Below are 144179 nucleotides of genomic sequence, written 5' to 3'. Positions count from 1 at the left end.
GTTTATCTCTATATTGTTTAGGTAACAAAACAAAATAAGTGCAACCAAATATTCTCAACAATTTGTAATTGGGTGCAACACCATACAACTTTTGATAGAGAGAGATGCTTTTATGAGCTCCCAATGGCATGCAATTAATATGCTAAATTTTCATATACACAACATCAACCCAATAAATCTCAGACACACAACTAGAAAACAAGAGAATCTTGGTGCTTTCCAAAATATGTTTATTCTTCCTCTTGCAACTTTATTTTCTTCAGGCATATATGGACATGTTTTTTTATGAACAATCTCTTTCACTTGCTTAAAAATTTGAAATACATAACTAATATATTCTCTTCCTGAATCTGAGTAAAGAATTTTAACCTTATTAGAAAATTGAGTTTCAATCATAGTACAAAACTTATTGAATATCTCTCATAGCTCACTTTTATTCTTCATAAAGTAAATCCAAGTAAGTTTTGTATAATTTGCAATAAATGTGACAAAATAAGCATAACCACCCTTAGATAAAACAGGTGAGGGATCTCGGACATCTAAATGAATAAGATAAAAGACTCCATTTGACTCTATCTCCCTAGACCCAATGGGCAAGACATAACTTTTTGCTAGCCTACAACTCTCAACTCCTTCACATGAATAAACACATATACTTAGGTCCACCAAAACTATAAGGAAAAATAAGATATTGAAGTCTTAAACTAAACATATGACCAAGTCGTTGATACTATAACATAGACTCATTCAAAACTACGACTCTTAGGCCATCACAAAGCCTCTTCAGAAAACTCAAATCTAATAAGTCTAAGTAATACAAGTCTCCTCTTTTATGGCCAATCTCAATCCTTCTTACTGAAAGCTAATCCTACACAACACAATCCACACAAAAAAATATTATATTATAATTATATTTAGTAATTTGGCCAATAAAAATATGATTCATGGCTAAAGAAGGGATATGAAAAACTTGCGAGATATTCAAATTGCTCCCAGGACAAGAGGTGGGAGTCATCTGTAGTGCATATGACATGATGCACTTGAGTATATTAACCATCCTTAGAAACTGCTTGAAGAACCAACAAGAGAAGTATCAAATGAAGTAAGCAAAGAAGAAGTTGCTAAGTCTCCTCTAAAGTATTAGACCGGACATAGACAAAGAATTTGAAAATCTTCCAGCAGGAGGAATACAATACACATTGGTCACAATGGGCATAAAATTCTTAGACTTTCCCCCATCTTCAACATAGAACTATAAGGTCCTCACAGTTCTTTTTCCTTAACATAGGGCATGAGTTCTTCATGGGACCTAGCAACAAATAAGGCTTACATCATTTTTGGATTCTTCATAACTCTTCTAGTTCCAACTGCCCGCCTTAAATCCTCACCAAAATGATAGTGTTGAGCCCAATTTATCTGTTTAAAGACTTGCTTCAAATAGCTCCAAGCATCCTTAGCAGATTCATACTTCAAAATATTTACGACAGTATTTTCCTCCACAAATCCTAGAAGTCATGATTTAACCTTCATATTTTCCTTCTCTCATTTTACAATGTTAGTGTCATAATTAGGATTACCCTTCTTTGGCTTCACTTTAGTGTCATCCAAATATCCTCAATAACAAAAGCCCAACACCATCCTTCTCATAAAGTCTGCCCAACATGCATAGTTAGTGTCGACAAACATGGCTAAAACTATAAATTTCTCAAAGACCCTGCACAATCAATCAAGATCCAATATATGCTGTATATATAACTATTACAGCACACAAAGCATAAAAGAAAATTTATGGCAATAACTTTACCAAAAACATGATGATGCCAATGACAAGATACTCCAATCAACACACTGAATACCACAAATGATGCAAAACCAGCCACAAAGTACAATCATAACAAAAAACTACCAAACGTCAACATATTAATGTACCAACAATAATCTATTGAACCAATAATCCCAAAATAGCTCTACGGCCTCAAATAGGTATCTCAAACCTCAATAAAAAACAAAAATGCCAATATTCATGCAATGAATGCTTCCAGTAGATAGTTGACACCAAAACAGCCCAAATGCATCTATACAAAGCCAAAAATAACCACGGATTGGCTCTATGTGAGCAGAATTCTCAAATCAGCTGGTCACTATTTCACCCAAAAATCCATAAAATCTTGAAAACTTCATAGAAAATTCAATAATGCCTCAATTGACAAGAATTTTGGTTTGTTGGACTCCTAAAATTGAACTCTATCAAGCTCTTACCTTAGACAAAGCAAATCTGAAACTTCGTTCTAAAGTGATGACATCAACACTAGATCATGGAACGAATCCTAATGCAATACTCAAATTATCAATGAATGAAGTCTCTCTTTCCTTATATGAAAATCATCACTTGTAATGATCATATTATCAACATATAAAGGTAACACACTATAAGAAAAATGCGGATTAGCGACGAATGCTATCTGTCACAAAATCCAATGTTAGCATGTTTAGTGACGGATTAGCGACGGCTTACCGACGAAAAGCTTTCATCGCATAATCCTAGTCGCTAAACTGCGTCAGAATTTATCTGTCACCAATCTGTCGCTAATTAGTGATGGATTAGTTGTAGATCATTTCCGTCTCAATCTGTCGCTAAATAAAGATTGATTTGGTTTTGCGACAGAATTTAATCCGTCGCTAAACTGTAACGAGGGATACGTATCTGTCGCTAATGTTCATCATCAATTTGGCAACGGATTAACGATAACTTAAATTTCGTCGCACACCATCGACTGATTTTAATTGGCGACGAATAATATCTGTCGCTAATTTAAAAAAAAAACTAAAAAAATTAAAATATGAAAATCAAGAAAAATTTCTCGTTATACAATTCATATAACCTGCTTATAAAAAATAAAGTACACATAAAAAATACATATACAGGTGAAACAAATTTAACACAAGTTATAAGTTAAACAAATTTAACAACCAAATACAATTCTTGCCAAGTTATAATTAGTTACAAGTACGTCAAACAAATTAAACACATGAATCTAATCCTCCCCAAGATTTGGGGCATCATCCTCTTCGTTTTCTTGATCTGCCCCTCCATCCATGCCTCTATCAGCTCCTCTACGCTGATCATCTTCAACATTCTACAAGAGAACCAAAATGTTAGTATTGATAAACAAAATATAATGAAATAAATTATATGCAATGCACCTAATCTAATGCAATCAAAGTAAATGGCTGAATGACACATAGACTAGCAATAAACTGAAGGACATTAACAAAATTCAGATGTGTTCTAAGACTGGAAATATTTTTTATAGTGATTCAAACATGTAGATATGTGTTCTAAGGTTGTCAAAAAATGTCACAGTGATTCACACATGCATATATGGTTTATAAGGTTGTCAAATAAATGTGTTATGTATCACAATCATGCATATATGTATTACAAGGCAATAAAAAAACTTTCATAGTGATGAAATCATGCTTATATGTGTTCTAAGGTTGTCAAAAAACTTTTATAGTGATTCAATCATGCTCATATGTGTTCTAAGGCAGTCAAAAAACTTTCATAGTGATTCAATCATGCATATATGTGTTTTAAGAAAAATTTTATAGTGATTCAATGATGCATATGTGTGTTCTAAGGCAGTAAAATAATTTCATAGTGATGAAAGCAAGATTGTATGTGTTCTAAGGTTGTCAAAAAACTTTCATAGTCATTCAATCATGCATATATGTGTTCTATGGTTGTCAAAAAACTTTCATATTGATTCAATCATGCATATATGTGTTATAAGGCAGTATAAAAACTTTCATATATGCTAATATCAAGCTCATATGTGTTATAAGGTAGTCAAAAAACTTTCATAGTGATTCAATCGTGCTCATATGTGTTCTAAGGCAGTTAAAAAACTTTATATGTGATTCAATCATGCATATATGTGTTCTAAGGCAGTCAAATTTTTTTATAGTGATTAAATCATGCATATATGTGTTATAAGATATTAAAAAACTTTCATATATGCGAATAACAGGCTCACATGTGTTCTAAGGTTGTCATAGTAATTAAATTATGCTTGTATGTGTTCTAAGGTTGTCAAAAACTTTCATAGTGATTCAATCATGCATATATGTGTTATAAGGCACTTAAAATTTTTTATAGTGATTCAATCATGCATATATGTGTTCTAAAGGTGTAAAAAAAAATCATAGTGAGGCAATCATGCATATATGTATTCAATCATGCATATACTAGCTTGAAATCTAACAACATAAAACAAATAACATGAATCTTTATACCTGACGGGCACCAGAGCTCATGTTGAATGCAAACGAAGTTCCCCTGTCCCAAAAAAAGTTGCACAACTCATTGTGGACAATGTTGAGAATGACTTTATGTAAAAAGTACTGCATTTTCTCCTCAAGACGCTGACAGACACCATCCCAAGAAATAGCAGGGTCAATCGGACGGTGGGAGTTGATGCTGGCGAGAGAACTCTGAGAGCCATGACTGCAGGAGACAACGATTGGTGTTGTGTTCATGTTACTCCCAAACCCGAACACACGACCCTTTGTTGGGTTCACCGGTTGCAGTCACCCATGCTGCAGGATAAAAAGGCAGATGCTGAGTGGAGTCATCGCCATATCACTCTACCATTTGTTGCTTGTATGACTCCTACAAAGTAATGATTACAATATGAATTAATAATTAATAATAATAATATTTATGATAATATAATTCATAGTAACTTGTATATTACAATGTTTATTAAAACAATAAATACATACTGATGTCGCTCTCGCCTTCTCTGATACAAACTCTCCCGTGCTATTATGTTTATGTGTTTCAACAAACACATCCTTGTAAGGAACAATGTCTCCTTTTTCTGCTTCCTACAATGTTAAATGATAAAAAAATTAATTAATCAGTATGCAGAAATACTTATAAATTTGACTATATATATATTGATGAGTTACTATTTTCTTCTGGTGGCTCCCAAAAGTTCTATATTCACTTGTGCGTAGATGGGCATCAAACATTTTTGCTCGATTTTGTGCAGCCTTTGCTGAGCGGTTTCAAAATTCATTACTCGCTCAATTGTCGCACATGCCCTCCCAATAATCTCTCCTTATAGTAGAAGGCCCATGGCCCTTCCACTGTAGTGGATCATCTATCCCACTAACTGGTTTTTTTTTTTTGCAGTCTTCATATTGTGCATCATGTCGGCAAATCGATTGGCAGCCACTTTCTGTTACACTACCCTCGCATCTTTCTCCTCATTCACAGTCGTGAAGAGATGAAAAGCCTACAAATACTTTCAGAAAGTTAGCATACATGACTATGACAAAAAATTAAATATGAAACACATTAGTTATGATAAATGATTGCATACTATGAATGAGGACATTAATCTGTCCAACACCTCCGTCGAGTACCCTTTTCATTACACGACCGGTCCTAAAAGATGTTGCAGTAGTGACTTCCTAATTTTTTGTATTACTTATTGCTGCTCGAACCTTACACTGCACATGAATTGATACACATTAACAATTGACTGTCGATATACACTATTTATAAGATAAGTATTGGACAAGTGACAATGAAATACTTACGGTCGACTATCAATATACACTATTTGAATGAATTGTCGTGTGTCACACTGAGAAGACCCTGCATCCCATGTTGTTTCGTGATGTGTATGAATAGCTGGTGTAGGTGGGTCATGGGTAGGCAAAACATCACCTACAGAACAATGAGTTAGAAAATTACATAATATACATTTAAACTAATCAAGTATATAATTATTTAAATGATATACCTATCGAAGCATTACGTGAAGTCGAAGGCTGAGACTGTCTATCACTGAGCTGGGATCCTGTAAAAAAGATTAACAAGTAACAATTTTTATATCAACATATAAGTAAAAATATAATGAATGCCTATATTTAAATATAACACAAAGACATCTACCTAATGATGTCCCACGGCCTCCACTGAGTTCTCGACCACTGTGACCTCCACGAACCATATTCTAACAAATAAAAATGTTATTTGAATCAGTTACATGATATGCAATTTCATAGATACATAATCAAATTGAAAATAACTTGATGCAAGCATGGATACAGTCACATCAAACGTGACAATACATTCAAATCATTCATAGAATATCAATGTCAAAGATGTATCTGCAGCAAACACACTCCAATATCTCGCTAACTACTACCTCATCAAACATGGCAATACATTCAAATCACACTACAAGAAAAATATGAATTAGCGATGAAAGTTTACAACGGATTTTTTCTGTCTCAAAGTTGTGATTGATTAACGAGAGAAAACCATCTATTGCTAACATTTGAAATAGTTATAAAAATAGCGATAAAAAACATCCATCACCAAATCCGTCGCTAAGTAGCGACAGATTCACGACGTTAGTTTTATGTCACAAAACTCGTCGCTCTTAGCGACATAATATTTTGGTCACTACGTAGCGATGAAGTTTCTGATGAAAATATTTCGTCGCTAACTGGCGATATAAAATGCTTGCTAGTTAGCGACGGAGTGGTGACAGAATTTGGCCATCACTAAGCCATCTCTAATTTTTTCGTAAATCCCTAATTTGAACCCCTTTCTTTCTCTTTTCTGTTTCTTCGCCCATCACCCGCAATATTTCTTCTCCGTCGCTCGTCGACCCCCAGCCCGCCACCTAGCCCGCTGGTACCCCCTCCCTCTCCGGCAACCTTGCTGACCCCCTCCCTCTCCGGCAGCCTTGCTGACCCTAGCACTGCGAGATCCAGGCCCTCTTGCCCGACAATCAGCGCCTCACCGACACCGACGTTGCCCTCAAGCAGGAGCTTTCCGCCGCCCAGCAGGAGCTCCACCGAGTCTCCCACATTGTCGTTGTCGCTTGTCGCCCTCACTGTTACCCCCTCCCTCTCTGGCATCCTTGCCGACCCACTTTTACCTTGCACCCAACCCAGGTCGACCCTCTTATCTCCCTCACTATTATCCCCTCCCTCTCCAACAGCTTTGCCGACCCCCTGCCGCCGCGCACCCGACCTAGGCCGCCTTTCTCCCAGCAACATTGTCGTCGACCCTCCTATCTCCCTCACTGTTACCCCCTCCCTCTCTCGCAGCCTTGTCGACCCCCTTCCGCCACACACTTGGCCCAGGCCGCCCCTCCTATCTCCCGCACTGTTACCCCTTCCCTCTCCGACATCTTTGTCGACCCCCTTCCACCGCGCACCCGGCCTAGGCCGCTCGTCGCCCCCTGACCACTGCAGCCTTTCCTCTGCGAGCTCCATCAACATCGTTCTCGACCGCTCGCCCTCCTCCCCCGCAGCCTTTCCTCTGCGAGCTCCGGCAACATCGTCGTTGACCCTCCTATCTCCCTCACTGTTACCCCCTCCCTCTCCGGCAACCTTGCCGACCCCCTTCCGCCGTGCACCCGACCCAGACCGATACCCCCTGTCGGACATCCCCTTTCCCCCCTCTTTTCCTCTCGTGTTTCAGACATCCCCTACGCCTTACCCCCATCTCCGACAACCTCGCAGGTACGTTGTTCAGGTAATTGCGCAATGCTTAGTACTAAGCATCGCATGCGACTAAAAATAGAGTTTGGAGATCATGCTCAGCATGATTTTAATGTATGAGAATAGAAGTGTTCTTATTTTTGGAGTACGAATTTCATGCTAGGCATGGTAGTAGTTAGCAGGATATTGGAGTGTGTTTGTTGCAGATACATGTTTGACAATTTTTTGATATGAATGATTTGGATGTATTGCAATATTTGATGTGATTGTATCCATGCTTGCATGTAGTTAGTTTCAATTTGATTATGACTTCCATGTGAAATTGTATAATGAAAGCATGCTTCAAATGAATGTATCGTGTTAAAAATAGTTTGCACATGAAAATATTAAGTTATCAATGCATGCATCATAGTTCTTGTGATTGTATAACATCATATATTGCATGATAACTTTGATATTTTCTTTATCATAGCATTCCGATGATTCTCTTTTAACTGGTTATGATACTATTCGTAACATCATACGATAAAATGACTGCAAACCGTGAATGGATGTACCATAGGATAGTTGACAATGAGGTATCTCATGAATATATGGATGGTGTTGAAAGTTTTATTGAATTTGCAATGACAAGTATAAGTACAGTGGATCCCATAAGTTGGATTAGGTGTCCCTGCAAGATTTGTAAGAATAATCGATTTGCAGAACCTCATGGCGTTAGACATCACCTATACAAGAAGGGTTTTGTGAGTAATTATCAGAATTGGACGTTTCATGGTGAAGAATTTAAGAACAATTTTGATGCACAGATGAATGTGGTGCACGATAATCCATATATGGATTTGATATTTGATGTCGCAGAAACAAAACTGGGTTTTGCTATGGGTCATAGTGATGTAACAATTGGGGTAGAGGAAGAAGCATCAAACGATGCAGTTAGTAGAATTTATGATTTACTTAGAGATGCTGATGAGCCACTTTGGAATGGTTGTGAGAGTCACACTGTCTTATCTGCAATTCTTCAACTATTGAATTTGAAGTTTGAGCATAATTTGAGTCAATCATGTTTTGACCATTTATGCATGATAGTGAAGAGTATGTTGCCCAAAGATAAGAAATTGCCACAAAATTTTTATCGTATGAAGGTTATAGTCAACGCTCTAGGTATGGGGTATCAAAAGATAGATGCTTGTCCAAATCACTGCATGTTGTATTTCAAGAATCTGGAAAACAACATATCATGCCCGTCATGTGGGCATCCTCGGTTCAAGCCAAAGACAAGAGGCAATGGTAGCACGAGATCAAAAGAAGTTTCATACAAGTCACTCTGCTACTTTCCTATCACTCATAGATTGCAACAATTATATATGTCTTCAAGGACAGCTAAACACATGAGATGGCATGTAAATAAAGTTTGACATGATGAAGACAAAATCATGCATCCTGTTGACGTGGAAGCTTGAAAGCACTTTGTTCGTACTCATCAAAACTTCGCAATGGAAGTGAGAAATGTTAGACTCGGTCTATGTACAGATGAATTTAATCCATTTAGGGGTAGATCAATTCCATACTCATGTTGGCCAATATTTGTAACTCCATACAACCTTCCACCAAACTTGTGTATAAAGCGTCATAATCTTTTCTTGTCTCTATTGATCCCTAGTCTGACCTCACCTGGCCAAAATCTTGTTGTACATTTAAGGTCATTGACTGATGAACTAAAAGTATTGTGGGATGACAGTGTTATCACGTATGATGCCCATAAAAAATAAAATTTCAATATGAAGGCTACTGTTCTATGGATAATCAGTGACTTTTCTTCATATGGTATGTTATCTGGTTGGAGCACACATGGAAGGTTGGCCATGTCCGTACTGCATGGAGGACACAAAATTATTTAGATTGATGCATGAAAAGAAGTCGTGCTGGTTTGAGTGTCATCACTGATTTCTATCTAGCGACCATCTGTTCTGAAGACAAAAGAATGTGTTTCGAGCAAGCATAACTGAAATAAAAGGTCCACCGACAAGATTGTCTGACATAGAGATTTTAAGAAGATTGCGATACTTTTCAGATGTATTAACAGATGCCCGTAGTCTGATGTCCTTCCTTGGATTTGGGAAGGATCACAATTGGACAAAAAAATCTATATTTTGGGGACTACCATATTGGCCGACCTTATTGATACGACATAATTTGGATGTGATGCATGTGAAGAAAAATGTGTTTGATAATGTGTTCAATACAATAATGAATGTTAAAGGGAAAATGAAGGATAATTCGAAGGCTTGTATGAATTTAAAAGTAATATGTAAAAGACCAGAATTGGAACTCAAAGAGTATAATGGCAAAGTACTGAAACCAAAGGCAAGATACGTGTTTCGACCTGATCAAATAAAGTAGGTATGTCAATGGTTAAGATAGTTGAGATTTCCAGATAGATACATCTCTAACATTGCTCAGGCTGTGAAGATCGACGATGAACAATTATATGGGTTGAAGAGCAATGATTGATACCCCTAACATTCCATGATATGTTAGACAAACCTATATGGGGGGTATTATCTGAGTTGAGTAGATCTTTTAGAACATTGTGCCCATCAAAAGTCGTAGTATCTGAGGTAAAGAATCTCGAGGATTCTGTCATCACTACTATTTGTCAGCTAGAGAAGATATTTTTGCCAACAATTTTCAATGTTATGGAACATTTGATCATACATTTGCCATATGAACTAAGGGTTGGTGGTTCTGTGCAATATCAGTGGATGTACCCATTTGAAAGGTATATTTTTTCTTATATTTTTCTCTTCAATGACAGATATTTCAAATTTGAGATGTATATTTTTGACAGATGTATGTTTGACCTCAAAAAAAAGGTTCGAAATAAAGCAAGAGTAGAAGGCTCTATTTGTGAGGCATACACTTTAGAAGAAATTTTAAATTTCTCATCTATGTACTTTGAATCTCACATTCCAACACGTTACACATGATCATCTCGTAACAATGATAGAGAACAATTTACTGTAGCTGAAAAACTATCAATATTTCAATTACTTGGGCATATATTTGGTAGTTGCCAATCAAGACTCTTGGCAGATCGAGAACAGGACACAACACAAATCTATATTCTTTTTAATTGCTCAGCGATCAACCCATACATCGAGTAAGTATATATAGACGCAACACAAATCTAAATCCTTTTATATTCTATATGTGCATACATGGTTCAGTAATCTTATAGTTATTGTGTTTCATATTTAATTTTTTGTTATAGTCATGTCTACTAACTTTCTGAAAATATTTATAGGTTTCGAATTGCTTCGTGACTACGATGGAGAAACATGATGCAAGAAAGGTGTGACAGAAGATGACTGCCAATCGATTTGCAGACATGTTGCACAATATGAAGATTGCACCAAGAAAAACATCTGGCGGGATAAATGATCAACTGCAATGGAAGGGTCATGGACCTCCTTCTATCAGGTCAGATGTTTGGGATGCAATGTGCGACAAGTGGGTGGGGCATGAATTTTGAAACCGCTCAGCGAAGGCTGCACAAAACCGAGCGAAAATGTCTGATGTCCATCTACACACAGGTGGATCTAAGACTTTTGGGAGCCACCTGAAGAAAATGGTAACTCGTCAATATATATTGTCAATTTTATAAGTATTGTTGCAGACCTATTGGATAATTCTTTTATCATTTAACTTTGCAGGAAGCAGAAAAAGGAGGCATTGTGCCATAAAGGGTGTGTTTGTTGAAACACATAACCGTAAGACCACAGGAGAATTCGTATCAAAGAAGGCGAGAACGACAACTATATATATTTATTGTATTAATAATCATTGTAATATACAAGTTATCATAGACATTGTAATTCTTAATTATTAATTCACATTGTAATCATTACTTTGTAGGAGTCATATAAGCAACAAATGATTGAACGATATGGTGATGACTCCACTCAGCATCTACCTTTTGATCCTGCAGCATGGGTGACTGCTACAGGTGAACCCAAAAAGGGTTGTGTGTTCGGGTTTGAGAGTAATATGAACACCTTACCAGTCGTTGCTTCCTCCAGTCACGGCTCACAGAGTTCTCCCGTCAGCATCAGCTCCAAGCATCCGACTGACCCGCCTAATTCTTGGGATGATATATGCCAGCTCGTTAAGGACATAATATGTGACTACTTACATGAAGCAATTTCTGACATTGTCCGTAATGAGTTGAGCATTTTTTTTTAGAACAGGAGAACTTCGTCTGCAGGTGAATCTCAGGTATGAAAGTTTCATGTTATGTATTGTATGTCGTTAGATTTCATGTTACTTTGATTGCCTTAACTTAGGTGCATTGCTTATAATTTATTTCAGTATATTTTGTTTATCAATAGTAACCTTTCTTTTCTCTTATAGGTTTCTGGCACTAATCAGCATAGTGGAGCTGAAAGCGCAGATCGAGACAATGAAAAAGACGACACACAAAATCTTGACGATGATTAGATTCATGTGTTGTATTTGTTGCACCTTCTTTTTGTTTAAAAAATTTAAATGTTCAATTGTAAATAATTAGAACTTGCGAAATTTATAGTGGATAGATTAATTGTTTTAGTTTCCTTTTATATGTGTTTTGTTGTATACTTTGTATTTTATTCACAGGAAATATAAATTGTATTACGAGAATTTTTTTCTCGATATTTATGTTTTAAACATTTTTTATATTTTTTTCCTTTTTTGCGACGGATTAGCTACGGAAATATCCGTTGCTATTTGGTACCACCATGCAATTTAGCGACAGATTAGGGACGAATTTAATTCATCGCTATTTATTAGCTGGTCAATGTTTTTACAACGGATCTTAGTTCATTGCTGAGTTAGTTGCTATATTAGCGACGAAATTAGCGACATATTAATATCCATCACAAAACAAAAATCTTCGTATAGTAACTACAGCTTTGTGATGGAACTTGGCGTTCGCTAAGTCATCACAAATTAGCGACAGAACTGGCGATAGATAGTTTCTGTTGCTACTTAGCGACTATAATTTTGCGATGAAAGCTATCTGTCATTATTCCGATGCTAATCCGTCGCTAAACACTTTAGTGATGGATTAGTGTTGGTTTAGCGACAGAGTAGGGTCATCGCTAATTCACAGATTTCTTCTAGTGTCATTCATAACACTCAAACATGTATTTCACTAGATCGAGTATGTTTCCTCATCACTTGTTTCACTTTCATATTCTTTTTCTTCCTTCTCCTCTTCGTCATTTTCGTCTTCTTTTTCATTAGGCGCCCATCCACTTGGTATATCATTTGGATTACATTCTTTCATATGTGTGTCATCACATCACATCATATTTATACACATCACAACGATATTTAGAAATATGAAATCATATTCCATAAAATGATACATTCATTTAAAGCATGTTTTCATTATACAATTTCACATGGAAGACATAATAAAAAGAAAAATAACATTATAATACATTGCATAATTTCACAAACAAGTATGGATACAGTCACATCCAACATTGCAATACATTCAAATCATTCATATCAAAACAATGTCAAACATGTACCTGCAACAAACACACTTCAATATCCCACTAATTACTATCATGCCTAACATGAAATCCAAACTCCAAAAATAAGAACACTTCTATTTTTATACATTAAAATCATGCTTAACATGATCTTCAAACTCCATCAAAGCAGTCCTAGTTATCCACAACTAAGTGAGTGTGTGAACAAAAAAATGTTGCATTCAAGAAATTAAATAACATGTGTTGCGCTTGCATCACTTACTCACCACGGGTATTTACCCGATTTGCATTTTGCTTGTTTATTTTTTCATAGCATTTTAAGTCGCATGCGATGCTTAGCATTAAACATCGCGCATTTTGCTCTATTACGCACCTGCACTGCACATTACTCTTTCCCGCCAAAAACAAAGACACAATAAAGTACCAGCCCGACAGATCAAACACAACGACAGGGGGCGGATCCCCCTGCCACTGTTGCTTAAACAGGGCAGGGGGCGGGATCTCCCTACTGAAAAGTACCAGCGGCAGGGGTGTGGGCCCCCCTGTCTGCCAAGCAAACACAATGGCAGGGGGGAGGATCCCCCTGTTGCCCTTGCTTAAATAAGGGCAGGAGGGCTCTGCCCCCTGCCAGAAAATACCAGCAGTAGGGGGGCGGATCCGCTGTCACCCTTGCTTAAATAAGGGCAAGGGGCGCCCCCCCTGCTGAAAAATAGCAGCGGCAGGGAGGCTCCCGCCCCCGCCGGTCGAGCAAACAGAATGGCTTGGGGGGCGGATCCCCCTATCGCCCTTGCTTAAACAATGGCTCCGCCCCCCTACCGGGAAATACCAGCGGCAAGGGGGGCAGATCCCCTACCGCCCATGCTGAAATAAGGGCAGCCCTGCCCTTCTGCCGAAAAATACCAGCGGCAGAGGGGGGCAGATCCCCTGTCACTCTTGCTTAAAGAAGGGCAGGGGGTCTGCCCCCCTGCCGAAAAATAACAATGGCAAGGGGGGTGGATCCTCTGCCGCCCTTGCTTAAACAAGGGCAGGAGGGTCCGCCCCCCTGCCGAAAAATAACAGCGACAGAGGGCTCCGCCCCCCTACCAGAAAATACCAGCGTCGGGGGGGGGGGGGGGGAGGGGGTCCCTTGCTGACAAGTTAGAAAGAGGGACAGAGGGGAGGCATGGGTACGAAAGGCGAGCTCATCGGTGTACTTTTCTGTCGGTGGGTCGTTGGAGAGCGAGAGCGGTTGGCTGAAGAGCGGGGACGGAGATGGCCGCGACGGTCGTCGAAGAGCAGCATGGGGGTGGTCGACGGAAGAGCGGGTGCGGAAAGGGTCGGGGCGGTCGTCGGAGAAAGGGAGGTGGTCGGGGCGGTCACCGGAGAGTGGTAGGTGGCTGGGGCGATCGTCGGAGAAAGGGAGGTGGTCGGGGCGGTCACCGGAGAGTGGTAGGTGGCTGGGGCGATCGTCGAAGAGCGAGAGGTGGTCGGGGCGGTCACCGAAGAGTGGTAGGTGGTTGGGGCATGCATCGCAGATGAGAGAGAGAGAGAGAGAGAGAGAGAGAGAGAGATCAAACACAATTTTGTGCCATAGATGGTCATTTTACGTAAAAAAAATAGCCACAGATTCATGACAAAATAATTTTATCGCCAACATCGACGCTAATTAGCGACAGAATAATATTTGTCGCTCATCCATCACTAAGTTGTGACATATTTTGTGATGAAATAATATACGTCTCTAAGTAGCGATGGATTCTGCGGCAAAATTATTTCCTTGCAAATCCCGCAACTAATTCCAATTTTAAGAACGACTTGTTTTCTCTCGCTAATCCGTCGTAAAATTATGATAAATTATTTTCATTGCTAATTGACATTTTTCTTGTAGTGACATAGATATGGTCAAAACCAAGAGATCTAACAACCAAGCTAAACTTTTCAAACCAAACCTAAGGTATTTGTAACTTAGTTTGAGTCCATATAAAGGTCTCCTCAATCTACCAACTCTCTCTTAGGAATTTTAATACCCTTTAGCACTCATCATTTACATCTCTATTCAAGAAAGCACTTTCACATCCTGCTGCTACAAATTTCATTGTCTTGCTGCATTAACCGTAAGTAAGCAGGGTCCTCATGAGCACCATGTGCAAATGTTTAAGCAAAGTCAATATTGACTATAACCTTTTGCTCTTAACCTCACCTAGTATCTTTTAATAGATTCATCTTCCTTGGTCTTAGTCTTATATATCAAGTGTGCATTCTAAGGCATTAAGGAGAAACCATAAGGCATTTTAATCATAAAAAAAAAAAAAACAATACTCAAATCATCATTACCGACACAGCTACGCCCCTAGACTTAATGATGGACAGATTCCAGGCATTAACGAGAAACCATGAGGGCGTTCTAGTCATGAAGAGACCTTCCCACGAACGGGGACAACATATGACACCGTGTAAGTTATCTATTTCTGATCTCCACCTCCACCTTCGGTGTCTATCCAAATTCTCAACTTCTCGTGCTCTACCTGCCACGTGTGCAACAGAAAATCACAACCGTTCATCATAACACGTGTCCTTCACCAAGGATACAGCGTGCCCACATCCACCCTACCGTCCGTAAAAGACGGCTGCACAAAGGAATACCCTACTGGAATTCATGTCCAAGATATGAAAGCCTTGACTTTATTTTTTTTATTGGTTTTGACTTCTTAATTGAGAGTCACCTTCTTGACGGGTTGGTTTGACCTACTCAACTCAAGATGATGAGGCACATGTGGGGGAAGGGTACCAAGGTTCGAACCTTTGACCAATCATTAGCAATATTTTTCGTAATGCATTTACCGATAGGGCAAAGCCAAGTTGGACCACTCTAACACTGCATGGCGATTCTGGAAGTTTAACCTTCAAGTAGGTCCCACTCTAACACTGCATGAATGTGCCTTAGTCCTTGGCCAACCATTCGGCCTCGTGGTTCGGTCAAATATGCGTTTTGAACGTGTTTGGATGTTACAATTGAAGCATGACCAAGTTATGGATCCAAAACACGTTCACCACCCATGCTTTCCCCCAGAATTCACGACACTTTTTGATGAGGATGGATCAGGTGACTTGACAAAGCACAAATTTTTTGTGTTTTGAAATCGCCACCGTCCATGCCTTCAATCACCATTATTCATTGTGCAAGCAGTAAATTATGGCTGAAGTTTATTTTTATTAGAAGTACATACAAAACACTTGGATCGGGTTGAGTACCCTGCAAAAATCATAACTCGGACCCAACCTTTATGGTGCAATCCCGACCTATCAACAGTCCTTAGTTTTGAAAGCAACGTCCGACTGTATGCATAAGTTGCTCCTACCTCTCGGGCTGTCAACGGGTTGGGTTTGGTTCGGACCTAGGTGGTACCAGACTTAGACCCGGTTTTGGGTATGGTATCAGGTTTGGATCCGGTTCTAATCTGATCCATTATAAGAAAAACCATACCGGACCCAATAAAAACTAAATGAACCAGACCCGAGTAAAACCATATTTTTTATCATTTTTACATTGAAAATGTGTGGGTCTTAATTGAACATCGAGTTGGGTCGATCAGGTCTTGTATAAAATTTCAGGTCCATGTATTAATCGGACCTTTGGGTCCGGATCCAGGTTTAAATCGGGTCTTATTATTTATCATCATACCCGGATCTATTGGGTTTGGTTAGGGTCGGATACGGGTAAACCCGACCCGTTGATACCCCTACACTTACCAGACAAGCAGAGTTCACAAACTCTAGAGTTCGTGAACTTGGTTATGCTTCCTCTGAATTCGGTTCATGAACTTGGTCATGTTACGGCGCCAACCAAGCAGAAGGCACAGCCCCTCGTGTCTCCGAGCCCACAACATTCACATTTCCCAATCACCCAAGTCAAATCTTTGGTTTCGTCATGCATGAACTCACACGAGAAGCCAACGGAAGCTGTTCGACTGGATCCCGATCATACGCCATATGATGGGGTCCATCATATCTCAATCCCAGCCGTCAAACAGATGGCTGAAAAACTCGTCGCCTAGAACGTGGGCTAATCTTAACCATCCAGATGGGTCAGTTGGACGGCTGGGATTGACATATGAAGCTTGTGTGATCCTGAAGGCGGTCGGTCGCCCTAACGCCGTTTTCAAATCCTTCAAAGAAACCTTTATTGCTACACGCTTTCATAATAAAATCTTTCCTTCTAAAACAGTTTTCATTTTTTTATTGTGTATAAAGCAAGCCGAAGTTTCCAGGCCCATCCCTCTCCTCCCTTCTCTATATAATCCCTCCCCCCATCCTTATTTTCTTTACTGAGTCGTTTCTTGTGTTTGTTAATTTCCTTTCTCTCTCTTCATCTTCTGTGTTTTCTTTTTTATGTATATACCCATCGATCATGTGCAACGTTCCCATACTCCTGTGTGACTCGTGTTTAAGCCTCTTCACCCTCCAAATCTCTGGCTCCGACCCTTGGCCTTTCTCTCTTCTTCTTCTTTAACACCAACTTAACTTCTTGCTTGATCCTTTTTTTCTTTGTTGGTTGTTTGGTTCCTCTTCCTTGGGGATTGGTTTTCTTGATGGGTGGTGAGAAACAGATGCCGAACTTTCATCTGCATTTTCCCCAGCTACACCATGGGAAGAAGGAGGGTTCCTCGTGTAAGGACATCCCTAAAGGGTGCTTTGCCATATTGGTAGGGCAAGGGCAAGACCAACATAGGTTCGTAGTTCCTGTCATATATCTGAACCACCCCTTGTTCATGCAGCTGTTGAAGGAAGCAGAGGACGAGTATGGGTTCGACCAGAAGGGCACCATCACCATACCTTGCCACGTTGCTCAGTTCCGGTACGTTCAGGGGCTCATCGATAAGGAGAAGCAGCCTCAGCACGTTGGTTGCTTCAGAGCTTGATTGATTGATGATGACGATAATCCCAGAGAGAGAGAGAGAGAGAGAGAGAGAGAGGTGATTTTTAGGGTTTCTCTTTCTTTTTCCTTTTTGTTTGTTTGTTTTTTGTATGGTTGATTGGTGTATCAAAACGTGTAAAGATCTATTAACTGGGTTGTTAGTATCTTGAAAAGGAAAGTGCTATTTTTCTCATCTTTTCTTTTCTTTCTTTTTCATGGTTCTTTTCATTCAATTTATTGTGTGTGTGTGGCCGCTAGTCGTCTTGATGGCAACACATGAAGAATGGACGAAGTGGGGGGAGGGTGGTGGTTGTGGGTAGGTGCCAAATCAAGGGGAATGAGTTGTTGATGGGGTCATGGGAGGTGGAAAACCAGTACATTGGTGGCCATAGAGGGCCAGCCTTGGCGGTGGCACCCATTAATGCTTTGTCGCCCTCTTGCTTTTCTCTCTCTCCCTCTCCAATATCTTCCTTTGTTTTGTTATTTAGCTAAAGAAAAGAAAATAGGTTTTCCTTCTAGATCGATGCAAGCCAAGAAATTCCTGACAAAGCCAACTTGATGAAATTACAGTTTTTGTTTTACATCGGGAGAGAGAGAGAGAGAGAGAGCAGTAAAACTGCAGACTGCTTTTTGTATCAGAAGGGTAACACGAAATAACGGTCAGATTGATGGGAACGTAGAGGGGATGTGTGTGCCAGGATTCTGTTATTCCTTTTCGCCAGGTTTCCCGGATTGTCTGGCAATACTTGCCGGTGAATAATGGACGTTAGAGTTTGGACTTTTAGAGGTCGGCAGTTCGTGTGTCACACGTATGGAGAACCCAGTTTTCAGCCTTTTCACAACTTTGACCAACTCCAAGATCCAACTATGACACCAACATGTTAAAAAGATGTCGACATACTTTGTGATCTTCAATGACATCCAAACAGGGAACTCACTTTCGGAATTTATCAACATCAGGTTTTGAGATATGCTACCGTATCAAAGTCGGAAAATAGTGTGTTATATGAATTTAATGGTCAAGGTTGCTTTACTTGGGCGCCTACAACATGACAATCTTTTATTGGGAGAGGGGAGGGGGAAGTCTAATGGTGTGTTGTGGAGGGTTCACGTGAAAGGTCAATGCGTTAGCTGGCATTTATTAGTGTTCATGTGTTTGCCTTTTGACCTTGAACACATGACTCTGACTACAAGAACTATGTTAATTGGCGACAAAAGTTTGAGATGAAAATAATTCATCACAAATTTATGATGGATTAGCTAAAGAAACTTTTGTCACTAATCCGTTGCTAATTAGCAACGGAAAAATTTTGTCTTAAGATCCATCACAACTTAGCGACGAATCAGCGACAAAAATTTTTCGTCGCTACTCTATCACCAAGTAGTGATAGAATTGTTCCGTCGCTAATCTGTTGCTAATTTCTTTCGTAAAACCCTAATGCGAGCTCCTTTCTTTTATTTTCTGTTTCATCCGTCGCCCATCGACCTCCCCATTCGACTCAGTCTCTCTCTCACCTCTGCTCCCCTCTCTCTCGCTCTTGTCATTTTTCCAGTCGACGAGCCCCGTCCGGCAACCCCCTTCAGGGTTTCCTGAAACGGCTCCCCCCCCCCCCCCACACCCCCCTGAGCTTTCAAGTAGTCGTAGGAGGGGACCCAGGTTGCAACCTCCTCTCTCATTCCCTCTCCCGTTCTCTCTCTCTCGTTGCTCCCCCTCTGCGATTTTCGGTGAGCTGATGACCCCAGCCTGCTCTCCCCGAGCTGACCCTGCCCGCGATGATCGTCGGCGCCTCCCGCAGGTAACCCTCTCCCTTTCCCTTTTATTGTTTTCCCTTGAAATCAAGGTCGTTGGAGGTCCGACAGAGGGCCACCAACCTCTATTGGAGCCTCCCCCTTCTCCCTATGGTTGCCGGAGGGCCAGCAGAGGCCTGGCAGCCTCTGTCGGACCCTCCCCACCCCTCTATAGTCAGTGGGGGCTGGCAGAGGCCCTGATCGCCTCTGTCGGGCCCTCCCCTTGCCCTTGATCTCTTCGGCAGGACATGGGGCTTCACACTTCTGTCCTCGCTATGATCGGCAGGGGGAGAATCCCCCTGCTCTTTTGTTTTCCCTCGCAGGGGGTGGCTCTGCCCCTCCTGTCCTCGATAATTTCGACAGGGGGCGATGCCCCCTGCCCCTTGTATGTTTTCTCGGCAGGGGACGGAACCCCCTACTCTGCTATGTTGCCTCGGCAGGGCGAGACCCCCTACCTCATGATTGATTCCCGACAAGGGGCTCGACCCCTGCCTCCCGATGTTTCCCTTCGGGGGGTCCCACCCCTTGCCTCCTGTGAATGTTCTGGCTGGGGGTTTCGCTCCCTGCCTTGACCTTACTGTCGGCAGGAGTAGCGACCCTGTCTGTCTCGCTTTCAGCAGAGGGTTGTGTCTCTTTGTCCGGGCACATTTCCGGCAGGAGTTGTCATCCCCTTGTCATCAGGTAATAAACTTTATTTTAACACAGTGACTCCTGCAGATTCCACAACGGATCCCTTTTGTGCCCCGCGACCCGAGCCCCGCATTGCCTACACACGTAAGCGCTCGTAGTGACTCAACCTCTCAAGGTAGGGTCCAATCACAATAGGTCTTTGGATGAATTAAATAAAGAAAATATAGATAAATTGCTTGTTTTCGCATTTGCTTTATGGTAACTTTTGCATGCACAATTCCTTAATTGTCATTATTTTGCTTCATGCAGTTATTCTGGTTGTAGTCATAATTTATGGACTCAATTAGAACTGATATCGTGTACAAAGTATGAAATTTATCTAGATGTGTTACTTACAACTAAATGTACCTGAATCTGTTACTCGGGGAAAAAATACAAAGGCAAAAGCAATGCAAATCGAGTAAATACCTGTGGTGAGTAAGTGATGCAAGCACATCATAGGTTATTTAATTTCTTGGATGCAACACTTTTCTGTTCACACACTCACTTAGTTGTGGATATCTAGGACTGCTTTGATAGAGTTCGGAGATCATGCTGAGCATGATTTTAATGTATAAAAATAAAAGTGTTCTTATTTTTAAAGTTTGGATTTCATGCTAGTCATGGTAGTAGTTAGCGAGATATTGGAGTGTGTTTGCTGCAGGTACATGTTTGACATTGTTTTGATATAAATGATTTAAATATATTGTAATGTTTGATGTGACTATATTCATGCTTGCAGGAAGTTATTTTCAATTTAATTATGCCTTTCATGTGAAATTGTATTATGAAAACATGCTTCAAATGAGTGTATCGTGTTATGAATGGGTTTGCACATGAAAATGAATGATAAGTTATCAATGCTTCAAATGAATGGTTTTGCACATAAAAATATTAAGTTATGAATGCATGCATCATAGTTCTTGTGATTTAATGACATTATATATATGTGTGTGTGTGTGTGTGTGTGTGTGTGTGATATATCAAATCATTACATCCACCATGAATGCATGATAAATTAGATATTTTCTTCATCATAACATTCTTATGATTCTCTTTTAACTGGTTAGGTGGATATCCATACCATCATAGGACATTGATATGATATTAATGATTTGAATATATTGTCATATTTGATGTGACTGTATTAATGCTTGCACGGAGTTATTTTTTATTTGATTATGTATCCATGAAATTGCATATCATATAATTGATTCAAATAACATTTTTATTTGTTAGAATATGGTTCATGGAGGTAACACTAGTCGAGCACCTAGTGGTCGAGGACCAAGTAGAGGTCGTGGGACATCATTAGGTAGATGTCTTTATGTTATATTTAAATATAGACATTCATTATGTTTTTGCTTATATGTTGATATAAAAATTGTTACTTGTTAATTGTCTTTATAGGATTTCAGCTCAGTGATAGTCAATCTTAGCCTTCGTCTTCACGTAATGCTTCGATAGGTATATCATTTAAATAATTGTATACTTTATTAGTTTAAATATGCATTGTGTGAATTTTTAACTCATTGTTCTGTAGGTGATGGTTCGCCTACACATGACCCACCTACACCAGTTATTCATACACATCATGAGACAACGCCAGATGCAGGGTCTTCTCAGTCTGACACATGATGACTCATTCAAATAGTGTATATCGATAGTTGGCCGTAAGTATTTCATTGTCACTTGTTCAATACTTATCTTATAAATAGTATATATCAACAGTCAATTGTTAATGTATATCAATTCTTGTGCAGCACGAGGTTCGAGCTACAAGAAGTAATATGAGAAATTAGGAAGTCACTACTTCAGCATTTTTCAAGACCGATCGCTTAATGAAAAGAGTACCCGAAGGAGGTGTAGGATAGATTATTGTCCTCATTCATGATATGCAATCGTTTATCATAACTAATGTGTTTCATATTGAATTTTTTGTTATAGTCATGTGTGCTAACTTTTTGAAAGTATTTGTAGGTTTCACATCGCTTCGTGACTGTGAACGAGAGATTGACGCGAGGGTAGTGTGACAGAAAGTGGTTGCCAATCGATTTACCGATATGCTGCACAATATGAAGACTGCAACAATAAAAGCAGCTGATGGGATAGATGATCTACTGCAATGCAAGGGTCATGACCCTTTTACTATCAGGAGAGATCATTGAGAGAAAATGTGCGATAAGTGGGCGAGCAATGAATTTTGAAATCGCTCAGCAAAGGCTGCACAAAATTGAGCGATGATGCTTGATGCCTATCTATACATAGGTGGATCTAAGACTTTTGGGAGCCATCAAAAGAAAATTGTAACTCATCAATATATATTATCAAATTTATAAGTACTGTTGCATACTTTTTAATTATTATTTTTATCATTTAACCTCGCAGGAAGCAAAAAAAGGAGGCATTGTGCCTTACAAGAATGTGTTTGTTGAAACACATAAACGTAAGAGCATGGGAGAGTTCGTAGAGAAGGCGAGAGCGACAATAACATGTATTTATTGTATTAATAAACATTATAATAGACAAGTTATCATGAACATTATAATTCTTAATTATTAATCCATATTGTAATCATTACTTTATAGGAGTCATACGAGCAACAGATGGTAGAACGATATGACGATGACTCCACTCAGCATCCGCCTTTTGATCCTGCAGCATTGGTGACTGCAACCGACGAACCCAAAAAGGGTCGTGTGTTCGGGTTTGGGAGTAACATAAACACCACACCAGTCGTTGCCTCCTGCAACTAGGGTTGATGAAGTTCTCCTGCCAGCATCAACTTCCATCGTTCGATTGACCCTGTTATGTCTTGAGATGGTGTCTGTCAGCGTCTTGAGGACAAAATGCATAACTTTTTACATGAAGTCATTACCAACCGTGTCCATAATAAGTTGTGCAACTTTTTTTAGGATAGAGAAACTTTGTCTGCATTCAACATGAGCTCCGGTGCCTGTCAGGTATAAAGATTCATGTAATTTATTTCATGTTGTTAGATTTCAAGCTAGTATATGCATGATTGAATACATATATGCATAATTGAATCACTATAAATTTTTTTTGACACATTTAGAACACATATATGCATGATCGAATCACTATACAATTTTTATGACACCCTTATAACACATATACACATGATTGAATCATTATAAAAGTTTTTTGACAACCTTACAACTCATATAAGCATGATTTTGTCACTATAGATTTTTTTGACTGCCTTATAACATATATATGCATGATTGAATCATTATGAAAGTTTTTTCACAACCTTAGAACACATACAAGCATTCTTTCATCACTATGACAACCTTAGAACACATATGAGCATGATATTAGCATATATAAAAGTTTTTTGACTGCCTTATAACACATATATGCATGATTGAATCAATATGAAAGTTTTTGATTGCCTTAGAACACATATATACATGATTGAATCACTATGAATTTTTTTACAACCTTAGAACTTATATAAGCATGATTTCATCACTATGAAAGTCTTTTTACAACCTTAGAACACATATATGCATGATTGTGATACATAACACATTTATTTGACAGCCTTATAAACCATATATGCATGCGTGAATCACTGTGACATTTTTTTACAACTTTAGAACACATATTTGCATGATTGAATCACTATGAATTTTTTTTGTCAGTCTTAGAACACATATTTGAATTTTGTTAATGTCCTTCACTTTATTGTTAGTCTATGTGTCATTCAACCATTTACTTTGATTGCATTAGATTAGGTGCATTGCATATAATTTATTTCATTATATTTTGGTTATCAATACTAACATTTCAGTTCTCTTGTAAGATGTTGGAGATGATCTGCATAGAGGAGCTGATGGAGGCATGAATAGAGGGGTAGATCGAGACAATGAAGAGGATGATGCTCTGAATCTTGGCTATAATTAGATTCATTTGTTTAATTTGTTTCACATACTTGTAACTAATTAGAACTTGGCAATGACTGTACTGGGTTGTTAAATTTGTTTAACTTATAACTTGTGTTAAATTTGTTTCACCTGCTTTGCATACGTACTTTTTTACGTGTACTTTGTTTTTTATATACAGGTTACATAAATTGTATAACGAGAAATTTTTCTCGATATTCATATTTCAATTTTTTTAAAAATTTATGACAAATTAGTGACGGATATTATTCATCGCTAATATCCTTTGCCAATTTAAATCAATCGATGTTTTGCGATAGAATTTAATCCATCGCTAATCCCTCACTAAATTGGTGATGGGCATTAGCGACAGATATGTATTTATTGTTAAATTTTAGCGACGGATTAGCGATAGAATACATTCCTTCGCAAAACCAAATCAGTCCTTATTTAGCGATGGATTAGCGCCAGACATGATCCATCGCTAATCAGTCACTAATTATCGATGGATAAATTCTATCACATTTTAGCGACCATGATTATGCGACGAACACTTTTCGGCGCTAAACATGTTAGCGATGGATTAGCGATGGATAGCGTTTATCGCTAATCCACATTTTTCTTACAGTGTGCATTTCATCCTGGTTGGTTCCCACGAAAGGCATTGGGCCCACCTTGTTCATTTTGATTTGAATTTTGGGCCCTTTTATAGCCTGTTAATTATTTCAGTTTGGTTGTGGAGGTTGCTAGATTAGTACTGTTCTTATTGGTGCATCTATGTGTTCAAATTGCACAATTGCAATGCACCTGTTCACCCTATTGAGCACAACGTCTAACAGGTTGTAGAAAAGCATATGGAGGGTGATCAGGCGCAGCGTATTGCATACCTGATCCAAATTCAAAAAACTCATTTCTCATTAGTCGTTATCAGGATGGGTAGGCAAACAATATTGCTGGCCTCCAATAAAACCCCTGAGATCCATCATACCAACGGGCAATGCTCCTAGCTTTTTCTTCCGAAACAAGAAATGTTGCTTTAGGGTGAGAGCAGAAAAATGATTTGTCAAATTACTTTAAGAAAGTGATGCAAATTGGTTGACTAATTGGCAAAAAATCTATGCTATGATTCACTATCTACACTATCAATTACGAAAACAAAGTAGGGAATAGGGTTTAGAGAGAGAAAAGAAAAGAAAAATCAAATTTAGATTTATTAATCAATCGAGCTAATTACAAAACTCTCAAAATAAAGTAATTATACTTGGAAAGAAAACTCTAATCCTATGACGGATTTTGAGTAGATTCGAAATCCAAATACAATCCAAATAAAATGCATGACTAAATTGACCTGTTTGGATCCAAATCGGATCCTAAGACTAATGCTCATCTAGATTCTTTTTGTTTTCTTCTTTCTTGATTGATTTGGATCCGGCTCTGCCCCTGCATCATTCTCTCAGAGTTGGAGAAAACTCACCTTCGAGTCGGATTCTAGTTGTTTTTATTTCAATTTCGTACATGTGTAAATCATTGAGTTGATACAACTTCTTGTGCATGGAGGTCTGACAATGGTAAGATCCGATATATAGAGGACTTGAACAGAAGTATATGGATTTTGGAAGTTCTTGGCTGACACAAAAGTGTTCCAAATGCATACATATGAAATAATATGGTTTGACTAAATGGGTTCACTAATATTTTATTTTGGATTTTGCTCCAAACCACGAAGCTGGGTAGAAACAAAATTTAAAATATAAATTTGTATTTTGGGGTTAAAAATTAGGTTCTCAATGCATCCATGCAAGCTTGAAAGGATATTTAGGTATAAATGGGTTGGTTTAGATGGGTAGGGGTAATAGGATGGGTTTGGATTCTAACTCCATGGACTGAAAATACAATTAGGGCCCAACTAGATTGGATTCAACCCATTTTATATTTAAAATGAGTCCAACCCCATTAAAATAGGTTTAGATTCCGTAAACCAGTTATTGATTGAACCAGTATAGATGAGAACTCATTCATATGCTTTGGGTGTCAGGTGGTTGGACGCCAAACCCTAGGGCATGAGGGAGAATGCTCCAGCCCACAACCTCCCATGGCGGTGGGCCCCTTTCATAGGAAGGAGCAGTCTGGTCAGCTGGATCAGGCTGGCATGATGTTGCTAATCGGGTTTTAACCAACATTGGTCTCTCGTCTAACCAGCTGAGATGCCACTTGAAATACAAAAGAGGCAAAACCCTCCCATCTGCCGACCATCCGGAGGCCTAGCAAGTGACAACTAGGCCTAATTTGACAATTGGAGGTTGGGCTAGGTTGATCCTTGGCCTAGTTGTGATCCCTGTCAGTTGGACCTATCATGGCTGAAGAGAAGCACTTTCTTGGATGGGGATCGATTTAATTTGCACCCTTCGGGTGGTTATAGCTCAGTTGATAACACCTTCAAAACCACCACGATGTTGCTTCCAACTGTGTTTAGGGCAGTATGATGTGGGGGGTTCATTAGTGTAAAACCTGTAAATTTTGGATATTATAAATGAATAAACTTTATCCTTGAATTACAAATATATAATCCAAGTTTAGTTATGGGTTTTCTACGGGCAAGTGATTGATGCCCTACAACATTACAGATAACCTCGTGGAGGACCGAAGCGAAGTGTGAGTTATTGTGCGGTTGAAGGCATCACTCTTACGTATTACTATTCCTAGAGGACTTAAACAAAATTTTATAGTTATAAACTTATAGCAATTTAACTATTTTATGTTTAGATCTTTACGTTTGAAGAATTGTAATATTTTGGAATAAGAATATTTCTGAATTTTATCTTTTTACTTATGCAATGGTTATGCTTATGATTTAGAAATTTTAAACCTTTATGTAACTCCTCAATTGTCTTAAACCTTAAATTTTTGTCTTCTTCATTTTTTTACTTGTGAGGATCCTTAAAGTAATAACCTCAATTGAGTTGTATTTATAGATAATTTCATACTGAATCTGATACTGGGTGTCTAATATACACTCGCGCTTGCGCTCAGGTGGGTCATTCAATATTTGAAACAATTAGAATGTGGTTATAGATGAACTCGTTGACATATTACTTTCGAGAATCATATGAAACTTTGTAACGAACAAAAAAGTTTTAAATTTTTCTCAAAATTGTAGGTTTGAAAAAGTTTTGAAAAGGTTGGATATTTTAGGGATGTTACAATTGGTTTGGACCGATGAATCTTTAAGGAACCCGATCGGTTGCCCGACAATATTGTTGGCTCTCCCTACTATTGAAGTTGCTTTAATAGATTATGAGTTCGGTGGAAGTTAAACTGAACCGCTCATCTGCCATTTCAAATGCTCAAATCATTTCCTAAACATCTCCAACATCACTATAAAATTTTGATCTATCGCGTTGAATCATTAAGTTAACCCATCAATTTTCTAATCAATAATCAATCTTTTTTGTAGCTTTTGCATGTTTTGATTGAGATGATCTACACATGCTAGAATAGGTCCTCCAAGATTGCTCTTTGAATTATGTGTCATCGCAATCTTTGAGTCGCTGTTTGAATTATGTGTCATAGCAATCGTTGAGTGGATAATCCTAAGCTCAGATAACAAATTGATGCAAATCGATTGTTCAAATTTTTTTAAATCTATACTACGATCTACACTATCAACTACAAAATAAAAGTATGAAATAGGATTTAGAGGGAGAAGGAAAAAGAGAAACCAAGTTTAGAATTATTAATCAATCAAGCTAGTTACAAAGCCCTCAAAATAAAGTATTTGTACTTGAAAAGAAAACCCTAATCTTACGATGGTGGATCTGAAATCTAAATAAAATGCATGACTAAATTAACCTATTTGGTTTCAAATCTGATCCCAAGACTAATAATTTTTCAGCCTATTCTTGCCTTTCTTATAAAGATGTGTCACAAAGCTCAAAACTCATGGGTAAGCATACCTTGTCATTGCGTGCACTTCCCCTGGGGAACTTGTGCGTGAGTGATTGAGGTAGTTTTCGATGATTATCTAAAAAAAGTTGGATTTTACAAAAAAGGCCAATCTTCATTACATTATTTCATTCTATTCTATGAAGGAATAATTAAGTCTCACTTTTTAGGATACCCTCTTTCAAAGGGTTTTGGGATGCCTTTGAGTAATTATTGCAGGGCCTAGCTAAAACATTGGCAACCAGCACTGAGAGAGGAACGTGATGATTTCATCCTTTAACAAGGGCAGCCCTCCCTGCTTTTAGGGCACCTTGCACAATGTTGTCACAACCGGTTTTCTAAATCAATTTTGAAGATAATTCATAGAATGGGCCAATTTTGAATCGAACCAGATCGACCGGAATCCCCCGTCAACTTTTTACCAGAAAATGACACATGTTATTTTAAAAAATATTAAACATTTAATATTATTAAACCGAATTGGCCTTTTATAGATTCAATTTTGAGCCGATTCGCCTACGAATTAGTCAAATCACCACGATTCTTTTTTTTATAGGCAAGCTAGGGTTAAACAAACCCCACCAGTTATACATTATACCATTGGGATTTGAACTTGCAACATCGCAGCACAAGGTGGTGGGAACTAACAGCTCCTACCAAACAAGCGGAGGCCCCGTTGGTCGAATCACCACTATTCTTACAACAACGACCTTGCAGGATTCTGCTCAATATTATTCTTAATTTTAATTATTTTTTGAATTATCAAGCTGGGGTTGTGCAGAACCCAACCAGTGTCCCGAGCAACTGGCATCAGATCACCTGATGGCTTTGAGCTCAATTGTGTTGGAAAGCATAGCTTTTCAAAAAATGCACGGCATGATGACATTACTTGATTCGCCATGTTGGGCTTTTGAATAACTTACAAGCTTCCAGCTAAGAGTAAAGAATAATCTTGCCAATTTGTGCACTTCTAATGGGCCACTTTTTGAATTGTCAAATCTTGCCTATTAAACCAAGGCCATGCCTTTTTTTTTTTTTTTATGAGAAACTCTTCTTGAAGCCAAGAAATTAAACCGGAGGTAGGCCCCTACCTTATGCGGTCTACCTTTGAAAGCTATGGACACACCAGTGCTCCAGCTAAATCATGGCCATGTTAAACACCATTGTTGGTATTATAACTGGGACTAACAAGGTTCTATTCTAACGAGCACCACCCCTGCTTTATGCCCAAACAAGCAAACTCCTTTAGGGCGAGGGTGTGCCACAGGTTTAAACTGTCGAAACAGCGACAGTAACTATGGCAGGCATAGCCAGCACACTAAGTCTCTATTCTGGGGTGGTTTCCCTGTTCCTCGTGGGGAAAAAAAAAATGGGACGAACAAAGAGCATTTCTTAAACATTGAGCACTCCAGCCCCTCTCCCATTCCCACGTTTCAATTGATGCACATGCTTAGCCCGATGGAACTGCCTGACTTGTTAACGTGATGGATGCTCTCTGCCAGACCCACATGAAATGGCATGTGCCCATTCTTTCACCCCTACAAATATTTTTTCTCTTTCTTGTTTTATTAACTTCATGTTCTATATTTGTGAAGAGGATGAAGAGTGGGATTCGAGCCAGAGTGCCACTCGGTTCGTTCAATTCTAGCTACTAGTCTAGCTTTCTCATTATATTCGACCCAACCAACCGTACATTCTCTTAACATATAGAGTGAGGAAAACTCAACCTTCTTTTTACTCTCTTTATATATATATATATATATATATATATATATATATATATATATATAAAGCCATTGACCATGATTGAAGACGCATTTAGAAATAAAATAATATTAAGCTAACCTAATAAAATGAGTGCCTCGTTAGGATAAGAATTGGCATTTAAAACTGTCTAAATCTGATGTAATATAAGACATAGACTTTAGGAAAGTAAACAATGTTTCGTGTCTTGAATAACCACAATCATAGAATACAACAAAGCTGCATTTTAAATGATGAAAATGATCCATTTGTTGTCATCTATTCAAGTGATTGTAGTAAAAAATGTGGAAAAGGATAGAGCCTTATTTGCAGGGGGAATAAAGTGTGAGGATTGCTAATTCTCATTTGGAACATGATTACAATAATTGAGGGTGGATTAGTTTCACTCAGATTTCTCAAGCCTGGCCTTGAAGCTCTGCTTGCAAAATTGCACCCTCTTACCCTCAAAGCTTCTTGACAGCATCTAAGAGTTTCAAAAAACAGCTAGATCTTTTTAATCAAAGAGAACCCACACTTGCACCAATGTTACAACAGTACATAAGATTCTCTTTTAGGTTTGATTGCATGTCATGTAATTGAGAAAGTGAATCTCATTTGATGAGTACCCTAAAAGCAGCTTAAACATACAATTTTTTGGCACAGAACCCCAAAAGCAAACATCATTGACACGAAACCCTAAAAGTGTGATTTAGAAAATGAATCTCATGTGTATGATACACTTTCTCATGAAATTTGAAATCTCATGAGATCTTTTAAAGTGAATGGAAGTATTTTAATTTTTCAAAAACACAACCAAACATGCCTTTAAAGTTCTTGTTCTTTTTCTTCACAAGATAAAAAACCCATTATGGTTCAGACATCCAACGAGAGGTACCACGTTGACCATGGTCCTGCTTCAGTGTATGCAAGTGTAAAATTCCACAAGTACACTCCTCTGCTTAATTGGGATAATTTTCTGTAGGCTTCAGTCTTGCAGCAAGTGATGCTATATATTTGTAGTATGGAACGTGTGACATCCTTCAAGTTAAATGCCTTCAAACCTACCTGTCTACCCTGGTTTGAGGAGCTCCTATGAGCAGAGTTCTCGGATAAAGATGATAGTTCGGTTTTCTAAGGGCACCATTCAATGAACACCATTTGGTTAGGATTGAAAGTCGATAATTGCTGGAAAAAAAACTTTAACATATTGCTAAATATATGATAGTCCCGTCAATGGATGCAAGTGATTTCTAGCTAAACACTTCCTCCATACAACGTTTATCCCTTACCTTCTTCATCCCAGGTTCGACTCTCATTGGGTGTGCTGGTGCCTTTAACTGGTAGGCGCTGTAAGGGCTTGAGTGTCTGTGACCCCACTCGAGATTTACCTCGGGGGCAGGCCCATTAAATGACCCAGTTCTAAGCTGAGGGTTCCTCTTCCTAAAAAAAAAACAAAAAACTTTTACCTTCTTAACAAGCTGAGGGAATCAATTGAAAGGCTACTAGGTGTACTTGAAACAAAAAAAAATTATATCAGTATAGAAAATATCAATACTCCTTGCCGACATTTCCTTAATTTTATAAGCTCAATGACTTGATGAGCTTAACGTGTCATAATCATTGACATATCCATTAATGTTTTACATTGATATAATTAGGACAATTTGAGGAATATATATATTTTTCAGCCCTTCTATTTTATTCTTATCCCTTCGTAAGTGCGACTTTGGATTCAAGGAACTCCCAATAAATAATGCTTGGATCTTGCTTTTTATATTGCTAAATATTGGTGTTTAATTTCTTTATATATACACATAGAGAGAGAGTAATGTATAGCTTCCAGAAATTTTTATCTCCAAGACCGTTAAAGACCTTTTTAAAAAACATATTTGCATAATTTTTTTTTGCTTAATCTAAATCTTTAGATGCATTTATCATTGTTAATTTACTAAAAAACATGCTTTGGATAGCATCAATTTGACAAGAATTATTAGTTTTCAGTTAATCAAGTTTTTTTGTGTAATATGTATGATGATTTTATTGTTGAACTAAAAACATACTTGACATATCATGGCACCAATTTTTTTTTCGCTGTCTTTTGAAAAATTTATAGGTTCTGAAGCAAATGGCAATATATCGCTATGTATAGGCTATACAAATGCCTTTTGGTAGGGATGACTTCAGACAGCCCTTTATTGATGTTGTTATTAGTAGAAAGAGGAGAAGATCATCATAAGACATGAGAGAAAATACCAACTACTTCCATTATGTTACACTAGGGGCCACTATTGCTCTCTTTGTCTTCGTTATAAATCTATAACTGCAACAAAAGGTGGCCATCTATCTAGTTTTGGCCTCTGTTGAGTAATAACGATCACAATTATATGTTGCCATTAAAAGATACATTCCAATAGTGGCGACTTAGCCTATAACAGCGATTTCAATCACTGTTATAGGAGATAACATCGAATTCAATCACTGATATAGGAGAAACCGACAATAATTTAGCTCTCAGAGATGACCAAAGCCCCATAATGTTTTCTTTGCAAAGGGCATTTTCATAGGCTCCAATTCTGTATTACCACAAGATTTCACAGAAAAAAGATCCATTAGAAGAAATAACCAATACCATTGGTTTTCCAGTACAACAAAAGCAATATCAGCTTATACAATTCCTCCATTTCTGATAGTTATATTCACTTAAAATAAGGTTTTGTAACTTCACCCATATCTTCCAAATAGAGGAAGAACATCAGCCAAGTAGAAAATTGTTACCACCATTCCTCTATTGCCAAAACTTCTGTTACAAATCACTAAATACTACAACAATTTGCATCCAAGCCCCACTTGCATTCCTTTTTGTATACTCCATATCCCAATTCAGTCCTTGATCCAAATCTCCATTATAGATCCCTTAATTTATTTTGCAGCAATATTAACCAACTCCAGATGCATTTGCTAACTCAAATTCTGAAAAAACTTCCGGCAAATTCATTCATCCTCTGAAAAGACCAACATATGGCTCAAAAATTTCCCAGGCACAAACTCATACAACAGTAAACAAACTCACCTCCAAGCACTTCAAAGCGACCTAGTCATTCCTCAGCTGACATCAGGTAGTAGACTATAATGTTAAATATGTTCTCTCTTCTGGAGAATAGCCTACACACACAATATCATTAACTGCATATTTCCCCTCACCAGAGTAAGGAAATTCCAGAAAAATAAACTTATGAACCACTCTCATTTCAATTAACAGATAGCCTAAAGACGTCTTTTCTCTTTTCTTTTGGAAACCCAAGCAAAAAAGATCTCATTGCAGTACAAATAAGTAAACAAAAAGGATTATGGATCACAAATAAGTCATCAATATTGAGTTTTAGACTAATCATATTCCGAACGACCTGCATTCCATAAGTTCATTCACGTCAACAGCTGGGCATATCTAGTAACAGAACCCTTCAATTTGGATTGTTGTTTCTTGGAAAATAGATTTCAAATAGAAGCAGCTTAACATGAAATCAGAAAAGACAACTATCAACCAAAAATGGTTCTCACTAGCAGCCATTTATAGATAATCACAACAAAATCAGATCAATAATCTACTTACATTATCTGGAGGAAGGTCAGATTAGCAAACTCCTCAGGCAGGACACCAGAAAGGTTTTGGGCCTTCAGCCCAGGCTGGTTTCAAAAGAGGCAGCAACTGGGGAAAAGAAGAAGAAAGAGAAGAGGGAAGAAGAGAGAGAGAGAGTCCTTCGAAAGGGGGGTCGGGGTATGGGGGCGTCAGCCGCGCAAAGAGTGAAAAAAAATTCAAAAGGGTCCGTCGGGCCCTAATTATAGACTCAATAACGGTGATATTTATATCTAGTCATTATAGAGTAATCTATAACAGCGACATAAATGTCACGGTTAAAATGTCATCACTATTGACCTTAATCCTTATATGTATATTTAACGGCCGCACATGTTGCCGTTAATGACACATCTATAACGGCAACATACAAGATCTGTTATAGCATAAAACCCTATAGCGGCAATAATGGTGACATTTAATGGCGGTTAAATATTGCCATAAAAATGTTTTAACTGCTACATATGTCACCGTTAAAGACAATCTACAACGGTGTCATTTATTAATCACTGTTAGAGACATATCATTAACAACGATATATAAAGTCACCATTATAAATATATCTATAACGATGAGATATAAAGCCAACATTAATGCGACAATTTAACTTCAGCAATAGCAACAATTTTTTGTGTCATCGTTAATGAGTCGCTGCTATTGATCATCATCCTTGTATGAGAATATATTCTCATACTTTTAAATGAGCGATGAGCCTTGCTTTTTACCTTTGATGGTTTGACATCTTAAAATTCATGTAGCTTAGGGTTGAGCAACCAAAATCTTCTCTGGGATGGTAGACCTTTGTGTATCTATATCACCCTCTTGTGTCATCTAATCTCTTTTATTCACATTGTTGCTTTACCATGTCAGGATTCTGCAGCATTTAATGCTAGATTATGCAAAAAATAATTATAGAAGCATTTATTATTTTATGTATTCTATTTTTTCTTTCTATGACTTAACTAGGTTTATCCCAGGTAGTAAATCCTGCAATGCAGCGAATGAGAGATGAACACAAAGTCCTTATATATATCCTATTCTCGTGTGTGTTATCCAAGTTAAAAACAAAATGAACATTTTTCCTTACTCTGTAGAGTTTTTTACCCTACCATGTGAATCTCAGGTAGGCCTGTCTTCATAACCTCTATAGGGCAGAGACGAGACACATGTAGTCAACATCATAATATCTTAAGAGGTTTGTACCATTTTTTTTTTTAAAGAAGATATGAGATCGGAACAGACTCAACCATCTCTTTAACATCGGCACCGACCCAAGCATCTTTGATAGACCGATTTCATTGCTATCTTATTTGGATCTGTAGTCCTATGATTATCTTTTTATTAAAGTCATATGTTACATTTCATTGTTATTTTCTCACCGGATAACCCTTTCATGCCTTTATGCACTATTTATGTCATATCTAATTAATGCCCTCAAGCATGATACATGACACATTTAAATATGCTTTGATGCATGATACATATCATGATCTATTCATGTTCATATGCATGATTCATTCACTTCAACTTCATATTCATGATATATTCGTTGCATACATGTAATGCTTTACATGCAAACATTTGCACAAACATTTAATTTTGATATTCATTCATATTAATCACTCAACATTCAATTCAGTCATGCATATATGCACATATATACTTGCAAAAGCAATCCATATTTCATTATCTAAAATCATATCAAACATGATCTCCTAAACTACGACAACAAAATAGCTATATAATATAAACAGATGCACATTTAAGATATGATATCTTATTATTTTTATCAAAACATGCATCTAGAAAACAATAATTCTTAACACTTTAATTTATGAAAAAAAATAAGGGGGATAAAGGCGTAGAAATACATTCATGCTAACACATCAAAATGTATTTCTAAGTTAAAATGCAACCAAAAAACCCAAATTTGTTGAGAAAAAAACATACAAAAGATTATCCTCTTTTGTTTACGCATGCACCTAATTTAAAAAAAAAAAGAAGAAAGTTAATTTAAATATATTTTGTCACATTTAAAATGTGAAAAGGAGCCACCTGACATGGTTAAAGGATAAAAAAGAGAGTACATTTTTTCTGATAAAAAAAAAGTGCATATGGTGTACGAAAAAGTTGATCAATTTTTTGGAAAGAGAGGTGGGTGATTGTGGTTGAATAAAAAGGCTATCCATTTTAACTCATTTATAGACGAAAAAGAACAAAAAACTTTGGCTAAAATATGAAAAAATAAGTAAATACCTTCCCTAGTTAAAAGGTGAGAAAATAGCTCATTAGATAGAAAGGAAGGTGAATAAATTTTCACATATATAGGAAAACGAGGGGCGTTCCTGTGATAACAGTTGGCAGTTAATGAAATTAAGGTGGTATAGCACGATGGCATTTGGATACTTGAAATGAATTAAAGATGCACTGCAAGTCGTTTTGGTTATGAGTGCTTTATGGTTATTTGTAGAGAGAGAGAGAGAAAGGTGTTTTAATAATAAAGACATTGAGCATATTTATTGGAAAGAAATAGAGGGTGGGTTTTTCGTTACCTGATTTATAGTATGATTTTATTGGAGAGAGAGGGAGAGAGGCCTTTTTTTAATATTTAAACGGAGAAACCACCCCCAACCTTGCCCTCAGAGAGTCAACACATTTCGGCTTGCGCAAGGGGTAGAGAGAGAGGTGTTTTAATAATAAAGACTTTGAGCATTTTTATTGGAAATAGATGGAGGGTGCATTTTTCATTACTCCACATGTGGTGTGATTTTATTGGAGAGAGAGAGAGGAGTTACGAATGGTTATTTATTAGTTTTGCAAAAAAATTACAATGTGCCACGTAAGTAACACTTTTTTTTTTCTTTTCAAAAACTATAAATTCAGATTGTGAAGTGAAGTTGGACCAATATGTGAAAGCCAATTTAAAAAGTGAAGTTGGACCGGTAGACTTTCTAAGTCCAAAAGATGGCCATCCAATATGGGCAAACACTCAATTCTATCATATTCATCTTTTTTTAAGAAAATTCAGATTTATTTTGCTACCCATTTCTTACAAGGGTGATGTATGAATGGCACACCTGTCGAACCAGCGGTTTCCTATGAAAACATGGGGCTCACGTCATGGGTTTTATGGGTGGTCATTTCACTCATTATGGGAAAACGACCCATTTTCTGTTATGGATGTGTTTCATTCATCATGGGAAAATAACCCATTTTCATATGAAAACAAGTCATTTTCCCACGAAATAAATGAGCAAACTGGTTTTCATATGAAAGGTCCATGGTGGCAGTTGTTAATTTCCAGTCATGGGTAAAACAAACATCCTGGGATTGACATAGGAATTTGCCATGCTGGCAGGTGTGCGTCCCACCTCCATGCACATTTAGGACTTGTTTGTTTCATGCAATTTTAGTGGGGAATGATTGAGTTAGCATCCTTTTTCTCCTTCATTTCACATCAAGAGTGAAACAAACATCAAATTGTCATGGTAGAAAAGTATTGGCACAAATATGTGCTTTTCCCACCACCTACCACTTCTCACCTGCAAATCCTTTCATACCTCTCCTGTTATGAAAGCATCCTTGTAGGAAAACTGAGCTGGCAGGATATTTTAAAATCTGTGCCCTTTCCAAGAAAGGTCCTTCTTTTCATGAAACATGTGTAAATCTTGAAAGAAAAAGAATTTATGGAACAGAGGGTCTTAGATTGTGTGATACAACTAATCAAAAGGCTAGCAATTAGCCTTAAATCTAGAAAAACATGAGGCCTAAGCCTCCAAAATCATACCATGATCTACAAAGATCGCCAATTCAGAGGGTCACCTAGTATTGATTTTTAACATTTCTATTTCAATTCGTCTTGGTCTGTGCATCTTATTTGAACTCTCAGGTACAAGCTTGACAGGAGGGAGAGAGGAACGTGTTTCAATAGGGCATGGAAGCTCTCTCTCTCTCTCTCTCTCTCTCTCTCTCTCTCTCTATATATATATATATATATATATATATATATATATATATATATATATATATATATATATATATATATAAAATTTGGTTTCTGCTGCTGCTGCTACTGTTGATGGTCTTGATGATTTTGGGTATGAAACAATACATGCTTGGATTGGGATCTGCTACATGTCAGAACAAGGGCTTGATTAGAGCCCAACCATGGATTGGACCACCAAATCCTAACTGTGCAAAATATGCAAATGGAGCCTGATGACATTGGAGTCAAATCCGGGAATTGGTCACGGTCACCAACTGGACAAGGCCATTTATGAGGACATGTCAGCGTTTTCTATATATATATATATATATATATATATATATATATATATCAAGAAAGTATATTGATGTTTATTAAAAATAAAACGGAAAATGAAGTAGATGGTACTCACTTTTGGCACCATTCATTGTTTTGTTTTGGCCAATGTTGTCAGTATTGCTGCCTATAGGTGTCGTATCCGTAGAAAATCGATAGGCTTCACTCCTGAATCGGCTATATTTTAATAAATATAAAAAATACTTGAATTTGTTATTTATATTATTTTAATAGCTTTAACAGGTGTCACATTCTGATTGACACATAATAAATTTTTATTATTTTTTGGCCAATTTAAAACAATTCTCTTGAGTATCGGTATCCGATTCACCTGAATCATTGGCCAAACTATACAGGCCGAAACAGATACTGACAACATTGGTTTTGGCCAAGACTAAAGAAATATGTCAAACATGGCCAATTCACTACTCAAAATGTGCCAAACATGGCAACTTAATATTTTTGTTGACAATTTTACCCTTATATTACCTAACAAATTAGACGCCTTGGTAATGTAATTGTTGCCTGGAAAATCAGTTGTCTCATGGAAAAATCAGGGGGCATTTAAATTGTCGCCTGAGAAACTAAACGCCTAATTTTCTAGGCCACAAAGGCTAACAGTGTCAAGTAAATAATAAATTGATCATGTTCATTATATTTTCTAACTTGAGGTTAGCAATGGTATTTTTTATAAAAGCTAGGGCCAATTAAGCCATTTTTCTAAAAATAAAAATAATACAGAAGATATGAAAGAGTAGTTCCTACAACTTATATATATATATATATATATATATATATATATATAGAGAGAGAGAGAGAGAGAGAGAGAGGGGCATAATAAAAAGCATATTCAAGTTGCAAAAAAATTATGATAAATGAAGATTATCATGATATTTTTATTGCTATAATATCATCTATTGCAAACTTTTAAATGATGTGACTACTACCAATATTGTCTAGAAATAATGTTGGCAACTTGAAAATAAGCAGACTACTTATAGATATTAGGGGCTTTAAAAAAACTTAAAAAGATGAAAGGGGGGATTTAGCAAAAAATCCACTACTATTTTTACATGTGGAAAAAAATCATGGAAGCTTTTCCTTCAGCATGAATATGATATGATGGAATAATTTTCCCAATCATATTGCTTGTTTATGCTATGCATCAAGCTGAATAGGCAATTTCAATGGCATTATTATTATTATTATTATTATTATTATTATCATTATGATTATTATTATTATTATCATTATTATTATTATTATCATTATTATTATTATTATTATTAGTAGTAGTAGTAGTAGTAGAGGGAGGATCCAGTGACGGGACCAAGTACCATGCAAGGTACTTGGTCCAATCACTAAAAGCCCAAGGCCCCTTCCCTTAGTGATCAGTTCAATTGGAGATGCAAACGCTTTGGATCTGGAACAGCCAAATACATGGTGGAGTTGGATTAGGAACAGCCAAAAGTTGCAAAACCCAGCTCATCCTGGATCCAACCCATTTGCATCTCCAAGTCCAGTCACTAACAGCCCATGCCCCCCTCCCTTTAACGCAACCTGTTAGGTATCCATCTTGTATGGTACTTGGTCCAAGCACTGGGTCTCCTCTCATGGCTACCTTGAATATAACCTGTACCCTTTGGGTTCGACATCATGTGACCCACATATAGAGTCCACTTTAATTGCCAGTGGGTGTGGTACAAAATTAAGGACGTTATTGACGAATCAAGTTGGACAAGGCTACAATGTTGTCCCTCTCATTTCCACCTTCTCTTATTTGAACATGATTTTTACAGCTTTATTGGGGTTGTTAGATCCTTTCAATGTCTCATGACATACTACTTTACATGGACACTTGCAGTTTGAGTTGTGACAGACTTGTGTCGAGCCCTTGGTTGGCTTTGCTTTAAATAGGATCGAGCTTAGCCGTGTTGACAAAAGTTGGTCCAGCTTTCGACTCAGTCGGTCAGAGAGCTTAGTTTGAGCTAGACAGAAACAAAGATTTAGGTTGTGTTTGCATCCCGCGGAACACGTCCGAACCCCGCTGGGGATGTCCTCATTGAAAATAGGAGGCTGCCTTCGGCAAGGAAAGTGACCCCCATGTTTCTAGGGATGGACATCGGGCTGGCCCGACCCGATAAGGGCCAAACTGGCTCAACCCATATTAGGCCTGAGCTCAGTCCAACACAATTATAATCGTACTCAGGCTGAACACTTTGATAATATTCAAATATATTTTATTTGAAAATAAAATGAAAACGGAAGCTGAGTTTGTTTCCTGTTATCAAAGAATGAGAAAGGGGAGAAAAAAAAAGAATGAGTCGCCTTTCATTTTTTACATTGTGACATTACATTTTAAATATTTAGTTTCTATTTAAATAATTTCTTCTTATAAAGCATTTCAACACAATGTTAGGTATCTAAACATGTAAAGAATCCAGTAATTGGTAATAAATATGACCTAATATCATAATAACATGGTAATACTGGTTGCATGCAATTGCACCCTTAACTTTTGGCTAGCATTTTGTAATACATTTCCAATACATTTGAATTTCGAATAATTTACGAGAAGCTACATAACTTATGAGCAATTTATAAAGAGCTCACAATGTTTTAGTTATTCCATTTGCCCTCCTGTTTTATTTGAATTCATTTTAAATACTTGTTTGAAGCGAAAAATGACATTTTTATCCCTTCTCTGGACAAATAACTCAACTTATGCTTTTCAATAAAGAGATCACTCATGAGGGCATTTTAGCCAAGCAAGTCTTTAAAACTTAAATATAAAAATCAGGCAGCCATATGTAGTAATTGAAACATCGGGCAGCCTTTTATAAATTATTCTTAAGTTTATCATTTATATTTGTGATTATGGTGTGGGGCCCAGCCCTTGAAACAACCTCATTGTTTTAAACCACCTCTTCTACATCTACTTAGCAAAGTGTCAAAAATAATGAAAAGGTATAACCGTTTATTATACAGTGGTTGGGGCAAAAAATAATAATCCGATGCCTACCTAATGTATCCTAATGACATAAGATATTCTCTTTCTGATTCTTTCTTTTTTGTTTTTGAAAGGCAAGCTGGGGTTAGTCCGAACCCCACCAGTTATTATTCAAAGTACCACTGGGTTTTGAACCAGCAAACCCTCGTTGGTATTCTGAATCTTTCTTTCTTTTTTTTTGAAAGGCAAACTGAGGTTAGGCAGACTCCTACCAGATATCTCTTAAGCCCCATGTGGCAGAAGGATTCGAACTTGAGCCTTCAGCTTGGCACAGGACCCCGCTTACCACATGGGATACCACATCGGTGGTATTCTGATTTTTTTTTACCACAAAAAAAACTGTTAGGGACCAGCGGTGGGCTCAGCTTGTCTGGTAGGAGCAGCTAGTGCACGTCACCTTCTGTTGGGACGTTGCAAGTTCGAATCCCAATGGTAGGTGTGACAGTTTTTTGATGACTAGGAACCGTCGGAGAGAATCGGGCTACTTAATGGACCTGGACCCCAGCCAAGCAAAAACCGGTGGAATAAGCTGTCATTGATTAATTGTGCATTCTATTGTTTAAAGGAGCAAGTTGGAGCTATTATGAGTTTTGAACATAAAATTACTAATTTAACCTCTCTTTCTCTCTGCCAACACCACAACTGACTAAATCTTCTCCTTTATGTTCAAAACTGAATTTGGGTTAATGTTAACCCAAGTTAAACCAATAGAAAACGGAGATATGTTTAAGGGAACATAAAATTTAGGTGTGTTTTTGACATTTTTCAAAACTTGTGTGTTTTTATTAACACTAATAACTAAACTTAGGTGTGTTTTTTAAAAATTTCCCTTTTAAATTAATTTGTTTGCATCAGCAAATGATGGTCATGATAGGGGTTTGAAAGAGGCTGATTTGTTTATTTTCCTCCACTTTTGTCAATTCTTTCTTGCCTTGTTTTATAAGCAGCTCTCCAAAAGAATCTTAAAGGTCACCTCTCTCTCTCTCTCTCTCTCTCTCTCTCTCTCTCTCTCTCTCTCTCTCTCTTGCACATGTTGGTTGAGTTTAGTAAACTTCTCAAAGGAACCGAGATCCAATCATGTCTAACCCTGTTTAGATTAACCAGCCATCATTGGTCCATGTCGATAAGCTGGCAGGGAGAGAGATGGAGAAAGAAGGGTATGATGGCCAAAGTCTCACTCAGCTTTATGACCATTACTCTGGTTTAGACAAATCAAACAGAGTTCACATGGACTTGGGCTGGGTTCAATAGTGTCTACAGTACTTTGCAGTTAGAATGGATCCATGCTCAACCAAGACTCATATTGAGCCAACTTCAATCTAGTCATGTCCATGTCGGAGACCTCAATTTCTCGGAACTATATGAAGTTATGAACTCCAAGCTGAGTTTTCAGGGGACATGCCTGGGCTTCTAGTTAGTCCATGGGCTTGGTCCAGCGTAATTTCTGTGTCGCTTGGGATGCACATGGTGGTCTTTTTAGCGACTTGAACAGCTAATATGACCCAAATTTAGGTTTTACTGTTGTTGAGGTCAAGCAAGAGCCACCATGAATTGAAATGACATTTATTTCTGCTGAGAAAACCATCAATTTTCTGGTCGTTAGCGGACTTTTTTTGACTGGCCTCTAGTTGGCAAAATCCTTGAGGTCCGCGCTGCCCACCGGGGGATTACACCCAGCTTTGACCTTATGACAAGGAACACCACTCCTGGGTTTCAAACTTGTGACGTCCCATCAACTTGGTGACATTAACAAGTCACCCCCATCAGATGAGTGAAGCCTTAGTTGGCCTGGTTGCTAGTGTTTACTGAGCCTTGTTTCCAGACGACCTTGACAAAAAACCCCAGGCACGCCCACCGGCTCAAGCCCCAAACTTTGGCTTTGTGGCAAGGAAAACATCCCGTCATGACTGGCATCTCTTCAACTTGAGACATACAAGCCAACCACCTAACCAAGAGAGCGAAGTCTGTGTGATCATGAATTGAATTGATTTTAAAAAGTTCTCTTAGGGCCAATTTGAATGATGGACCCTTTACGTTCTGGACGCACTAGTTCACACAAGTGCATCCAGAATGTTGCCCCCCCCCCCCGTTTTTTTTTTAAAAGGCAAGCTGGGGTTATGCAGACCCCTATCAGTTATACAAACTATATCATTGGGTTTTAAACCTGCAACGTCCCAACACAAGGTGACTTGCACTAGCTGTAATGCCGCCCCGAAATCTTAACCCAAATTTGAGGATAATTTTATTTTTTTTAAAACAGCGGAAACAAGTAATACTATGAGGTTAAGTATCCCGAAACATTACAGTGGGGAGCAAGACCAAAACATTTATTTCATTTCATTATCAATGAATAATAACATTAGAGTTTCTCAAACTATCCCTGTAACAGTAAATCCAAAATCTCGATCCAATGCCTCATCCCGCACCCGCTCATAAGCTCTACTCTTCACCTGAAAAAAAAATATTTATAAGAATTAGACTACAACTGTCTAAGTAGGAATTACTGTAACTTTTCTTGCAGGTATATCATGTGTCAAGTATGTGGTGCGGGTGCCAAGTGTGATTTTCAGCATATACAAGAATAAACAAAGGTCTACGCTACAACAATCAACAATTTATCAGGAGCTAACTGACATGTAACATCGTTAACATCATTTAAATATCCCATAACCACAGATATGAATTCATGCAATAATTCGGAGGAATGCATTTATACAACATGGTGCATCTATTAGGCATAAAACAACATTAATCAATACCATGAAGTACAATTCAAGTAGAACATGATATTTAACATGCATTAAAAATTAAACATCACGCATCCACCAATCATATAACAATTAAGATAAACAGATAACATATGCATGTTCTAATGCATAGCATGAATATACATGATTTATGTGCAATGCATGAATATTTTATTATCTTTCATTAAAGTTTTTCTTTCCATATGCATGTCCTATTAAATGCATACAAATTAAGTTTCTCTTTTTAATTAGTTATCGTTGCCCGCGGATACACCAAACAGATAAAATCTCTGAGGTCAAGTTAGGTTCTCAGGGTAGCTTAACATATAATTTGTATTTTATTACTGGGTTTCAAACTTAGCCCTCGACCGATATCAGAAAACAACACTATTCATTGGAACATTAGACTTACACATCTAATGTCGGAGATGCCAGATACACTCCACATCTACAAGTGTCACTTCCTTAGTACCAAAACAATAGTTGTGTTAAACACACCACCTCCAGGTAAAGTGACGGACTCTCCCTAAAACCGTGGTCAGGAGAAGGAACCTCAATGTCAGGTTCAGGGGACAAAATAAAGTACACAAAGTTTTTGTATCGTCACAGTCTCCCTAAGACCAGATCTCTGAGATTCCCATACTTCAGATGAGATATCCCAGAACTTATATTACACTATTCTTATTCATTATCTTTTTATTAAAAGCCAATTATTGAGTTTTGTAATTCAGCATGCAAAAACAAGGCAAAAGCTCGCATCTACCCGTGCGAGAACCATCACGGGACTCCCGCCTATGGAACCACATAGAACAGTTCAATATAGAGCAATAAAATTACATTTACAAATCAACATACAAAATTAATAACATAGGCTTGCAAATCAACATACAACTATAAGCTCGCAATTCAGCATGCGCAGCTCTTCACAGTCTACCACCTGTGACAATAATAAAATAGCACAATTAAAACCATAATATAAATGTGATTATTGTGATGCATTTAAATAATTAAAGAAAGAGCAAACCAAAGCTCAATGTTCTTCAGGCCTGTGATGATTCATTTAGACCATCGATGCATCGTATGCAAAAATTATAACAACTTGCAATGTATGCAATGAGCTCAACATGCCTCCAAATACACATCTATTCAAACCAATTTAACAATATGCATGAGTTACCACAATCATATGCATGTGTTCACCATTCATGTGCAAGTGTTGTCATGTAATCACTTAACACACATGCATTCATTCGTAATTCATAGGTACATGAGAACATTTATGCATGATTGTACATGTCAAACACACATTGATTTCATGTATGCACATATACTTGAAACCAATTCATAAATGCACGATAATCAAACATGTCCTATAAATGTAGGCACATGAAACTTTTCATTCATAACATATGTTAACATCCACACATATGAACGTAACCCGGATCTAGAAATTGAAATTTCAGGGTTGCACACATTCATATCATGTATGCACATGTACCAAAACCCAAAGTTTCTCAACATATACTGTGATCTGAGTATTAACCTGTCAGAACATGGGGTGGTGTGACCATGGACATACATCGATCATACATTACGCAAGTGCAAATTTATTTCACACTAGATCCAGCTCTATCATGTACCATCAAATACGTCAAAATTTGGGTATGTAAGTGTGGATTACATATGATGCACACAAAGTAACATATAACCAGAAACCATTACCCATGCTGGTCATGAGATACAATATTGTCAGAGTATCACTATAACATTAGTATGACTGTTGGGTGTAAGTACAATAAGGAGGTAATGATAGGTGCAACCCCCTACCTAACCAACTGAGCGTGTATGCATATGTTGTAGCAAGACAATCTGGCATATGTTAGGTCTGGTCCCCCAATCAAAATTTAATTGGCCTTCATATAAAGAATGTCTATTATGTACTTTACAATTAACTAGGGGTATTTCTATTTACAAGGAAATAACATAACATGCATTTTAACTAGATGGGTGGAATGAAATGTACAGGTTACTTGGTCCAATCTAGCATCTCAATAATAGACTGGTTTAGACATCCAGACTCAACTAGCATATCAAAGTATTTGATAAGAGTGAGCATTAGCATGCCAAACAGGTTTTCAGTTTGCAGGCATACTAATCATAACTTCTAAGTTATTATCATTCATCTCTCCACCGACAACAAAACATAGAAATACAGCCTACTCGAAACAACAGAATATGCAAGACCATAAAACTAAAAAACAAGAGATCCATATTATGCATACAAGGCCAGCTAACTCGGATAATTACAGTATATGCATAGCTATGCAGGATGATAAAAATAACACACTCCTTTTTAGTATAATTAACACAGAACTACTAATCCCCATTTCAGATCTACATGAACTGGTCTATTGAAAAATAAATGAATAAAGCCGAACACCATAAAAGATCTCGACCACTCTCGATTTTAGCAAGCACGTGTCTGATCACATATCACGCAAGGTCCAGCACGCTCCAACAAAAGAAAGTTTTGGGAAAGAGAAATCTCACACAATAAACCAAGAGGACCTTATGAGAAAAATGATAAGAAAGATCTTAGAAACCACAAGTGAAGAGAGAAATACTACCAAGAAGAATAAATCTCCAAAAAAGAAACCTAAGGAAGCCAAGTGTGTGGGATATTAACAATTGTCTAATGATGAGGATTGTTCTAAGAAAACAAGATCCAAGAAAGTAAGGAGCAGGAAAGGTTATGAGAGCTCAGATGAAGTTGAACTTTACCTCAAGAAAGTAAGACCTAAGTTAGAAGCAGGAGGGGTTATGACAGCTCAGAAAAGGAGAAGGATTATTTCAGAAGAACGAAATCCAGGAAAATCATAAGAGAGAAGAAATATGAAAGTTCAGGTGACGATGATGAAACCTATCCTAGAAAAGTGTGATCTAAGGAAGTTCGAAGCAAGAAATACTATAAGAATTCAGATGAAAAGAAGGAACGTTATCTTAGAAAATTACGAACCTTGGAAAATAGATATCAAGAAGAAATACCTAAAATCAAGGAAGCTAGAAAACATCATGAAGAATCTAAGGAAGAAGAAGAATATTACCGTAGAAGAAGAATCATGTACTATCAAGAAGAGTACCAACCAAAATGAAAGAATGTACCTAAGAAATATGAAGACTCGTCTGATGAGGAATACCCCTCCAAGAAAAGGAGACCTAAAAATATATAAAAAATATGAGGGGATATGAAAGAAGGGTACCAAGATAGTGCCAGGATTATTCATCAAAAGAGGAAGAAATTTTCAGAAAAGTAAAGTACCTTAAAAGGATAGAGGAACCAAATAATGATGAAAGAAAAGAAAAGAAAAGAAAAGACCCAAGCATGATAACACCTCTTCTAAATCAGAAAGTGAGTACATCTCCAAAAAGAAAGAAATTTTCGAACCTAAGAAAAGGGTTGAGATAAAAAAAGAAGAAAAATCCTTAGAAAAAAAGAGAAGAGGGAAGAACTGAATCAAAATAGGGATAAAGTGAGGTCTTTATGAAGAGATTATCCTAAAGATATGATCTAGTAAGAAAGATAACTATAAGAAGGAAGGCTTCAAGAAAAATAAGTCATTGTTGTAAAGTATAATGAAAATAAAAAATAGCATAGAAAAGATTGCAATGATTGGAAGCTAAAAGTGGACAAAAGGGATCAAGGATAGAACCAAATCCAACTAAAGCATACTAGTTAGAAGCTCTTTGAGGAGAATAGGCAAACAAAACAAAGGTAGTACAAGAACCAATGGGCCAAGAATAGAAAGTTTACATAGATATACCAAAGCTATGAAGAAGTGATGATCATATTAATCGAAGCAAGTGTATTGATGCTTCTACTAATTCCCGGCCTGCCATTTATAAAGGGCAAAGACCCAACGAAGTTTGCAAATACCATCGCCTAGTAGGACATGACATAGAGGTGTGCATGGCCCTAAAAAATATAGTGCAAGATAATTTGGACAAAGGAGAGCTAATCTTGACAAGGGAAAGTAAGCCCTCTACTTCTAACTAGGACTTAGGAATTTATCATAATCCATTCTCGAAACACCAAGTTCAAGAAATGTTATCCTCGGGTGCCTTCTCTAGCGATATCTGAGTCACTTCAAAAGTCCTAGTAGACTTGGAAGATAGGGCAAAAGTCATTCCAAGATGGACCCAAATTCTTGGCATTAAAGTAGGGTCAAGACCAAGCAAGTAGCTTAAGAAAGAAATAGAGTCCCAAGCCAATGCTATCTATTTGGACCAAGACACAGGGAAAATTACCATGTGACCTCCATTGAATGACCCTAAAAACTTGGTTACCAAAATTCTTTCAGTGGTAGCCCAAAAGTCAAACCTGAAAAGTGAAAAACATAACTAGATTAGGGAGGGTATATTAACTAGAAAATCTTTATAGAAGGGTTACTCCACCACCTTGCGTGAATCCACCACCTCAAAAGAAGAATCCAACCTCATCCTTTGAATCAAATCTCGGTGAGAAGAAGGGGTATGACATTAAAACCCAACTCTCTAAAACTTTTGCCCATATATCCATTTTAAATTTGATCAAATATCCTCTTGATTATAAGAAGGTATTAGATGACATTTTCCAAAAAATCAAAGTATACTTGCATCAATCTCTTAAGACATGACTAACCTCTCTCCCACATTTTCTAAGGAAGATAGTCCTAAACCAGTTTTCCCCCACACCAAAGCCATGTATATAACAGTCCAATTAAGGGGCATCTTTGTACTGGATTGCCTAGTAGATGAAAATAAATGGAGAAGGGGAATGAATGGTTTCCCTAGCTTAATTGCCAAAAGGTTGGGAATACCAAGGTCAAAGTTTAAAACTCACTGCATTCAGATAAGTGGGTGCAATGGGAACACCATAACTATTGAAAAGACTATCATGTTAGATATCACCATCAGTCTGATAACCCACTAAGACTTTATTCCATGTAGTTGACATGCCTGTATTCTATAACCTATTATTGTGTAGACCTTGGATCCACGAGCTAAAAGTTGTTGTGTCCATTTGCCACTAGTGCTTAAAAATTTCTTGGGGTGATCATGTTGTGGTGGTGTTCACAGATGACCCGACCATCAGGATGCCTCAACCCATGTTGCTCAGAACAGATAATGACACCGAGATGCCAATAATATGGGAACAAAGAAAAAGTGATAGAAAAAGCAAAATTGGGAGAAGCTGAACAAGCAAAGGTAGCAGTTGCAAATTGCTCAAAAAGAGCCAAGTTCTTTAAAAATGGAGGTAGGATCAATGATTCAAATCTCAGTTAGGAAGAATTTTATCCTGACTTCTCAAGATTGTATGTATGTTGGTCATTAATTTTGAAAAGTACTTATTTATTGTTTCAAGGCCTAGGAGCCTCAAGTCAGGAAATCATAGAGCCAATTATCGCAAAAGAAGCATCTCGAGACTCATGCAATGGGTTTAAACAAAAGCTTGACAACAAATAAAAAGCTAGAAAGAGAAGGATAAGAAGAGAAAAGTCATCTTCATCAAGGTAGGTGAGCAAGCAAAAAGGCATAAGGCAAATCAAGAAATTTAGAATTTGGTTTTTATGATGAGAAGATTGATGAAAGAAAAAGAAGCAAGGAGGTCTCAAGTCTCGGAGAATAGGTCTTTGATTGTAAGTTCAGACTCAAAATCCTTGAGAAGAAGAACCCTAGAGTGCAATGTGGTTGAGGGAACTGCTTTTTTCACAAATCGTGGAATGGGAAACCCCATAAATGCATGTTGTGAAATTTCAAATGAATATCATGAATCTTGTCTTATTTTTTATCCAGAACCATGGTCACAAAAACTGGATTACCATTTTGAGGGAACAAGTAAGTATGCCTAACCCAACCTCATATTCATTCATAAAATCTTTAAAAATAAAAAATCCTAATTTTTTTAAAGTTTTTCTTACTCCTATTCTTGTGAATAATATCTCATTTTATTAAAAAATCCTAAAAATCGAAAAACTAGAAATTCCAAAAAAAAATAAAAAACCAAAAATTCCAAAAAAAAAATAGAAAATTTTAAAAAATAAAAAATCTGTCCAAAAAATTAAAAAACCAAAAAACCTCAAAAAAATTTGAAAATTTTGAAAAACCCAAAAATCATGAAGAAGTTAGTAGAAGCCTTGCCAAACCAAGAAATCGCCGGAAAAGTTTAGGGACTCAGACAATCACGAACTTGAAGAAGAAGATACAATGAAATTACTTGAGTTTAAGAAAATCTTTGAAAGACAAGAAAACCCTTCACCCATTATAGTAGGATAAACTGAAGAGGTCAATCTAGAGACCCCATAAGAACAAAAAATAGTCAAAATAAAAACAAATTTAGAACTCATAGAAAAGAAAGAACTGGTGGAACTTCTAAAGTAGTATAAGGACGTGTTCACATGGTCATTCCAAGACATGTTAGGTTTAGATTCGACACTTGTTGAGCACCGCCTTATATTATACCCTAAAGCCAAACCAGTTAAACCAAAGCTCAAAAATAATGACCAAAGGATAGAGTTTAAGGCCTAAAAGACCTTTTTAAATTAGGTTTTATCTGTCCTATAGACTACCCTAAAGGGCTCATTAGCATCATTGCAATTCTAAAACCCAATGGCAAAATTAGAGTATGCATCGATTTCAGAGACCTAAACAAAATCACTCCCAAGGATTATTTCCTGCTACCAAATATAGATCTCCTTGTAGACAACACAACTAAACATAAAATGCTTCTTTCATGGATGGATACTCATGATACAACCAAATAAAATTGGTTATTTTAAACTAACCGAAAACTACTTTCACAACACTCTAGGGCACTTTTTCTATATTGTCATGGCTTTCGATCTTAAAAATGCCAAGACAACGTATAAACATGCCATGACTGTCATATTTTATGTTCAAATACATGAATGCATTGAGGTCTATATGGATGACATTTTATTCAACTCTAAAACCAAACTTAGCCATCTTGATTACATTATTAGGGTATTCAACCGTCTTCATGAACCCCCAAAAGTGTGTCTTTGGTGTAGAGTCAAGTAAACTTTTAGGGTTCATGTTTAGCAAAAAAGGCAATTGAGTTTGATCCGCTAAAATCAGAGTCATCGTCGAGATGTTGGTTCCTTCAACAATCAAACAACTAAAAAGCCTCTGAGGAAAATTCAAGTTATTAAGAGATTCATATCAAACTTAGATACCCGATGTGAGTCATTAAGACTTTTGAGAAAAGGAGTCGAGTTTATTTGTGATAAGATTGTCAAGAATCATTCGAGAAACTAAAGGAATATCTCCTAAATCCTCATGTGCTTAAACTACCCATCGTAGGGAAACCATTACTCATGTATCTTTCAGTAAATGAAGTTGCTTGTGGAAGCATACTTGCTCAATATGAAGAAGATAACTAGATGAAACATGCCATCTACTACATAAGACATTTATTGATTATGAGAGAAGGTACAACAAATTTGAAAGAACATGCTTAGCATTGGTTTGGGAACTCAAAAACTTAGACATTATATACAAAATCATATCTTATTTAGATCCAATCAAATACCTTTTTGAGAAGCCAGTTCTAACGGGAAGGATAGCTCGATGGCAAGTTTTACTTATGAAATTTGACTTAAAATATGTTTCACAAAAATAAATCAAAGGGGCAAGCTCTAGCTGATCATCTAGCAGATTTACCATTAGAGGATAAAAGAGGAATTAAAGGTGATTTTCTTAATGAAGATATCCTAAATCTCGAAGAAGCCAATGATATATGGGAATTGTATTTAGATGGATAAAAAAATGTCAATAGGTCAGGAATCAAAATTGTGATCATAACCCCTATAAAAGAAAAAATGTCATACTCATTGAAACTAGATTTTCCTTGTACACAATGATGCAGAATATAAATCTTTGATCCAAGGATTGAAAGGATTTTGGTTGAATTGAAAGTTAATGTACGGGGAGATTTGATGTACATAAATTATCAAGCAAGTTACTAGGGAGTGGATGAAAAAACATAAGAAACTGATCCAATATAATGAAATGGTGAAAGATTTCGTAAAAAACTTCAACCTTGGTAATTTCTCCCACAACAAAAGAGAAAATAATCAATTTGCAAATGACCTTGCCAACCTTGGATCAAATGTGAAGATGGAGAAAAATCAAAAGTGAAAATCACTTGAAATTATAAAGATAGAAAGATCATTTTGGGAAGGGAGAAAAGAAGTAACTCCAAATCAATGACCGTACATTAGCTGGCCTCTAGTTGGTAAAACCCTTGATGTCCACCGGAGAGTATGCCCAACTTGGACCTTGTAGCAAGGGACACCACCTGTGGATTTCAAACTTTTGACGTCCTAACAACTTGCTGACTTTCACAAGTCACACCTACCTGATAAGCGGAGCCCTTATCGGCACTTATAATTTCGTTTTTACAATTGCCAAAACACAATTTCTTATATGCAATTCTAGGGTGCATGCCCACTAGGGGTGTCAATGGGTCGGACCCCTGCTAAAATGGGTGGGTCCGAACCCGGATCTAAGCGATGCGGGTATTGGATTCAGATTTGGGTTCAATCAGATTTTTGATAAAAAAAACCATACCCAGATCTGATAAGAATTACATAAACCAGACCCGGTCCATACCTGATAAAATAACATTTTCTAAGCTTTTTACATTGAAAAATTGCACATATAAATTAGAAATCTGGTCGAACCCGAGTTTGGTATAAAAAATCATAAACCATACTGGACATAGGACCTTATGAGTCAGACCTGGATAGTTAATCAGACTCCCTTTTTTTGCAACCAAACCCTGACCCTATAGGAGCCGGTACAGGTTGCGATCCGGTCATACCTGATCCGTTGCACCCCTAATGCCCACCACCACTTACAAAAAGACACTTGCTGGGGCCCCACTGCACTGTGAAGTCGCGCCTAAAGAATAAACGACTCCATCCTAGGAATATATCCATTCTCAAGTCGCCCATCAAATGTTTCTAATAAAAGCCACTGTTTAATTGTCCACTTGATGTAAAAGTGCTTTTACACCAAGTCACCTATCAGACAGGCTGCCCTGTTATCCACCATGCACAACGGTCACTGAAAGTCATCTAACAGACAACTTTGTATTGTGTTGATCCTAATCTTTAGGATCCGTGGCCAAGCTGGCCCCAACTGCATCCATGCAGTTAGAGTGGATGGAGCCACCATTTTAACTACATTGGAAGTTGTTGGTTTATGTTTATCTCTTAGTTTGCTGAGTTTTACTTTACATTCAAAAGTTTCTTCCTTTTTTCCTGTTTTACTCTCTTGGTAAACTAGTTTTAACCAAATCTGATATTACTAAAGTTAAAACAAAATAACAACTATTTGAATTAAAGATAAAACAATTTTGCTTTTTATCCACTTGTGGTTGAGGGTGATCCTAATGGATCGTTTCACCTTAGGATAAGGGATACAGGAGGAGGTTTATAAATTACTAAAGGGCTTTAATTAACCCCTGAAAATGCTTTCAGCATTTTATTATATTCAACATTCAGTTACAGACTTGAAAATCAATCCTCTCAATTCCCCAAAGGGGATTTCCAGTCCAACCTTTCATCCCACTTGGGAGAACCTTAATCAACCTACAGCAACATATTGCAGAAATATATGAGCAGATAAGTAGACTTTTTTTTTTTAAGCTAAAGAAAACCCTGATTTAGGTGGTGGAGCTTGGGAGAGAATGATGAGCTGCTTCAAGCGATTAACCCCACACCGCCCATTACTGCTGCTTTCACCTTGCAGCAAAGGACGTGGGCATGTTTGCAATGCCCCGTGATTCTTGGATTGACTCTGATTGTAAATCACAATCATAATGTGTTCTTAAGGTTAGTGAAACATGAGAAAAGTGCAAGTTGTGGTTGTGATTGCCAGCTATGATTGTTTTTTCATTGAATCTTGTGAAAGTTGTCACAAGATTACAGTTTCTAATTTGTCAGCTGGGATTGTTCATCCCCACCTATGACTGAAGCAAACATGCCCCAAAGTATCGAACTCTCTATGTCCAGCTTGAATACCTCAAGCCGGCTCACCAACCAGGTGTGAGGAGCCCTTGTGGATGAGCAGATAGCCAGCTTGATAGTGTCTATTGTGAAGCTGCCTGTCAGGGAACCAAACAAAATAAATTAGTCCTGACAAATTTGAGAAATCCTTACAACTGGCCATGTCCACACACAAACACACACACACACACACAGAGAGAGAGAGAGAGAGAGAGAGAGAGAGAGAGAGAGAGAGAGAGAGAGAGAGAGAGAGAGACTCCTTGAAAGCTGGTGGTCCAAATCTATCTTTGAACCAAACATATGGAGGACCTTTAGATATCTGATGTGGGTGGTCCAAATCAAGATCTCATTCAAGAAACATGAGCATTGCAAGTCATATCATGGCTGACTCTGACAATTCATATCAAGAAACCAAGCCACAATATAGTAACACTAGGCAGAAGAATATAAACCATTTCTTGCATCAGTTTGCTCACTATCTATCACAAGAATGTTAAGCCACAATGCCACTCCGTCTCACCTCGCCTAAACCACTAGATCCAGATTTTTCCTTCACAAGCTCTACAATGGCTTCTTGTTGAATATTGCATACTGTTCATAATAAAACAGAAAATGCATTAATGCACCTAGTTTGTACCTGGAGTATGCTTAAAAATAATATAATATATATTTGATGTTGTTATTAAATTAAACAAAGCATTTATAACAAAGGGTTATCGTTTGCTACCCTAGTGGGTAAGGAACCCTCTAGTGAAAAAAATATAATATTTTCATTCTTTTCAGGTTTTTTTGCACATCTACCCTCCAGATGTGATCTACATATCATATTATGTTTTTCTGATGTATATGTCAGATTTTACAAAGGTTAAAAAATCAATGGCCTACAATGTACCAAATTTTTAAACCTCAAAAAAAACATGTTTTTGTCTCCAAAATTTATGATCCAAAAGTTGATTCCTATTGTTTTGACTCAATGAAGTCAGATTTTGTCAAAACAACCTCCTCCTATGAGTTCTAACTTGGGGGTTCCTTACCCATGAGGGTAGCAAATGTTATCCCTATAACAAAATAAGGCATTTGCAGTAGCACAGTACTCACAAAGATCATGCAGTACCGCAGCAGTCCCTTTTGTGTTGGATGTTGTTAATTATAGATAAAGCCCATGGAGTACAGTCTTTATGGCTCCTTTAGGGTATGTTTGATGGCTTGTTCAGGGTTGGACAAAATGAACAAAAAGAATGGAACATAACATTGGTTCTGTTCGTTTCGTAACAACTGTTTCAATCCCAACGTTTGTTTGGACTGTACTCAAATGCTATGTTCTAAATGTCCATTGTTTGATGATGATGTGCGGACAACTTGAACAATCATGGATAATGGATCAAAATACATCGTTTTGGATCACATGACCCAATCCGTCCACTATTTTACATGTTTTAACAAGTTTATTATGGTTTTTTGCCCGGATATGGATCCAATTGCAAAATTATATCTAAAATCATGAATTTTTGCCCTGAATATGGATTTGAAATTTGATGATTTTTTGCTCAAATCTATTGTATGTCACAAATATTGGAAGTAATTTGTTGAATTTATCACGACTATACCATGATAAAATCACAAAAAAGTCAAGTTGTAATAAGAGTTCAATTTTATTGATTTCCCCACTTATATTCATCAATTGCAATGTTGTTGATATTTACTATATGTCATTACTTTGTTGTGATTCTACTTTTCCTTTTTTTTTTTCGATTAACAGGCTGGGCTTAAATCCCCTTCACTTGCATTCAGCACCCTTACTGAATGGTCGCACAAGCAGATCAATCAGGGGGGTTATCTTTCCATTGCTTACGCTCTCCGTCACTGGAGACAATTCAACAAATGACAACAAATTTGGTTTGATAATCCTGAACCTGATCAGCAAAAAATTGTAGCCTCCATAAATTCAACTGTAAAGACCTTTGTTCGTCTAACACCGATTTCAATTAGATAACCAGACTCCGTTATTAGACGATACCCGCAACCATTTACCACCGCAATGTTGTACACAGAATCTCAGAAAAAATACAAAACTCCTGCCGCCACAAATCCTCCAGCACTTGTCACACTCCAGCAACCATGATAAACCCAGAATGCACGCGCATAGCATAAGCTGTTCTGATACTCTGCTGCACCATAACAGAAACAATGTATATCAACGCATAGCCTAATAGGAGACTCCTTAACAGTGGAAAAAACTCCAAATTTCACCCAGGAGTTCACCATCTGCTCTTCATCCTCGTTCCAGCTCAACTTCAAGTAAATGCTCTTCACAACACTGCCTAATCTCTCTAATAAACCTTCAAACAGAATAATCACTAAAGCTGTGAATAATATAATTTCTTATACACCAAACTTTCCAAATCACCAAGTGAAAAAACTGCCTTGAACACCGATTCAGCCATGAAGGTCGAACACCACTATTGAACCACCACTGCAAAAGGGTGATCAAATCCCCATGCATAGTTCTTGAGCATCCAAACTTATGAAAAATATAACCCCAGCATTGTTTAACAAAGAAACAATCTATAAACAGATGCTCATTGGATTTGGCAGCTTGTTTGCATAAGAAACACCTATTCACAATCTGAATCCCAATTTTCACAATCGAAGCGAAGATTTTTTGTGGAAGAAGACGGAGAGCAGAGGAGGGAGAAAACCCATGCCCGGAGAAACCGAAAAACCACCGGAGGCAAACGGCGGCAGCGGTTGGGCTCAGTATGGCAGCAGCGGCATTCCCTTCCGCACCGGAGAAAGGAGACGAAACCGAAAACCAGGCTGCAAGGGGGGTCGCAGGGGAGACGCCGGTGCAGGTGGTCCGGCGAACCAAGGAAGAAGGGGGGCGAGGGAGATCGCAGGGGGAGAGCGAGGTGGAGCCTGAGGCAAAGGGGGCTTTACAGGAGGTTCCGACGAGTAGAGGGAGCAGAGAGGTGACGAAACCGAAAACCAAGCTGCAAGGGGGGTCGCAGGGGCTCCACCGGCGCAGGTGGTCCGGGGAACCGAGGAAGAAGGGGGGCAAGGGAGATCGCAGGGGGAGAGCGAGGTGGAGCCTGAGGCAAAAGGGGGGTTTACAGGAGGTTCCGGCGAATCGAGGGAACAGAGGCAGGGGACGCAGGGGAGGTTGGCCGGGGTCGGGCGATGGTCGTCGGAGAGGGAACGGGGTCTGAGAGAGAGAGAGAGAGAGACGATTATGGACGCGGCAGACGCACGGACGTTTATCTACTTTTGATGTTCTCAGCGGGATTTCCGTCCAAATCCCGCTGAGAACGGCGCATCAAACGTGCCCTTAACACCTTATGAAGGTTGGTTTTTTCAACAAGTTATGGTTCATGCAATTTAAACTACCTAAATTTGTACTCCAAATACAAAAGTAGATGTGATCATTGAGAAGCACGTTTAGATGGCACAAAGATACACGATTGATCCTTCAAATTCTTCAATAATATAACGGGAGATTCTTCCTCAATAATATCTAGCAAGCTGTCACCTCTGGACGGGTGTAGGTATGACACGGCAATTCAAAAAAGTTAGGTACGGAAACACGGTTATATATATATATATCACATAAATACAAAATAAATTAAAAACAAACTGAATATAATCTAAATATATATGTCATGTCTAAAATATATATTATAAATTATAAATTAAATACAAACTTGTACGGAAGGTAAAATGGCATGTCTGTGTAAACAGGGCAAAATGGAGTGTTCGGTCCCATAGCTAGCAAGTTGTGTTTCACAGGCACTACCATCAGTGATTCGGTTCAGTTTCCATCATGGACTGCAAGAATTAATGGTCAGTCTATGCATTTCATGTCCCAACACAAGTCTACAATAAGAATATTAAACTAGGGGCCAAATCTCAAAGATCATTTTTCATTTGTTTCCCATATGTTGGCATGTTGGACCTTAATGAATCCAACCCAGTTACAAACACAAGAAAACTACAGGAACACGACCCAATATAAGAACCAGACTATCCCCAATACAACAACAAGACTATCCCCTACCTTGGATCTCAAGCCCATGCTTCTCCTCCTGCCACTGCAGTTGAATTTACAATCCCCAATGCATTGGTCTTCTTTTCAGCCTTACTCAAGTGAAACACTGGACGCATACAAATTTTCCTTACCCCCTTCCTCACATTCAGCCTATCTAACAAGCTTTCAATATCTCTAGTAATATACCGACCATTGCATCCATTTTCAATGGCTGCCACCTGAGATTTTCTGGCTGATCCTTCAGCAGAAATTAATTCACTTTCATCATCAGCTTCATACTTATCTTGGAAGCTCCGGAAACTATCCTCAGCATCACTCAATAGTCCATCTTCTCTGCTTCTTAAAAACATGTCTAAAACAGATCCATCACGGAAGCAACTGTTCGTCCTTGCATCATCAGCCTCCTCTTTGGTTATTGACATCAGCCTTGACGAATTGTGACGGTCTCTATCTTTCGGTGACTCCGGGCAGAAAGAGAACTCTCTTGCTCTTGCAGTAGATTCTTCTCTTTCCCGGAGAGTCTTTACAATAAGGCTCTTGAGGAAATTCATCACTTGCACTGCATGGATCAAAGCTGTTAAAGGATCGGCCATCTGCAAAAGCATTGAATAGCATTGGGTCTGGTAAGATGCAAGAAGAGGAAGTAAACTGCCAAGAGGTTGCGGATCAATCGATACCTGAGTCATGTTCGGTGCAAATACCATAGCAATGTTGTGTGCATTCATCTTGTTGTGATGTTCATGATGCACAACATCAGCCATCAGATTGATGGCCCAGTCAAGCAGTGCTGCTTCTGTCGGTGGCAGTAGTTGGACAAGATGGGTGCATTCTGCTTCTGTATTGCAATGCATCACCTGCTCTGGCGTGAGTGAATCTAATACGCCTCTTGGAAGTTCTCTAAACCAAGCCTGTACACGCACTCACGTATTATCACGTATTATCAATTTATACAAACTGAGACTAAACCAAATCAGCATACTTCTATGCTATCAAAAGTGCAAAATCAGATGGGCGAGCATATTTCTCCTATACTATTAAAAAAACGAGTAAAAAAAATGAAGAAAATAAAAAGGAAAGAATACAGGCATAACAAGAGTATGAAGATTATAGAAGACTCATGGAGAGCCATGAGACTACCTCTTCTGTCTGGCCAATGGATGAAGTTAACATGCACAAGCCTCAACTAGTGTTCATTTTGATCTCCCTTATCAGCTACACCATGATCCAACCAAAACAATCTTGATGGGAGGACAAAATCAATTTAAAAACAAGAGCTTACTTTTGAGAGTTCCTCTTTTCGTTGTGTGTATCCAGACAATGATTGAGGCAATGGCACGTCTTTACCAGATGTAAGTCAAAGAACTCTTGACCACAACATATACAAGCCAAAGAACAACAGCTGTTGTTTCCATAAGAAACAGAAGCAGCTGATATGTGGCTTGAGCTTATTTTATAAATATTTTATATGGTTCACACAAAATCTAAGTGTTTATGTTAAACTCTAACTCATTCCCTCCCACGTTTGAGGGGTCAGATGATGCACATGACCTTTTAAATGCATTTTATGTGAAGAATTTGAATAATAAAATTAATCATGTGCAAGCAAACGAACACACAAGCACGCATGCGCAAACATACATACACACACACACACAGTTTTGGCTGCCAAAAGAATACCTTTATTAAACCTGCTAAGCAATGAATATTAACGCCATATGGTACAACTCCCTTGTTTAACTGGTCTCGAACGTAATCTTCCTGACCATTCTCTGCATTAATTCTAAAAATGCCTTCTGCCTTCAACCACCAAAGAAAAGGAAAAAAACAAGAGAGACTCATTGGACACTGTAAAAGATGCAGAGTAGAAAACACAATAGTTGCACAATCAAAAACATACTTGAAGGCCTCCTTGTGAGTACAAATGCCTTTGCATCATTAGTAGAATCGTTGGCACACTATTTCCCCTAGCATCATAAGAACATTGCATAGACTCTGCAGAAACCCCAAATACACTGGCACTGCATGATTAGAAGCAACTTCATCAACATGACAATGAAGATGTTCTCAATAGGCTCAAAAAGCAAAAAAATATCAAATATGGCCAAAGTTCCCAGGAACTGACATCATTATGTCATTCGTAAAAAGGAGAAAAAAGGGATTCGCTCAAACATTATAGAGTACTTAAGCATTGAGAACAACTAGGTTATACTAAATCTTCTAAATAAAAGAGAAGACTAGTAAAAGAACTACCAACACTATGTTTTCCACTGTGAAATACTATTAGTGCATGACATACATGGATAGATTTGCAAACTAATGCAGAAACAAGTAGATGACAAAAACTGCTGAACTTAAAAATAGGTAAATGAACAAATAAAATTAAAAAATTGGACATTATCTATGCTTGCTCCCTCTCGTTTGCATGACTTAAACAGTTGCTTGTGGATCTTAAACAATGTGGATACTCACTGAGAGCTTATGGTGAAAAGCAAAGATGCAAGAAGATATGTTACTGATTTCTATTAAAAACAAAACAAAACTAGGGGTTAATTTTTCATGATTTCTTGCTACTTATTTTTAGTTATGATAGGCATGACAGCCTTCTGTTGTACTCTTAATAGTGTGGAAAAGGTAATTAGATAATTACAATTGAATTTGAGAATTTTATTTTTGAAAATTTTACAATGATGGCTTCTCTGTTTCGAGTTGTAAATCAAATTATAATGGGGAAAATGAATGAAATTAGGTCAAATCCTCAATGCGGGTGTTCTGCACCCACTTGGAGAAAACCAGGACAAGAGTAGGAATATTGCACTGTGGAGTAGAACGTGGCATCCACACCTAATCGTAATTTTCACCATAAAACAACTCGATTTCAGAAGGCTGATCCCAGAAGTTAAGTGTGAGTGCTTGATCTGCGCGCACGCGAGAGAGAAAGAGAGAGATTATGGCCGGCCGTATCTCAAGGGGCAGTTCAATACATCAGCACAGAGACTTAAGCACATATCAAACTGAACCAAATTGGTAAGCAATTCACTGAGCAAACTACAATAGTAGTCTGAGAGCCATTGAAGAATGGGGAAAGAGGGCCTAAAATAGCATAGCAATACAGAGCAAGAGAGCAATCTCCAAGAGAGGTTCCCCACATAGCGAGTGAGAACAGCGCTTCTTAGAAACCCTTTCACGAACAAGAATGACTCACACCAATCACATAAAAAGAACAGGCACAAACGCAACAACGTGGTGCCATCTTCTCCATCCCTCTCAAAAACCCTCCTTTTTAGGCCGTTGCTCTGCTGGTTGAGTCAATTCCCTCGGAGAAAGAGAACACAAGAAAAAAGACTCAACTTTAGGCGCAATATCACAAACAATTTCACTATTCCACAAAGAAAACGCACCAAGTTGAGTCAATTCCCTCCGAGAAAAAGACGACACAAGAAATACTCAACTTTAAGCTCAATATCACAAACAATTTCACTATTACACAAAGAAAACGCACCAAGTTGAGTCAAATTCCCACCGAGAAAAAGACGCATAAGAAAAGACTCAACTTTAAGCTCAATATCACAAACAATTTCACTATTCCACAAAGAAAACGCACCAATTCGAGTCAATTCTCTCCGAGAAAAAAACAGGCGCATAAGAAAAGACTCAAACTGTTAGGCTCAATATCGCGAACAATCTCACGATTTCACAAAAGAAAAACGCACCAAATTCAAGAACTCCTAAAAAAGGGGAAGGGGAGAAGCGCGAGCAGACCTGGCGCTGGGGACCCTCCAGGGGACGTCCGGCTCGAACTCGACGGGAAGGCCAAGAAATCCGTTGAAGCGGTCGAAAGTGACGTGAGCGACGTGCCGGACGTCCGTCGGCCGGCCGATGTCGAGCGCGGCGTCCTCCTCCCTCTCAACGCTGCAGATCGCCACCGACTTCCTCAGCACCGACACGAGCACCGCCACGATCGGAAGCTCCGCCCTCCGGACCCGAATCCCGCCACCGGACGACGTCGGCTCCTCGCCGGAGAACGGCAGGATGAACGGCGAGCGGGGGTTGGCGAGCTCCTCCTCGTCGACCTCCTCTTCACCGCCACCGCCACCGCCACCGCCGACACCGACTGTAGACTCGAATCCGCCGCGTCGGGCCGCGTGCACTTCCGCCATGGCTGGCCGAGAGAGAGAGAGAAAGAGAGAAAATAAGAAGAAGAAACATAAGAGACAAAGAATAAACCGCGAGGTGGGACCCTCCGCCCGCGGTGGGGCCCACCGCACGTCCGCTTCTGTTGCATGCCCGCACCTCCACCACCCTTCGCGCTGGGCTTGGACTACTTCGCCGGTGTGGGCCCCACTTTCACCTTTCTTTGGCATCTGCAAGGGGAAGGGGATTATGCCTTCTACGATCGACTGTATCGTACTCTTGGATAAAATATAGTAATTCCTAGATCAAGCTGATATTTATGCCTAATTCATCTGAAAGGGGATGAAATTTGGGGGGTATTTGAAAACTTCTCAAAAAAAAAACTGATATTTTTTTTACAATAGGTGATATTTTAAGTGTACAATGTGGTTATCGTGATATTAATGTGATAAAAACACTTTTTAGTATATCACATTTGAAGTGCTATTTGGAAATTGGTAATCCGAGGGAGTTTATGCATTTGGAAAAATGGTAGCTGGAAAATCCTGAATTTTAGCTACCAAATCCACTTTTTAGTGCAAATATAAATGAAAAAACAGTCTCCCTTCTCCTTCGGAATGCATAAGTTTTCAAACCCTCACCACCAAGGTAGTTTGCCAAATGCATAAACTTCAAACAAAGCCTTATTATCTTTAGGTTTTACATGTATAAAGATTTTTTTTCAGAAAAAAACAATTTTTTTCATTTTATCATGATTTTTTCTTGATAGTTTCCCCAAATAAGCAGAAAATATGAGAGTTTTGTTGAAAAATATAATGTTCTATCTGCGCCGCCGGCTAAGGGGGTGGCTCTTACATCTTAAGTTGAGGAAACGTCACCAGTTCAATACATGAAAGGTGTGTTCCTAACCACAAGATCAAAGCTAAGGACTCCATATAGCAGGCAAGGTGTCCCTAACCCGGAGTTTTACCTTGCAAGAAGGCAGGCCCATTATGTGACCCAGTTTGGTGAGGCTTTTCCTTTGTCAATAAAAAAATTTAGTAGATTCTCTAATAACCAGAAAGTGGTTTTCTTTCCTCATTTTATATATATATATATATATATATATATATATATATATATATATATATATATATGGAGAGAGAGAGAGAGAGAGAGAATGGTAGCTGTGCAACCCTTTGTGCAGCTATTAGCCGGACTCCACTGGCCATCCATCATAGTCTTGATGAACGGCCAGTGCAAAAAAAGAGTTTTTTTTCATCTTTTTTGCTTTAACAGCGCAAAAAGAGAGTTGAAAATGGTTTCTGACCGTCGCTAAAGGTCCCAACAAAAAATGAAAGGTTTAGCCACGGTAAGAAATCTGTCACTAAAGGCCCATTTTTCCCCTGAGACCGTTAGTGACAGATTTCTGACCGCCACTAAAGCAAAAAAAGGTGGCCACATTTTTTTTGTGTGGCCTTCCATCACAGTTGCGCAGCTACCATATATATATATATATATATATATATATATATATATATATATATATATATGTGTGTGTGTGTGTGCGCGCGCGCGCGCCCTTGCCCACTGAAAAGATTATTAAGAGAAAGCTGGCGAATACAAGGGGGGGTTATGATCTTTTCAATGGTGAAATTTTTAGAGGGTACCGTACTAAGTATATGATTAACTTTAACCAATGACTTCTCATATCTAAATTCCCGTTTCCATGACCTTTTAGTGAATTTACTCTTGAAAACTTGCAGTTATTGAGCATGAGCTTGAGTTTTTGGCATGAAGGCTTGGTCCCGCAATCATAATCCCTACGAGACAACCTTTGGCTTGTTCGAGTAATTACAGCTAGTACTATTGTACTATATGGATGTATGTAATTGGAGAACCGAACCTAGCATAAGGGATCGCCACCAATTATGCTGCTCAACATGGTCCCACGAACCATAATGGTTATGGGGGTGTTCTTGGAGAGAATATGAACCGAACCTAGATGAGGCAATGGGTCACAGATGGGTCAAGTCAAGCCCTACCCATTTTTTTTTTGAAAGGCAAGCTGGGGTTATGCAGACACCTACCAGTTAAACAACTATACCATTGGGTTTTGAACCTGAAATGTCCCAACACAAAGTGACGTGCACAAGCTGCTCCTACCAGACAAGCGAAGCCCCCGTGGGTCAAGTCGAGCTCCACCCATTTGCTACAAAGTTCTACATGAAAACATATTGTTTGCAATCCAAACATCTCAAACCTATTGTTCCACACTATACCATATGATGTAAAATATATCTAAAAAATATTTATTATGACACTTTTTTTTTAAAGGCAAAATGGGGTTAGGCATACTCCTACCAGTTATACAACTATACCATTGGGTTTTGAACCTGCAACGTCCCAACACATGGTAACATGCACTAGGTGCTCCTATCAGACAAGCGGAGCCCCCCGTTGGTACTACTTATAAACTTGCTTATACAAACCAAGCTGAACTGAACACCTACCATCTCCTTTCAGCTTGCCGAGCCTAGCTACTTAACGAGTTCAAATGAGCTTTCTATGAGCCGAATGTGATCCGCTCATCTCATTTCCCAGCCCTAGCTCAAGGATTGATTATTCAAGGGTCTTTGTGCAACCTTTTTTTGTAGGTAGGCTTTTTCGGTAACCAAATTTTATTTGGATATCTTGTTGCAATTATGGGTGTGTGGTTGTCATCAACTTTGTAATACATAGGGACAACTGGGGCATCACTAAAGATTAGGCCAACCCCCAACCAATGCATTATTCTATGCAATCCAGAAGAGCTTTTTGTTCTCATGCATAAATATCATCCACTTTGTTAATGTGATTGAGTAGGTATCTGCTGATCTTTCTCTTGTAACGACTTGCCATTTTTGTTAACATGAGACAAGCTTGATCAGGGGTCCATTGGTGGGGCTTGATGGCCAAATTACCACAACCAATAACGATATGGTTCCGTGTTGACGTGGAAACCAGCCATTGGTGGGGCTTGATGGCCAAATTACCACAACCAATAACGATACGGTTCCGTGTTGACGTGGAAACCAGCCATTGGTGGCTGTGAGATTCGAGTGCTGAGTAGCAATTGAGGATAAGTATGCCAAGAAATGTGTGATCTGAGCAGGTGGGCTCACCAAGGAGTTTGTGAGTTAATTGGCAGTTCTTGTTGTGCATGAATGACTTTAAAGCTTCTTAAGGGTATCATGGTCCTACAAGAGCATCATTGAGAGAGCAGATCTGGTCATATTTTATATAACCGATAATTTGATTATATTCAATCCCCAACGCACATCTTACTTGCAAACTATTCATCTTACTCGAGATATGTGAAAGTGAGCCCATGCACGGCTTCAAGTCTCCAACAAGTAAGATGTGTGGTGGGGATTGAGTATAACAATAAATTTGGTTTCATAAAATATAACCTAATCTTCTTTCCCACGTCAAGAGTGGCTGTAAAGAACTATGATTTGCATGGCTGGGGGCTTGAAATGAGTGTGGGTTGGGACCAAAGCTGGTGGTCCACTGAAGCTATCAATGAGGACAAATGCAGTGCAGATTCAAGCGTTTGACATAATGGCAGCTAGTTCAATCAGCACATAATATTTGAAAATTGCTTTGTATTTATTTTAAGGTGCATATGCAAGGCCCCGTCGACCTCTCGTTGAGATAGAAATTAACATCATTTCCATGTGTTGCCAAAAACAGTGTCAGCAACATATGGTATTGCCAAAGCGCGTTATTGTCAGGCAAGCTGGGGTCAGGCATACCCCCACCAGTTATACATCATACCATTGGGATTTGAACTTGCAATGTCCCAACACAAGGTGACGTGCACTAACAGCGCCTACCAAACAAGCAGAGCCCCCCATTGGTTTTTTATTGTCAACACAATGCCATTGCTCCCAAACAATAGAGAGTGTTGGGAGAAACTGTAATACACCTCCAACTCAATCTTTCCCTTTTTTTTTTTGGAGATTCTTCAAGTCTCATGCTACTAATAAGAACAGGGCAAAATCCAAGAATTAGGATTTCAAATGGAATCTATGTCTTCATTATGCCCACTTGCAGTAGAGTCCAATAGTGAAAATGAAAAGATCTAACGCTTATATAATAGCTGCCCTCAGTTTCTAATATCCACACATAAGAATATAAGACGCATGAATACATAAGGAGCATGTAATGTGGGCCTATCTCTAAAAGGAGCCATTTCATTATGTTATATCAAAAGCATGAGGTTTGTAAAGCTTGAATATCTCGTGCTTGTTCTTCAAAAGGGTTTCTAAAATCACAAGTTTTCTTGTCATCTTGGCACTCGACATTTTTATTGGGGATATCTTTCTAATGATTAAGATTTTGAAAGGACCTTACTCGTCTCATCTAGTAACTTATTAGAAGTAAGCTTGTTTAATTAAGAAGCAAAAGCCATATAGGATTGGTTGTACCGTTTTAAAAATGACTTTCTTTAGCATATATATCACCTTTTGCACGTCAAAGCTACTTTGTAAATATAATATTTGAAAGAATTCTCAATTCATCTGTGGCCTGGATTGATGTAAGAGGGAAATCACATGATATTGCATTGGTTGTACAACATTCATCGTTTAGAATAAGTAGAATATATACTTCAACATTCTAAACATAAAAACTCTGTTATATATATATATATATATATATATATATATATATATATATATATATATATATATATATATATATATATATATAGAGAGAGAGAGAGAGAGAGAGAGAGAGAGACTAGAATATGAGAACTAGAAATATGAGCATTTTTAACAATTTTTTTTGCAAATCCAACCATGTGGATGTGCTTGGCATGGTGAATTTGCAAGGAATCAACCATTGGATCGTGTATTTTTTATGAAAAATGTGATTTTTGAATGCTTGAATATTTATGAAGATTATGAACTATTGATTTTAAAGCCTTAAAAAAATATTGTTTATGCATCAAAATCCGATCGATGATTCAAGAGCAGGTTCTTATAAAACCAAACATGTAGATCACATTTGTATGGTTAGATTCAAGAAAAAAGAACAAAAAAATCATGAAATTCGTGGTTCACACATTAGTTCTCATATTCTAGTGACTATATATATGTATATATATAAAGTGGTAGTTGCTTACTACTTTTCAAGCCTTTCACCAGCCTACCACGAGTGAACAAGTATTTTTGGATTGTTTTTTGCAAATCTGACCTTGTAGATGTGTTCAACATTGTCGATTTGCTAGTAAACAACACTTGGATCATGTTCTTTTGATAAAAACATGATCCATCCACATCTATCACAGTGAGGCCAAGGATGCATCCATAGCCATGGACTGCATCATTGGGAGACAAGAAAAGGTTTGGGATCCCGAAGGGCCAAAAGACCTCTAACACCATTTTAATTTTCATCTTGATTTGAACATGGGTGGTTGCTACATTTGCCTTGAGGACAAGGCAAAATTTAAGGGAGGTGGATTGATACATGTATTTCTAGAATAGCCAATTTAGTGGCTTCTCTATGAAGGGGTTAGTTACTAGGGACTTGAGAGTATTTTTATGTGTTCTCTTGGGTTGTGGCATGGGCATAATTTTTCAGATATGTAAGAGTAATTGCTTATTCCTTAGGCTATATAAAGGCTACCTAGAGCTCTTGTAACTCATTCTATGATGGAATCATTTCAATTGAAGCCAATTCTTCTTGAATTATCTTGTAAAGGTCTCCTTTCATTAAAAAAGGGTCTACATTGGCTCAAGAGCCATGAAAAAACTCAACTCATAAGATTCCCTTCTAACCATTTCATCACCACTCCAAAATCACCAATTCCCACATTGTCTTCCCACTTCTAACTGATTTCACCCAAACCCCCTCGCCAGCTAACCCATTCCTTTCCCTAACTCTTGCCTTCATCTTTGACCTATACCCCTACCCATTTTCAGTACCATCACCAATCAAGAGTGTTGGTATCCAATCGGCCACTCTCTCATTTTTCTCATATTTTTCACTCCATTTTCCTCATGTTACACAAATAAGCAAAAAAAAAAATCATTTGAAAAAGTTATCATATCAAAACTTTTCATAAGAAAATTTTTCTTTTCCTATGAGAATTTTTATTTCTTCCAGACCCTATAAGATTCTCTCTCTAACGTCCTCATCATGTAAATGTTTCCTACTTTCCCTCTCTGTCTGCTGTGTGATGGGTTCATTTAAAAAATTTGTTTTTGAGAACTAAAAAGGACATTGAACCCAATAAATCTTCTATGTAATTTTTAAAAAAGCATCTAAAGTGCCTTTTTAAATTTTGGCACAAAATGCCCTTCTTCGACGTCTTTAAGTAGTATAGATATAAATATATATACATGACTTGAAAGGACAATTGGTTCATTTCACTGGAGGCTATTACCTCCTTAGGTATTCATTCTATTTTTTTCACTTTTTCCTTAGTTTAAGAGAAGGGAAAGTCCAACAAGTTGCCCGATGGATACATGACTTTGCCTTCATGTCTAGTCTTTGTAGAAAAATTGATGCAAGAACATAGCAGAAGACTCGGGTTTATAAGGATCTATTTGATTCTATTTTAGATTTTAGAGTTTTTGAATCTTTGTATTCAAATATTGAATCTATCCAAGATCCAAAAGTAAGATTAGGGATTTATTTTTCTATAAATAATTGGTATGTAGGAAGGAAGATTAGAGTTTGATAATAAAACTTGTTTTTTTTTTTTTTGAATTTATATGTAATTTTCTCACTTTCTCAATTTTTTGTTTTCTTCGTGGATTGAGGGTTCAATCTGCATCAAAGTGGTATTAGAGCAATGTTCTCTCATTTTATCTATTGCGTGATTATAAAGTTCCACTAAGAATCCTATCAAAGTGAGGGAACAGTTCACCTCGATTAGATCAATAAACGATTTGATGAAATAATCCCACATGATTCTAGAATCATCAACGGATTCAACTCGGAGAGTCATGCCTATCAAAATAACTACTCTCACGATGCTGTCAGATATCGATTTGACGTTGAAATTAATTGACCGACTCCAACAAAGATTGATTGCGTTCGTCCAGGGGCTCAAAATATGAATGTGGCATCAAGGTTCGCAAGGCGCCCTATCAAATGCCATACTTGGGGTGGCCACCAACGATCAAGAAGCCCTGCATGAAGTCGATTCTACAATACCTATTCTGAGTAAACATCCTTCAACCCACACCAACGGAACCCCATATGGTAGTCTCATGTCAGACGAATCTGGCCGGCGAGAACTTGTCCCGCTAACAAGAGGTTCTTTGACAGTGATAAAGGAAGAGGGCGAGAAGGTTGTCCCTACCCCTCTCCCTTCTCCCTTATTCCATATTCTGGCAAGACAACACCAGCCACCTCCAGGTACCGCCACCAATGCTCTGCCACTGATCTTGGTTGGTTTGGACACCTCTTTGTTGCCAAAGATCAAGGAAAGATCAGTCGGTGGTGGTGCATCCACCACCGGCTACCCATGAGCCCGTGAGGAAGGGGCGACAGCCAGACATCTGACTGCCAACCGTTAGCCTGTAGGATACCTCCTGCCAGCCAGTGACAACCAGCGAAGAGCTCGACCACTGGTCTCAGACACCCCCCCCCCCCCCCCCCTCGGGCGTTTGCTGGTATGACGATGAGAGATGCCCAGTCCAACCCTAACACAGGTGGGGAACTCCCACCCACCGAATCGGGTGAAAAAACTGGCTCAAACCAGGTTTTTCCCCAGTAATTCGATGGGGCTGATTCTGGGGCTCCAAACCCTGTTCAAACAGGTCTAGGCCCGGTTCTAGCCTCGATTCTTGCCCATTTTGAACCCAATGAGGCCGGGTCTGGTCCAGTTTTTTCTTACAAATCAGGCCCAAACCCAATATTTTGGTCCTAGCACATTAAATCCAACCCAAATCAGTCCTTATCGAACCCAACTCCAATTTTCTTTTGGACTGAGTCAAGACCATACCCATGCAACTTATGGATCTGGATTAGATGTAGACCATGCTCTTGTACCCTAAGATCCAATTCATGGTCCAACCCATCTTTATCTAGGTCTGACAAATAGCCCAATACTCAATCTGATCGTGATCCAAATGGATCTTAACCAAACTCATTATCATGGCCAACCAAACCCGAATCCGACCTCTGAACCAAATCAAACCCAAACCCAAAAATTTTGTCCCAAACCATTAAACCCGACCAACTAGTGTAACAAATCCTTTTCATTTGATCCGGGGCAACTCAAGCCCATTTAGGTCCAATAAAGGTTAACTTGGATCCAGTTAATCCTATTTGGACCCCAAATATTACTTGTATACCATTTGTTTTCTATACCGATCACCCATAAGCAAGATTCGCATAGTCCTCACTCCTTTAGCGAGTTGGATCCTATCTTCCTCGTAAGCACATGTGATGTATATGCATCAACTATAGATAGTTGCACGGACCGATGGTTCATGTTGGTGGAGAGAAATTTGAAAAAGCATATGCATGATCTAGATTTGAGGGTAAGTCTTCTTCAACCCGGGAAGAATGATGTAGGATCGAATAAAAAAACCCGGGTTCATAAGGATCTATTTTAGATTTTACAGTTTTTGAAAATTTGTATTCGAATATTGAATCTATTCAATATCCAAAAGTAAGATTAGCTTTTTATTTTTTTATAAATACTTATTATGTAAGAAGGAATATCGATCGGAGTTGGATGATAAAACTTATTGTTTTTTTTTTAAATTTATGCAATTTTTTTTGTATTTTTTGTTCTCTCTGTTTTTGTGCGTAGAAGTAGCATAACCTAGTTTTTCTTCACGAATCGAGGGTTCGATTTGCATCACAAATTTTCAGAAAAAAATGCAAGATTTTTGGTTATCTTGAGAACTAGTGAAATGTTTGATCATTTCATGAATTTTTAAGTTTTCAGGACCTGTATTGTTATTTCCATTGTTGTGTAAGATTTCTTGATAAAAATAGTCAGAATGCATGTATTTGCATTCGGTTCTTTTAAATACGATTTAAATCTTAACAAGCTTATCATGATTGAAGAAAAGATTTCATGCACTCTGTAGAACGTAAGAAAGTTTAACTCGTGAACCTAATGGTGAGTTTGAAAATTAATTCCTAACCTATTTTCTTCCACCTGTAAAATTATCATTTTTTCTTGCCAAAATCCCCTGCCCTTGACTCCCAATATGCCTTTGATTTTCTTAGGTTAACACTAATTCCAAGGCCCAGTAATGCTACTTGGATCCAATTTTACACAATCAGCTTCGGATGTCCATCAGATCCAGATTTGGCTTAGACTCCTATTTAGGTGTAGATGTAAAACTCGCATACAGAATCCTATTTTGATTGCTAATCGCATGCTCTTTCTATTTAATCTGTCTAAATGAGTTCCGATTCAGTTAGAACCATAGTCACAGATTCGGCGATATTTTTCAAATTATCGTGATGTTGTTGCTGTAAATGAAAAAAAACGAGCCAAGCTAACTTGAGCTTGGCTTGAGCTCAGCGAGCTCAAGCAAAGGCTCAGACTTGGTTTATATAATTAAATAACCCAAACTCAATCTTTCAAAATTTTTTGTAATGAATTGGCTCTGCCCAGGCTAAGCCGAACTTGTCCAGCTGCAGGGGGAGCCGTGCTTGAACTTGGCAATTGTAAATGAACCGAGCTCCCTAAGGTCAGGCTCGGTTCTAGCTCGGCTCATGTGTAGCTTTAGTCGTGCTGCTCGTGCATCTGCCTTCTGCTTCAATAATACTGTTTCGCTCCAAGATGACCAACCAGAGAGCTAAAGTTTTTCTTCTTTTTTTAATGACAAGGAACCCTAACCAAGAACCTGGTCTCTTAATGGGCCCACCTCCCTGTGAGCACGACCATCGAGCCTTACGTGCCTCAACCGTGATAAAGCAACAACAGCCCCCATGCACCAGCAGGATTGGATCCTGGGCCTTCAGCTTGACACAAGACCCCCGCTGGCCACATTTGTAGGGGTTTCAATGGGTCGTGTTTCACCTGGACCCGACTCATACCAAACCCTATAGGGTCATGGTTTGGCAATAACTGAGAAGGTCTGATTAGAATCAGGGTCGGGCCCAAAGGGTCAGATTATGATATGGAGCCGGGTATGGTTTGTGAAATTTCATATCAGACCTGGGCCCGACCAAAGTTCCGACTAAGATCCTCAAATTTTCAATATAAAAAAGATAAAAAAAATATTATTTTACCGAGTATGGTTCAAATCTGGTTCATGTAATACTTATAAGATCCGGTTATGGTTTCTCTTATGATAGGTCTAATTGGATCAGGGTCCAGACCCAGTATCATCATCTCAAATCAGGCCTGTGTCTGACTTAGACTGGGTCCGAACCAAACCCGATCTACACATGGGTAACCACCACTCATTGAGAGAGCTAAAGTCGTTTGGTCCAACATGGTCCCAGTCATTTGATTGTTGAAACAATGGAACTCTAGTTCTAGTTGTGCATCATACACGCTAAACGATGGGCACTTATCACAAAGATGCTTCAGTACTATTAATGCATATGGCTTCCTTGTTTCTGCTGCAATCTATTATATCTATCCATACATGCACAACCCTTTCCCCTTTTCTTTACATGAACGGGGAGGCGTATGTGCACACATATACCAACATGTACAGATGAGGAGGGCACACATTTATGTGGTGTTAATTTGTGTGCAGAGGGTCTATGCACGTTGCCTTCATAATGAGCCCCCCCTTCCATCTCCTGTCCTTTGGTAGTCTTTTTCATAAGATCTTGCTCTGAAGTGAAGCAACCGCAGCAGATATGTAACCTCATAATCTCTCTCCACTCATCTTCATGCCTCATAAATGGCCAGCGCTTTGCCATGAAGTCGCCACTCTCAGATTGCCTCCCCCGTTTAATTGGCCTCAATTGCACCTCTCTCTCTCTCTCTCTCTCTCTCTCTCTCTCTCGTACACACACAGATTCCTTTTCCCAGTAGAAATGGTGACAATTAACCTGTACTAATAAAAAAGAATTGAAGTGATGCTTGAGAGCAAAGAAGATGGAGCCCTTGTTTAGTTTGTTGGGAAACAAACCAAGCCGCTCGCAGTTCTGCTCATGTTTGGATTGTAAAGAGCTCGTTCAAACTCTTGCATATCCGGGAAAAAAATAAACTCGTTCAAACTCATAAAATAGGCGCGTCAAGCTGAACATTAACAATAGGTACTTAGCTCGGCTTGGTTCATAGAAGCTTATTAGGTAGAAAATATATATATTTAATTTACTCCCAGCTCTAAAACAATGTATTTTTCCTATAAACAAGCTAGCTAGAAATTGACTCATTTAACTCGAGCTTATTAGGAGCTCGAACTCAACTTGGTTCACCACAAGGATGAGCCAAGCTTGAACACTTCAAGCTCGGTTCTTTCAGCTCGTTTACCTGCCCTAGTTATGGTAACATTGCCTGGTGTAGTGGTAAAGGACTTGGGCTATTAGTATGAAAAAGCAGGTCTGAATGAGTTTAGGAATGCCACTTCTTGCAATAAAAGCAAAATGTTAGGGCTGACCTCAGTTCACCGCTCACTAGTATAGTCCAAGTAGGGCTGTCAATAGGTCGGGTCAGGGTTGACTCGGACCCACCAATATAAGTATTAACCAGGTTCGGGTTCTATCAGGTCACGAAAATAGAATCTCATACCTGGACCAGCATATTAAAAAATTTATTTTTATTATATATATATATATATATATAATGCTCGGGTCGGGTACCCAGAAAAAAAGCCAGGTCAGGTACCTAACAAAAATCATGGCCCAAATCCGGCCGACATATTGTTCAGGTTGAGTTCGGGTTGGCACTTTCCCTACCCATACTCGAAAAATCGGGTTTAGTGGGTACCTGGTACAAAGTGGACCCGTTGACAGCCCTAGGTCCAAGTTAGGAATGCAAAGGGTTCGGATCCACAACAGCTAAATATATTGGATAGTTGGATCCAGAGCAGCCAAAATTTGCAAAACCTCCATCCTGGATGCATGCCACTCATTTGCATCTCTACACCAAGTCCACTTGAGTGTGAATGTGGGTATGCGTTTCTTGCACATGCAGGCTGTACGGGAAACGAGCGGTCTGCAAAAATGGAAGACCATCACTGGAAGCATATATAGTTACAAATCTCCTTCTCTAACAGTATATGGGCAAAGCCACAAGGGGTTTGGTGCAGTGGAATGAGCCTTGGCCACTAAGCGGGTGAACAGAGTTTCATTCCCATAACTGTAAAACCCCTTCCATTAATAAGAGCAAGGGGCTTATCCCTTGCTCTTTGGAGGTGTGTCACCGGTTTATACCATTGAGAAAGCAGCGGCCATAAGTATCGCAGACTTTGCCAACATGATTAAGTCTTTGATATAATGAAAAAATAAGAAAAAAAATATCGAATAAGAAAAATCTTGAAATATTTTGAATAATCCATTTTTTCCAAAAAAAAAAATGTTAGAATATATATTAAATATAAAAATGTACAAAAGTTAAATCACGGCCTAGTAGTGTCAAGGCTGGATATCCATGGACATGTAGCAAAACAGCAAACATTGATGCCCTAGTGTATTAGGTTCTATTATTCTGACAGTGCTGAAGTCATAAAAGTAAGCGGTAGCTTATGTAATTGGGTTATCGGTGGAAGTTTTTGTTGGAACAGTGCAAGAGGCCAACTACTCAACCAACTGGATGCTTTTTCAACAAGAGCAACTATTTCTTCAAACTTTTATATTTTCTGATAATCGGTGAAAACCCCATCTCCCCTCATCGAGTTTTTTTTTTTTGAAAGGCAAGCTGGGGTGAGGCAGATCTCCACCAGTTATTATTCAATGTACCACTGGAGTTTGAACCTGCAACATCCCACCACAAGGAAACGTGCACTGACAGCTCCTACCAACCATGCGGAGCCCCTCCCGTTGTTGGTTCTTGCTCATCGAGTTAACCTAAAATCCTCGATCTCCTTGCTCACCAAGAAGTACACCCAGCTTCAACCTTGCGGCAAGAGAGACACTGAAGAATTTGAAAAATGCATATGAGTCATTTATCTTCACTTTGATGATGCTACTGCTGTTATACAACTGACAATAACAAAATGCTTCTTTAACTGTCCTCATGTTTAATCATCTCCAATATTCCAGTATCTTTTTTGAGAAATATAATCATCTCCAATATCCAGCAATGACTTTATTAAATGAGACTTGGGAAACACGGCAATCATAATGGCCAAAGTGATGGCCATGAATGTTGGCTATTTTGTTGAGAAGCTGAGGGAAGTTATTGGTAGTTATAGAGGTCTCTGTACAGTGTAGTTATATGCCTCTGCTTCCTTTCTAACTCAAACAAAGCCCCACTGTATTGATGTGACCAGCCTTTTGACCACAAGTGTTGATGCAGGAGAAGACTCAAGTTCATAAGGGTCCATTCAGATCCATTTTAGAATTTTAATTCTTTGTTATTTGGATATTTTTTTTGGATATGAACCGTACATCAAATGTTCAGTGCAGTTTCATCTCAAGTTCACAGAAAAAGTGTGTATGTTTGTGTGCCAACAAATACATAGCAAGTTCATAAATTCTCCATCTTCTAAGCATACATCATGAAACACGATCAATATGTTTATATGACTACTTTAGGATTAATTTTACATTAACATTGATAACATTCAAATAATCGAAATGTTTAAAAATACCTTCATAAACAAACGTAACCTTTTGTTAAAAAAAAAAATATTTTTAAAATACAATTATTATTGTTATGACGAAGAACCCTCGTCGAGAACCAAACTGCTTAATGGGCCCCGGGTGGGGTCACCAAGACACAAGCCCTTACGGAGCCCTACCAGTCAAAGGTACCCACACATCCAATATGAGTAGAACCTGGGATGAAGGGGTCAGCTCCTTCACCTCAATTATAAAAAGTACTCTTTACTTGAAAAAATGTGTTGGATCTTTTTCTCCTCTAAAACAAAAAAAACGACTCTACCTTTCAAAGTGGCGAGATATTAATTTTTTTTTAAAGGCAAACTGGGGTTAGGCAGACCCCTACCAGTTATACAACTATACCATTGGGCTTTGAACCTGCAACGTCTCAACACAAGGTGGCCAGCACTAGCTGCTCCTACCAGATAAGGGGAGCCCCCGTTGGTGCGGTGAGATATTAATTGCTATCACGTTTATGAGAGATTTCAGCATTTAAATCAATTGATTTTGTTTTTTAAAGGCAAACTGAGGTTAGGCAGACCCCTACCAGTTATACAATAATACCATTTGGATTTGAACTTGCAACGCTCCCTGACGTAAACTAGCTACTCCTACCAGTTGGTTAAATCAATTGAAATTTATTAGAATTAATATATATATATATACACACACCGAAAATTCCATTTATCCATGATTTAGTGTCATTTCACATGGTCCCAAAATATGGAATGCCTCTCTCTCTCTCTCTCTAGATCTCTCTCTAATAAAACATAAACAATTAGAGTTGGCCAAATTGCTGAAATTGATTTTGTTGGTTTTTACTTGTTATATTTTGAATAATACACAGAAATAAAACATATTAAATTGCATAAACAATTAGAGTTAGCCAAAATGCTCAAATTGATTTTGTTGGTTTTTACTTGTTATATTTTGAATAATAGACAGAAATAAAACATTAATAAATTGCAGGGCCGGTCACCTAGGCGAGTAAATTATTGTTCGCAGCCCTCTTTATGGTCAAGGGATTGAGCACCTTGGTGTTTCCAGTGCATAGAAATAATAGCTTTCCCAATTTTTAACAAATTACAAGCCCTTACATTCTGCCAGATGATCAGCAACATCTTGTTTTGTGGTTGTGAAAATCATATTGTGGTGAGAAACCATGTTTTTTTACCCAGAAAATTTGTCTCACAAACCCCAAAAAGCGCCAGTTTTGGACTGGTCTATCATACATTTACCTGCCTTAACCAAACTCACCTAATTTCAACTAAACAGAAATATTGAAAACTCAATCCTTTTCTCCTTGACATTGTATGGAAAATGCAATGTTGTCAGCATTGGTATCGGCCCTGTATCGTTTGGCCAACGATTCAGGTAAATCGGCCCCGATACCGATACTCAAGTGAATGTTCTGAATCGGCCAAAAAATAATTAAAAAAATATTATGTATCAATCAGAAAGTAACACGTGTTAAAGTCATTAAAATAATATTAGAAAATAATTTTAAGTATTTTTTGTATTTATTAAAAATAGCCAATTCAGGAGTGAAGCGTTTCTATTTTCTGCCGATATGATATCGGCCGATACAACATTGGGAAAATGTATGTGTAGCCAAATCATAGAGTACAAAGTCATGCTGTTGGGACCAAGTGGCACCTTCCTTCTTTCCAGTGTCTTGATCTATTAATCTTGGTGCTGTTTCCCACTTAGCAAATCATAAAACTAGAGAAAATGGGCTATTTTGTAGCGTGATGAGGGGTGGATGTAAACGGTTCAAATTCAGATAGGATGTCGGCTAAACGGATTTGAATTTGAATTCCGATTCGGATTCAAATGGTGGAAAGCTCATACCAGATTCACTTTTTTTTACATGTAAACGGATTCGGATGTCTGTCAAATTCGAATATTTGTCGGATTCGGTAACAAAAAATCAAAACCATATATCCGCATCAGATTAGAGTTGGTTGTGGTTTTGGCTTACCAAATGCAACTAAACAAAATTTAATTCGGTTGGATATCAGATAAAATCAGATTTATTGACATCCCTAGGTCTCTCTCTCTCTCTTTGTGTGTGTGGGCAAGTTAAGTTTGAGTGTAAACCCTCGGAGGGATTTGAGGAGGGGGCTCAATTGATTTAGGGATTTGATGCTGGACGATACACTGCTGCCTTCATCTGCCTATCTTTTTGCTCTAGTATGCCAATCTAAAAAAAAATTATGAATTAATTTGTCATACAATATATGTATATATATGTGTCAGCTATAAGTTTTAATGAGTTTACAGACTGATCAATATTCTGATTTAAGTAGGAGTATTTTCTCACTTGCCTAAACATATTGAAATAAAAATTCCAACCACAGAAAAAGTAGTTGGCTCATTAATGTCACCGTCAGTGGGGTTAAATAGACGTTTTTTAAAATTCAAACCAACATAAAAAAAAGAAAGAAGTCATCACGAAATTGTCCTATTCATTAAAAACAAATAAAAAAAAACGGTGGAAAAAGAAAACAAAAAAGAAACAGTTAATGCAGGTAAAAGTGTTTAAAAGTTTCAAAACAAGCTCATTAATAGCAGTTTTAATGGGGTATAAAGGAAGACACTTAATATTTCAAGTAAAAATCTCCAGTGGCTAGCCTTGTGGTAGTTAGGGCTGTGAGATGAAGGCGCTGGATCAAATGCCGCTGGTGCACGGGTGTGTCCATAACTTTTCAAAATGGATCAGGTAAGGTAGGGTGGTTGTGGGCTCCACCAGAGGTTTGCCTCGCTGGAAGCGTGTCCATTAAGTGGCCCGGTCCTCTGCAAGGGTTTCTCATCATACAAAAAAAAAAAAATTCAAGTAAAAACCAATGATAGGGATTCAACAACAGAATTGCACAAGACTGAAGTAAAATGATGATCAGATGATGTGAGTGACAAAAAACAAAGGTAAAATAAAGATCAAATGAAAATTAGTGCAATTCAAATAGAAAAAAACAAAAAAAAGCAAAATGAAGATCAAAGAAATAATAGTGTAATTCAAATAGCACTGTGAGGGTGCCACAAGATCTCTGGTGGGCAAGGGAGGCAGCCGAAAGGTTTTAACCAATGTAATTGTCAATCTGAATCGGCCTGTACCGATTCTCAAGTGAATCATTTTGAATTGGCTAAAAATAATTCAAAAATATATTTTGTGTCAATCAGAATGTGACACGTGTTAAAACTATTAAAATATTTTTAAAATTTATTAAAAAATAGCCGATTCAAATCAGTATCATATTCCAAGGGCAAGGGTCCTAGTCTTAGAGTTGTATGCTGCTGGTACGACGATCGATCGTAGGTATGATCGTCTCAGCTAGCCTGCCCAAGTCTTCATTCATGCCAGGTGCGGTTTCTTCCGGTTATAAATTCAAAAAGTTAGTATGATATCGATTTTCTACTGATACGATATGTATCGGCTGAGATGCGTATGTTGAGATGGATGTGTGGAAATACAATAAAAGATAAGATTCGGAACGAGGAGATACCTAAGAAGTTAGGCGTTGCACCCATTGAAAATAAGATGAGAGAGAATCGTTTACGGTGGTTTGGACATATTCGACGAAGGCCTAATGATGCTCCAGTTAGAAGGATGGAGAAATGGGAAAATATATTAGTTAAAAGAGGTCGGGGTAGGCCTAGGAAGACATGGATGGAGGTGATAAGAAAGGATATGAATGCTTTGAACCTCACTGAGGACATGGCATTGGATAAAAATGAATGGAGGAGAAGGATTCATGTGGAAGACCCATAATGATTTTCTTTATTGGTTCATATCGCCAACCCCAATTGTTTTGGGATGAAGGCGTAGTTGTTGTTGTTGTACAATATGTATCGGCTGATACACACCGATACTGACAACATTGGTTTTAACTGCTTGGAGGTGGGTTCTCGCATGCCCCAACCACATGAAGCGGAGTCTTCTCTTGATAAATATCAAAAATAAAAATAGCACTATACAAGTTCATGAGGGTCGAAGGCTCCACGGGCAACTCGTGAATGTTACCAAGTTGAAGAGATCATGAGTTCAAAACCCAACAGTGAGCATTCCTTGTTGCAAGGCTAAAAGCTGTGAATTCCTTAGTGGGCATGGGGAACCTAAAGTTTTTACACCAATGAGCTTGTGAGTGACAGATAGTTTTTTCCTATTAAAAAGATAAAATTGAAACACACAAATTCAACCAAATGCATATTTTTTCTTGTATTGTTATTTTTTTTTTCTTAAAAAAGAAAAAAGAGCCATCCTTCCTTTAGTTCCTATTCGAAAAGGTTGAGTTCAGAATAAACATTAGGCCCAAGAATGATTTGAGCTGCATCACAGGAACACGCTACTCTGGTGACGTGTCCCCCATGACAGGATCGGACACACTTAGACACGTGTACACAGATACTGTCAGGTATGACCAATATTTTAATGTTTTTAATATTCATTTTTTTTTATTAAGTAGAAAATAAGAAATTCTTGTATCCTACTTCTCAAAAAATTCTTGAATTTGTGAGTCCAATCTGTGTTCGTCTGTCCTTGTGACATAAGACCTGAGAGTCAACTAGGAGTGGCAACGGCTCAGGTTTACTCCGGACCTGACTCGAACCAAACCTTATAGGGTCCAGGTATGGTTATAAATAAGAAGGCCTGATTAAGACCCGGGTTCGGACCTGAAGGTCCTATTATTAATACATGGAGCCGGGTATAGTTTGTGAAATGTTATACCAGACCCGAGCCCGATTCAAGTTTCAATTAAGAGCAGTAATTTTTTAATATAAAAATTATTATTTTACTGGGTATGGCCCAGGTCTGGGTTCATGTAGTTCTTATGAGGTCCAAGTATGATATATCTCTTATGATGGATCTGATTAGACCGAATCCGAACGTGATACAGTACCCAAAAACAAAAATCGGGGTAAGGTCTGGTTCCACCTGTATCCCAACCTAACCCAACCCAACCCAACCGTTGACACCCCTAAAGTCAACCCATGAATGTCAGCATCTTGCTCTGTTTTTTTCTTCTCTGAATAACAAAGTCGTTTTAGAACAGTCATCTTCTCTGAATAATCAACCAGTATCATCCATCACATTATTAGGGATCAAATTCCTACACGCATCTATATTTTCTGATCTTCCTTTTGGGTGAAAACTGAAATTTTCAAACATAGAAAATGGCATGCAATTAAAGACAAGGATCTGGACATATCCTGGTTTTAATAATCCCAGACTGTGGGCCCACCAAAAAATGTGAACTCATACTTCATGCATATAAAAATAATTTTCTTAGTCGTATCTCACAAAAGATATCCGCATAAATGTTGTTTTTTCACTTGCAGGGCCAAGGCCATGGTATGTGATCTCAATGCATTAAATGCACCCATATGGTTAGGAATCATTGATTGGTTGTATTATTAGAACACAATACCCTTTAAAAATGAAGAGAGAGATTTTTTTTTTTTTGATATTTACATGAAGAAACAGTCCGCAGGATCATAGGCTTAACCGCGTTAACTCTGCCTGCCGTATTTATGATCACTGTCCTGACAGCGTAAAACTTCGTGAGCTTACCTCTTGGCCGCTTTGGCTTACGCAAAGGGTGACGCGCATGAGATTTGAACCTAGACCGCCTGCGCCTAGGCCCCCATCCCCTTGGGGGCTGAGAGAGACAGATTCGAGTATGACAAAAACCACTAACAGTTTCAGAACAAGGAATTGGTTTTTGTGATACAAACATAATTTAAACTAAACAAAAATTTATTATAAATCTGAATTAGTCACGTATTAAAGAAAAAAATAATTATTTGAGTTGTCAAAATTAATAACGAACGTTAGCCTAAAATTCGTGTACCATGAATCACTTTTCCTTCTTACATCCAAATGTCAATCTCTAGAAGCCCATACAAAATTGGTAACCTCACCCCTTGACCAAGACCAAGACCAAGCCATCGGTTTAGTGAGAAGCTTTTGACTTTTTTTGAGTCACCTGCTTCACTTAGTTTAAAAAAACATAAAGAGAGATAAACAAAGTATAACGCTAATACTCAGTAATAAATAGTTAATACTCCTTTACCAGGATACGACCCGACAAGACCCAGCCCGGCTCGAGCCGGTCCAGTCAAATCTCTTTGAAGGATGTGAAGAAAAAAGCAAAAAGGGGTTAAGAACCGAGGCATTAAGTGGATGCACGATCAAGGAAAGGAGGGTGTGTGGGGTTTGACCGAGTCCGCGACCCGTGAGCCAAGGTTGTTGCCGGGTCCGGGTCTCTTTGCCCCCCCACCAACCCACTTGCACCAACCCATGATGAGCCCACGCGCTCCGCGTAGTCGCCCAAAGAACAACAATAATGATAACCGCCCGCTTTCCCAACGGTAGCTGTGATAATCGTGCGCTCCAGATCTTCCCGCACCGAAACTCCCGACCTCCGCGTCGGCACCTCTCTCTCTCTCTCGACTAGCAAGGTTCCATTGGAACCCTCGATTCCTTTTTGGCGTCTTTTTTAACAATCTGACGCGATTCCTCTTCTTCATACTCCATTCTTCGTTTTTCACGTTTTCCGCGGTTAGCCGTAATCCGAGCAATCTCCCGCGAACTCCGATCAATTATGTGCCTCTGACCGCCCCGGAGGAATGGGACAGTGTTACGGGAAGAACATCGCCGTCGACGACTATGCCGGTGATCAGCCGGCGTCCGGAGTCGCCGCCGTCCGGAGTTCGACTCCGGTGCACTCGTCGTCCGCCAGCCCATGGCCCAGCCCTTACCCGGCGGCTAGCCCCCTGCCGAGCTCTGGTGCCACCCCCGCCAGCTCGCTGCCGGCCGGGGTGACGCCGTCGCCGGCGAGGTCGTCGACGCCGCGGAGGTTCTTCCGGCGGCCGTTTCCTCCGCCGTCGCCGGCGAAGCATATCAAGGCGTCGCTGGCGAAGCGGCAGGGGCCGGCGAAGCCGAAGGAAGGGCCGATCCCGGAGGACGGCGGCGAGGCGGAGCGGCCGCTGGACAAGAGCTTCGGCTACAGCAAGAGCTTCGCGGCGAAGTACGAACTCGGGAAGGAGGTCGGGAGGGGCCATTTCGGTCACACCTGCTCCGCTAGGGCTCGGAAGGGCGAGATCAAGGGCCAACTCGTCGCCGTGAAGATCATCTCGAAGGCAAAGGTTTGCCTCCGATTCTTTCTGTCTTAACTACGGCAGATTCCGAAGAAATTGATTCATTCACGATAGCGATAGCTTCTGTTTCTGTTCAAATTTTTGGATCTCACTGAAGAGAGAGAGAGAGAGAGAGAGAGAGAGAGAGAGAGAGAGAGAGAGAGAGAGAGAGAGAGAGAGAGAGAGAGAGAGAGAGAGAGAGGAGTTTCTTTTGTTCGCGGCAGCAATCGAGTTGCTGCTGTGATTGAAATTTAGGAAACTAGGGAGGGGAGAGGAGTTTCTTTTGTTCGCGGCAGCAATCGAGTTGCTGCTGTGATTGAAATTTAGGAAACTAGGGAGGGATTCAATCGATACGGAATCTTCTTTCGTCGTGGGAGTTTTTTTCTTCCCTAATTTCTTCGGGATCATGATTCTTCTCCTCTGGTGGTGAACTTGTACTTCGAATTTTTTATCGATCGACGGCGTGAAGCTCTTAAAAACTTTGCTTAGAGTCTTTTATTGATAACGTATGGAGTTCTTTTGACTGTTTTTTCGGTCGTTCGAGATGCTTTGAGAGTGTTTCTACTAGTTTTTAGCTTGTAATCACCAGGGGAGCAATAGTATTGATCTTCAACTGTTTTTGTCGGTAATTTTCGCAATAGCATGCATTACCTAAACTCATTTACATGAAAAAAAAACTATATTTTGATATCTGAATGTAGATCCATGTATGCACTCTTACTAATCTCACAATTTTCAACCGTTCTATGATACATAATGTCAGAGATATTGGATTCAGTCATATTAATTTGCCTTCTTCATTAGATAAGGTCTTTTCCATTGATGCATTTTTTGGCTAGAAAACTTTATGTTGCATTTGGAAGGCGTCGCATCAAAATGCTTGCTCATGTTGTTGCTAGGATTTAGCTCACAGTGAGTGATAACGAGGGGACTTTGTAGGTCCATTGATTTGCTTTGAGTCCAACAGCTTTACCTGAACATTTTGAGACAAACTGGGATTTACCCAGTTAGGTTGGACTTGGTCATGCTCTTCATATCTACACGAAGGGTAAAAGATGCTGCAATCAGGCCCGACTTAGGCATGCTGTATCTGAGCCATCTACGGCCCTACAATCAAGGATTGCTCCTTAAATAGTAGGTTTTCTGTGCATACTAAAGGTGCTGCATCTGATATTCTGGCTTGCTTGTTATCTCCAGAAATAATTACTTGATTTTTTATTTATTTTACTTCCCTTTTTAACAATATTTGTTTCCAAGACTGTTTTCCTTTTCTCTTAGTGGAGAGCAGGACTTGTTTCCTTATATTGGATGAGCATTTATGTTATAATGAAGAATGTGTTTGACATTTCTTCCTATTTGGCAGATGACTACTGCAATTTCAATTGAAGATGTTCGCCGGGAGGTGAAGATATTAAAATCTCTATCTGGGCATAAACATTTGGTCAAATTCTATGATGCTTGTGAAGATGCCAATAATGTGTACATTATCATGGAGTATGCTCTCTTACCTTGTCTTGAGTTTCCTAAAAGCATATGGTCTTTTCCTTGATTATTTCTTCTGAATCTCTTTCTTAATTTTGTTTTACTTTGGTCGTAATTGCTTGTGCTTTTTTTAGCCTTATCTGCAGCTGTTTCTATTCTTCAGATTTATTTTTTATGTGCCATATTCTGTCATTCTCCACCTTAAACTTTGTGGTTTCTCTCAAGTTGTCATTATCATTTTTCTTTACGAATTTATGTTATGGCATTTGAAAAGCACAAATTAGTTAGGGATATGCCAATCAGTTTATATATGAAGTTCCATTTTAGACTTGTCATTATGGCACCACATGGTTGTGCTGTTCTCTAAAATTAACCAAACATATTTTATTTTCAGATTATGTGAGGGTGGAGAGCTTTTAGACAGGATCCTATCTAGGTTTGTACTTTTTTTGTTGGATGTTTACAATGTGGAATATGTCACAATTAAGAAATTTATCTTGATGTATCTTTCATGTGTTATGGTTCTTTAGAGGGGGGAGATATACTGAAGAAGATGCAAAAGCGATAGTTGTACAAATCTTAAGTGTTGTAGCTTTTTGCCACCTTGAAGGTGTTGTGCACCGTGACTTGAAGCCAGAGGTTTGAATATTACTTCATAACCTTGCTTCTCAAGTATGAATTCTCATTTTCATCTGTTCATTTTCCAACTCGAAGGGTATTTCAACTTTGAAAATCTGATTTTATTCCCTGCATGTGTATAAATGTTCATTTCTTCGCACATTGACACTAACATTCTGGAACAGAACTTTCTTTTCACCACTAGAGATGAAGGTGCACCAATGAAGATTATCGATTTTGGGCTTTCAGACTTCATTAGACCAGGTAATAGTTGAGACTTCTTGAGCAATTTGCAATTGTATGTTTGAAATAACGTAATGCTCTCACTCTCTCTCTTTATTGGCGACCATGCTATTGATTACAATTTCATTCTAGCTAAAAGTACAAGCCTTTGTTTTATGCAGATGAAAGATTGAATGATATTGTTGGCAGTGCATATTATGTTGCTCCTGAAGTCCTTCATAGATCGTATAGCATGGAAGCAGATATTTGGAGCATAGGTGTTATAACATACATTTTATTATGTGGTAGCAGACCTTTCTGGGCAAGGACAGAGTCTGGAATATTTCGTTCTGTCCTTAGGGCAGATCCTAACTTTGATGATGCGCCATGGCCTTCAGTATCTCCTGAAGCAAAAGATTTTGTGAAGAGGCTGCTCAATAAGGACCACCGTAAAAGAATGACTGCTGCACAAGCTTTGAGTATGTTTACTGCCTTTCTTGAATGTGATACTATGAACGAACCTATTCATAATCATTGGAAGCAGCACTCCTAATTTTGAAGTCTTCTTTAACTTACGTATTGGTTTATGTTTTCCTTCTCAATTTTAAATTTCCAGTTGCCTGTCTACTATTCGGTATGATTGATTTGGTAAGGCATATCACCATTTTTATGTTGGCAGCACACCCATGGCTTCTAGTGGATAGTCGGCCGGTTCCTTTGGATATATTAATTTATAAGTTGGTTAAATCATATGTTCATTCAAGTCCACTCAAACAAGCAGCTTTAAAGGTGATCTCCCTCTCTCTTTGTCATCTAATTTGTTTCACTTTGTCTTTGCTACTTGCGAAATTGCCTGTATATTTACTCTTCAACTAGGTAGCCTTACTGCTCACTTGTATGAACTTGAATGTAGTGTTGGGGTTAGTCTTACTGCCTGGAGTTTGGCAACTCTGGCTCCCCTTGGGCCATGTCCAAGGTAAAGGGGAAAGATGAGGACTGTTATATGCAGTCAGTCCATGGATTCTCTCTGGTGTTTGGATTTTCAAGATGGACAGTGCAATATAATGGATGGAATCTGATTATTGGTTTAATTTCTTAATTTTGTGCTGAATAATATCATCCCTTTCCTCTTTATATTTCAGTATTGAGACCTTCCAATTAGAAATCTTGAACTTATTTTCATTTAATGCAACACTCATTCTATTGAATTGTAAATGCACCCCTACTACTCAGATGTGAGTTTGTTTAGAAAACAACCTTCCATACAGATGGGTGGGTGGGCCTCCTAATGTAGTCAGCTACTTTTGAATAGATTTTTTGCACTATGAATGCCCTCTTTTCCTATGTATCTTGTGCAGCATTATCAGTCAAAATTTATGGTCATCGCTGATTATAGTAGAACTTACTAATACAAGTTACAGGCCATTTAATTCAACACTCATTCTATTGAATTGTAGATCACCCCTACTACTCAGATGTGAGTTTGTTTAGAAAACAACCTTCCATACAGATGGGTGGGTGGGCCTCCTAATGTAGTCTGCTACTGTTGAACAGATTTTTTGCACTATGAATGCCCTCTTTTCCTATGTATCTTGTGCAGTCAAAATTTATGGTCATCTACTGATTATAGTAGAACTTACTAATACAAGTTACAGGCCTGTCTTCACCATGATAAGGTATTTCTGGCATACAAATACATTTTTTATGCTGCATAGCTTCCTCAAGAGGTTTGACCGGGTCCATGAAGTGTCCTGGCTTGCCCGAGTGTCATATCGTATCAACACAAGATCAACATACTAAATGAAGTGTCTGTGTGACATAGGTTGTTGGTTGTTTGGCCTATTTGCTGGTATCAGCAAAGCTGCCCTCTTGTGAATGAAGAGGAAGATGCCAGGGGGGCTAGATGTTTTTTCTCAGGGTTGTCTTCTGTTCAACTGCAGCATGATGACAATTTGTCCTGAATATGCACATTTCACATGTTAGTGGTGTCTTGTGCAGCCACTTCTTGATCTTTGTTTTTTTATTTTCTAAAGTTTGCTGCCAGTTTTTTCTCTTAGTGTTTCCTTTTGAATTTCATGTAACAGGCAGAAAGTTTAATTACAAAATTAGGGAAATACTTTTCCCTCATTTTAGCTGCTCTGGAGCTCCAGAAAATGAGTTACATTCAGAATAATCTTCAAATATACATGATTATGTTTGGCATATGTAAGAAATATATCATTGAAATTTGTGCAGGGTAAGTATAGCAGTTATGTTAAGAGTATAAAGTATAAACAATCATGACTTGAAGCTCTTATGCTTTAAGACTTAGAACCAAGAAAACACTGCTGTTGAAGAGCAGTAAATAGCTTCATAATTAAATCCATACGTTAATATATATATATATATATATATATATATATATATATAACATGCAAATACATATTATTGCTCCTCTTTTACCTTGAATAATCAGGGAACAGGATTCTTGTCTTTAGATGCTGATTATTTTACAGAAAACCCAGAGTGCTTCAAATACTTAAATCACTGAATTGCTTAGCTTGCCTTTGCTGCCAATGACTATTATCAATTTCTCTTAAGTTGACCTTTTTTCTTCTTAGTTCTTCGTCAAAGAGTCATTTGTGTTGCTTTTTGAGAATTCTCTTAAAGTTTATCTGTAACATTAGTCACTCTCATGGACTCCTTTCTCTTGGACTTATTTGTATTTCTGAATATGTGCACATACTGCTGTAGGCATTGTCAAGAGCTCTGACGGAGGATGAACTATTCTACCTTAGGTCTCAATTTAAGCTCTTGGAACCAAATCGAGATGGATGGATTTCTCTTGACAACTTCCGCTTGGTTTGTAATTGTGATTTTATACTGCATTTAAAAACTATGACTGAGACCATCAACTTTACATAGCGAAAGGGCATTGGAACTCATTGTGATGCATATTTGACTACTGTGCAAAATGTAATCATGCTTTTTTAACTTTTGGAAAACATGCAGGCTCTTGTAAAAAACGCTACTGATGCCATGAAGGAGTCGAGAGTGCTTGAGATATTGAACAATGTACATTACAGAACTCATTTCTCATATGACTTAGGCCTTGTTTTTAGAAGTTCTTTGTGCTTACAGTCCAACGAATGCTATGTTGAACCATATCCAAATTCCTAATATTATAAGGGAAAGCATTGTGGACCTCTTGAGCGCACCGACTCACTTTTATGCATAATCAATCCTTTTATTACATATTCCCAGTATAGTTGATCTAATTGGGGGTGCATGTAAAAGATTTATTATTAGGAGTCCAAAAGTATCTAATCCTGCTACTCTTGAGTTTTCACCAATGTCTACAATTTGTTCTTAGTTGTGTTTTGTAATGCAAATGGCTGCCATTGTTTAACCAAGAACTGGGCGTTTGAACATAAGCAAAGCCGATTTCTGTTTTAAGGTGCCTTTCATGTTTGCAGTGTGATGTTGTCCTGATACTATTAAATAAGAACTATCTCTGCTCTATGTAACATGGGTACTTCCAACAGGGCCTATGTCAACATGGTATGACTATTCACATAGGTACGGATATGGGTGCATGTGCGTGTATGGAGGGTACAACACCAAATTTTCTCTCTATATATATAATAAAAATAATACATAAATGAAAAATATGATTTATAAGGGAAAATGTTATATTATATAATTTTATATTATAGAAAACAAGGGTTATAAGTAAAAAGTTGAGAAAAACTAACTTGAAAAAAAGAAAAAATGAGACTGGATATCAGATTTGGACTGGGTCTGACCCAATCCGAATTCACCTATGTGGACATGGATACTTTATGCTTCCAGCCCTACAAATGTGACCTATGATACCGCGACACGGCACTTAGGGTGTTGTACCCATCTCGACACGTGTTGACAATGCTACTGTTACCTGCCGTGTCCTATTATATTTGTGTCAACACGGGTACTGGTATTGGACACAGTATTTGTCGTGTCCTGTATTATATTATATTATCTATTATATTTTCAATATATAATATATATTTTCAGTATATATTTAGACGTGTCCCCATACCCACATTTTTTTGGAATTGCCGTGTTGTACCTGTACCCGTACCCGCACTCGCACCCGTATCTAGGTGACATAGGATGTGACAGTGGTATTGGTATATTGAAATAACTGAACTCCTATATCACATGGGTGCGGGTGCGGGGGTATGGCAAATATATATATATATATATATATATATATATATATATATATATATATATATATATATATATATAATTTTTCAAGTTTTAACAATTAACAACATTAGCAACAACAACAACTACGCCTTCATCCCAAAACAATTGGGGTCGGCGATATGAACCAAAAAAGAAAATCATTCTGGGTCTTCCACATGAATCCTTCTCCTCCAATCATTTTTATCCAATGCCATGTCCATGGTGAGGTTCAAAGCATTCATATTCTTTCCTATCATCTCCATCCATGTCTTCCTAGGCCTACCCCAAACTCTTTTAACTAATATATTTTCCCATTTCTCCATCCTTCTAACTGGAGCATCATTAGGCCTTCGCCGAATATGTCCAAACCACCGTAAACGATTCTCTCTCATATTATTTTCAATGGGTGCAATGCCTACCTTCTTACGTATCTCTTCGTTCTGAATCTTATCTTTTATTGTATTTCCACACATCCATCTAAGCATACGCATCTCAGCTACACTCATTTTTTGAATATGATGTCTCTTGGTAGCCCAACATTTCGTACCATATAATAAAGCGGGCCTAATAGTCGTCCTATACAACTTTCCCGTCAACCTCAATGGCATTCTACGATCACACAACACTCCAGTTGCACTTTTCCATTTCATCCACCCAACCTTTATCCTATGATTTACATCTCCATCAATTTCTCCATACTTTTGAATGATAGATCCCAAATATTTGAAACAATCATCCACCGGTATTTCTTGCTCACCAAGCTTCACTACACTCCCATCACTACTTCGTTGCTTACTAAACTGACATTCCATATATTCTGTCTTACTCTTACTCAACTTAAAACCTCTTGCTTCCAATGTCTGTCTCCATAATTTTAACTTAGCATTAACCCCAGCTCTAGACTCATCAATCAAAACAATATCATCAACAAACAACATATACCATGACACATTTTTTTGAATTGATCTCGTAAGCTCATCCATCACTATAGCAAATAGGAAAGGGCTTAAAGCAGATCCTTGATGTAACCCAACTGTTATAGGAAAATTGGTTGTCACCCTTCCACAAGTGCGGACATTGGTTACTACTACTTCATACATATCTTTAATTATACTAATGTACTTGAGAGAAATACCTTTCTTCATCATTGTCCACCAGAGAACGTCCCTAGGTACTCTATCGTATGCCTTCTCCAAATCAATAAAAACCATATGCAAATCTTTGTTCCTCTCTCTATATCTCTCAATAAGTTGTCTAAGAAGATGTATAGCTTCCATAGTTGGTCTTCCAAGCATAAAACCAAATTGATTCTCTGATATCATGACAATCTTCCTCAACCTAGACTCAATCACCCTCTCCCAAAGTTTCATAGTATGACTCATGAGTTTTATAGCATGATAGTTTGTTCAATCTTGTATATCACCCTTATTCTTATATAGAGGCACCAAAGTACTCTTCTTTCACTCATTAGGCATCTTATTTGTCCGCCAAATCTTGTTAAAAAGATTTTTCAACCATTCTAAACCTTTCTCTCTCAAGCATTTCCAAGCCTCGATAGGTATATCATTTGGGTCAACTGCCCTTCTTGATTTCATTTTCTTCAAAGCCTTTGCAATTTCTTTCTTTTGAATCTTGTGCATGAAGTCACAATTCATCTCATGAAAAGGAATGGAGAAGTCTCCAAGATCCTGAACATGACTTCCATTAAATAGCTTATCAAAATAATCTTTCCATCTCTCCTTAATCTCCTCATCTTTGACTAAAACCCTTTATGTTTCATCTTTGATACATCTAACCATACCCAGATCCCTCAATTTCCTATCTCTCATCTTTGCAAGCCTATAAATATCCTTCTCGCTCTCTTTGGTATCCAACTTGTCATAAACCGCCTTATATACCTTATCTATCCCGTTTCAAACTATTTTTTTAGCTTCTTTCTTTTTTATCATATACTTCTCCAAATTTCCATTATCACGACTCTTACTTAGATTTCTATAACACTCTCTTTTAACCTTAATAGTTAATTTCACATCCTCGTTCCACCATGATGTATCCTTACCTAGCGGTGCACCGCCTTTAGACTCACCCAATACCTCCTTAGCCACCTTTCTCATGCCCCTCGCTATCTTATTCCACTTTGATTCTGAATCCTCCTCGAGATACCAATAAGCTTCCTTAACTATCTGCTCTACAAACATACCTTGTTTAGCTCCTTTCAGTGCCCACCACTTAATTCTAGGATCTATCCTACGTCTATCCCTTTTGCGGCATTGTCTAATTTTAAGATCTAAAATTAAGACTCTATGTTGTGTAGCTACACTTTCTCCCGATATAACCTTACAATCGATGCAACAACCCCTATCTCTTTTTCTAATTAGGAAAAAATCTATCTGACTCGTATTAACCCCACTTTTAAATGTTACTAGGTGAGACTCCCTCTTCCTAAACCAAGTGTTTGCTAAGATCATATCATAGGACAAACCAAAATCTAAAATCCTTTCTCCACTTTCGTTTCTTTCTCTTATACCATAGCCTCCATGGGTACTCTCAAATTCATCCCTACTAATGCCTACATGTCTATTAAGGTCACCGCCGATGAAAAGCTTTTTTCCATAAGATATCTCTTGTACTACTCCATCTAAATCTTTCTAAAATTGACGCTTAATGGAATCATCTAAACCTACTTGAGGTGCATAAACACTAATAATATTAATAATATCCGTACCTAATACTAATTTAATAAGTAAAATCCTATCATCCTTCATACGGACCTCAACTACATTATCTATAAACTCACGACTCATAACAATCCCTACTCCATTTTTATTCCTATTTATTCTTGTATACCAAATCTTATATCCCCAAGGTTCTATCACTTTTGCTTTCTCACCTACCCATTTGGTCTCCTGTAGACATAAAATATCAATCTTTCTCCTACACATAACATCTACTAACTTTACCAACTTACCAGTTAAAGACCCTATGTTCCAAGTGGCTAACCTAATTTTATGGTCTTGGACTAACTTCTTTACCCCCACCCGTCCAATAAAGTGAGGGAACCCTTGCCTATTTAACACCACACCCGGGCGCCGGTGTGACGCGTCGCTTCCAGGCGACGACCTAGCAACCCTTGCCCATTTATCATTGCCTTTGGGCCTATAGAGTATAACGCGTCGCTTAGTAGGGAACACCCCAACGAAATTCTCATATTGGTTCATATTCACAAGGTATGACTAAGTTTTTATGTTGGTTGTCACTGGCCTACCGCAACCCTCCTCCTTTATCCGGGCTTGGGACTGGCAGTGTATAACTAAACAGTTATACATAGGCGGAGTTTACACAATATCATCAAATCAATTCATCATGCAATAAATCAAATTAACAATCTACAATTTTATTCTACATCATAAAAAACCAACACCACAATTATAAAAACAATCAAATAAGTAAAGCAGTACTAACAAAAGAAACAAAAAATGCATAATTAATACTAAAAGTATATCCTAGACAACGTATATGACGATGAGGTAATAGATACTAATAATTTTCTTCTTCATCATCAAATGCATCGTAAGAAGGAAGACTGGGCTCAGATAAATCCATGTTTGTAATGTTGAAATCATGCTCTCCCTCTAAGTCACACTCTTATGAGTTTACATCTCAGAATTTGGATGATCCTTGTCTGCATTACAAACCCAATTTAAAAATGTTAAATACAAGTACATTTAAATGAAAAACTAAGAAATAGTTAAATAACTAAGTGAACAAATTAGTACTTGTATTCATCATTGGTTCACGAAATTAGTCGAAGATTTGAATGAACATATACTAAATCCTCTGCACGCTTGCTAATGAGTTTGTTTTTCTTCATGTTGTGGATTTGAGAATATGTGCTCCAATTTATTTCACAACATGATAAACTAGCAGGCTGGGATAACAATTTCAATGTAAGACGTTGGAGAAGAGGTGTTTCTGATCCAAATGTTGACCACCATATAATATGATCTATATTATCCTCCTTTCTCGCGAGTAATGCATGTTCATATAATCTTGAAGATGCAAATTTTCTTAACTCTTGTGTGACTTGATTTAGAATATGTAATTATCAAAAAAAGTTTTGTTATGCACATATTTCTATGCCTTGATAACTCTGGGTCTAAATTTGGAGGGACACCACTAATACCACCTTTGTACCACTTTTTTGCATAATATTTTAAATTAAAAGAATGTGTCATGCAATGCAAATGAGTGTTGCTCTTATCCCATCTTCTGACTAAAACTGAATGAATATGATTAAAATTTTCTGAATCATCCAATGCATGATTTTTTCGTTCATGCTTGAAAACTACAATTTGAATTTTTTCAAGCATATTATCCCACATTTCATAAACTTTGTGAAGCATGAGTTCATCTTTATCAACTTCTCTCAACATTTCCCAAATAAGTTGAGTAAATTAAAGGAAATATATGACTCTGTCTCAAAACTCATCATCAACAATAAATTTCTTAATTTCTTGAGTCTTGGCATTATCATCAACACGATAGAATGTTCAATTCTCATCAGTCACATGCTAACCAAAGCATTCTTCACTTCCTTAATCTCCTTTACCATCATAATGATGGACGCAAAACGTGTTTCAGTGACCTTCAACAAATTTATGTCAGAATGCCTATTAAATATAGCATTAGCATGATGATGGTTAATAACAAAATTCTTAATGTTTTTGTCATTTTTTTCTAATTCTTCAATCCATGAATATAGAGCATATGTTGTGAATTTTCTTCTTCTTTAAGGTTGCAGATGCTCTTGAGGGCCAGATTCAAGTTGTGTGCTACACAGAGAATCCAAAAAATATGAGGATACTCACCCTCCAAACTCAATGTTGTACTTTTATAAACTGGAGCGTTGTCTATGATGATTTGTACTACTTTATGATCACCCACTTCTTTTATTACTTTTATAAACAACCCTTTCAAATAATCAACATTTTTATATTCCTCAGATGCATCAACTGCTTTCAAGAATACTGGGCCACTAAGCGAAAAAGCAATGAAATTGATTAATGGACGTCTTTGAATATCTGTCCACCCATCAGAAACAATAGAAACTCTATTTTGCTCCCATGAATATTTTTTAATTTCTAGCAATCTCTCAACATTTGCCCTCTCTTCTACAAGAAGTGTGGTTCGTAGTTTTTTGAGTTCGGAGGTACATAACCACTCAAATTATAATTTGTCAAAGAAGTAACTAAATCATTCCAATAAGGATTTCTAGCGGCATTAAATGAGAGTGCACTAGAATAAAAACACCTCGCTACTTTTCTATTCATATTCTCCCTTCCATATGTATTGAATGATGCTTGTATCGTTCCTCTACTTTCTACATTCACTTTTTTTAGCATCTTCTTGGTGGCTTAAAAATAATACACTAATTGCACAAGAATCACTCATTGTCTTCCTCTTCTCATATTCTTCTTGTATTTTCTTGTATTGTTTTCGCATTGTCTCAACAACTCTTCTGCATTCTGAAATGCCATGTCCTGGTATCTTCAACAAATGAGCCTGCATCGAAATCTCTTATTTCCACCACCTCCTCCAGTTTTTGCAAGCTTATCTACATGAACCCATAGTGGCTCCACATCATCACTCCCACTACAACTATCAACAACACTGGCAATAGAACTCACATGTGGAGCCGAGGATGATGCAAGTCATTTCCCTTTATCCGTCATTTTTGTTCTGAAAACACAAAAAAAGTAATAACTTATATTAAAATCAATCAATTATGCACACAATCAAGATTTATAATATTGAGTGCAAAGCAGGAATCGGTATACGACAACTGAAAACAAAGATATGTGAGAAATAGAAAAGAGTAAAAACCACATTGAGTGCAAACTTCAAAGTAATGAAAGTCAGTTTTAACAGGCATTACCAAGGCTAATATAAAAAATTGTGAATCAGTTGGACAAATTCACATTCATTCTGATTTTTCAATGCACATTCAAGACTGCAAGTCTGCAACAATAATATAAAAACATAGAATGAAACATGCACTATTGCGGTATCTTCTAAGCATATTCACAATAAACAAACTTTCTTGCATTCAGATGACAAAGAATGGACAAACAAAATTTTAGATATGTGTCTCAATAGGATTGAAAAAAAAAATCAGATTTGCAAAAAAAACAAATTTTTTAAAATCAAACCATTCACTAGGAAGGACATAGGATCACTGCCAAACATTAGATGATGTCAAAATTGAACTCCACAGATAATCAGTTTGACGCCAAGTACTAGGAAAACAATAACACTTAAAGGAATCTAATAAAAAATATTTTATTTCAAGGAAAACGTCTAAACAAATTGTGTATACACAAATTTTTTTTCTACTTAACTATCAATGTTAACAACTCGATAGCCAACAACAAAAACACATAAATCAATCATAAAAAAACCAAATCACAGCATTAGCAAATGCAGAGTTCAGCCTCTTTCACGCACGCACGATTACATGATATAGCATCATCAATTCATCGAGAAATTTCGGAAAGCCCAAAACCCCCAAATATCATTATTGAAATTTTTTTGGAATGCTCAAAACCTCCAAATAACATTATTGAAAATGAGAGTGAGAGAGAGAGACAGTGAGAGTGATGGAGAGAAGAGAGACAGTGAGAGAGAGAGCGACTGAGAGTGAGAGAAGAGAGATTGTGAGAGTGACGAAGAGCTCGTGAGTGAGAGTGAGAGTGAGAGACGTACCTGATAACTGAGGAGTGGTCGGAAGGAGTCGGCGTGGGCGTTGGCTTCAGGAAGAAAACTCAGGAGGATTAGGGCAAAAAAAAAATTGCCCTAATCCTCCTCCCCTCAGCCCTTTTCATCGGGCATTTTTTTTTGTCCAAAAATTGGACACAAATGACCTTAGGTGCATTGACCGCACCTAGGGTCCGGTTGACCGCACCAGGTGCGGCACCCGCACGCGTCGCGTCGACGCAGGTGCGGAACCCGGCTGGCCGAATCCCTGTGACAACAATTTTACAGTTGAGCTCAATTTTCCTTTTATGCAGTATTTGTTTTTCCATTTTTTAGATAATTTTGTTTTTCTGTTTTTGCTCTATCCATTTCCTATATCACCCCCTTTTCTTATACCGATAGCATGTGTTTTCTATATTCTAATGCATTTTGTATTAGACATAAACAGAAGAAAGAAATATCTGAGTCACAGTGAACCAATCAAGTCACACATCATCACTTGCGTGATCCCAGCCTGAAACAACACTATTTGGAAACTAAACTACACATAGTCCTAATGAGCAGCAATCCTTAGACGTACAAAAGTAGTAAGGGTTTGCTAATGAGTCATGCATCTCATCAACGAGATAGGATGTTAAATTGATTAACTTATTGATTTTCCTTGCTCACTTGCAACACATGCACTTTATTGTCCTGCTGCTGGTGGATTGTTCAGCTTCTTCCAGTGAAGATAAGGTCCTCAAGTAGCACATGTTAGAATAATCAAAGACATTGGAAAGCTTCCTGAATTTATCATGCATGAAACTTCTAGCTCAAAATAGAGTTGCTTTGGAAGCAAAGGAAATAGCTTTCTGAGTTCATCATGCATGGAATTTCTAGCTCCAAAGAGGGTTGCTTTGGAAGCAAAGGAAATCCTGGTACTCTATCATAGCCAAATCGTTACATTAGTTTCTGTTGCAGTTTAGTATGCAGTTCACTTCATGTTAGTATTTGTTGCTTCACTTCATGAAAACTGACAAGGAGATTGCTTGCATCTGTATTTAGCTTAACTTGGCATTTTTTCCTACTTTTGCCAAATATTATCTTCATCTTTGTTTTGTTTCCTAGATGGAACATCTGTCCTCAAGAAGGATGGACTTTGACGAGTTCTGTGCTGCTGCAATAAGCATATATCAACTGGAAGCTCTTGAAGGTTGGGAACAGATTGCAAGCACGGCATTTCAGTATTTTGAAGAACATGGCAACCGAGCAATCTCAGTTGACGAATTGGCTAGGGTAAGCAATAAATCTGTTAATGGCAGAACAATCCACTTTAAATCTAATGGCTCTTGTTTGAGTAACAAAAAGCTTCTTCTCCAGGAAATGAACCTTGGCCCTGCTGCTCATGCAATTCTCGGTGATTGGATTAGACATTCCGATGGCAAGCTTAGTTTTCTTGGTTACACCAAGTTCTTGCATGGTGTTACCTTGCGCAGTTCCAATACAAGACATCAGTAGCTTTATCTTCCAGCTGATTTATATCTATATTGAAGGTGTTAACATGGGAGACTCGGTTTAAGCACTTGGCAGAATATGTATAGATGGAATACATGTCACGGAGTTCCGCTCAAGTTCTTGAGGCAGTGAAGTTGGGTTATTCAATGTTCTTTCATTTGCCTGCTTGCCTGGTGATTATTGGTTAACTCCGTCCCGTTGCCACTCATGGTGTGTATTATGGAATGCTCGATGTTTCCTCTTATTCAGGCCAAGGGAATGAAATAGATATGTTATATAGGGCTTGAGAAAATCATTTCTATTTGGAGGTGGAGCTCATGATAGATCCAGCTCAGAAAGGGTGTTACCTTGTGCTGAGATTCCTATATCATGGGGCATTTTGGCTTGATCTGTTCTTTTATCATATTTGTCTTGGCTTCCAGGAATGGTGCAAATTCAATTTCTGTAATTGATGTTTTTCTTTTCAACTGGTCCAGAGATATCACAGTTTTGTACTTTTTTTGTTTCTTTTTCGTTTTCAAACCCCTAAAAGGTTGTCTGAGTTCAATCTTGGTAAAAAGAAACTGTAGATGGAGATGGCATAATAATATGTTCGTCTACAATTTGCTCATTTTCCTCAGGGTTGGCTTGTTCATTCATCTTGAAATTAGCATGGGTGCCTGGGAGAGAGAATAATTTTAATCTTTTATTTTAATAATCTTTTTTTCTTTTTTTGTTTGGATATTATTAAAAAAGCTAAAACATATTTCGGTCAAGTCCTTAGTTAAAATGGCCAGGACAGGAGTGGAAAAGTTGTGGAAAGACCACCCTCCAGATTGGTGGCATCAAGTGTAATTACCATTTTGTACACAATTCTTTTTGGAATAAACTAGTAGGGCTCTGCCTAGCCCCAACTTGCTCATAAAAAAAAAAACCTACTTAGATTCAAGCTTGGTTAATCTTTTGCATTCGAAGCCCTTTCCCTTGAACTAACTCACAGGATATCCGGCATTCCTTGGACTTGAAAGGTCTGTAAGCAATTATAGAAATGTGAATAGGAGGTAATGCCAATTGTCTCAAGAGAAGAAAAGAGGGCAACAATCATAAACTGCAGGGTGCCAGATTCGGGAAATACAGCACCATATCACGAGGAGAAACACCCCAACGCCCTAGACAATTGTGAAGCATTTCTGCCAATACAGTAAGCAAAATCTTCCAATAAATCCACTTTCAGCCTATTGTATCAAGAGCATACTGTCAAGAGAGCATTGACAAATTTTCTCATTATAATATTCCCATCTAGTACAAGGGTCCCTAACATTTCCCACTCAAAAAGGAATGCGGAAGAAAAAAACAAACTGAAGCTCGCACAAATATAAAGACAACATGCATTAGCTGCTTTAGCATCCTTTCAGATCCTATCATACAGATTCTCACTTTGAAATCCAGTAAATAATGAGGAACAATGTACATGCAGCAATAACAGCAGATAGAATAAGAGTGTCCCTTGAACGCTTTCTTTTGATGGCTCCTGCAATGCGGGACCAAGAGAAGATCACAAAAGAGAACAAATAACACAGCCCATTTCAAATAGCTGGGAGAAAATGATCACCTAATAGCCCACGGATCACAGGAAATCTGTCACCCAGATGCTTAACTTTCCCCTGGATCTCAGCAAATGTGTTTCTCTGTGCTGCCAAAACTCCTTTCATCATCTCCGCTTGGTTGGTCACATCATCAATCTTGTAAAGCAAAAGTCCAACATTGATCTTATTGTAGTGCCTGTTTCCTACTGATTGGTAAAAAATAGTTGAAAAAGTAATGCATCATACCTGAACAATACTTCCATGTATTGCTGCTCGCTCCCTCAACAAGCTTGATGTTTGTGAACCAGATACCTATAGAGATCAGTGTACCACTCAATTTATGTGAACCACTGTCATGCATGCAGGAGAAAACTGCATCAGATGCGGCAACTGAGCAAACCTTATATTCATTTATATCATTTCTCACAGAAGATAGGAGTTCAGCATGCTCCCGCATGGATATTATGTTCCCTCTTGTGCGCTTAAATTCCTAAAACAGCACATACAGGCAAGTAAATAAACTTCAAATATCCATTCATTGGCAAACTAGAATAAAAAAGTTGGTTCACAACTTTAGAAACAACTGTATCGATGCATCTCACATCATCAATTCAATGGATAAAATTGTTTAAGCATATTTCTCCTGTTAATGATGGCAATGGAATTAGAGATGGCTTAGTTATGGCACAAATGGGAGTGGTGGTAAGCGAATATCTTGCATCATAATCATGGGGCCAGAAATGGAGCTTTTGTTGTTACTGTTTATAGGCTGCATAAAAATAAGATTGTCCCCCACATTTCCAACTGCACCTTGTCACTCATGCACATGAAGATGTTCCAAGCAGGAAAGTCTAGTATTGTGCACCCATGCCAATTTGCAATGCTGACACAAACTGTGCACTCATCATGGCATACCGCTACAAGAAGCACGGGAAGGTGGAGACATTAAAGCCTAAATAATAAAGGAAAATTTTCAGAACAAATTAATCAATACCATGAAATATCAGATAAATGGTTTCTTGATGACCAAGCAAATGATCAAGCACAAACAAAAAGAAGTTAAATGTTGGATGCAGTTGGGCATGGGATAATCAGAAAGCCTCCAACACCAGATTCTGCAAATATATCCTTTCTAGGTAAGATTTACAGAATTGTTTATTCATTCTGATGACAATTATTGAAATCCCCCAACTACCTTGACAAATGTTGTGAACTATCATTCTTCCAAACACCACCACCCAAGGGAGTTTAACGAAAATCCTTTCTCAAATAGTCAACTCCTTCCTGCACCCAGCTCCCAAAACAGAGGGCGATCTAACTATCCACCACTATTAAGCCAAAAAGTTTCCACAACCAGCTATACCCTTGCACTGCACTCTATGGAAGTGGAGAAAGATGATTCTTCATGTTGTTTTCAGAACATGAAACCATCAATGCCATTAGAAATGCAAGGAATCAGAACATAAATCATGGGCCACTGAAATCATCCATGATCTTCCCGCTCTAACAGTGTACGGGAATCAAGAAAATGTACATAATGAATGACAAGTAATATATTTACAATGCGAACAGATGAAAGTTGATATTAATTGACCTCTACTGCAACAACAGCCTGGTTTTTCTTTTGTTTTACCATTTCTCATTTTCTAAGTGATGGAGAGCTTGGCCCAAGACATGCAGTTTGGCCATTACCTATAAGATAATTCAAGGAAACCATTAGGGGTCGAACAAGATAGCTGGATGGCTGGGTCACACTATTGTCACCAAGGGGTTTCAAGATTGAATCACATAAGGGTTATCCCCAAGCTTAGCTATCAAAAACTTTAAGAAGCCTGCTAGCTAAAAGAGAGAGCAAGGGCAGAAAGAAAAGGTTTTCCATTTGTAACATGGAACATTCAGTGCATAAGAAACTTATGCTTGAGGTATCCCAAATTGGACATGCCAAACGGTCTAAACATTTACTTATTAACATACCAATAATAGCATAACCACTAACTAAACATGCAGTTGACATATTGAAATAACATAGCACCACGGAAGTAAGTAAGCAGACAGACAGCATAGCATCCATATAACAAGAGGACATCTGAAATTACAAAATTGCATTCAAGAACACCACAGACCAAACATGTGATGATAGATAGATGCATCATCTTTGCAAGGGAGACCACATGCAACCTTCTTTGTGAAGATCCACATAAAGATTACCTTTTTGACAGTTCATTTGATCAAAGGCCAGAATCAACCAAAAAGGCTACCAATAAATGTGCAGACTCTAGTCATAAAAGACAAACCCCCACCATAAAAAATTTCATAATCCTACAGGCTAATAGCAAGTTTCCCCAAGGAGTTCCACATGAACACTGTTTAGCAATCACGTCACCTTCTATATATAGTATATACACACACTCACACACCCACTTACCAGCACCAACGGCATCTAAAATTATTCAATCATGTCTCCCTTATGCATTTGATTCAACAACTTTTTCCTAATAAGGAAAACACTCTGATTTGTGATGCCGGCGAAAGCTTTCCTCTTTATTTCCATCCAATTAGTCTTAACAGTGTTCTTATCTAAGAGATCTGGCAGACACCCGATTCTCACATCTACCATTAACCACCTAGAAAAATTTTCATCTACATTCACACCATTCATACAAATTTCAAATAGTATCTCCCATAATTGGGCATCACCATTAAATTCAAATGATCAGAACAAGAATATTTGGATCATCAACAAACGAAAATCAGGCGTTGTTATCAACCAATTCATCCAACTTGCATAATCTAAGACAAACATAAAACCTCAAGTCCAACCTCTCAAGCATCATCAATAAAAAGAAACCCGAAAAAAGGAAAAGGATCCAAGTAAAAGGGGGAAACCAAAGAAAAAGGGGGAATTCTAAGAAACCAAAGAAAGAAGAAGGTGGAATATTACCTGAGTGAATTCATGAAGAATGTCTCTGTGCCTGGCGAGCTTCTGGCTTACCGATGTCGTCGGGGTCGCAGCCACGGCGCACCGGCTCATAAATTCATTGACGTCGAGAAGCTTCTCCAGCAGAGACTCGATCTCCATCTCCATCGACTTCCACTGCATATCCCGCGCGTGCCCATCGGTCGGAGACTTCGAATCGGAGTAAACTAACAACACCCCACAAGAAGATCGAATTTTTCTCGTGAGATGGGTGGCGAAAATTCCCCACCAAGAATTTGGGGAAAGAATTCAAGAGGGGAATCTATCCGATCCCAATGAGAAATAGGAAAAGAAAACGCCGAATCGATCTAAGAATTGAGAGAAAGAGAGGTTGAATGGGGGAAGATACCTCCGAGTTTGGCGTAGGAGGAGAGGCGAACGTCGAGGTCTCCTTCGATCCGTCGGGCCTCCTTCCTTAGCTCCGACCAATCTGCACCCACGTCCTCCATGGTGGGCGCATGTATGGGGCTCCCTCCGATGGCCGGAATAACCCGCCGAAGATCTCAGATCGCTGTTGATCCTCCGTATTCGCCGAAGGGATGGAGAGAGAGAGGGAGAGTGGATCTGCTGGCTGGGTGTGATGAACCAAGATCCAAAAGAGGGCAATTTGTTTGTTGTATGGATGTAAACGGAACGGACATGGTTAATGCAATATTTGATTAGTCCTATGTCACAATGATTCGTGGAATCGAGGACGCAGGATTTGGATTCGACTCTAAAGTTTCATTTTTTTTTTTGGAAAAATGGGACACGAGGACACATATATTTTTTTATTTTGTAATCAATAAGAAACTATTTTTCGAATATTTTAACATTAAAAATAGTTTTTATTGAAATAAAATTAAAATATTATTTAAAAAACATTAAAATAATGCTGTATGTGTCGGTGTGTCTGACCATGTCACCAGGGACACAGCTAAAATGGTGTGTCGCCTGTGACATACATAGGATGTTGGCTAAACAGATTCAAATTTAGATTTGGATTTGGATGTGACAAGCTCATACCGGATCCATTTTTATACATATAAACGGATTTGAATGTCCGTCAAATTCAGATATTTCTCGGATTCAACAGCCAAAATGAAAACCATGTCTGCATCCGATTATAATTGGATATTGTTTTGGCTTACCAAATGCAACTAAACTGAATCTAATTCTTAAAATAGGCTTGACAAACTGAACAAGAACATTGAATGTGCCGCTTGGCTAGGCTTGTATAGGCTCATTAATTAATAAAATGTATTTTGCATATATCATATATCGTTGAAGTGATTGGCTTACAAGCAGTAAGTTTCAGATTCAAATCTTTATTGCTTACAGTTTTGGAACAATGTATTTATTTTGAAAATGAGTCCCTTTGAGCAGGTTTTATAGTTCACAATATTGAAGAATATTCAGCGTATATCAGTTGTGGAGGGCAGGACCTAGACTAGATGCTTCACATATTGTCCTACTTATTAATGGGGTTATTAACAGAGGCTCAGACTGGATGTGTTTACTGGCAGGGCAATCATGATTCTTCTTCTGTCACCTGTGCTCTTTCGTTTGGTTCCCTCAACATGTACCTCGGGCTGTTGATTGCATGCATGGTAAGGTGGTGGTCAAATCTTCAAGGTGGGATATTGTTTCTTGGCAAACAGGGTCTTAGAAGGTCCAAATCATCTGATGTCAAATCATGGTGTGGCAGACGCAGCCTTGAATTTTGAACATGTTCATTGTCTTGGTGTAGCAGCAGTGAAGAACTTTGTGTTGAGGGTGAAAAGATCAGGTGCAATATGATTGCACAAATATTTGTGCATTAAGCACCAGATCACCCTTTCAGGTGTAGGGCCCAAGACCTGATGGAGGGTGATCGGGTGCTTCATGCACAATTTTTGTGCAATCATTGCACTCGATACGGACTAGTGTTGGGGTGCCTAGCGCTACTGGAACTCTGTCAGGAGAATCAAATCTGAAAGGATAAAGCTACTGAATGGTTTCCCTTGATTAATTGATGTATTGTTCTTCGTTCTAAATTCTTTGTAACTGATAGGGTTCTGCCTAACCCAAGCCTACCAATCCAATATAACATATATTTTTATATAAACGATCTAGTTTCAGCTCAGCTTATTTAACTCGAGCTCGCCATGAGCCCGAGCCTGGTTCAGCTTATCGCAAGAATAGTCAAGCTTGATGACCGTCTGTTCGGTCTCATTGACTCATTTACCAGCTTTATCAGTCAAGTTTGGTTTGTTAATTTGCAACTAGGTCTCTCTCTCTCTCTCTCTCTCTCTCTCTCTCTCTCTCTCTCTCTCTCTCCATATATATATATATATATATATATATATATATATATATATATAATATCGTTAGTAATATATTGAAGCCAATCAAAATTTCCGAACTATCAAAGCCGTTGGATCAAATAAGAGTCAACGAAGGAGTAGATGCATCTAGTGCACCGTATAAAGAGTTAGTTTGAGTTAATGAATCAATTGAAATCAGGGATACAAACCAAACAGGATTTGTATCAGCTAATTATACATAGGAAAGTTTGATACAGATCGGGTGGGAACAGCCAAAAATCATAAAAGTGGCATACTAGATTCAGTCCGTTTGCATCACTAAATTGAAATGCATCAATTAGTCTGGGTAAGAGGTTCTCTCCCTGCATGTAAATAGATTGTTGGCCAAGAAGAGGTGTCAATGAACTCGTAATGATCTACTGATTTATGTGGCAAACCAGGGAACCATCTTGACAGAACAAAAATATCCACTGTCAGCTCACAATCAATTCTCAAATTTTAAAGCTATATGAGCATTTATCTTTGTCCATCCATTTGGTAGAACAATCCGTATCTTCATGTTCAAGAGCAACTATCTCAAAAGTGGTAGAACATAAACAATGCATGGCTCGGAATATGTTCCCTTGAATGGTCCAACATTAACCATGTGAATTAAGGGTAAGGCTCACATCCCCATGTTCAAAGTTTGGATTCTTTTTTGATCTGCCAAACTGGAGATGGAGATGCCAACGCCCATCTATCTATGAGTAGAATACCGATATATCTACCTGATGATTCTTTGGAGTAGCACGTGGAAAACTTTCCTTACAATATTCTCCTAAAATACCTGAGAGGGTTGTGTATGTTCGCCCCCGATGATTCACTGAATCCCACGTCTGTGTTCGGGGCTTTGAATGAGCACCACGTATACAAGCACATGGGGCTCGTATTCCCGTGTATGTTGACATAACTTTGCATCGGACTCTGGTGTTGTTGCAAAGACTTAAGTACCCTTTCTTGCTATTCTTCTCATAAAGTGATGGTTTGAGAAAATGACAAAAATGCCCTTCATTCAAAAAAGAAAAAATAAACAGTTCAAAAAAAGGACAAACATGTCCTCCATCCAGAAAGTCGAGGATGATGTTGACTCTTCAAAGTCTTCTTTTTTTTCTGTTCAAAAAAAGGACAAACATGTCTTCTTCTTCTTTCTTCGTAAAACACTGTAAAACCCTCTCTCTCTTTAGAGAAGAAATCAAGGGAAACAAAGAGTTCTTCCTGGAGAAGGCCATGAACAACAACCCTCTCACTCTCTCTCTCTTCTCTCTCTACTTCTGTGCACATTCAACAGACGATCCTACATTGCTCCATCGTCATCTTCTTCTTCTTCCTTCCTCGTAAAACATTGTAAAACCCTCTCTCTCTCTAGAGAAGAAATCAAGGGAGGTAAAGGGTTCCTCCTGGAGAAGGCCATGAACACCAACCCTCTCACTCTCTCTCCCTTCTCTCTCTACTTATGTGCCTGATTTAGAGTTTTTGCCCTTACAGGAGGGGGGTCCGGGGGTTCATCCCAGCGTGGGTAGCATCATTCAACTAAATGAGTTGTAGATCCTGATTCAGAGTTTTTACCCTTATAGGAGAAGGGTCTGGGGGCTCCTCCCAACGTGGGTAGCATCATTCAACTTGAAGAGTTGTGGAGTCTGATTCAAAGTTTTTACCCATTCATATTTTAAGGCATTAGATCTCATGTTTGAACATCCACGCATGTGCAGTTTGCTTTCATCATGTTCAGTTGCTTTCTATATTATACTTTGAATTCTTGTGCATTTTAGATCTATCGATTTGTATGTAACCAGAGCTCATTTTAATTTTAAATTTTTACTGCAACTTCATGCATATGTCTTCATGCTCTTCACCAAAAATCAGATCATTCTGAGTTTGTTTGACCCACTTTAAAAAATCAAGATTCAAAACCTGTTATTTTGCACCGTCAGGATTTTAGCAGAATCAAGACCAACTTGCGGAAGTGATTTCTCCCTAACCAGAGATGATCTTTCCGATCCGTAAAAAGGGTTGTTTTCTAAATTAAATCTAGTTTGCTCATACCAAATATTAGCGATTTCTATGGTGTTTTCGTACCAGTTTTGGGTCAAAAACCATAACCCTGTCACACTGTGTCATTTTAACGGCTCAGATTTTGATCCATTTTGTTTGAATTTTATTTTCCTAATGGAAGATCATTTTTCAATTCTGTAAAACGGGTTCTCTTCGTTTATGTGTCTAGTTCATCTCTGTAAATTTTCAGAATTTTTCATGGTCAATTACTATTTTTTTTTATTAAATACCAGAACCTTGTATTCAGATTTTATAAATGTTCTGATTTTGGCCCCCATATCATGACTGTTGTAGCACTTCTTCAACAAATCGTTATTTGATTGGCAATATTCTTCAACAAATTATTGTTATGATTTTTTTGAGTCTCTAATGAGTCTCTACTATGATTTGTAGTATTTTTGGGTCTCCAACGAGCCTCATAATGATTTATAGTGTTTTCGATCTTTTAACTATGATTTATAGTGCTTTGGGGTCTCCAACGAGCCCCACAACGATTTGTAGTGTTTTTCGGTCTTTTAACTATGATTTATAGTATTTTCGGGTCTCTAACGAGACCCACAGCGATTTATAGTGTTGTTGGACCTCGCTATAGCGATTTGTAGTGTTTCTCGCTAAACACTACAGCGATTTGTGATACAAATCGCTATCCGAATCATGACCAACTTGTCAGGGTCATATCTCCCTAACCAAAGATTGGATTTCAAATCCGTAAAAAGTGGTGTCTTTGTTATGAAGTCTAGTTTATTCCTGTAAATTTTCAGCGATTTCTATGGTAATTTGATACCCCATTTGGATCTAAAACCAGACCCCTATCAGTCTGCCTGATTTGAGTGACATAGGTTTTTATTTCATTTTGTAAGAGTCATATCTCCCCAACGGAAGATCATTTTTCAAATCCGTAAAAAAGATTTTCTTCCTCTATGTGTCTAGTTTATATCTGAAAAGTTTTATAACTTTTTATGCTCATTTGATATTTCGAACCTGTTAAAAACCGAGACATGTTATAAAATGTTATAAAACTTAAAAAGTTTGAAACTTCCTCTATGTGTCTCGATTTTTAACAGGTTTGAAATATCAAATAAGCATAAAAAGTTATAAAACTTTCCAGATATAAACTAAACACATAGAGGAAGAAAACCCTTTTTATGGATTTGGAAAATAATTTTCCGTTGGGGAGATATGACTCTTACAAAATGAAATAAAAACCTATATCACTCAAATAAGACAGACTGATAGAGGTCTGGTTTTAGATCCAAATGGGGTATCAAATGATGATAGAAATCGCTGAAAATTTACAGGAATAAACTAGACTTCATAACAAAGATACCACTTTTTACGGATTTGAAATCCGATCTCTGGTTAGAGAGATATGGTCCTGACAAGTTGGTCCTCATTCGGATAGCGATTTGTATCACAAATCACTGTAGTGTTTAGCGATTTGTAGTGTTTCTCGCTAAACACAACTGCGATTTGTGATACAAATCGCTATCTGAATCAGGACCAACTTGTCAGGGTCATATCTCCCTAACCAGAGATCGGATTTCAAATCCGTAAAAAGTAGTGTCTTCGTTATAAAGTCTAGTTTATTCTTGTAAATTTTCAGCGATTTCTATGGTCATTTTATACCCCATTTGGATCTAAAACTAGACCCCTATCAGTCTGCCTTATTTGAGTGACATAGGTTTTTATTTCATTTTGTAAGAGTCATATCTCCCCAACGGAAAATCATTTTTCAAATCCGTAAAAAGGGTTTTCTTCCTCTATGTGTCTAGTTTATATCTAGAAAGTTTTATAACTTTTTATGCTCATTTGATATTTCGAACCTGTTAAAAACCGAGACATGTTATAAAATGTTATAAAACTTAAAAAGATTGAAACTTCCTCTATGTGTCTCGATTTTTAACATGTTTGGAATATCAAATGAGCAAAAAAAGTTATAAAACTTTCCAGATATAAACTAGACACATAGAGGAAGAAACTCCTTTTTACGGATTTGAAAAATGATCTTCCGTTGGGGAGATATGACTCTTACAAAATGAAATAAAAACCTATGTCACTCAAATAAAACAGACTGATAGGGGTCTGATTTTAGATCCAAATGAGGTATCAAATGACGATAGAAATCGCTGAAAATTTACAGGAATAAACTAGACTTCATAACAAAGATACCACTTTTTACGGATTTGAAATCCGATCTCTAGTTAGAGAGATATGGCCCTGACAAGTTGGTCTTGATTCGGATAGCGATTTGTATCACAAATCGCTGTAGTGTTTAGCCTATCAGTCTGTTTTATTTGAGTGACATAGGTTTTTATTTCATTTTGTAAGAGTCATATCTCCCCAACGGAAGATCATTTTTCAAATCCGTAAAAAGGAGTTTCTTCCTCTATGTGTCTAGTTTATATCTGGAAAGTTTTATAACTTTTTTTGCTCATTTGATATTTCAAACATGTTAAAAATCGAGACACATAGAGGAAGTTTCAATCTTTTTAAGTTTTATAACATTTTATAACATGTCTCATTTTTTAACAGGTTCGAAATATCAAATGAGCAGAAAAAGTTATAAAACTTTCTAGATATAAACTAGACACATAGAGGAAGAAAACCCTTTTTACGGATTTGAAAAATGATCTTCCGTTGGGGAGATATGACTCTTACAAAATGAAATAAAAACCTATGTCACTCAAATAAGGCAGACTGATAGGGGTCTGGTTTTAGATCCAAATGAGGTATCAAATTAACATAGAAATCACTGAAAATTTACAGGAATAAACTAGACTTCATAACAAAGACACCAGTTTTTACGGATTTGAAATCCGATCTTTGGTTAGGGAGATATGACCCTGACAAGTTGGTCATGATTCGGATAGCGATTTGTATCACAAATCGCTGTAGTGTTTAGCGAGAAACACTACAAATCGCTATAGCGAGGTCCAACAACACTATAAATCGCTGTGGGTCTCGTTAGAGACCCGAAAACATTATAAATCATAGTTAAAAGACCGAAAAACACTATAAATCGTTGTGGGGCTCGTTGGAGACCCCAAAGCACTATAAATCATAGTTAAAAGATCGAAAACACTATAAATCATTATGAGGCTCGTTGGAGACCCAAAAATACTACAAATCATAGTAGAGACTCATTAGAGACTCAAAAAAATCATAACAATAATTTGTTGAAGAATATTGCCAATCAAATAACGATTTGTTGAAGAAGTGCTACAACAGTCATGATATGGGGGCCAAAATCAGAACATTTATAAAATCTGAATACAAGGTTCTGGTATTTAATAAAAAAAAATAGTAATTGACCATGAAAAATTCTGAAAATTTACAGAGATGAACTAGACACATAAACGAAGAGAACCCGTTTTACAGAATTGAAAAATGATCTTCCAATAGGAAAATAAAATTCAAACAAAATGGATCAAAATTTGAGCCGTTAAAATGACTTAGGGTGATAGGGTTATGTTTTTTACCCGAAACTGGTACGAAAACACCATAGAAATCGCTGAAATTTGGTATGAACAAACTAGGTTCAATTTAGAAAACAACCCTTTTTACGGATCGGAAAAATCATCTCTGGTTAGGGAGAAATCACTTCCGCAAGTTGGTCCTGATTTTGCTAAAATCCTGACGGTGCAAAATAACAGGTTTTGAATCTCGATTTTTAAAGTGGGTCAAACAAACTCAGAATAATCTGATTTTTGGTGGAGAGCATGAAGACATATGCATGAAGTTGCAGTAAAAAATTCAAGTTAAAATGAGCTCTGGTTACATACAAATCGATAGATCTAAAATGCACAAGAATTCAAAGTATAATCTAGAAAGCAACTGAATATGATGAAAGCAAACTGCACATGCGTGGATGTTCAAAAATGAGATCGAATGCCTTAAAATATGAATGGATAAAAACTTTGAATCAGACTCTACAACTTTTCAAGTTGAATGATGCTACCCACGCTGGGAGGAGCCCCCAAACCCCCCTCTTGTAAGGGCAAAAAATCTAAATCAGGTTTCACAACTCATCAAGTTGAACGATGCTACAGTTAGTGTGCAGGTCAGTCGGTGTTTGATGGAGAAATGTTGGATCGTTTGTTGGATGTGCACAGAAGTAGAGAGAGAAGGGAGAGAGAGTGAGATGAGGTTTTACCCCTCTCTTGTAAGGGTAAAAACTCTGAATCAGGAACTACAACTCATTTAGTTGAATGATGATACACACGCTGGGAGGAGCCCCCAAACCCTCCTCCTGTAAGGGTAAAAACTCTGAATCAGGCTTCACAAGAGTCAATGTATAGGTCAGTCGGTGCTTGATGGAGCAATGTATGATCTTCTAATGGATGTGCACAGAAGCAGAAATAGAAGGGAGAGAGAGAGAGAGAGTGAGAGGGTTGATGTTCATGGCCTCCTCCAGGGGAGATTTCTTTCTCGGATAATCCTGCAGTGCAGAGACTGGGTCTTAAATAATCATCTTCGGGGCACTTAAGTCTTTACAACCACTCCTTTTCAAGAACCGCCATTTTTTTTTGCACCAATGGAGGAGAGGGTACTTAAGTCTTTGCAATCTTATCAAACTCCAATGCTAATTAATGCTGACAAACATGGGGATACGAGATGCACATGCTTACATACGTGGTGCTCTTTGGGACCCCCGATCATGAGATGTAGCTAACTGCCCTGTTCGGGGGGGAACATATAACCTGCTTCGAAAATACCTCTCTTTTGAAAAGATGGTATTGACCCACACATAACCCACACACAATAGGGAAAACACAAACACGCTCACACACGGCAATAAGACAATGTTTTTACGTGGTTAGGCTTTGGTGGCCTACGTTCATGGTAATGAGCTCCTCTCTCTTTTCTCTCACTTTACAAATGAGAGAGAGTGTGAGAGCTTTTATTAATAAGTCACAAACTTTACAAAATGTTCATATATAACACAAAAGGTATCTCTCTACATAATATAATAATATAGAAGTTGCAACAATTCAACACCTTGCTAATAGAGAGAGCTTGCTTCATAAGTCACGCCCCATGGGTTGGTTCTACTGGAATCCTTTACAAGCTCTTCTTTCCATTGAAATGCGCTGAGAGATTAATTAATTTCCTTCATATTTTCGTCACCAAGAAGACTTGCCTTTGAAGCTCACTTGGCATTTGAGAGGTGTAGGTGTGTTGTACCTCTCTATATTGATCTTCACATGTTGTTTTTCTCTGGATCCTTGCAGAGGAAGTTGAGATTATCGACTCAGCTTCCTTAACACGCCCACTCAAGCCAATCTCCATGTCAATTAGATTGAGCTTGTTTATAAGTAAACAAAATCTACTAACTGATCTTAATAAGAATATCTACTAACTAATCTTCAGATAAAACAAATCTTACACAAATTTCTTGCTTTGCCACTTTCTCTCTTACAAAATGATAATTTATTTAAGTGTTTTATCCTGGCATGAAAAACAGGGTTAGCAGCAAGATATATGGTTCCTAAACCCCCAATTTCGACAAAAGCACTTTTAACCACATTAACATTGAAGTTTCTCCTGCAAGAGCTTTGTACTCAGTCTCAGGGATCTTGTCATTGTGTGTTGTTTGTTAAAACTCCATGAAACAATATTTGGTCCCATAAAGGTTAAATATCCATTGTTTGACCTTATGTGATCTGAGCAACCTGCTCGGTCAGCATCAGAGTAAGCAAACAATCTCAAGGAATTGAACCTCACTATTTTGATTCTATAATTAATTGTATCCTTTAAATAATGAAGAATAAGCTTCACATGATTTCAATGTTCATTTGTTGGTTCATGCATTAACTGACATGCTTTATTATCTCAAAAAGTCACATCAGACCTCATAAGTGCTTCCCACAACACTTCTATAAAAACTAACATCATCAAGCGGAGATCCACTTTGTTTAGACAAAACTACATTGGGTGTGGCTTGGGTTTTGACTCAACCATTTGAGTCTTGATCAAAAGATCACGAATATACTTCCTTTGCGACAAAATAATTCCACTTTGAGTAGATTTCACCTCAACACCTAAGAAAAAGTGCAACTCCCTTAGATATTTGATGGAAAATTCACAATCAAAATCATGAATAATGTTGTGTCATATACACCTCTTCTTTTAGAAAATCATGTAAAAATGCATTGTTAACATTTAGTTTATTTACCTTTCACTCTTGACTCACGACAATGGTAAGAACAACTCTAATGGTAGTTGGTTTAACTACCAGACTAAAGGTCTCAAAATAGTCAACTACTTTTTGTTGACTATATCCCTCTATAACAAGTATACCCTTGTACCTGGTTATAGAACCATCAAAATGTCTTTTAATCTGATATATTCACTTACACCATACCAGATTATGTTCTAGTTTCAGAGGAACTAAAGTCCAAGTTTTGTTTTGATGTAAGGCATCTGCCTCTTGCATGGCTTGGATCCATCTAGGGACTAGCTACACTTTGGTAAAATTAATAGGTTCTTTTTCTTCCTAGACAAGTTCAGCAACAAAAGCCCCGAGTAAAGGATATTTGCATGCTAAATATGTTTTAGGCTTTCGGGTTCCATCTTGGGGCCATGTTATCATAGGATGAGTTTTCAAAGGAAAATTGGATGACATATCAACAACCTAATTTATTCCCTCTGCTTGACTAGGCTCGGTTTCATGGACATGTTGTAACAAACTTGAGTTTTGGATAAATCTAGGTTGAACTAGTCTTGAATGGATTCAGGTTGAACGACAACAGTAGGCTCATGGTCGGTTATATCTCTTGGTTGGACACCATAAGGAACATTGGTATAGTTATTGCCTGGTAAGGGTAACACAGGTACAGAGGAAATATGATCACGATTTACCATGCCTTGATTTTTAAGTCATGCATTCACTTCCTTTTCTGTAACATGCTCTTTGCATCCAGCATATAAAAAATATTTTTTCATCAAAAATTATATCTGGATATGTAAATATTTTTTGAAATAGGTTCACAACACATGAATCCTTTGTGACATGTCCCATAACCAATGAATACACATTGTTTGGACCTCAAATCAAGCTTAGACGTGTTGTAAGGCACAAGATGAGGGTAACATGTACACTAAAAAAGTTGAAATATTTGAGCTTTCTTAAAGACCTTTTCAAATGGAGACTTATTTTCAAGATTCAGAGTAAGCAACCGATTTGTAATGTGAATGACCATGCAAAATGCATCTACCCAAAAACTGGATTTCATAGAGGCATAAATCAACAAGCTTAATCCCATTTCAATTACATGTTGAACCTTTCTCTCCATAATTCTATGTTGTTGGGGAGTGTGTGGACAAGAAAGTCATCGCTTAATACCATGCTTATCTAAGAAATCTGAAAAACTCTTGCTCATAAACTCACCACCAACTTTACTATGAAAAACCTTTATGTCATAACCAAGTTGCTTTTAAACTATGGTTAAATTTTTTTTAAACATTTTTGAACATCTAATTTCTTAATTAATGGAAAGAGCCATAAGAATCGAAAAAAAATCATCAACAATAAGAAGATAGTACTTAAAAACTTTTAAAAACATGCAAGGGGTTGGACCCCACATATCGACATGCACCAGTTCAAGAGGATGAATAGCAGAAAATTCAGAAATTTCAAAAGGCAAATTATGCATTTTACTAACTAGGCAAGTATAACAAAAATAAAATACTTGTCTCTTGTCAAAATCCAAAAGTTTATTTTTCTCAAAAATCTCAAGTGTCTTATACCCAGGATAGCGAAGTTGGCAAAGCCACCTCTGTAACACTCATGTTTTTTCAAAAAAAAAAAAAAATGGATCCGGGTCCACACAGAACCCCCCCCCCTTCGCCCCCCGTGTTTCTATTTAAACCCCCCGGGGGGGGGGGGGGGCTTTCTTTTGATAAATTGAAACCCCCTCCTCCGATGCCTCTCCTGCGCAACCCCTAACCCCAACCCCCCAACACCCTTTCTCTCTCTTGTCTCTCAACCCCCTCCCGACTTCTGTCTCCTTCCCTCCTCGAAAAACCCTTGAACCTTCGTCGGAGGTCCTGCTCGCTTGAAAACCCAGACGCTCGTCAAAGCCCTTCCTCAAGCCAACACCCTCCTGCAATCTCTCGACTCTTCTGCACCTCCGAGTCCCTCAAATCTCCTTTGCAAACCCTGCCCCCCTTCCACCTCCCTCCTCGTCTTCTTCCCCCTCACGTCGAGCTCCCTTTCGTCGGAGTTGTTGCCGCCTTCCTGAGGTACGCAACTCTCTCTCTCTCTCTCTCTCTCTCTCTCTCTCTCTCTCTCTCTCTCTCTCTCTCTAGTTTAGCCGGCAGGAGGGCACCACCCTTCCTGCCCTCTCTTTCTGTTTATGGTAAAATAGCGATAGGGGAGGGACGCCGCCCCTCCTGTCGTCTCCTCCCTCCTCTTCTTTGATTAGTAGGTAGGGGCAACGCCCCTGCCTTCTCCTCTTCTCGGTCAGCAAGCAGGAGTAACACCCTCTGCCTCCTCCTCTTCTTTGATTAGCAGGCAGAGGTGATGCCCCCTGTCTCATATCCTCTTCTTTGATTGGCAGGCAGGGGCAACACCCCCTGCCTCCTCCTCATCTTTGATTAGCAGACAAGGGTGATGCCCCTCCTGCCTCTTCCTCCTCCCTGCCTTTCATTGGACAAACATAGCTGAGTTGACCCCGGCTAGCACTGAGCCCAGCTCAGTTCACTCTCAGCATGAGCCCGACTCAGGCCAGTCTGCTCGAACCAGATCCAGGTTTGATCCCTGTATGCAAGCATTTCTTTTTTCCAATAACATAAAAAGATTCCATCATTTACTTTGCAACTCAATAAAATACCATTTTGTGCACTCCATTGATGCAACAGAGGCAACACATGCACCAAAACACGGGCCCTTAAAAACCTACGTTCAGAATCGTCAGTGAGTCTGACCATCTCCCAGGTAGAAAAAAGTTGCATACAAGGACAATGGCAGGATACTTCTAACATATATGTATACGTATATATATATATATATATATATATATATATATATATATATATATATATATATATATATATATATATATGTTTTTAACTCAAGGACACAGTTTTGTGTATCCTTGTCCATTTAAAATTTATGTCATTTACTTTGTCGCTGCACTATTACGTGCACAGGCTACTGCTTACGCAATTTACTTAGTCGATGTATGGTTTCATACATTGTGCACTGCTTACCCAATTTATTTAGCTGATGTATGGTTTCATACATCGTGCATTGCTTACGCAGTTTATTTAGTTCGATGTGTGGTTTCGCACATCGAGTCTGGCTTTATGTCATTTACCTTGTCGTTGCGCTGTTATCTGCACAAGCTACTGCTTACGTAATTTATTTTGCTGATATATGGTTTTGTGCATCATGCACTGCTTACATAATTTATTTGGCCGATATACGGTTTTATACATCGTGCATTGCTTACGCAATTTATTTAGCTGATGTACGGTTACGTACATTATGCATCACTTACATAATTATTTAGTTTGATATATGGTTTTGCACATCGAATCTAGCTTTATATCATTTACATTACCGTCGTTGCACTGTAATGTGCACAAACTTATATTTTGATATATATAGCTTTGTAAGGTACGCAATTTTGCGTACTTTTGCCTACCTTACATTACGCTTGTTTTTAAAGATACAGATTTGTGTGTGCTCACCAAGTCATTAAAAAAAAGGAAAATTTTATGCGCAATTCTAATGTTTATAATATTCATTGTTTCGCAAAGCAAACACAAATATCTGGCGGTTGCTTATTCACAACCAAGTCTTACCCTCAACTCTGCATAGCCCTAAGAGATACATACAGTCATTTGTTTGATATATAAAATAACTCAGATATCCCCAGCCTAGAGCACATGCTGTTGAATTTTTTTAAATAATATTGGGGTTTCTTCTTGAGAAACTGATGCCCCTCTTATCGTAACGGCACTATCAAACATGCACAACATGTTAGTACTACGATGATTGGATGAGAGGTTTATGGTAACTCCGTCGCATGCAAATACACATTGATGAAAAGAAAATCACATAATTTGTGATCATTGCCTTCATAGGTAAGATGCTTGATTTGGTTTGAAAGACCAAAGCATGTAGAATGAGTCGTCAGTTAAAATAGAACCTGACACACCCATTCGTCTCTTGGTTTCGTCAAGAGAGATGATGTGATGATACAAAAACTCTGATGGACGTGTTGTTAACAACTATACTCCTCGAGTAGCAATTGACTCGGTATCCCGTGTCATCGGAGTTAGGGGATGAGACTATAAAAAAATATTCTAGGTAGTAGATCCAATGGACTTGTGCAAAAGTTGGATACATCCCTTGCCATGAATACCTCTAAGAAATTCTCTCTCGGTCACTGGCCATCCCCTTTGGAATGAATTGAGGTAGTTCTTCGGAGTATCAAAATAAATAGCATAACAAACCCCTAGGCAGTCTTAGTTGTTTCTACATTTCTCCTATGCGTACCCTCATGACAGTTAATATCAAAACAAAGTTATCCTATTCATTTTAGTTATTTTAACTTGCACATCGCTAAAGGGACAACATATATGTTAGTTTCGTTCTTAATTATTATATCTATGCACCTACCAAATTTTTATCAATCTAACCCGTTTCATGGGTACATGTGATGATTAGGTTACAACGACAAGTGATGGCACGATGACGTGATGATATCAAGATAAGACTATTTCTCAGACATTTCGCTTCTGAGGATATTTTTGTAATTTGATATAAATTTTTCTTTGAAATTCTACTTTTCATATAAACTCTAAAACCTCAGTTTGAATCTATTTGGTTTCAATGAATGTACGGAGTTACAAATCTGTTGTGTAAAGGAAGGTTTGCCTGTAATGCGCCCAAGGTCCGTTGACTTGTCATTTCAAACATCATTTTTTGTTGAACTGCTATTTTAAACTCTGAAAATGAGTTATTACAAAGCTTTCAGAATTTTCATAAAAAGTTACAAGTCCAGGATTTTGGGGGTGTTACCTCTCAATAGACTCTTTCCTCCCTTTAGTCAATAAGTTTACTTCATTTTGTGGTCCCTTCAAAATTCCAAGAGTTGTTGTCCATGGGTACAATCTGCTTTTACTCAACCCACTTTGCAGGATTGTTCCTTTCTACAAGTTCCTTAACAATAAAACCATAAAGATGGAATTCAAACATGCATATATTATCCTTGTGAACTTAGCTATAGATAGAAGATTCTTTCTAATATTAGGGCCATGCAAAACATCTCTCAAAATAAATGATTTTTATTTGAGTTAAAAACAATGTTACTAGATCCAACAATCTGCAGAGTGGTGTCGTTTCCAACTGTAATAGTCTCGCTTCCTTGATTTTCTTTCTTATCACTCATCCTTATCATCAACAATCATGTGGTTTGTCGCTTTTGTGTCTATGTACCAAGCAACATTTTAAGAAGAGATCAACATCATTACAACAAAGACCTTGGAAACGTCATAGCACTCATGAACAGTATGATTCTTTCATCCACAAAACTGACAAACAACTTGTCCATCTTGAGCAAAATCATTAGATTGCTACTTATTTCTTTGGCCTTGAAAATTATTTTGAGATTTTTTGCCAAAGCATCCTTTACCAAAACTACTAAAGTTGTTTCCACAACCCACACCCTCTTTGAGAGAAAAAGGCAATGGATGTGGATTCAACTTGTTGAGGTTAATTGAGGGCAAGCATCTCAAGCCTTTTCTCTTGAGTTATGAGCATATCATAGAGATTAGCAAACTCACAAAGTTTTTCAAGAGTAGAGGCCATAGTAATAAAGTTTTCATATTCATGATTTAACTCATTCAAACTGAATACGACCAAATCTTAATCTAAAACCTCTTCACTTATTGCACAACAATAAATTTAACATGATTAAGATACTCAATTAGACTTATATTCCGTTTTGACATTTTGTGTGTCTTGTTTCAATTGGAGGATTTTGAGATTTGACTGAAATGCATAAAATCTCTATAAGGCCAACCAAGCAACTCTAGCTATAGTATGCCTTATAATCTAACCAAGAACATGGTCAGAAAAAGTTGATTTGATCCAACTTAGAGCTAGCTGATCAACTATTTTCTACATGAGCTATTTGGGATGGCGGTATCTCCCTGACTTGGAGGCAAAAAAAACCCATCAACATATTTTATGAGGTCTTGGCTATACCTTGCAGATTCTATTTGTGATCACCATAGTAAATAATTATTCTTGTCTAATTTGATAGAGATAACACACAATGAAGTGAGAGCTAGAGACACAATTCTAGAAGAGCTTGAAATTGAAGACAACATAGGACAACACATCTCACAATATCAAGTTAGATTGTCATCACAGATTCTATTTGTGATCACCATAGTAAATAATTGTTCTTGTATAATTTAATAGAGATAAGACTGGATGAAGTGGGATCTAGAGACACAATGCTAGAGGAGCTTGAAGTTGAAGACATCATAGGAGAACAAGTGGTAGCAGACATCTCACTATATCATGTTAGATTGTGTTGACTCCAATACCATGAAAATATGGTATAGACCCACACATAACAGACACACATGATAGGAAAAAACCCAACCATACTTGCACACGACAATAAGACAATGTTTTGACGTAGTTCAACCCTACATCAACAGTAATGATCTTCTCTCTCTTTTCTCTTACAAATGAGAGTGTCACGGGCCTATTTCTTTAATAGGCCAGTGCGGCGCGACGGTCCTTCCTTGCCACCGCAAGCCTTTCAGTCGCTCGCTTGTCGTTGCAGAAGCTTTGATAGTTGAGAGTGCAAGAAAGGGAGAGAAATTACAATAACTCGAAAGCAATTACAATGAGGGTGAACAAAAGAAAGCTCAACATATTTGCATTCATTCATAATTTTGCCCGCAGGCACATTACAGTTCAAATCTATGGGCTAACCCTTCAGGGTATTGATAAACCTGAACCAAAGCACAATCGAAAAAAGTTACAAGTGACTTGACACTTTACATCAAGACTCAACCAAAGCAAAACAGACTCTAAACACAACTATACAAAGTAGGTCACAGAAGAACAGACTCCCCCCTTCAAATCATGTGCCGCCCTCAGGGCCATCTACTTCATGGTAGGCCCTAACTTTGGCTGGATAACGACTCTTCATCTGGAATGTTGGCTCCCATATCGGCTCCGTTGTCTCCTTCTATTGCACCAAATATTTCTTCGCTTTGCCCAAGTAATTAACAGTGTGATGAAGGATCTTACTGAGACACTCCTCAACTCGTTGTGCTGTCAGGACCCTCTACAAGATAAGAGCGCATTGTGGCATGCCACATTCCAGATCTCTCTCGTCTGTATAGAACGGTTTCAGGTTGCACACGTGAAACACCGGGTGCACCTTGAAGTCTAGGAGTGGACAAGCATCGTCGGTATGCATCGAGTATAGGAACGTGCTTTGGAAATGGGGCATGCGCAGTGCAGAGCTTTACTGAATAAAAAATGCATCGAGTGTAGGAATATGTGGTATGTGTTGGCTTGATCGGTGAGGTACGGTGGTAGCATGGCACATGATAGGCAATAGTATCATCGTTAGTGCATCGTTATGTGGCAGCACAGACGTGGAACATTGTTTGATTAAGCAGTGACAACGGATCAGAGGATGTTGCCTTTGGAGATTTGGTTAAGGACCTCTCGGCTTGTAGAAAGTCTCATGCATAGCGGTTAGATGCACGAGGGTGTGTGTGGGTTAGGGCTAATTCCCCTAGAGATCACATTAGGTGATTCCAACCGAGTATGGTGACTCGGATCTAGGCGAGAGAATGCCTAGGCACCGACAAATGAGTTTGGGCGGTGCTCTTTGCTATGGTGTTCAATCATCAATTGATCTTCAGACTGGGGGCTGCAAGGTCTTGTTCCTTCAGTGGTGAGGTTTTATTGTGGCGTGCACATGGATTCGCAATATGCTCTATGGCATACAAAGCTAAGGCAAGTTTGTGCCCTTTTCAAAAGTGATAGTTAGTATGGAACGACTATACACTAAGTGGCATGGACTACATAGAATATGCATCTAGAAATACGCTTGATCAGCTTCTGCTAGGCAGTTGTGCATGAGGTGGTGCGCAGGGCCAATAAAAATGATTTAACACATGGAAAAGTGTTGGTATGCAACCTTTAATCATTAGGCTGGCCAGATTGGGTAGTTTAGCGAGTCGCGGGTTTGCAAAGCATTCTATTTCTGTGACAAATTAGTTGTGAGTGAGTGATCAAAAGGCTTGTGGCAGTAAAGAAGGATTGTCGCACCGCATTGACCTATAGAAGAAATAGGCCCATGAGAAATTGTTATTAGAGTAGAAAGATTCACGAAGACCTTGTTGTTCATTGTGTGTGACGCTAAAGAGGACAAAGATGGTTTATCTTGGTTACGCAAATTTACGTAGCTGAGGTATTGTTGATTGAGCACATAATCAAGATGTTGGCAGGATGGTACGAGACATCTTGACTATGGTAATCAAAAGTGCAATGTTGTTATTTAGTTAGTTAAGGGAACATAGATAAGCCAAAGATTCCTACCAGTTGTGTTAGGCTCACAGATGGAGCGTGACGTTTGTATTGTGTATGTAGAGAATGCACCCTGGATTTGCACCTTTAGGTATGAGAGACTCAACTAAACTTCTATATTTTCTCTCAAGATTATGGGTTAGCAGAGTGCCCATCTTGAGCAAAATGCTCATTGTTTTGGTCCATCGAGAATTGGTAGTTCCTCTGTGGATTGTGTATTCGGAAAAAGTTATTGTTTGTGGCCCATCGATTTGGTTCCTATGGAAATGTTTTACTGACTCAAAGAGAGAGTTATATCATGCTGACTCTGGATGAGAGTTGCAGTGTTGGGCCAAGGTGCCCTTGTGAGGACGAGTGCCCAGGAAGACACTTTAAAGGATTGCTTTGGGGTGATACGCAAGAAGGCATATCCCCTCACTTGAGGACTAGTTTGGACCATTGAAAAACCACAAGTTGGTACCTAAGGGAGTTGATATTTCTGCGGTATGCATTGGTGGTCGTCTTTCTCTACGAGAACCACAAAGACCTTGAAATTGCCCTTGCTGGGGTTGGAAGGCACCCCAATCACGAGCATAAAACTGGCAAGTTTGTCATGCGAGCGAGGATAACCAGCTTGTGGATGGGACTACATTAGAGTTCCACGAGCAAAGAATGTTCGAAGTTGATAGAGTGGAAGATCGCTATCTAAGTGATCAAAGACATGTTAAAGAATGTGACTTGGCGTGTTAAAGGTTGCAGTGATGGTGAATGGATACCAAAATAAGTTGAGTAGGATGAAGAAAAGAAGTAGACAAAAGATAAGTACAAAGGAAAACTAGTATATCAGTTGAGACTATGTTCTTGCCTGCACCGGCATTGTCGAGGATGACAATGGTTTGGGTGGGGGAGAATGTCCCGAACTGAGCTTTCGAATGGGGCATGTGCAGTGCAGAGCTCTACTGAGTAGAAAATGCATCAAGTGTAGGAACACGTGGTATGTGTTAGCTTGATCGCTGACCTGCGGCGATAGAATGACACACAATAGGCAATGGTGTCATCATTAGTGTATCGTTATATGGCAACACAGATGTGAAGCGTTGTTTGGTTAAGTAGTGCCAGCGGATCAGAGGATGTTGCCTTTGGAGATTTGGTTAAGGACCTCTCAACTTGAAGGAAGTCCCACGCGTAGCGGTTGGATACATGGGGGTGCATGTGGGTTAGGGCTAATTTCTCTAGGGGTTATATTAGGTGTTTCCAACCAAGTATGGTGATTCGGGGCTAGGCGACATAATGCCTAGGCATCATCAAATGAGTTTGGGTGGTGTTCTTCGCTATAGTGTTTAATCATCAACTTGTCTTCAAATTGGAGACTGCAAGGTCGTGTTTCTTCAGTGACGATGTTTTGTTGTGACATGTGCATGGAATCACAATACGCTCCATGGTACGCAAGGCTAAGGCAAGTTTGTGCCCTTTTCGAAAGTGATAGCTGGTATGTAACAGTTATACACTAAGTAGCATGGACTACATAGAATATGCATCTGAAAATGCGCTTGATCAGCTTCCGCTAGGCAGCTGCACACGAGGTGGTGCGCAGGGTCAATGAAAAATTTTGCACATGGAAAAGTGTTGATACACAACCTTTGGCAGTTAGGCTGGCCAGATTGGGCAGTTTGGCACGTCACAAGTTTGCGAAACATTTTATACTCATGACAAATTAGTTGCGAGTGAGCGACCAGAAGGCTTGCAGTGGTAAGGAAGGATCGTCACACCACAATGGCCTGTGAAAGAAATAAGCTTGTAACACACACACACACACACAGAGAGAGAGAGAGAGAGAGCTTTTATTAATAAGTCTCCAACTTTACAAAAAGTTCATATACAACACAAAAAGTATATCTCTATGTAATATATAAGTTACAATAATTCAATACCACACTAATAGAGAGACCTTGCTCCATAAGTCACGCCCCATGGGTTGGCTCTATCGTTATCCTTTACAAGCTCTTCTTTCCATTGAGATGAACTGGGAGATTTTTTTCTGTTCTTCGTATTTCTTCATCATGAAACTCACTTGGCATTTGAGTGTAGGTGTACTAGACCTTTCTATATTGACCTTCACATGTCGTTTCTTTCTGGATCCTTGTAGAGGACAGTCTCTCTCTCTCTCTCACACACACACAGGTCGATCTTGTTGGTGTGTCGGAGGGTCAAGTGCTTCAATTGCAGGAGCGTATCGTTGCCCTCTCTGCCCTCGTTGCAGAATGGAGAGCGCGAGATGAGCTTAGATGGAAATTGAGGGCCAGAGTTACATGGTTGGCAAATGGCGATGATAATACACGATTTTTTCATATGAACGTATCAAATAAGTACAAAAAGAACTGGTTCCTCTCGATCGAGATCGATGGATGCTAGTTTGATCAGCATAATTGTCTGCCAGCTATTACTTCTTATTTCTCCAGGCTGTATTCGACTGACGTAGGCGTTGGGGGGGTCATCAGCGATATGGGTTATAAGCGGTTGGCGGCAAACCAAGTTGTTCCTCTGTAGGCTAGATTCACCGAAACTGAGATTTCAGATGCTATTAGCAGCCTCTCAGGATGGAAGGCCCCATGCCTTGATGGTTTTCACGTAGACTTCTTCAAAGTTTTTTGGTCAATTGTTAAAGCTGACCTACTCCAGTTGTTCGATGAATTTTATCGTAATGCCAGGCTGCCTAAACCATACCATGTGGCAGTCATTTCTTTGATTCCCAAAAGGCAAGGGGTGTCAGACATATCCAACTTCAGGCCGATTTCGGTGATGGGCGCTCTGTATCGCATTATATCTAAGGTGTTGGCTAACCGGTTGCGCGTTGTCATTGATCAACTTGTCTCTCCGAATCAGGGGGCTTTTATTCCAGGTCGAAGTGTGCAAGGGTCATTTATTTGTGCAACTGAGCTTCTTCACTCTTTACAGTCGACTGGAGCACCGTACTTCTTGTTAAAATTGGATTTTCACAAGGCTTATGATAGTCTGGCATGAGATTTTTTTTTGAATCTCTAACAAATATGGGGTTCGGCAACCGGTTTATTGCATGGGTTAAGGAGCTGGTCACAAAATCAGTGTCGTCGGTGTGCATCAACGGAATGAGAGGGGAAAATTTCAAGTTGGCTAGAGGCATGCGACAGGGTTGTCCCCTAGCCCTCATCCTCTTTAATATCGCGGCAGAGGGTTTACCTATTCTCATGAAAAGGGCAGAACAAACAGGGTTCTTGAATTCGTTAGGCATTCCTGGTTTTGTTGGTCACACAATTCAATATGCAGATGATACTTTAATATTTGGTCATGCGAATGTTAATCAAATGTCTAGGTTGTGTTTCATTATTAAAATATTTGCTGCAATGTCTGGCCTTCGCCTGAACGAGAGTAAGTGCGCTCTGGTCTTACTCAATGCTGACCCTCTCCTTCAATCGACTGCTGCAAGGATCTTCAACTGCCCGATATCCGACCTTCATGTTAATTTCTTGGGTCTATCATTGCACTCACTGCAGCCGTTGAGAACTTTGTCTTGGACGTCTATTATAGAGCGGGTGCAAGGGAGATTGCAATCTTGGAAGGTCCGATATTTATCTTTTGCAGGACGATTGACGCTCATTCGCCATGTTTTGGCCAGATTACCAGATTTTCGTATGAGCATGTCCATTATACCGACGATAGTAGAACGAACGATTAACCATTTGCTTTCGCACTTTCTTTGGTCTGGAAATGCGTCTCACAAAAAGTACCCGCTTGTTTCTTGACAGCAGATCGTTCTCCTGAAGCAGCGAGGCGGCTTGGAGATTCTGGCTCTGAGAAAGAGGAGCATCGTTTTAGTCTTGAAGTGGGCTTGGGTCGCTTCCACATCTCCATCTTCTTGGGCTACGTTTGTTAGGGAAAAATATGGTAGTTTACTCAACTCCCTTCTTTCGACGCCCAGTTCAGTGTGCCATTCGTCCCTCTGGTTGGAGTGGCGGAAAACACTTCGCTCCTTCAGTGACAGGGATCTTAGGCCTGGCCATGGTCGCTCGTGGCTTCACTGGGCCATGGCGAGCGGAGATAGGTTCTCCATTAAGCAAGTTTATTATTCCTTGTTGCCATCCGAGATGGATTGGTTTTCCAATGATTGTATATGGGGTAAGGGGCCCGCTCCAAGAGCAAAGGCGTTGGTGTGGTTAGTGGCTCTGGATCGTGTTCAAACCCAGATTAATGTCAGGAAACGGGGGCTTCAGTTTCCAAACATGTGTGTTCTTTGCGAGAAGGCGGTAGAGGACACGACTCACCTATTTTGGTTTTGCCTGGTAGTTTTAGACCTATTCTTTCAAACTTGGGGTGCACCGCCGGTTCAAACGCGTTCGAGTTCTGTTATTCGGGACCTCTTGTTTGGTCCCATGAGTTTACGAAACAAAAAAAAGGGAGATTATTGTGGCGGGTATGGTTGTTTTCAGCATGGTGGGTGATATGGACTGAAAGAAACGATATCTTTTTCAGGGGCATCAAATTGAATTTTGGAAGGCTACGTCAGCGGGTTATGTTTGATGTGTATCTGACTCTTAAATTACATAGTAGAGACGGAGGTTTGGATCTACTTGTACTCTAAACTGTGCACAGTCACCATTTAGATGGTGGCTGTCTTACTCTTATGTTCCTCTCTCATCCAATATTTGGTTGGATGTATTTTGGTAATGTTGAATGATAAATGCTCTCTCTCTCTCTCTCTCTCTCTCTCTCTCTCTCTCTCTCTCTCTCTCTCTCTCAGGGCCATGAATTATTCTTGATGCCTGAAAACTAAGTAGGAAAAGGGTGAAAAAAGATCCGGTCTGACCGAATGCAAAAAGACATGACATTTTTTTAAATTCTTTCAGCTTCTTCTAGTTAGATGTGGACATCAGATTTGGGGTACCCAGCCCGAAACGGTCTGGGCTTTGGGCTGCCTTTTGCAGCCCTCACCAATTTTCTCTTAACATTCATGGATAGATAGAGTACTCATAGTTGCCGATATACTATAATCCAACCCACACATATATATCTTGACCACCTGCCTTACACTGCAGTGAATTATCTTGCAATTTATAATACCCTTGTGATGTTTATTTATTTATTATTGTTTTTTATACTTTTAGCACCCTTTGATGGATTTAGGATATCAATATTCCATATATCACATTCATTTCCATGATCAATATCTGATGCGTTTCTTCTTTTTTTCATGAGGAAACGAAGAAACCACCCTTAAGGGAACTGTGCCTGCCGTACCTAAGGTTGCTTCTCCAGCAGCATAAAACTGTGGTGCACCCCTTGACCCCCAGGGAGACATCTTACTTTGCCTTAATTCCAGAAAGGGGTGCCCACACAAGGACTCAAACTCAAGGTACGGGGATATCTCCCTATCCACGAGCACAGACCATGTGGGCAAACCCTTGGGGTCTATCTGATGTGTGTTCCTTGAACCAATTAAGTTACATAGAAAGGTCCATGCCAAGCACGAATGGATCTTGAGTCAGTTCAATCCACCACAACATTGACAAAAGAGATTTAATGTGAGATCGATAAGCAGGTTTACATTATCGTCATGGCAACAAAAAAAAAATATGTACTACACGAGGCATATTAGAAGAATATTTTCGTTAACGCGCGATTTAGTGGGGGTACAATATATAGCTGCACCATCAAGGTGTGGTGTAGGCAGGGCAGCTGGAAAGAGGCATTAGGAACGAAGGGAGGCGGGGCCGACTACCAAACCAAGAAGCAGAAAATGAGGGGTTGAGATCAGGTGATAATGATTTTTTCAATATCCACCACAGATTATGGTGGTACAGAGCACCACCATGAGAGTCCTTTCTGGCTCCCTAAGGGCATTTTGGTGGTACGGACATGCCCTCAGCACAAGATGTGCCACTAGTAGTGATTTTCAATATCACCTGATGATCCCAACCCCAGGGCCTAATAACCGCGCCATCCATCCATACTCCGATATTATTTGTTCGTACAAACTTTAAAATGGAATAGCTAGGGCTACTTCGGGAGGACCTTATTTTTGGGGGTGCACGTAACATGCATGCTTTATAGAGTATATATACTCTTAGGAACTTCACTTGCCAACCCCCAAACGTGGTTATTAATTAAGCAGATCCAGTGCCCTAGGCAGAACACTTACATAAGTGTTCTGCCCAAGTAGGGGGAACCCCTCGATGTGGAGGCATTCTACCTAACTTTTTTTTTGGGAGAGAAACCTGGGTTCAGTTGGTGGTGCCCGAGAGAGGATGACACTCTACAGTGAGGGGGAATGGGTGCAATCACATTGCAGACTTTGAGTGTGCCGCTGTACCTAACTGCCCTCCATCTCTGGGGTACAGCCTGTCAGCTATGGGGTCCAGTGAAAAATAGAGGAAAGATCAGGTGCAGCCATGTGATTGCACGTGATTTGCCTTACTCCGCCGTATGGCCCACCAGCAAGCAGTTAAAACCCCTCAGCCACCACCCCTCATCAGGGAGTGTTGCTGCTTCCACTTTGTGGCAAGAGATGCACACCTCTTATTGAACTCTCAACATCTTTCAGTCTGAATGCCTTACGCTGACCCATCTAGAGAGGGAGGTGTTCTGCGCACCTTGAAACCGAGATGGTGTGGGATTCAGAAAGTACCTTGGCATGCTCGGTCTCATTGATCAGATTGTCAGCACCAACCATAGCTATGGTGTTCATTCAGCTTAACCATGCCGTCACCATGATACTGTTAAAAATGGCTACAGCCACAGGTATGAGCCAGCTTGTCTTTGTCACATACAGACACGCTATTGCGACCTTAGTCATTGCTCCCCTTGCTTTCTTCATGGAAAGGTAGGCAGCTGCTTCTCATTATGCCAAACATACAAACCCCATATGTCAGCATCTTAGCATGGTATTATATCAATGCTTTGGTAAAGCTCTGGGAAATGAGATGAGCTGGTTCGGCTCATAAAGAGTGCCTTCAAACTCGTAAAATGGGTTTGGTATAATGAACATGAACAACATGTGTTTAGTTCGGTTCAGCTAGTACAACCTTGTTAAGTAGTAATGAATATATTATAGATATATTATCCATCACATCACATAGCGATGGAAATATTTGGTTTGTAAGTAATAGGTTTAGAGTAGAATTCGGTTGATTCCAAGTTTAATACTGTACTTTTTTTTTTTTAAACCAGCTCAAGCTTGGCTCAATAGGTCGGAGTTCAAATTGTATTACTGTTGCTTTGAAACAATGCAGTTTTATTGTAAATGATGCTGCTCCTTTAGATTGGGCTCGTCATGAGCTCTCGATCTCAACTCGGCTTATGACGAGCACAAACTGAGCTAGAAGACCTAAAGTTTGGTTTCTTCGGTTCGTTTACCAACCTTGATTGGTAGCACATTTGCTGTGACCATCATGAAATGTTTCAATTGGATTCTGCTGAAATTTTTATTTAAAAATTTTTGTAAAAAATGGCATCACATGAAATGTAGAATTTTTGGAACATGGAACTAGGGCTGGTAAACGAGCAGATCTTAAAATGTTCGGAGTTCGAGCTCATAATGAGCCCGAGTTAATTCAAGGTGATAATTTTACATAAAAAATACATTGCTTTAGAGCTGGAAGAAATAGGATTGCAAAAAAATGCATTATTAATTATTACCACTAAACCTACATATTTCAGTGATAGAAGTAATAAGAATTTACCACTAAACCTATTTTTTTGCAAACCAAATTGTTCGATCATATGCTCTACATATATATATATATATATATATTACCACTAAAATACGTTTTTTATTACTTGATGAGCTCGTAGGAGTCGAGCAGAGCCAAGTACCTATTCATCATGTTCAGCTTGCCAAGCCTATTTTGGGTTTGAACGAGCCCTTACGAGCCGAACATGAGCCAAGCCATGAGCGGCTCGGCTTGTTTCACAGCACTACATGGAGCCCATCATACAACATATGATGGGGCCCATTTAGCCGTCATACCAACAGTTAAGATTAGTCCGCATTCTTGGCCAGAATGTTGACAAATCCTAGCCGTCCATCTACATGCCTTGTCTGAAGTCATGCTTTAAGGGGTTCCTAACCTTTTTTTTTTTGCAATTTCTTACTTACTGATGCGGAAATTGTGTTCAAGGAAGAAGTGCACCAAGCTCACATTTCTGACCATCTGCCATATCTTTCTCGCCAGTTTATTTGGGTAGGCATCTTGGTGCTACTTGAGAGGGCAAAGTTCATGTTATTTTGCATTATGAAATTCATGTTGGTTATTGATTATAGGGTGATGGCAGCTCAAAATCTGTACATTGCTGGAACAACGCATACTTCTCCAGCCTATGCTTGCTCCTTTATTAATATGAACCCTGCAATAATGCATGTCATGGGCATCATCTTCAGGTAAACATAATATCAAACAAATTAATTGGCACCCACGTACACTTTTCTTTTTAAAAATAAGGATTGCTGAACATATTCTGTTGGAACTCACTTTGACAACCAATGTGGAGCAAAATGTTTCCTTCACTAAAAAAACTAAAACAAGAAGTATAGCACAAAATGTCCTGTTGACAATGATCTGATAACTTCACAATGTGACATCTCTATTTGCCAACATGATGAATTGTTATGAAAATCAAACACATGAAGTGGGCATGTTTTATCTATTTAATTAGATAACACACTTTTTGTTTTTTGAAAATATCATTTATTACATGAAGGAACCACACCTGGGATTGGAGAGGACAGATCAGGTGATTTGACAAAACACAATGTTTTGTGTTTTAAAATCACACGGTACATCAGCAGTTTTGGTGGACCCTACTGACTTCATAATGAATGGTGGTGATTGAAGTGATGGACGGTTGTTATTTCAAAATACAAAAAAATTGTGTTTTGTCAAATCACTTGATCCGAGATTGGAGACCTGGCTGCACTGCACTGGTCATAGTCTGACATACCTACCGTCATTGTTCCAGTAGCATGAAACTGCATAACCCCCTTTTGGACCACCAGGGAATCTCATGGCTTGCCATGAGAAAAGAAGCGATCACACAGGGATTCGAATCCTGGGTAGGGGAGACCTCCTACCATGTGGGCAACACCTTGGGGTAGCCAATCAGACAGCATATATATATGCTTTTAAGAAAAATCATGTACATACTTGACATGGTTGCCCGTCTGATACCTTTTATTCCAAGTCCTTTTCTATATGTGCAACTTTACCATGTTGGTTTGCATCAAATTCCTTCTTCCATTTACAGGTCAGAGAAAGTTGAGCTTGGGAGTGCTAAGGGAAGAGCAAAGCTGTTGGGCATATTAACATGCGTGTTTGGCTCAGTTTTTATGAGCATCTTCAAGGGAATCCTCCTAAAACCATTTGCTAGACATGTAATTATTCTCAATCCCTACGTGGAACATAAAGAGGGAAATTGGTTGCTGGGCTCGGCCTTTCTTTTTGGCTCTTGCATTTCATGGTCTGCTTTTTACATGTTCCAGGTAATCAAATCAAACAGTCTTTTGATGCTTATGTTTGGTTGCATTCAAATGTGATTTGGACTCTCATGCAAATAAAAAACTGAATGTGATTTGAAATCGCATTTGAAGACTCTCGTGTGATTCCAAATCACGTGGTGAAATGTGTGATTTGAAATCATAATCACACTTGATTCCATCTCATGTGATTTGGTGATGCAATCAAACAAAAGTGTTGAACTAACTTGTTCACTAAAAGCTTGCCCCATATTAAAGTTTTTTTAAAGAAACTTTAATATGGCCAAGCTTTTAGCCCCATATTAAAAGTTAATGGCTGTTTTTCGACAAGCAAAAATAGGGGACTAAAATAGGCTTCATCACCTTTCATGGAAAAGCAGAGGAAGATCAACAAGGAATACCCAGCTCCATATTCCAGCAGTTTCCTCATGTTGATGTCTGCCACGGTCCAATCTGCAATAGTTGCGTTTGTAGTCGAGATCAGAAGCAATCTGTCAGCATGGGTTTTGTCTTGGGACCTCAAGTTGTTCACCATCATCTACTCGGTGAGTTCCTGTTTCTGAGAAATTCTCTTGTACTTGAAGGCAAATGGAATCTATACCGCATAAATACACAAGCCAAGAACCACACATGCCGCTTTATGACCCTGTGCAATGCAGCATAGCATATGATTCTTGAATATCGCTAAAAAAAATTAATGTCGCACAGATAGGGCTGGGAAAAGAGACAAGCCGCTCATGGCTCAGCTTGTTTGTACCCAGGAAAAAGGCTCCGCACGCCAAACATGAACAGCGAGTGTTCAGCTTGGCTTGGCTGGTGTAGGCTCATTAGCAATATATTTTATATTATAGAGTGCAGATAGTTGAAGCGTACTGGCTTGCAAACAATAAGTTTAGAGTTCAAATTTTATTGCTTAATTATAGCTTTGAAACAATGTATTTATTTTGTAAACGAGCTAGTTTGAGCTTGGTTCAATAGGTTTAGAGTCCAAATTCTATTATTTTCAATGTTGAAAAATAAATTTTCTTGTAAACTAGCCAGCTCCAGCCAGGCTCGCTTAACTCGGTCTCACTATGAGATTGAACTGGACTCTCCTCGCTACAAGGAGCGGCACTTGAACACCCTCTGTTTAATTTGTTCAGCTTGTTTACCATCCCCACCTATAGCCACATACACATAACAACAGGTATAGGCTGACTCCCTATATACTTCAGAAATCAAACTAATTGTGCATAAGCGGTATAGAAAAACGGTGTTTGCCCCCTACCTAATTCTAGCATGAACCCCTCTGTCAAGACTAGGGGTGTCAACGGGTTGGGTTTATCCGGACCCGACCCAAACCAAACCCTATAGGGTCGGTGATAAATAATAATACCCGATTAAAGACCTGGATCCAGACCCAAAGGTCCGATTAATACATGGACCCAGGTATAGTTTGTAAAATTTTATACCAGACCCAGACCCAACCCGGGTCTCGATTAAGACCCACAATTTTTTAATGTAAAATGATAAAAAATATGGTTTTACCGTGTCTGGTTCATGTTGATTTTATGTATGGTTTTTCTTATAGTGAACCTGATTAGACCCGGTACTATACTAAAAAACCAGGTCCGAACCAAACCTGACCCGCCAATCCAGTTATCATATTCCACCAAACATTTCAATCAATTAATCTTGATTCGCCGGTATCACATTATTTATTACGTGCATTTCTATGTATATTGAATATGTTAGGGTGCGTTTGGGAGCCTCGGATATAATGCGGTGCAGGTGTCTGATGATGTGGCAGGGGCATGGCCCAGATCCGAGGCATTCAAGCCGCATATCTCATCCCAAGGGGGGTTGGCATAGTGGGGTGGGCCCTTGGCTGCTAGACGGGCAGTCAAGGTTCGATTCTCATGGGGTGTCCGTGTCACCCCTCTGATCAAGCCAATGTAAAGCCCCGGGAGCAGCGGTCGCCTTGGAGTTTTATGATGCTGGCACGACGACCATAAGTATGGCAGGCCGTGCCAGCACGACCAGGTCTTTGTGCTGGGTGTAGTTTCTTAGGGTTATACATTAAAAAAAAAACAGCATATCTCTTATCCTCACTCCTTGGTTCTCAAATCTGATCCGATCCATAGGAATGGAGAACTGAGACATTCAAACACCCCTTATAGTGTACAATTTGGTCCCTCTCATCACCAAAGTCATCCCTATCGTCATACCCCTCCAAGGGTTTCATTGATGCAAGTTGTTTTGATCAAATCAGACCCCACATGTGATCTACATTTGTCCATTTAGTGAAAATCGACACTTTAATCACCAGAGTCTGACCTTGTGTGCAAGATGTTTTGGTGATTCACAAATCAATAGTTGAAAAACACAAATTTTAAGTTTTAAAAAATCATATTTTTCGTCACAAAATATGATCCAAGGGTCATTTTATATAAGTCACCGACATTTTTGATATTTTGAAAATATCATGATATTATCCTTATTTTAAGGTCGTTGGATATTTTCTCAAGATTTTCAAAATATCTCCATAACAGAAAATATCGTGATCAAAACATCTTTTGTAATATATTTTAAGTATCTTTTGTTATATATTTTAAGTATCTTTTTTATTCTTCTATATTTTATAAACTTTTATACTTGTTAATTTTTTTTAATATTTTACAAGAAAAATAATATAAAACCTATTATTTCTTATCTTTTTATTATTTATTATATTTTTTCTAATTTTAAAATTTTCAAGATTTTTTTCTAGAAAACAACTTTAAAAAAACCGAGAAATACCTTGTCGAGAATGATACTAGTGACTACGATTCCTGTTAAATCAACCATGCTGAATTCATCTGTTGGGTCAGATTTGATCAAAACAACTTGCATCAATAAGATTTCAGAGTGGTACGACGATAGAGGATGACATAGGGGATGAGTGGAACCGAATAGCCTAGCGTAAAGATGTATACCATGTAAATCAAAACATACATTCCCTCGAGGAGAGTATGAGTGATTGGATATGTAACAGGGGCTAGTGACCACATTGCTGGGATTTTGTCTGACGAAATGGTGCACCTCCAAGAGAGGGTATTCCTTCGTTACAATGTTTAGCCCTCTCTTATTGATCCTCGTAGCAATTCTCAGTTGTGTGTTCCTCGACGAAGAAATGCATCTTGGGAGGTAACTTCTCTTTCTCCTACTTTATTTAGCCTCTCTCTCTCTCTCTCTCTCTCAAACAATATGCTAAGACTCTTCAATTTGGTAACTGTATTACAGCATTATTGGTTCTGTTCTTATCGTGGTGGGACTGTACACCATGATATGGGGAGAGATGGACTCTGCTTGAGGGTGTAAGCACGGCTTTGCGGCCTCTATTTTTATTATAAATTTTTCCAACCACAGAGGCAATAAAGGGCCCTTCTTCATTTGTGCTGGTTATAGATAGTACTCCCCATGATTCATAGCTCCATTCTAATCCTCTCAGCTGCAGGCCTTTCCATTTACCATTGGACCGATTCCTGAAGCACACACCAAAAGGAATAACCTTCTCCTAGCCTTTTTTTTTTTTTGACATGTTAACATTATAAGTGAAATATGCCGGATACTTTAGTTACATTATTATTATTTTTTTATTTATGACAGACAAACCGCCCGCCGTAATTATGGTCGCCGTCTTGCTAATTTTAACTTGCTGTTGAAAGCACATTAAAATTAGAGGTTCTAGTTTCAATCTATTATTTCATGCCTTCTTGTCGTTCAATTCATGGTGATATACCAATTCGGAAAAAATAATGATCTTGAAAATCACAGAACTATTTCTTTCAAAAAAAAAAAATCACAGAACTATATAAAAAAAAAGTGGATGATTATGAAGGCTCGACTCATCTAGTAGGGGTCATTTGTGAACGTTACCAAGTTGAAGGAATGACCACAGACGCGCATCCCTTACCAGAAAGTTGAATTTGAGTGTACTCCCTGGTGGGTAAGGACCCCTACCAGTTATACAACCATACCATTTGGGGTTCCAACGTCCCCACACAGGGTGACGTGAACTGCTCCTGCCAGACAAACGGAGGCCCCAGTTGGTAACAATTTTTTTTTGTGACAAGAGCTATGACCTTTACCATATGTGCCCCCTGGTTGAGACAACCAAGGCCTGCATGCGTGTGTTCAAGCATTCCATGAACGGCATCCATATCATGATGGGTCCTGCATGCCCGTCCCCTGTTTCTACCTCCTGTTACTGCTCTGTTCTATCAATGCAATTACATTCCCTGCACCAAAAAAAAAATGGTGGGTACCACAGCTAAGCGACAGGCATACGATCATGGTAGGGGTTGGCCCCCATCCTCGAAAAAATATTGTCTACACTTGACTGTACTGTCCTCTTTAGTATAAACTATCAGCATTTTCACATTTTCTTGAATTTCTTGTAGATTTTTGAAACCCATGGGTGCACGTCCTTTTTTGTTTAGACAGAGAAAGTTGGGGTTAGGCAGACCCCTACCAGTTATGCTGAACACATCAGTGGTCTGAAAAAGGTTCATATAAAGCTTGCACCCATGAGGTTATGTTAGCGAGTATGGTACTCTAGAGTGTAACCAACATTTCCCCGACCGGCCCTCTCCCTTGTATCTGATGAGGATGAAATAATTGATGCAATAATTGAACAGGAAATCTTATAACATTGGCACTAATGATTCAACAACAACCGTACGGGAATCAGCAAGAAAAAACAAGAACTTGGGATTCCCTCCATTATGGCTTAACCAACAAACCCTTAGACCTGCATCTAACATAATCAAGGCCATTGATGAACACTGGCTGGTGAGGGGCTTCACATGCTTGCAAGTTGATGCATGTTGATGGGAACAACAAAGCGTGTGTCCCCATCCAAAAATCTTCTTGACATTATGATGTTGGCTGCTTCAGTTGGATGGTACATGTCCCAAAACACATACTTGGATCTATCATTACACAATCCAGTGGTATTATCATTCACGTTTCCCCCTCCTACGTAGCATAGAATCCCACCACAGCAAGGCTCTCCAACATTATCAAAACCTACAATTATTATTATTATTATTATTATCACAACAAACCATTGAATAAGCATTCTATATGGTTTTGTGATTATGATGACTAAATAGATACAAAAAGAAAGGCTTAAAACCTTACCATAATCTTTATAGTTCTCAAATATGTCACTGAGGGCATTGTATGCATTAGCGTATATAAATAAAGACGAGGGCCCCATTTCTTTATTCAGTTCATCTAACATCTCCACAAGCTTTTGATTATACCCTTGGGCTAAATCATTGGCAAGAGGCAAGCAACCCCCTAGGTTGAGTGCACGTCTAATTGGGATGCAACCTAAAGGACCAACTCCAGCTACCACAAATTTTCTTGCGCCCATTTTGTGTAGTCTCTAAGTAACATGGCAGAAAAGAGAGAAAAAAAAATCCATTTCAGTTAGATACAAGAAAGGGAAAATTCTATTCAGGGCCAACCTTTTATCTTAATCTTGAAAAAGGGGCTCGCATTTCTGAATTTTCTGATATGGGCATCTGTTATTCTGTAAACTGCCAAAGAGAGACTTACTCTTACCATTGACCTTCAATTCAGGTTAAATTGAGTCAAATGACAACAATACTCTCAAATGTCTAGAATACCTACTCTTCCCTTTTCTGTGAGGGTAAACAAGTATTTTCAACTCGGAAGGGAAACACAGAAAACCCAAAAGAATCACATTTCCCAAGATGTTGGAAGTTAACATGAGGTCTCTATTTGGTAGTTTTAAAGAAACCTATATACGCATATCAGGAAATTCAGAAAAGTGAGGCCTATTTTTGGAATTAAGGTTGAAAGGTTAGCCCTTAAATAAAAAATTTCCATTAAAAAAACCCACTAATTTTGTTAATAATGCTAATCAATACTGCTAGATTTTACATATCTCAGTAACCTTAAGTTGCAAAGCCATGTTGGTGACCATGGTATCTTGAAGGACCTCAGGGGAGACCTTGTTGCCTGTGATGAAAGGTATAGAAAGTAGCATATAGTCTAGAATATCATTGGAACCAGCTGTTATAGAGAATACTGCTCTCTCAAGAAGCTGTATGCAATCCTCCTCCCCCATCATTTTCATCAACTCTTTGCTGGTTTTCTCAAAGTTGTCAATTTGTCTTCCCATGGTGATTCTACCCATCTGCTAAAATGCTTAAAATATGGTTAGTGTCTAACTGGGGATCATAATAAAAGTGTTTTTTGCAAATTATCCCTGCTCTTTTAGCAATTTGCAAAATGTCCCTGTCCTATAGGGTCTTTTGCAAAATAGTCCCTGTCTAATTAACAATTTTCATAAATGTCTCAGCCTTATCCTTTTTTGCAAAAACCGTCCTTGCCTTAGTGAAAAGAGGTCCTTGTGTGAAAAGGATGTTAAATTAACTATAGTTAGACTGTAATCATGGTTTGAGGGCTATGTAAAATGACTTATTCTACCCCTGTGAACTAAAATGATGCAACTTATTGATGTTTTGCAAGACGGTCATTTTTAATGAGGGAAAAATAGTCATTTTGTGAGCATGTCATTAGAAGGTAGGGGCGACTCTTAACCCCAAGGACAACTTTGCAAGGGTTAAGCAAAAGGGAAGAACTGATTTGCAAAATTACATAAAGTAAAGACGCTTTTGCAAGTCTGGCATACGGCAGGCACTATTTTGCAAAAAACACAGGAAAGTTTTTGCAAATTGCTAACAAGGGAAGACTATTTTGCAAAAACAAAAAAACTAATAAAAATTAAAGTATAAGATAAGTTTTTTATTAGATTAAAACGTACAAACAGGGACCCTGTCTCCTCTAGTATCCCAGATGCTCCAGATGCGTAATTAACACCCTTAGTGATTGCCCGGCCATGTGCTGTTGGCGACAAATACGGAGGAATAAATGACTCTGCTCCTAATTCCTGCCCTGATACACCATCCAAGTTCAATTTGAAAAATTGAATATCAGCTTTAGGAGAACCAATATATATTTGTTAAGTTGAGTGGGTTTGATTCAGATCTTCATAAGGTTTGTCAACGTACCAATTATGTCGGCAATGGTCATGCCATTGGTGAACCTTCCAGTAGGGTGCCCACCGAATGCAGTGAGATCTATGCCATATGGAGGCATGTTTGCCTTGGCTAGTGTGAATATGTAGTTGTTGTTTCCTACATCCACCAATGAGTCTCCAAAGATGAAGGACGTATAAGCAAAACAAGGCATGGCGAAGCCTAAGGAAATTGCTGCAGATAGGTAGAATGGATATCTGTATGAAGCAGACATGGCTGTTGTAGTTTCCTTGATGTTCAAGTGTAAGAATAGACCAATATGTGTGTGTGTGTGTGCATTTAGAATCTATATATATAAGGAAAGAATTCAAGGGAAATCGTAACAAAACGTCCAATACATGCAACTTGCATGGCTTCCTTGAGGACAGTTCTGATCTTCTGATGTCATGTAGCAGTAGTCTACAAGAGCAAAAATGCTCACCAAAACATGCATGATGAGCAAGACTATCCTCTTAATTTCATGATGTTAGGCGTCTTTGGACCTTGTCAAATGAGTAAAGGTACTGCAGTAGGTGTCTTTCATGTTGACGTACCAAACTGGGATTGGAGGGTACTGAGGTAGTAGTTGAGACTATCCTAACTACAGGACTTGGTCATTTGCATGTCAATCATGGAGGGCATTTTTACATTTTAGAAAGGCATTTTTAACAAATTTATCCTTCCGATTAAAACATAAGAAAAATGGCTCACATACTTTTTTTGCTCAACTTTTTACTTAAAAGTGTAACTGAGATTCACTCAGGGAACAAAACAAAGCAAGTACGGAAGACAGAGATAACACCCTTTTATTGAAATATAACAACAGATTTCGCTGTAAAAAAACCAGCAAAACTCTTCTTTTAGGTGGATACTAGTTTTGTTTTTTATTGGACATAGCAAATCTTAAATTTTTAGTGTCAACTGCTAGCGGAACTCTCCAGTGTTTAAGTTTACAGCGGAGCTGGACTTTTCATCATAGTAAGGTCATTTTGTCATAGAGAATATGACAAGTTAATGGAGTTGTAGGTTTATTTGTAAGCTTTACAGCTTAGTTGTACTCACTGCTCTATGCAAAGAATAAATGCAGGCAAGCTTAATTCAGAAAAGTGTAGATTTCACATTAATCGACTGCAACATACCCTTCGTTTGTGCACTGCATTTTCTTTCTTTTCGCTTTGGGGATTGGATATCTTTTTGTGAACCAAGTGAACATGTACTACCAAACCATTTCTCGATTCTGAGGCCTCATTGAAACATCTTGCAAGAAATAGATTCAACTGTCTCCTTTGAGCAGATGAATAATTGACTCGATACATTCTACCTCCGTTGCAGCCAATCAAAGCATTATCTTATTACAAATTGTTTAGGTTGCTTGCTTGTGGGCATGAAAACAGATGGTATTATAAAAACATCTCATCACACCAGAAATTATGGTTGCATGAGCACTGCGTGCATGGAGCTGGTTGGGTCTATGATGTAGACCATCCTATTAAGATATAATTAGGGCATGTTTGATAGCACAGAACGGCACATCCGTGGAACAGTGTTTCACCGTTCCATCCCTCCCTGTTACACTGAGAACAGGGACAGGGTTATACTAAAAAAAAAGGAAATTATTGGGCTGGGGGTAATACCCCTGACATCCTTCATTTTGTCTCCCCCTACCCTCTCTACGTGCCTCCTCTTGACACGACCCTCCGGCATTCTTTCGGTGAGAATCCGATGACCTTGACAAGTCTCGCTCTGGCCTGATTTGGAAGGGCTAGGGTGTGGGATTCACTTTTCATGCATATTAGTCTTTCAATTTGGAGCTCGCATGTATGAGTAGGTCCATTTTAAATGAATGACATAAATCAAACACTGAATATAATGTACACAATTTCTTGTCCAATCAAAACAAACGTTGAACAGAGTATAGTTATTACAGAGCATGTGTTATGTTCAGTGTTGTGAGAGGCTTACGCCTCAGTACCTAAAGCTTACGCCTCAGAGGCAAAGCGCAAGCTCAAGGTACTGAGGTGTTGTATGAGGCCTTTGCAGGCTTGAAGCGCACGCCTCGCATCCAGGCGCGCTTCGCTTCTAAGGCGTGTGCTTCATGTACAACCCACGAAAATAAAAAACACAGGGGGGGAGTGTTTCTTTTAAACCTTCATTCTCCTCCCCCCCCCCCCCTTTCTCTTTTCGTGCCTCCTCCAAACCTTTTTAAAAATCGCAGAGGGGAGGGATAGCTTTCTCATAATCTCAGCCTGCACCTCCCTCCTCCTCATCTTTCGCTCCTAGCACCGATGATCTCGCGTTTGACGCCTCTTTGGAGAGCCGATGCCGCCTCCTTCCACGTGTTTCGATCAACACCACTGATGACCTCGAAAGTACGCACCCTCTCTACCTCTGTCTTTTTCTTCTCCTCCTCTCCCCTTTCTTTTATGTTCGTCGGGAAGCCGACAGCCCCCTGCTGCGCCTCTCCTCTCTTTGCATACGTCGGGGGAGCGGCAAGAGGTCAGCGGCCCCCTGTCGCACCTTCCACCTCTCTCTCCCTTTCTGTTTTTGGCAGGCATCGGCTTGCCCCCTGTAGCTTTTGGAATCTTGGCAGGAGAGGGGAGGGGAAGGTACCTAGAGAAGAGTTTGCCGATAGCAAAAAAGATGATGACACCAACTTCAGCATCGCAAAGAATGGAGAGTTCTTGGGCTTTCTTGAACAACCCTCTCCTCTTCTTTGAGAAGGTCACTTGCCTCGCTGTGATGTTGTCGATCTTCTTTATCTGGATCTTCTCCCGCGCCATTTCAGGAACCACACAAACCCTGGAAATAGAGAAAGCAAACCACCACTCTAGAGAATAATAAATTGGCTATCGATGATACCAATACCACCAACAAAATCCGTACCTCTTTTTTGAGTTGATTTGAGATTTCTTATTCATTCTCGATATTTATTAGCAGTGATGCCGTACATCTTTTTTCTTTTCTATAGTTTTTGTTTTCTAGTTTTTTCTTTTCGTTATTTTTTTTAAAAAGAGAGTAAGATAAGTGTAAATCAGTAGAGAGAGAGAGAGAGAGGGAGATTTCTTTTGTGATGTAGATTGTCCCGTCCATATTTTCTTCCTTGTTGACTTGGCAGGAAATGATATAATTACCAACGTACTAGCATTAATGCAACTACTTATCTCTCTTTTTTTTTTACAAAACTTTCTTACGATTTCAATTCCTATTATCTCAGATCACATACTTTGTTTAAAATATGTATTGATAAATAAACATATTAAATAAAATAAAAAATAAAAAAACATGAGAAGAGAAGCTTTTGAAAAAAAATTCCTTTACCTTTTTCTAGCATTGATCAAGAACATAGAGGAAACCAAATCCATCTAATGACTTGAGAGATATGGGTACACATGAAATGGAAGCTACCCATATAAATTTTTTATTATTTTATTAATATTATATATTTTATTATTTTGATCATGAAGCTTACGCCTCAACGCCTCGAGGCTTACACCTCGCTTCATAAAAGGCTCAACGTCTCGCTTCGCCTCATCACATTTAACAACCTTGGTTATGTTATACTGTTTCATCCAATCTTGGACAAGTAATCAAATACACTAATATCTCATGTATATTGCTAGTCAACGCTTCACACAAGAAGGGGCTTCCTATGCCACAAAGACTCATGGACACGAGTAGGGATGCACATGAGTCGAGCTCGAGCTGAGCTTGGCATGTACAAGCTTGGCTCTCCCAAAAAAAAAAAAAGATGTACATGCTCGGCTCGAGCTCGTCCCGAGCCTGAAACGAGCCAAGCTTAATAGGGTCGAGCTTGAGCTGAGCCCGGCTTAGTGTTTCACACTTTTCTGATCACAATAGACCAAGCTGGCTCAGGCTCAGTCTGTGGCTTGGTTCGAGCTCAGTCCATGCTCAGCAGAATGAGAAAGTCTGTGGCTTGGTTCAAGCTCAGTCTCCGTTCTCATTTCATAAAAAACATGGAAATCTAAAGCACAATGCATTTACCCTTATATTGTGCAACTATAATATCATGCTTGCCCAGTTACTTACACTACTTATTTATTGTTGTAATTTATGTATATGCATTTAGGTGAACAACACACATCAAACTTCATTGTTCAAAAATTTCAAACACTTTACTATCAACTGAGTCACCGATAACTCAAATTGAATGGCCAAGAAAGAGATATCACGGCTACAAAGAGATATCATGGCTATTGATAATCTTTCATGGCCCAACTCGTTGACTCTCATATAGTATCAAATATGCACCGGCAACGTCCCTCCCTAAATTGACGCTGCTCAAATATATATATTGTTTTTGTTCTATGTATAGACAAGTTGAAAAATCAGTCATGCTGTAACCTGACTGATTTACCCGCAACGCTGTGTGATTTGCATAACTGTAATGATAATATATACATATATGGTGTTTTTTTTTTGAAGTATAAAACAGGAAAATGTTGTCTGTCTCAACACTTCAGAAAAAGTGTTTTTTTTAACCAGATTTCGATGATTTTTATAAATAAGTAGTCTTCCCTCTCTCTCCACAATCGAGAAGAATGAGAAAGGGAGAGGAGAAGAGAAGAGAAGAGAGAGATAGTCTTTTCCTCAATCGGGAAGAACGAGAGAGAGAGGACCTCAATCGTATCACTATTCCATCGCACTCCTCCGCCTCTGCACTGTATTCCTCCGCTGATGCACGAAAGAGAGGGAGTGGGAAGCTGGGAGAGAGAGAGAGAGGACAGTGGGGGCGGGGATGGGGCTGGAGAAGGGGTGGGGACAGGGCATGAGAAGGCGCGGTGTGATATTAGTATAATTAATATATATTTTATATTATATAAAATATAAATACGAGCCGAGCCTTATCAAGTCTACCGCGTTAAGCTCAGCTCGTTGGCTCGCCTGAGTCTCAGAGCTTAGTTCAAGCACAGCTCATTTAATTTACAAGATTAGCCGAGCCCGCTTGGTTCATTGTGCATCCCTAGACACGAGGACACATGATGCTAGTTTGATTTGCAAGTTTGAAAAAAATTCAAAAAATAAGACACTACAACACGGATTTTTTTAATTGTTTTGATAAAAAAAAATTATATTTTAATAATAATAATGCATTTTTATTGAAAATTACTAAAAAGTATTAAAATGTTATTAAAAATATTAAATAATTATCCTACGTGTCCAGTGTCTATAATCGATGTATTCGGCCTATGTCATATTGACTTATTTGAGCGACTCTATTCCTACGTATCCAGTGTCTATAATCGATGTATTCGGCCTATGTCATATTGATGTATTTGAGCGACTATATTCCTACGTGTTTATCTGTATCACAAAATGGTGTGTCCCTATGACATAGGTCGCCTTCCTTTGTGATAGTGTGACTTTACCCTCCAGCTATTTCATTCTTTCTATTTTCCTTTTTTTTTAAATATTAAAGCTATTCCATTTCATCGGATTAAATTTGTATTTTAATAATAGTAGATAATTTATAATGTAATAATAGCACTATAAGAAGGTGCAAATATTTGGACAGTGATTCGCCCGCCCTGACCCAAACCCCTTATAGGAGCCCACCTTGGCCCATATGTATGTTTGTTCATAAATATTTAAATGAAATGGATCCGTCAACCTACACTTGCATCCTACAAACCTTAACCTCAAAACTACTATTTTCCTAATCTCGAGGAATATTGTCAAAAACCATAAAAGTTTTATGCTGTCGTTGGGACATGTCATTTTTGGTGCATGCCCCTAGATGTCATGATCATACACTCTCTGACAGCAACACTGACACATATGGACATTATTTTAATATTTTAAAAAAAATACAATTTTACTATTAAAATATCAAAGAAATAATATTTTACTTATTAAAAAATTTAAAAACTTGCATGTCCTCGTTTCCTGTTTTTCAAAAGATTTTTGAACTAGCAAATCGCACTTGCATCATGTGTCATCGCTTCCCCGAATCTTTGTGGCATAGACTTTTTGTCCACCAGTATATTTTCTTGAGCACTAAATTAAAAAAATTGTTGGTAGAAACATAGGCAGGATAGTCAAATTTAAAAGACTGCTAACTTATCAATCATGGCTTCATCCTCAATCTCCTTCGTAAATTGGAGATATTGTATTGCAGTTCTTAGACTCAAGAATCTTTTTCCTGAGGTTGTCTTCCCCGCTAAATGACTGCCTCGATGATGGCTCGTTGGACTGGCTGGTAGTTCAAGACATGAAATTTTTTCTTGCACGTTCGGCTGGAGTTAGGGATGGCAGTGGACCGGGGCAGGGGTGGGGGACAAGGTCTCCACCTCCACCCGGTCTCAAAATCCTGCCCTCCATCCCGGCACGGGTCTTGATTTTAACCTTCATCCTCGTTTCATGTCCTCCATCTCCGATCGAAACGGGGCGAGGCGGGGCAGGGCCACGTTTCCCCTCAATCCACTGTCATTCGTAAAGAAGGACCGAGGATGGGGGCAGGGCAAGGCGGGGAGGGAGGGAAAAAGTATAA

At 38.5% G+C, this 144179-nt stretch overlaps 6 protein-coding genes across 7 annotated transcripts; 3 read left to right on the top strand and 3 right to left on the bottom strand.

Annotated features, from left to right (window-relative positions):
* Nucleotides 1–17416: 17416 nt before the first annotated feature.
* Nucleotides 17417–18163, top strand: LOC149836289 (auxin-responsive protein SAUR32-like). The gene has a single exon (XM_090010843.1). It carries the CDS (start codon nucleotides 17645–17647, stop codon nucleotides 17972–17974), a length of 330 nt encoding a protein of 109 aa, XP_089866969.1. The 5' UTR covers nucleotides 17417–17644; the 3' UTR covers nucleotides 17975–18163.
* A 39529-nt stretch (nucleotides 18164–57692) lies between these two features.
* LOC149836288 (rho GTPase-activating protein 4-like) lies at nucleotides 57693–62027 on the bottom strand. The gene is made up of 5 exons (XM_090009113.1): nucleotides 61604–62027; nucleotides 59742–59862; nucleotides 59522–59641; nucleotides 58522–58752; nucleotides 57693–58437 (listed from the first exon to the last, which is right to left on the bottom strand). Exons 1-5 carry the CDS (start codon nucleotides 61999–62001, stop codon nucleotides 57862–57864), a joined length of 1446 nt encoding a protein of 481 aa, XP_089865239.1. The 5' UTR covers nucleotides 62002–62027; the 3' UTR covers nucleotides 57693–57861.
* Nucleotides 62028–82204: 20177 nt separating this feature from the next.
* LOC149836287 (CDPK-related kinase 3-like) lies at nucleotides 82205–98231 on the top strand. Of its 2 annotated transcripts, XM_090009109.1 has the most exons (11): nucleotides 82205–82849; nucleotides 84204–84334; nucleotides 84717–84758; nucleotides 84853–84961; nucleotides 85126–85204; nucleotides 85345–85641; nucleotides 85842–85951; nucleotides 87896–88003; nucleotides 88154–88216; nucleotides 97235–97402; nucleotides 97487–98231. In XM_090009109.1, exons 1-11 carry the CDS (start codon nucleotides 82331–82333, stop codon nucleotides 97622–97624), a joined length of 1764 nt encoding a protein of 587 aa, XP_089865235.1. In that variant the 5' UTR covers nucleotides 82205–82330; the 3' UTR covers nucleotides 97625–98231. The 2 variants fall into 2 exon arrangements, with proteins under 2 accessions (XP_089865235.1, XP_089865236.1); XM_090009110.1 differs by lacking the exons at nucleotides 87896–88003; nucleotides 88154–88216 and having other exon boundaries at nucleotides 97487–97875.
* A 623-nt stretch (nucleotides 98232–98854) lies between these two features.
* On the bottom strand, nucleotides 98855–102732 carry LOC149836286 (Golgi SNAP receptor complex member 1-2-like). Its single transcript, XM_090009111.1, has 6 exons — nucleotides 102513–102732; nucleotides 102128–102330; nucleotides 99587–99676; nucleotides 99433–99498; nucleotides 99213–99342; nucleotides 98855–99131 (listed from the first exon to the last, which is right to left on the bottom strand). The coding sequence occupies exons 1-6, from the start codon at nucleotides 102610–102612 to the stop codon at nucleotides 99034–99036; spliced, it is 687 nt and encodes a 228-aa protein (XP_089865237.1). The 5' UTR covers nucleotides 102613–102732; the 3' UTR covers nucleotides 98855–99033.
* Nucleotides 102733–127731: 24999 nt separating this feature from the next.
* On the top strand, nucleotides 127732–130658 carry LOC149836285 (WAT1-related protein At5g07050-like). Its single transcript, XM_090009744.1, has 4 exons — nucleotides 127732–127949; nucleotides 129390–129506; nucleotides 130370–130496; nucleotides 130605–130658. Exons 1-4 carry the CDS (start codon nucleotides 127732–127734, stop codon nucleotides 130656–130658), a joined length of 516 nt encoding a protein of 171 aa, XP_089865870.1.
* Nucleotides 130659–135420: 4762 nt separating this feature from the next.
* LOC149836284 (GDSL esterase/lipase At5g41890-like) lies at nucleotides 135421–140451 on the bottom strand. The gene is made up of 6 exons (XM_090009743.1): nucleotides 140189–140451; nucleotides 137666–137889; nucleotides 137419–137549; nucleotides 136546–136788; nucleotides 135762–136011; nucleotides 135421–135647 (listed from the first exon to the last, which is right to left on the bottom strand). The coding sequence occupies exons 1-6, from the start codon at nucleotides 140449–140451 to the stop codon at nucleotides 135421–135423; spliced, it is 1338 nt and encodes a 445-aa protein (XP_089865869.1).
* Between the last annotated feature and the right edge of the window lie 3728 nt (nucleotides 140452–144179).

Source organism: Nuphar pumila, chromosome 6 (genome assembly GCF_984573655.1).
Source record: "Nuphar pumila chromosome 6, dmNupPumi1.hap1.1, whole genome shotgun sequence".
In the NCBI taxonomy this organism is placed as follows: domain Eukaryota; kingdom Viridiplantae; phylum Streptophyta; class Magnoliopsida; order Nymphaeales; family Nymphaeaceae; genus Nuphar; species Nuphar pumila.
Note: the sequence above shows the minus strand (reverse complement) of the source record. Positions and strands in the feature narration are given on the sequence as shown.

Bases quoted from the DNA above. Each gene is read 5' to 3' on its own strand.
- LOC149836289 (XM_090010843.1), top strand. From the start codon at position 17,645: ATGGGTGGTGAGAAACAGATGCCGAACTTTCATCTGCATTTTCCCCAG.
- LOC149836288 (XM_090009113.1), bottom strand. From the start codon at position 62,001: ATGGCGGAAGTGCACGCGGCCCGACGCGGCGGATTCGAGTCTACAGTC. The intron at 59,863-61,603 runs GTCTGCTCGCGC...CTAATCATGCAG, and splicing joins TGGAGGGTCCCCAGCGCCAG to TGCCAGTGTATTTGGGGTTT. The intron at 59,642-59,741 runs GTATGTTTTTGA...TGGTGGTTGAAG, and splicing joins ACTCACAAGGAGGCCTTCAA to GCAGAAGGCATTTTTAGAAT.
- LOC149836287 (XM_090009109.1), top strand. From the start codon at position 82,331: ATGGGACAGTGTTACGGGAAGAACATCGCCGTCGACGACTATGCCGGT. The intron at 82,850-84,203 runs GTTTGCCTCCGA...CCTATTTGGCAG, and splicing joins AGATCATCTCGAAGGCAAAG to ATGACTACTGCAATTTCAAT. The intron at 84,759-84,852 runs GTTTGTACTTTT...ATGGTTCTTTAG, and splicing joins TTAGACAGGATCCTATCTAG to AGGGGGGAGATATACTGAAG.
- LOC149836286 (XM_090009111.1), bottom strand. From the start codon at position 102,612: ATGGAGGACGTGGGTGCAGATTGGTCGGAGCTAAGGAAGGAGGCCCGA. The intron at 99,499-99,586 runs GTTTGCTCAGTT...TGATCTCTATAG, and splicing joins ATGATATAAATGAATATAAG to GTATCTGGTTCACAAACATC. The intron at 99,132-99,212 runs GTGATCATTTTC...CCCGCATTGCAG, and splicing joins TGTGATCCGTGGGCTATTAG to GAGCCATCAAAAGAAAGCGT.
- LOC149836285 (XM_090009744.1), top strand. From the start codon at position 127,732: ATGGTGTGGGATTCAGAAAGTACCTTGGCATGCTCGGTCTCATTGATC. The intron at 129,507-130,369 runs GTAAACATAATA...TTCCATTTACAG, and splicing joins GTCATGGGCATCATCTTCAG to GTCAGAGAAAGTTGAGCTTG. The intron at 130,497-130,604 runs GTAATTATTCTC...TACATGTTCCAG, and splicing joins TAAAACCATTTGCTAGACAT to GTAATCAAATCAAACAGTCT.
- LOC149836284 (XM_090009743.1), bottom strand. From the start codon at position 140,451: ATGGCGCGGGAGAAGATCCAGATAAAGAAGATCGACAACATCACAGCG. The intron at 137,890-140,188 runs GTGCGACAGGGG...TGCTTCATACAG, and splicing joins AAGGGAGAGAGAGGTGGAAG to ATATCCATTCTACCTATCTG. The intron at 136,012-136,545 runs GTTACTGAGATA...CATGTTACTTAG, and splicing joins ACATGGCTTTGCAACTTAAG to AGACTACACAAAATGGGCGC.